The sequence below is a fragment of the Mastacembelus armatus genome, chromosome 17 (assembly GCF_900324485.2).
Source record: "Mastacembelus armatus chromosome 17, fMasArm1.2, whole genome shotgun sequence".
Taxonomy (NCBI): domain Eukaryota; kingdom Metazoa; phylum Chordata; class Actinopteri; order Synbranchiformes; family Mastacembelidae; genus Mastacembelus; species Mastacembelus armatus.
Window position 1 is genome coordinate 22,262,700 of NC_046649.1, and position 139,280 is coordinate 22,401,979.

At 40.8% G+C, this 139,280-nt stretch overlaps 4 protein-coding genes and 1 long non-coding RNA gene across 18 annotated transcripts; 1 reads left to right on the forward strand and 4 right to left on the reverse strand.

The window, feature by feature from the left end:
- The first annotated feature begins 30,432 nt into the window (after window positions 1-30,432).
- pitrm1 (pitrilysin metallopeptidase 1) lies at window positions 30,433-45,625 on the forward strand. Of its 3 annotated transcripts, XM_026313188.2 has the most exons (28): window positions 30,433-30,636; window positions 31,252-31,357; window positions 31,604-31,710; window positions 31,849-32,000; window positions 32,228-32,342; window positions 32,585-32,681; window positions 32,998-33,158; window positions 33,371-33,497; window positions 33,931-34,019; window positions 34,270-34,398; window positions 34,624-34,737; window positions 34,837-34,933; window positions 35,221-35,355; window positions 35,604-35,742; window positions 35,876-35,992; window positions 36,116-36,245; window positions 36,570-36,690; window positions 37,052-37,128; window positions 37,274-37,439; window positions 37,636-37,736; window positions 37,907-38,027; window positions 38,122-38,172; window positions 38,489-38,601; window positions 38,759-38,884; window positions 39,140-39,285; window positions 39,575-39,677; window positions 39,783-39,882; window positions 44,981-45,625. In XM_026313188.2, exons 1-27 carry the CDS (start codon window positions 30,590-30,592, stop codon window positions 39,874-39,876), a joined length of 3,081 nt encoding a protein of 1,026 aa, XP_026168973.1. In that variant the 5' UTR covers window positions 30,433-30,589; the 3' UTR covers window positions 39,877-39,882; window positions 44,981-45,625. The 3 variants fall into 3 exon arrangements, with proteins under 3 accessions (XP_026168973.1, XP_026168972.1, XP_026168974.1); XM_026313187.1 differs by lacking the exon at window positions 44,981-45,625 and having other exon boundaries at window positions 39,783-40,527; XM_026313189.1 differs by lacking the exons at window positions 30,433-30,636; window positions 31,252-31,357; window positions 31,604-31,710; ... (4 more) ...; window positions 33,371-33,497; window positions 44,981-45,625 and having other exon boundaries at window positions 33,956-34,089; window positions 39,783-40,527.
- pfkpb (phosphofructokinase, platelet b) lies at window positions 42,454-65,960 on the reverse strand. 3 transcript variants are annotated; one of them, XM_026313963.2, is made up of 23 exons: window positions 65,731-65,960; window positions 60,034-60,107; window positions 58,220-58,297; window positions 57,829-58,018; window positions 57,544-57,709; window positions 57,262-57,306; window positions 57,049-57,157; window positions 56,695-56,790; window positions 56,265-56,357; window positions 55,945-56,070; window positions 55,479-55,543; window positions 55,152-55,221; window positions 53,431-53,577; window positions 51,983-52,053; window positions 51,550-51,637; window positions 49,672-49,824; window positions 47,537-47,689; window positions 45,934-46,098; window positions 45,306-45,367; window positions 44,444-44,555; window positions 44,110-44,209; window positions 43,861-43,966; window positions 42,454-43,348 (listed from the first exon to the last, which is right to left on the reverse strand). In XM_026313963.2, the coding sequence occupies exons 1-23, from the start codon at window positions 65,837-65,839 to the stop codon at window positions 43,192-43,194; spliced, it is 2,535 nt and encodes an 844-aa protein (XP_026169748.1). In that variant the 5' UTR covers window positions 65,840-65,960; the 3' UTR covers window positions 42,454-43,191. The 3 variants fall into 3 exon arrangements, with proteins under 3 accessions (XP_026169748.1, XP_026169747.1, XP_026169746.1); XM_026313962.2 differs by lacking the exon at window positions 49,672-49,824 and having other exon boundaries at window positions 65,731-65,959; XM_026313961.1 differs by lacking the exon at window positions 47,537-47,689 and having other exon boundaries at window positions 65,731-65,824.
- A 1,718-nt stretch (window positions 65,961-67,678) lies between these two features.
- LOC113134006 (nuclear receptor coactivator 2-like) lies at window positions 67,679-117,338 on the reverse strand. 9 transcript variants are annotated; one of them, XM_026313161.1, is made up of 24 exons: window positions 117,205-117,338; window positions 108,206-108,271; window positions 94,593-94,704; window positions 93,601-93,773; window positions 89,313-89,416; window positions 87,936-88,113; window positions 87,522-87,710; window positions 86,280-86,381; window positions 85,852-85,992; window positions 85,315-85,462; window positions 82,923-84,171; window positions 79,511-79,739; window positions 79,138-79,365; window positions 78,678-78,872; window positions 78,477-78,579; window positions 78,184-78,382; window positions 77,549-77,869; window positions 75,624-75,701; window positions 74,876-75,296; window positions 73,889-74,129; window positions 73,640-73,802; window positions 73,245-73,319; window positions 72,417-72,450; window positions 67,679-70,930 (listed from the first exon to the last, which is right to left on the reverse strand). In XM_026313161.1, exons 4-23 carry the CDS (start codon window positions 93,680-93,682, stop codon window positions 72,439-72,441), a joined length of 4,458 nt encoding a protein of 1,485 aa, XP_026168946.1. In that variant the 5' UTR covers window positions 93,683-93,773; window positions 94,593-94,704; window positions 108,206-108,271; window positions 117,205-117,338; the 3' UTR covers window positions 67,679-70,930; window positions 72,417-72,438. The 9 variants fall into 9 exon arrangements, with proteins under 9 accessions (XP_026168946.1, XP_026168947.1, XP_026168949.1 ...); XM_026313162.1 differs by having other exon boundaries at window positions 67,684-72,450; window positions 79,138-79,362; XM_026313164.1 differs by having other exon boundaries at window positions 67,684-72,450; window positions 78,184-78,352.
- A 909-nt stretch (window positions 117,339-118,247) lies between these two features.
- On the reverse strand, window positions 118,248-121,609 carry lactb2 (lactamase, beta 2). 2 transcript variants are annotated; one of them, XM_026314066.1, is made up of 8 exons: window positions 121,539-121,596; window positions 121,327-121,450; window positions 120,506-120,666; window positions 120,275-120,395; window positions 119,858-120,036; window positions 119,358-119,506; window positions 119,012-119,099; window positions 118,248-118,871 (listed from the first exon to the last, which is right to left on the reverse strand). In XM_026314066.1, the coding sequence occupies exons 2-8, from the start codon at window positions 121,446-121,448 to the stop codon at window positions 118,828-118,830; spliced, it is 864 nt and encodes a 287-aa protein (XP_026169851.1). In that variant the 5' UTR covers window positions 121,449-121,450; window positions 121,539-121,596; the 3' UTR covers window positions 118,248-118,827. The 2 variants fall into 2 exon arrangements, with proteins under 2 accessions (XP_026169851.1, XP_026169850.1); XM_026314065.2 differs by having other exon boundaries at window positions 118,250-118,871; window positions 121,327-121,609.
- A 1,798-nt stretch (window positions 121,610-123,407) lies between these two features.
- LOC117152750 (uncharacterized) lies at window positions 123,408-130,616 on the reverse strand. The gene is made up of 3 exons (XR_004463287.1): window positions 130,290-130,616; window positions 129,854-129,937; window positions 123,408-124,088 (listed from the first exon to the last, which is right to left on the reverse strand). It is a non-coding gene; the product is annotated as an uncharacterized LOC117152750 (long non-coding RNA).
- Between the last annotated feature and the right edge of the window lie 8,664 nt (window positions 130,617-139,280).

Here is a 139,280-nt window from a genome sequence, read left to right on the forward strand (position 1 = left end):
GTGGGTCCCAGCTGCGCGGAAGCAAGCCTGAGTGCATTTCGCCGTTGCCATTGCAACCTCATGAGCCACAGGCATCTCTGGGTGTCGAGCACAAGGATATATGTTGTCTTTACAAAGAGAAAGAGCAATGTGGTGTCTAAAAAAAATACACACACACACATACACACACACACAAACAGGCATCGCAGAAGATGACAAAGCTTCATTTGGAAATTCAAAAGCAGCATTCAGAGCTGGGAGATGTCGGAGCCCGGGTGTCATTTTGTATGAATAATTCCTTTTATTTGATTATGCACTTTCAAAAGTTGGCTCTTTTGATCAAAACAGTGTCAGGCTGTTCACAGGTGCAGCTGCGTCCTTTTACTACTGTATTTCATGGGATGCTGTTTTTGAAGAGCTGCTTTCCAAAATGCTTTAAATTCTCTCTGTGGAAACAGACATACATTTACACATACGCACAAAAGTTATCATTCAGCATTTGGAAATCGCAAAAAAAAAACCTAGCTTGCTTTAATTTTGTTGTAAACTCTCAGTGGAAAAGCAGGTTGACTTATTAGACAGGCTCAGAAAAAGGCAGCACGTCGAGTGAAAGACAAACACTGTCCTCCGGAGCTGTCGGAGTCCAGCAGGTCGAGCAAACCAAACAGCCATAAAGGTCATTTGTCCCCAACCTGTGATGCAACCATTTCAAGTGTATCTCTGTGGGATTTTACTCTGTGTATAGGATTCGGGTGAAATAACTAAGACACAGAAAACCATATGTCTTTTCCATCAAGCTTATGGAAGGGTCATGACTAACTAAATCAACACTGACCTGGTTAGAAATGGGAAATGAACAGAAGTCTTCCATGTCAAACTCCTTTACACAGATTCACGTAATGTCACCTGACTTTATTTCTGTTATTAATATCATATTATTTGCTGAAGTTCACAGTGTATCAGTGTATCTGGGTTATGATAAGCAGCTTACGCAGAAGACCTACCTGGTCCGGTCATATCTTAGGGGAGGACAGTTTCCAGCTGTCGCGGGACATGAGAGGACATTCTCAGTGTCCAACAGCAGCTGTGATGTGTGAGAAACAAAACATTGGTAGAAAAACAAACTTTGTGTAGCTTTTCATCCATTAATGGCACTATACTATTTATACTATCCATTCATTTATTTTGAAGTTATTTCTAAACGTTCAAATTTCATCTATACATTAAAGTGAAAGCCTTTTCTAATAATTATGTCAGGCGTCATTTATAACTGGACCCATAATTCATAGTAACATTACTGGCTGCAGTGTAAATAATACTACTGTATTGATTCTCTCAATGTTTCGTCTTCATCATCAAGGTCCAGATGTTTTGCAGTTTTTTTTGTTTTTTTTTTACCTTGGCCTTTAACTCTCTCATTAGCAGATGATAAAGTACTTTATTAATTACTAAGTCAAAGTCTCTAAATGAGTAAATTCAGTAAAATCAGTTAAGCACAAATGACTTAATAAGAATTAAGGCCACGGTAAAGACAAGTGTTATTCTTAGAGCTGATGGAAATCTCACCCATTCATCCCACAGTCCCACTAAAGTCACTTTGTTCTTATCAACACAAATTGAAGAAAGAAAGTGAACACACTGCAATTATCAGATAATGAGCATGTTGATGATAAGCTCCTGCAATTAGTGCCTCTTAATAAGTATTTATTGGAGGCTAATAGGCTGTGGGCTCATGAATATGCAACCATTAGCAGGTAATTGGTAATTAATTAGCTTTGCACACTCATCCAATTAGAGAAATATGAGGCCATTAAGGAATAACTGATCAGTCGTTACTGTCAAATATGCAAATAAATGTTTATTCATTAGGAAGAAATCTATCGAAGCAAATTTTGGGGTAGCGCTGGGATTTTTTTAAATTTTTTTTTTGTCTAACTTGGCAGGGGAATGAACAAGATGAAGATATTTTGTTTCATGAAGTCATCAGTTAGTATTTGAATGGATTTGCGTTAAAAAAAAAAATCTTCCCAAAGCTTAATCGTTAACTTGACTCCTGACATGTTACAATCATTAATCTGTTTAAACTGCATGCTGTGCTTTTGTTTTGTGTTCCGACGTGAGATATCTTCATTCGCAGTGCAGCTCTGCACTGGTTGCTGTGTGACACAGCAATGCACAGTTAACCAAACCTGAATAGGGACGACTCCTTTATTCAGCACAAGCTGAGACCAAAATACCACTGAGCGCTGGCTGCTGGAGGAGAGACAGAAGTCCCAGCGAGAAAAGTAAAAGGAGCTCGGTTCAGTGAAAATGTGACAAGAGGCGACAGAGAAGTTTTTGTTTCAGGGAACTACTTCAGTGCAGTTTTTTGCAGATACACTACATGTCATGTCTGCATTTAAAAAATGATAAAAAGTGAGACAGAGCATTATTCTCTCCCTGTAATTTGATTGGTAATGGGTGCGATAGAATATGTAAAGTAAAATACAGTTTAATCATCAGGAAAATGTCATTAACTCGTGAATTATTTCAGCTTTATAGAAGGAGCCCAAACTCTATATAAAAGATGGCAGTGAGCAGGCATAGAGCTATAAGCAGTGTAGCAACAGTTAAATCATTTTGGGTTGACATTTAGATCTGCAGCCATAATCTAAATTTAGGATTCAATTAATTCAAACATTTGCTTTGTGCAAGATCAGTTTTTTTCCGTATGTCTTGCAGTACAGGAGTACATCTCCTTGGGGTCTTCTTTCTGCTAGAAGAAACTCCAAAGCCCCATGCTCCACCAGGTGTGGGTGATCTGGACCGTGCCAGCTGGTATTTGTACGGGGGTGTTATTTTCTGTGTGTTTTGTATTTCTAATATACACTAGTGATATTAACTCTAATTTTGTGGCTTTATTCACTGTTTAAAGGCTGCCTGAAAAAAAAAAAAACATGTTATTGCTATAACTGACCAAGTGCTTGTTTTATTTCACTCTTGTTAATGTCAAGGTGGTTTAATCCAGGAGGGATTTGAAGCTGTTTGTACCAAGCTTCTGGTTCTGTGGTCTGGAGCACCCTGTCTTTGGTTAGGCAGCTATGGCTTTGAGTCGTATGTGTAGCTGAATGCTGTAAAATGAAAGTTTCTACACTGCTTGTACCACTTTTGCTGATCAAAGGGTAAGTTACTAAGATTTATAAGGTAATTTAATCTTCAGTTTTAGCAAAGTTTTGAATAAACAATTGGTCTGTGTCTTTTAAAACATGTGTAATTGACCAGACTGTACCGCACAGTCAGCTGTGTGACGCAAACAGTGTTTACGGATCCAACTATAGTTCAAGTTGGACTGGACCGTAACAAAGGTGCCTCCAGGTGAAGGTCAGGGAAATGGTGTGTAATATAAATGCCAATGAAAGTTGTGGTCTCAAGGCAAAACTCCTCATACAGACACGGTTTATGACTGCAATTCATGTTTACCCAGTCGAAAGACAAAAGGACAATGACAGACTTGTCTCAAGAAGGGTGTGTGTGTGTGTGTGTGTGTGTGTGTTACTGTTAGACATTGGGTAATACAGACAGATTGTTTTATTCACTTGTGAGCCTAATAAATTAAAACCATGGCAGCATCCGGGCCACATTAGAGCTGTATTTTAACAGACTTGACTCGTGATGTTGACACGTGACCATCATAGCTGTCATTTGTAGAAATGAGCAGGTGTGGTTCAGGTATATTCTGCATCTAAAGACTGGGTCCATTTGTCAGTTGGAGCAGCAGGTTGTCATGACCAACAGCAACATGTTAAAGTTTGACAACCGTAGAAAAACACAGGACTTTTGAACACAAGACTGGTGTTTAATTCCTGTGTGGAAGATGTTTTTGTACACGACTATGTTTGTTAGGCTGGCTGTGGTTGAGTCCCGCCAGTGTTCTGGCTCTCAAAGACCAAATGAGATCCAGCTGTGGCTCAAACCTCTGGGGAGGGTTTAAAACTCCACAATTGTGCTGATTTTGAGAATTTTAAGAGTAATTTCCAGCTTAGCAACGAATTTCAATATCAAAATATCAGTAGCACTGACAACCATGTCTTTAGTGTTTTCTATTGTGTTAGTAAAACTGATACTGGCAGTTTCAACAAACATGCAGTTCAGACACATTCATGTAATGTTTCCTGTCACTGTCACATTTTAAAGTTATTCAGATTTTCTGAGAAATAAGGTGAAAATTGGTGCCACCTATTGAGTCTGTAGCTTTTAGTCACTTTATGTTTGATCTAGTGTGATGTGGAAATCTCAACAAAACATGTCTCACTTAATGACTCCAAATAAAATCAAGAGAGAACTTATAAATCGGTGAGTTTTCATGTAATCCGTCCCTGAACATGAAGCTGCAATTCCTGTTTGTCTTTGCCACTGAGCTCTGATGAAGAACGTTGTCAGATTGATCGTGTTTGTCTGCACCGAGCAGAAACCCAACACACTGTCAGCAACCAGAGCCTCCGCAAACCAACAGAGCTTCAAACACGGCTCTAAATTAACCCCGGCATTTCAATGTGACCTGAAAATAAAACGCACTTTCTGATTGTTTTTTTTCCCAGTTTTTTTTCCACGTCTCTGTTTTTGGGGTAGGGAAGTAGAAGACTGAAAAGGAGAAGAGGAGGAGAAATAAGACTCCTTTGTCCCACTGATGCACATAAAAACCAAATAAATGTATTCTCTCATCAAAGCAATATGTAAATGACAGCACTCTCAGGATAGGGTTCCTTGAGGACCCGCTACAGTAGCGCAGCTGAGTCGCTGAGGGTTTGCTGTTTATTTCTTTTTTCATCGCTGTTGTCTTCACAGAGGCTTGGCTGAGGCAAACAAAATGTACACCCCATAGTTCTGCCATGGAAAAAAAAAAAAGTGAGACAAGAAATTTATGCTCTTAATTAAGAAAGTTGCGTGGCCTTGGAGGGATGTTACTCCGTTCGAGTCACCCCGGGAGCTAGCAAGTTGTGCTCCGCTGTGTGTGTGCTGATGTGTGTTGGTGGGGTCGAGCGTATTCATTGTGGTCTTGGGTGTTTTTCGAGGAAGAAGGAAATGACAGATAAAAGAAAGAAAAATGCTGTAAACTGCCTTGGAAATGTTGTTTCTCATGAACAGAGATGCCAACGCAGCAAAACAAAGTGGGAGCAAGACCAGCAGAGGAAGAAAGATCTGGGAGGAAAAACAGATCTCTGAGAAATAAAGTCCCATTGAAAATGACATCTTGATAAGAAAGAGACTAGTAAAATAAAAAAAGGGTGTGGAGAGATGGAAAAAACAGGACTGTGAGTCAGAGATGAAGTAGATAATGAGTATAACAGAACATTTCCAGATTCACTAAGTTGCAACAGCAGAGTTAATGCTCAATATTAGAGTAATAATCTGCAGGATTGATATATTGATATACTGATATATTGATATAACCCACATTCAGCCTGCTCCTCCTGCTGATCTAAACATTTTTCTCACAGAGAATCTAATAATCTGCTGTAAAGGCTATGATTCATTTCCAGATTTATTTTTCATCACATCAGAACAGAACAACCTGAAATACACTCTCTCCCGAACGTAGCTTATAATTGGAAAGGACGGTAACAACCAGCTGCCTGTTACACTTCAAGTTTAATGTTTTAATATTTTTTTCTCGGGTTTGTTCACCACCAGTTTTTAGGATATTCCACCTTTTTTCTTCGTATGTCTGCTGTGGATGCACTGGGCAGGTGGATTTTAAAGAAACAGGATTGATGTGAGTGTTGAGACTGAACCACGCAGTAGAAAAAGCACAGGATAAAAACCTGTTAAAGCTTAAAGAAGCTAAATTTCTCTGTAAATCTATTTAACAACCACATGTTTTTAGTTGTGATCAGCAGAATAATCAGCCTGAAAACTTGTAACTGGAAACATTTCAATTAAAAAAGAACTACAGAAAATATTAGAGCAAGAACTATACACTCTTATTTGTTGAGTTTGGCATGTTGTTTTGTGTTGTTTGTGCCTTTTGTTTGCTTGTGTGTTTGTATCTGACATCAGTGCAGCTGCTCTTGTAAAGCAAATCTTTAAATGTCAATAGAGGCGTCTGAAGTGGAGCGACACAGAGAATGAAACAGGAGGGAGTGAGAGGGTGAGGATTTATAAATGAATATGCTATTTTATCTTTTACGTCTCCAGTTATTAAGATATTAATCCTGTTTATATAATTTATTGTCGGAACTTTGGGTGCACGTAAAATTCAGAGAAACAGCGACAATGTAGACGTGTTCGTATCACGTGTATTTATTTGTTTGTTAATGTTTCTGTTTGGATGTTTGCCACAGAATCAGGGCAACGGGGATAAAGAGAGTAAGATACAAAAAGAGAGACATGATGATCTCATCAGGAATGATCTCATCGGTGTATATCCATGGAGACTTTGTGTGTGTGGGTGTGTGGGTGTGTGGGTGTGTGGGTGTGTGTGTGTGTGTGTGTGTGTGTGTGTGTGTGTGTGTGTGTGTGTGTGCGCGTGGGTGTGTGTGTGTGTGTGTGTGTCAGACTGACGGGGTGACTCCTTGGGGGTGGAGGGTGGAGGGTAGGTGAGCTGAAAGTGGGGCATGGGGTTGCCCTCTCTCTTGTTTCTCCCTCTGCAGCTCAGCCTCCCCCACACTGAGCTTTTGTGTTTGACTTTGATCCGGCACTGTTGCCCACATCAAAAAGTCCTCTGTCACTGGGAGCAGCACAGCAAACACTCAAACACAGAAAAGGGCTCTGTGTGTGTGTGTGTGTGTGTGTGTGCGCCGTACAATGACATTAGCGCTCAGAGCAGATAAGGTGGGGGCAGTATGGTTATTTCAAGTTGTAGGAAATATTTTAATTGTTATGCAAGGAGGAGGCAAGTTATGATGAATAAAATTCATCCAATTTATAAAGAAAATTACAGAAGAATGGAAAAGGAGACCAAGCAGAGGAAAGTGGTCACTTTAGCCTTTACAGGATAATGTCATTTTATTAGAATTTGAATCTTATTTATTATTTCCTTCCTCCGTACACGGCCTGTCCCTGCCCTGTAGAGATTCTTTCTGATCTGGCGCCACCATCGACGGGACAAAATCATTTATCGCTGCCCTTTAAAACTCTTCTAGATGGCTATGGTTAGATTTAGGCACAAAGCAACTTAGGTTCAGTGAACATTTACGTCGTTTGTTATGAGCCAGGATGTTAACATCAGTCAGCTGCCTGAATGGATTGTGACATAGATGTCATCCGTCTGTGCACTGGGATGTTTTGCTGTTTCCAAAGGGGGGGGGGGGGGCATGACAGGGAAATGTGGAGAGGCAAGCTGGTGTGTGTTCCCATTATTCTGTCCACTCCCTGTGGCGCTTTTCTCAGTGCACAGTCACATGCACAGGTTGTTGATTTATAGCAACACATCAGTTAATTGTTCTGTGACTTTCTCTCCGCATGGTGATGAAATGCACGAGGAAATGTGGGGAGAGACGTCAGATCTGGTTTGCGAGCAAACGAACAGTTTATTATCATCCCAGGATCGAATGAGGGAAATCAGAGAGAGCAGTGTGCTCTGTGCTGCTGCTGGAGAGGAGGAGGGTGAATCCCTTTAAACAAGACGCTTGTTTCAAGGCAAAAAAAAAAAAAAACCCATAATTGCATGATTTTATTGATTCTGCACAACATAATGAGCTATGATGAAACTAAGACTTAACACCATGAGGTTTCTATAGATACAGCAGCCAAGAAATTCTGCTTCACAGACACTGCTTGGCTGTTTCAAGCTTAAAGATAATTACAATTTTATAGCTTTTCCACAATGTAATGAGACTAACAATCTTCAGAGAGTTTGCTCTTGTGATGACAGTGGAGCCCAGAAACAATCTCCTTTCTGTTTCCAGTAGTGACGTTTAGATGACAGCGCCTACAAAAAAGCAGCAAGGCAGATCTTCTTTGGTATAGAGGGAAAATCAAGGACGTTTCTTAGTCCCGTTCTTCTGCCAATTGTGCGAAGAATGTGAAGAATTGTGAATATGACTCGCATCAACACAGGGAGACGAGACTCCTGAAGAAACCAGTGAAATATAAAGAAAATGAGGCGTGCCGCCAGCCTTTCATCATCTCTGAATCCTTCTCAGACACGTGTGGGACAGTGATCAATACTTAAGATTAAAGTGTGATTATTTTCTGTGTAGTGGACCAAAGTATTACCTTCACCCTCGTCTGGATTTTTGTTTTTTTTTTTAATGCAGCTTGATTATTAAAAGCTGTGAAGCCAAACACAGTGAATGATTTCCATCACCATGCACAGGAAGAAGCAGCTAGTGAACAAAATCAGTAACTACAGGGAACAATGCACTGAAGGACGGATCAACCAGCATAAGTAACATAAAACTTTTAGCTCAATCAATAACCTTGACCTTTTCATGGTTCATGATGAGACCGGCCAGGCAAACTGAACATCTTATGAATGCAGCTAATGCAACAAATACAAGAAGCCAGGGTCATGAAACAAAGCATTAACCTGCACTGCAGCAACATAGTAACTGTAAATCCACCATTTACATGTATTTTTTACAGCCTTGGTTTTTATTCTGCCATTGAACGTTATTATTTTGGACACAAGGAGACGTTCGTCATGATGTTTTCCATGTACGTGCTTCTAAAAAAACCTGGAGAAAACCAGTTACTGTACACATATCTGGTCTGGGAACCATGGTTCTCCAGCTGGACCAGGTTTTTGTATACTTGTCCAAACAGCAAAAGGAAAACAGGGTTTTGTTTTTGTTTTCAATAACATAAACCAGTGAGAAGCATATGAGGAAATACAGACGATACATTCTGCACATGAGGGCCAGAAATTGACATATTAGCTTGAAGGTATTTGATTGCACATAAAAAGGTTGTGGCAAAAAACAACTAAATATGTCAAAATTGTCACTTCTTGTCATTGATTCTCATATTTATTTTATTCTTTGATTCCTTTCACCGTTCCCTAGGCAGAAAACATAGTTCAGAAAAATGTATGGAGCCCAAAGAAGAAAAACAGCCAGAAGGCAAGGGCAATGCAGGATAAGTTTGTTTGTATAGTTCCTTTCAACCCAAAGGCAATTTAAAGTGCTTTACATAAGGCATAAAAGGCATTAAGATATAAAGGAAACATAGGACCATATGAAAAGGAATATAAATGGGATTTAAAACACCTAAAATCAACAAGCGGAGGAGTGTTTTGACAAACATGTCAGTTTGCAGCAGTGGAAAATAAGTTCTGTCTAATCTTTGTGGCACAAGTTGATTATTTTTCTGTCATTATTCAATTAATTACTTCATAGACCAGTACACTGGAAAGAAAATGCCCCTGAAAATCATAAATATAAATGGAAAGAGGGTCAGTGAGTCTAGCCATGCATTGCAGACTGAATAGACGTGGCCGTGCGTTTGTGATTGGAATAGTAAATGAGGTCAATAGCGGTGCACACCTCACCTCCCTACAGCTCAGTTTTGTACAATATCATAGCACCTCGTGCTGTTACATAATACAAGATGAGTGACTGCAGTTATTACACCAGTTCACCTGGGATGTACGGAATTGATGTTTTTTTTTCTTGTTTTTCTGCAGATGCCGATGCCGATTTTTCTCCTTGATGTATGTTCACAGTGTGAGCAATATGACCAGGCAGTCACTGGAAACAAGGTAACGTCATAGACAACAAAAAAACTAAAAATAATATACATCCGTGAAGAAAAAAAACCTCTTGTAGCTGCTTGCAGTTTGAACCAGTGGCCATACAGAGTCATAGTTTCCAGCCGGCTGGCAGGTGTCCATTAAAATCGTACCACACGCACCGATTAGCCATAACATTATGACTACCTGCCTAATACTGTGTACACTGGAGTCAGTGTGGCAGCTCACTGTGCTTCTTCTGTCAGTGTGTTTGCTTCCATAGAAGAGCGAACATCTGTCGTGAGCCTCCACACTCTAGGTGCAGTATATCTCATTTTCAACTATTTTAACAAAGGTTCAAACAAAGTGGAGTTTGAATGACATTTTTAGAAGTTTAATCTGCAGTAAGGTCAATCTCATCAGCAGGGAGCCTTAGGGGCCCATGACCCTGTCGCCGGTTCACTGTTTGTCCTTCCTCTGACAACCTTTGGTCGGTACTAACCGCTGCAGACCTGGAACGCCCAACAAGACCTGCAGTTCGGGAGCTGCTCTGACTCAGTCACCCAGCCATCACAGTCTGGGCCTGGTCAAACACACTAAGATCCTTATGCTGGCAGGTTTTCCTGCTTCCAACACATCACCTTTGAGGACTGAATGTTGACCTCCTGCCTAATGTACCCCACACTCTGACAGGTGTAGCAAGATAATCAGTGTTATTCACTTTACCTGTCAGTGTCATAATGTTATGGCCAGTTCAACTTTCATTTCTCTTGGTTTTGGCTGTGTTTTCATTCAGGAATGAGTAGGATTCACAAACATAATGACTGACATATGGAAACATGGTGAAATGGCTAAAGATTGCCTGGAGGGACAAGAAGCTTAGGCAGTATTTGTTCAGATTATCTACTGTAAACCTCTTCAATGTGATTTCAAGGTAAAGAAAGTGTACCTGAGTGCCTCAGTAATAAACCCTCAGTCAACAAAAAGAATAACTCTCCAGTTTGTTGACTGTGATGCATGTTTATAATGATATTTTGGCTCATTGCATTCTTATATCCCAGCCATTTATTTGGTGAGTACAATGTTAGTATAACTAAAAGGAATAAGTTATTGTGGACTGGAATTACTGTTGTTGTCCTAAATGTGTGCACAACCTACAGAGCTGTAGGTAACTAACAATTATTTGATTTAATTATTATATTAGGTAGAATAATAATGACTAAAAGATATTGATCTTGTGATTAGACCGTTCACTGTGCAGTTCTGGAAACTTAACTTTATGTCGCTGCTAGAGCTGGAAGCTCTGCATCATTTTGATGATGAAAGTGTCTGCATTTCTTTAGTTTTCATTAATGACCCCCCCCCCCTTTGTCTTTGGTCTCATCTGTGATTTAACTCAATTCAATCTGTGAGCTGGAAGTTAGTTCAAAGGGTTTCCAAACTCCAAAAACATACAAAATTTATAAACTTAACAGTTCACCAACTGTCTACACAGAGGAATCGCATGGGTTTAATAAGCTTTTAAAGAAAATGTAAGATATTGTACATCCCAGCTGAACTGACAATGAAATTTCATAGTTTTCATCCCCAGTGACAGCAACTGTAAAGCAAGAAGCTACAGATATGATCAGTGCTGTTAAAGGTTCCCTATACTCAGCTTAAAGATTTGATACTAAACACAACCAGCTTTAAATATAAAACATATAAATGTGATAAAAATTACCATTTCCTCTCAGAAGAATGTGTCCTGCTCAGTCTGCAGCATCTGCTCTTGCGTGTACTTTCTGTAAGTTATCTTCTCAGCACCAGTAACACCCAAACATAATCTTCTTCATTTGTTTATATTTCCTATAGCTGCTGACTGAAGTGAATTTAAATCTGGCACAACATGAGGTCAAGGGAGATACTGCAAGACTTTCATCTTAAGCTCAGTAAAAAGGGAGTTCCCTCCTGTTTTCTCCAGCCCAGAGCCAAATGTATGTACAGCTAAAAACACCATTAAAAAAGTGCAGAGAAACCCTAATTTGAAGTGAAGAAAGTGGGGGAGGGTGGATGGACTGTCTTAGCTTCTCCGTGCACACCCGATGGCAGCTAACAGCCCAGAGTAATTGGGATGTGGATAGGACATTGATCAAACGAGGCCTTCACACCTCCATCACACTTAATGAAAGCTCAACAAGGAAATGCAGAAGTGCCAAGAGCTTTGTAGTTCTGCGCCTGCAAGACTATATGTGTTTGAATGTGCCGGTGCATCTCTGTTTGTCTGTATGTAGATCTTAGTGTGTGTGTGTGTGTGTGTGTGTGGCTGTGCATATCCGCTGTGATTGCTTGTGATATTTTTAAGGCAATTATTTTGGTTTTTGGCAGCGTCAGTCAATCCGGCATTATCCAGACTGACACAGAGCGCATTCAGATAAGTCGTCTAATGGCACAGATATAATAAGTCAACACTGAGACAAATTTTTAGATAGATTTCTCCCTGTGTGTGTGTATTTGCTCTGTTGGCTTACTGTGTTTTTTTGTTTTTTTTTTTTGAGGTAGTATAATACCTTTGGGGTACTGAATTCAATTATCTACAAAATTATGAAGGAAAACAAAATTCACAATGTGTGGACTTCATGGAAAAGTAATTATTTTTGTCTCTTGAGAGTTTAGACAAAGAATAGACTCCTCAGCATCGTTCTAACACTGTTACTGCTCTGTGTGTGTGTGTGTTTATGTGTGTGTGTGTGTGTGTGCCAGTGTTTCTGAAGAGACTGATAAAATTGGGCTGAAAACATTGTTGATTGTAGATTATCCCAGCCCCAGTTTGCACCTGTCATGTCATGCTTTGTTTTTAGATATAAGACATTTGTGTTTATTATTGCGTTTAAGTTCAAGTTAAGCAAAAGTAAAGAAGACAGGTCTCCCTCATATTGTATTTGTAGATTAAAATGTGATTTTAAAGGCACATCCAGCCCTTTGAGCTCAGTTATCATTTTCATGAAATGACTACATAGAGCTGTGCCAACACTACTCACTGTTTTAGTCTGAGCTGGATCAACATTTCTACATCATCTGAAACTCAAGTCATTTCCATCTTCAGCAGCAGCTGTTTGCAGCAAACAGTTAAGGTAAAGCCACTGTCTGCTAACCGCCCTCACACCAAACAACAGACAGCAACAAGCTGGTGAAGAAAGTCACACGTTTTTCTCAGGAGTTGGTGGAGAACAAAGCAGAGCTAAAAAAGAGAGTAAATGTTAGACCTGCATTCATACGGTGGATGGAAAAACTTTAAAAGGAAGTGACATATGAGAGGAGTTTGTTGCTGAGAACTTCTGTCCACTATGTGTCTAAAAAAACGTGTGAAGGCAGTTTTAAGAAGTGGTTTATCTGTCAGTCAACAAGACGAGGAAATGATCTCACAAGGTGTAACTACTCCTTCAGCTCAACAAAGAAATATGATTGGTCCTTGATTGTCTTGAACCATGAAAACATAATTTAAAGAAAATATAAATCTATAGAAAACAACACAAATACAGTAAATTCACCTGGTTAGAAAATGTGTTTCAGTGCATTTATTGAGCAGGAACATGTTGCACCTTCACTGTTTGCAAGAGCAAAGTTTCATCTTCCACATGCTGTTATTCTACACTGGACATGTTTTTAGAACCAGGACGTTTTAAGGATATTGTGATGGCTTCAGTGAGAAGTGTTTCTCAAACACCCTGCTGGGTTTCCTAATGTTCGACTTCGGTCTCAATAAGCTTCGGCTTGTGTCTGTGACTTGGATGTAATAAGTTAAAAAAGGAACAAAATGCAAAAGGCAGAAAATGGGGCCAGACTATCTCCACTTAATGTGTTTTATACATTGTAGTTCTTGACTCATTTCACCCACTTCTCTCGACAACACAGCTCCATCAGCGCTGCTCCAGGGGGACTAAAGACCGTAATAACCAGTGTGATGTCGCAGCTGTCACACAGCATTTGTGTGTGTCTTTATAAGTGTGCACTTGCTTGCTTGTGTGTTTTCTGTGCACATTAATTTGTATGTTTGTCTCTGCATGCCTGGTCCCACAATTAGGCAACACAGAGATGCCTCAGTCACACACAGTTCAGGCAATAACCCTTTCCTTCATCTGTGTGTTGCAAAGTGAGAACTGCAAATAAACAGAACACACCAAGAAATACAGAAAACACAACCAAACTCAGAAACACAATCACAGAAAACACAACCAACCAATCAAAACATAACCAAACTCAAACACAAGGAAATGCAGAAAACACAACCAAACAGAAAATATAACCAAAGTCAGAAAACAGAAGGAAATACAAAAAAAACACAGCCAATCATAAAAAACACAACACAAAAGACACAACAAATCACAGAAACACAGCCAATCACAGAAAACACAAATAAAAAAAGTTTTCCTCCAATAAAGTAACTGACCTCCCTACCAGATGTTCCACTGGCTTATAATTCCTGTAAACATTAAGGTAAATGTGTCCATCAGGCTTTATGGACCTCACTTAAACCTTAACAGCTCTTACGTTTTGACATTTTTTCAGCCAAGGAAGTAATTTTTAGATTTTAAAATATGTAGTCACTTTATCCAACACGTCTTCAAAGATAAAGCTTGTTTGTGCTTTTCCTCTTGTACATAATTTGTCTTTTAGGGCCACCGTACATTAAGCATTCATAGAGTGATACCAGAGAATAATTGTCTGTGTGACATTTAAGAAAGTAGTGCACACAGGGCTGATCCGGGATAAATACATGGAGGCTAGAGAAGTGAAACCAGTCAGTTGCTCTGAATGTGGCGATGGGTCTGCAGTGGAGGTGTGTGTGTGTGTGTGTGTGTGTGTGTGTGTGTGTGTGTGTGTGTGTGTGTGTGTGTGTGTGTGTGTGCGCGCTGCCTCCTGAGAGTTTCCCTCCCCACTCAGCAGTAATGAGCTGTGCAGGCAACATTTTGCTTATAGGCCCATAAACAACGCACTTATTAAGATGGAAGTCGCCGCAGGCAACCAAGGCTAATTCGGATACATATGCATGGAGTGAGTGCTTTTGGAGGCGAACGCGTGTGTGTGTGTGTTTGTGTGTGGGGAGGAAGGGGGCGGGGTCTGAGTCAATCATGTTGTACACAGAGGGAGAATGATGATAGGCACAAAAGGCTGGAGAGGATTTGCACCCATATTTGGTGTGACTACAGAGAGACAGGAAGCAAGACACATACTGAAAAGGGAAATGTTTAGAGAGTCAGAGACATGTGGAGAGACTGGGAAAGATGGAGAGAAACAGGAGGAGAGCCACAAAAATGAGATGAGTCAGACAGGAGGAGAGAAGGAGAAAGGTAAAACAGGGAAGGAAGGACTCAGACAAACAGAAAGCTCTGGACACAGAAAAAGAGAGAGTGGGAAAGCAGACAGACGGAGATTAAAATAGAGCACAAATGAGTCAGGAATGGAAAGAGAGACAGAAGGAAAGACTGAGTCATAAAGATAAAGAGAGGGAGATGGAGAGAAAAAGTGAAGCATATGGAGGAGTCCAACAGGGAGAGAGTGAAAGAGAAAAGACACGAGGAGAGTGAAAATAAAAAATGAACAGAGGAGAGGGAGAGAAAAGCAATCAGACAACACCACAATAATAAGAGAGAAAGTAAAAGTGAGAGGCTTACGGGAAGGAGGGAGGTGGAGAGAGACTGGAAATAACTATCGTGAGACAAACAGTGAGAGTGTTATAAAAGGAACAAGCTGTGAGTTGATTCTCAAAGTTTTTCCCTGTAATATCCCCATTGTTCTATATTTTAAGACAGAACATGAACACGATATGATAAATAATAGAGATGAAGACAGAGAGAATGACAATGAGAAAACAGACGAGATGAGTACAGAGATAGAAAGCAATAAAAGTGATTCAGATTTCTTGGGACAAAACGTACCGGGGTTAGAGTGGAAGACAAAGAGTGAAAATGAAAGAAAGCAAACAGAGAGAGAGAGTACAAACAAAAGTGAAGAGTAGGATAGACAGGCAGTCAGAAAGAGAGGCTGTGAATGAAAGTGTTTATTTGCACCTGAATGCCCATCAGCTGTTAACGTTAATCCGCCTGCAAGCACCTGATCCAGGTCTCTGATCACATGACGTGTGCAGGTGTTCGTCTGCATGCTGGAATGAAAGTGAAAGTCTGACACACTAAATCTGGTGGAGTGAAACAGAGAAGGCAAATCTACAAACTGTATAATAACATAAAGACAGTGAGGGAGAATGAATGTGATAAAATGGTATAAAGTGTCCGTCCACCATCTGTACCTGCTTATTCCTATTTAGGGTCATCTCCTGGAACCTGTCCCAGCAGTCTTTGGGTCCAGGGGTATATAAAGAGTGTGAATGTACGGTGGCCTCAGACTCAAGTACTCAGACCCCTTCACTTTGTGCACACTTTGCCATTGTGTTTATTACACTTTAAATGGAAAGAGCCCAGACTCATGCAGCTTATACAGACCAAGAATATGCAAACAAATAAGTGTTGAATTAATTTTCTGAGATTTCAGTGTTGATGTTTTATAAATGTGGGTTACTGAGTGTAGATTATTGGACCAAAACTGCAGTTTAAAGTTTAATATACACTACAATGAAGTTCGCAAACAAGGGTCTGAACACTTTTTGAAGCCACTGTGTGTCGAGTGGACATTAATAAATAATACCACTGAGATCAAAGCAGCAACAAATAGACATGTATGTAAAAGGCCTCTGACTCTCCTCAGGCCCCCATTAGCCTCTGGTTTTTGTTTTTTTATTCCCTCAAGGCAGCGCTCAACTGGAGTTAATAGTGTGTGTGTGTGTGTGTGTGTGTGTGTGTGTGTGTGTGTGTGTGTGTGTGTGTGTGTGTGTGTGTGTGTGTGTGTGTGTGTGTGTGTGTGTGTGTGTGTTAGAACACCTGGCCAGCAGAGTCAGATTGGTCAAATGAAATTTCTCCTTTTGAGCACTGAAATGTCACTGGAGAGTAATTTGCGTCTGGTGGGTGAGATAGTGAAGGATGCCGCCGGCTGCTGACTAGTGACGACTCAACGCAACAAAAAAAAAAATGACAAAAGTGTGCGTGTGTGTGCGTGTGTGTGTGTGTGTGTGTGTGTGTGTGTGTGTGTGTGTGTTTGAGATCAGAGGCTTTTCAGGAGAAGATCACGTTGATGTTTTTGTTCATCTTCAAACTAGTTTTCTTCTTTGCATCTTTATCCATCGCGCTGCTTTTAAACATCAACACACATCAACATATCACCAATATGTAGTTCTCATAGAAACACATGAATGTGAATATATTTATTTATTTACGTGTATTTCAAAGGTAAAGGGTCCAAACTTTTGACTGGTAGTGCACCTGCACATTCTGTCATGTGCCCAAACACTCAAAAAATGAAAATGAAAATTCACACTCTTTGCTTTTATTTCATAGCTACACAAACTGTTACATATAAACACACACACACTTATGTTTAGCAAAGAGCCACATGTTTGGTTGGACACAGACACATTCCTGCAGCTTTTACATTTGCTTACTTGCATAAAAAAATAATTTAATATGCAAATAGATGCAGAAATGCAAATGCACAAGCACTAACCCATTCGCTGCCTCTCTCTCTCGCACATACACACACAAACCCGAACTGAATGCAGCATCTGTGCATGTGTGAGAATGCATGACTGAAAATGTACGTGAAGCCATATATGTACAGAAAGCAGACACACACACACACACACACACACACACACACATCCGCATTTAGATTTGCTCACTGACACACTCCTGTACTTACTGCTGCTGCCATATGGTATCTCTCCTTCACACACACACACACACACACACACAGAGTAAGAAGGCAAACCTTCCTCTCTCCAACACTCTCACACGTGTGCAGTCGCCAAGCTTGTTTCCATGGAAACCTGAGGGGCAAGGTGTTAATGAAATACTTTGTGATTGTGTAACTGTCACGAATTGTTCACCTGTACCTCCATTCACAGCAGCAGGATGAACACGAAGACACACTTCCTTTTACACTTGTTTACACAGTTTCTGTCACGGGGTGCGTCAGCTGTTGTAAACCAGCTGAGTCCGTGCTCATCTCTTTAGTGGAAAGCGATCAGGAGACCATCAGGACATCAGCAGTGAATATGATGAGCTGTTCTAAAACTGTCGACATGCAGTCCACCTTTACACCATCTCCAGGCAACGAGAAAACGGATGAGCGGCTGCCTTTAAGTGGGGGGTTTGGGAATTCAGGCACCTTTGGGGAAATACAACTGTAAAGTGAGGATACTGACAGAATAACAATGCACATGGTGTCGAAGCAGTGAGTTTTAACATGTTTGACTTTGTTGATGCCACGCTGAGGTTTCATTCAGCGATGCGAAGTTTTGTGAACCGGTCGCCCTAAGGTGTCGATAAGAGAGTTAATTCACGCAAAGGACCTTGTCCAATGACAAATATGCTGTTGACCAAACAGAAACTGTGAAGTGATGAAGTCAAATCATCAGTGTACACTTGTATTCGTACCGGACGTATCAGGATAAGTGGTAGATGATGGATAGATATATGCGGTCATGGTATGGTTAGAGCTAAGCAACTAAACTAAGTGATTGTCGTTAAGTTTAATCAAAACACTGTTAAAGTTGACACGTCCATGCATCACTATGACTTTCATACCCTTTTCACCGTACAGCACAGGGCACACCAGTTACTGCACCGACAGATTCATCTCACACACGTGTGTGTGTGTGTGTGTGTGTGTGTGTGTGTGTGTGTAGCCAGGCAAGTTTGTTGAAATCTACTCAGCCTTTTTTTTTTATTGGTTGGTGTTGGATTGGTTGTCTTCTCTTATTTGACAATGTAAGTGCATGTAAGTGCTGCTACTTTCTTTGATATACAGATTCATGCATTAGACACCCCCTGGGAAAATATATTCACCATCTACAGTATGCATTGAAAGTGCTTTACATAATCTCCAATTTCAACATTTGGAGTGGAGATAGACTTGGCATAATGTTATATTTCTCCTTTTTGAGAAGGAGAAAATTTCTCTTTATCTTTTCCTGAAGGCATCCTGCAGTTCAGGGTTGTTGGATTTTCTAAACCAAGAAGATATTTGTAATAACTATATTTTTCCTTTTTTCGATGTATCTCTTATCTGCCTTCTCTCACACCTACTGTAACACTGCCTGGTGTTCAGACTTTAATCCCAATGAAACAAATTCTTCAAATGGACCTTTTTTTTTTTTTTTTTTCCAGTATGGTTTTTCAGTTTTGGAGGAAGGTGCTTGGTGAAGCTGTGAACCCTTCTGCCTCTGCCTCTTCCTTTTTTTTTTTTTTTTTTTTTTTCCTTTTTTCCAGGTGAGTGAGCATCAGGGGAGATAAGCCTGTCACAGTTTCCCTCTAGACTGAAGCTGAGGGAGCACATCTCAAACAGCGGGACGACTGGCCAACAGCGATAGCCAGCCAACATCTCCATGAGACGGGTGAGACGAGGGAGGTGGAGGGGGAAGCAGGGAGAGACGCATCAAAAACCTGGCACACTTTCACAGGAACTGAGGCACTCGGCAGACCTATCTATGACAGAGCCGGCGTAATTGTTTTGCTTCCAAACCAGCTCCACTTTGTTGTCAGCACAGGGGGAAAATGATGATTGATGGAACTAAGTAGTGAGTGATGATGAATTTGAATGAAAAGCTTCACTACAAGCTGGAGGTTGAATTTTAGTGTTTACAGCCATTTGTAGTCGCTATGTAAGGGCTTGTTCGTCAAACGCTCCACTCATACGAAGTACACACACACACACACACACACACACACACACACCGTACACGTCCTGAATCTCTTTACTGTCTTCGTACTGTTGCCAAGCACAAAACGTGATACGAGAGCTGCTTCGATCAAACATCCAGAACTTATCAAACTTTTATCTTGTTCAGGCTTGTTTTATTTTAAAAGTTAGAGTCTAATTTCTACATATAACGATTTGTTTTTGTGATTGGAAGACAACATTTTCATTGATGTTCAGATTTGTTAAGTTGGAAACAGATGAAATAGACGAATATTCAGCCGTTTGTGCTGGGGATTTGATTGGTGGGCAAAGAATTTAATGTTTGACTATTCCTAATATAATTAGCTGCATTTCTGCTATGAGAGGAATGAGATGAAGCTTAATAAGTTCAGTTTTCATTCACCATCTACTGCTTATGCTGGAAATTCCAGGCTTGGAAGGGGGCTGGAGCCAATCCCAGCATGCAATGGGTGAGAGGCGGGTCCCCCCTGGACAGATCAGCAGTCTATCACAGAGCTGACACACAGAGACAGACAAACACTCACAGTCACATTCACACCTACGAGCAATTTAGAGTCACAAACCAACCTAACCTCCATGTGTTTGGACTGTGGGAGGAGAAAATCCACGCAGGCCCCGGGGTCAAATGGGATTCAAACCTAGAACCTTTTTGGTATGATGCGACAGTGCTAACCACCACACAACTGTGCCAGCCAGGTTCAGTTTGGTATTAAATATCACTCACTACTAACCCAAACTAACCTCACGCACCAAGAACTTTCACTACCTTGTTGGTATTTTCCAAACATGTCCCTTTTCAAATATGTCCTCACTTTCCAGGTCTCTAATTGTTCCTCTCTTCTCTTCCTCAAGCTCAAATCCTACACGTGCACACACGCCCAGTTCTCACTGTTACACACATACATACATTTCTCCATGCACTTTCACACCGTCCATACGGGGCCGTCGAGTCTAATAAATGTTCTCTGGGTTAATTATGCGTGCCGCCCGTTACATGGCCGTCCAGGTCACAGTCGACATGTGTAATTTCCCAGGCATTTATGAATGGAAGCCAACAGCCCACCAGAGGCTCGTAGGAAGCAGGTGGCTCCTGGACACCGGCTCTCCGACGGGTGACGGGGGGCTTGTTCTGCATTTTGAAATGGTCAGGTGCCACAACCTGAGGTTTCATCTCCAAATGGCCTACGTGAACTCTGAAGAAGAAGAAGAAGAAGAAGAGAAGTTTCAGAAACGTCACTTTCTGAAGGAGGAAAAAGAAGGAAGCGTTGAAGTGTTACCAAGTTTAATATCATCAGATTTTTCTGACTTGCAAGTAATGAATTTGCATTTTCCCATATTACAGCCCCAGCTGGTACAGTACAGTACATGAAACACTTTGGCTGGTAACCACTTGTCATTTCACCATTACTCTGTTCAGTAGTGTATGAAAAGGGTAATTTTCTGCCTTGTTATTTAAAAAGTGGTGTGTGTGTGTGATCTGGTCTTCGCTTACCCTGACCTGCAGACTTTATAAAGAGAAGAAATGTCACATATTTCTGTGCTTTAAATGTGAAAGTTAATTGTAGTTGAACTGTAAAATCTGCAGCCATTTTTTTTTGTTGTAGAAAATAGAAAGCCCATACTGCACCCTGCAGCCTGAGTGGATGTGGATGGTGATTTGTTAAAGTCAAATTTCTTTATATATATATATATATATATATATAGGCCAAATCTTAAAATCGCCTCAAGGCGCTCACCGGCCTGTACAACATACACCTTGTCTGACTGCATTACATTGAATAGGAAGGAGGAAGCTTGAATATTTGCAGTGTATCTGTGCTTCAAATCACTTATGATGACTCACTTTCCACATCTCTAACTGTATTTGTTAGTTTTAGCCTGAGCGCTTGACTTCAGATTGCTTTTTTTTTTTTTTACCAGTAGATGCTGCAGATGATAACACAGTGTAATAGTGTAACTTAGGAACACGGTGACAATAGAGTAAATGAAAACGCAGGAGCTCTGCGAACACTTTCACAGTAACTTGCTGTTTTTACCACCACCAAGCCCTCCCACCTTTTCTTCTCGTCTTTGTGTTTTAGCAGCTCACTTGACATTTCTTTGGCATTGAACACTGTCGTATTTTCTGATCAGTTCTGCAATCTGGGCACACTGAAGTGCATGCAATTAAAATTTTCCGTAAAGGAAGGACAGAAAATAAAGCCTGAAGAGATAGGAAAAATTAAAGGCACTTGTGTGTGTTGTCACCTCTCCTCGAAGTGTTAGGAGGTTGAGAGGTTGAACGAGGGGTAAAAACAGACTTTGCGGTGTATTTAGAGATGCTACAGGACGGGATGACTCACCCACGCATCACCCATTTACACCCATCAGAAAGCAGAGATAGCAACAGTGAGGACTAGAGGGTTGTTGAATACAAATTGAGGCAGCGGGTGAAGGAATCCAAAAAAATCTGAGAGGCAGGAGTGTGTTACTGTGTGTATCTGGTGAAGGGAATCTGTGGTTTTTGACTTTGGAAGTTGGGTTTTTGGTTGTTGAACACCAGCACCTCACTGTTTGGTCTTCCAAAGAGGTGCACAGTGGCAGAATTATTGCATATTGCCTATGACAGCGATAACGACTCGCCGCATATTGGGATTATACTGCTGTGTGAAGTCTTGGCACCCAGCCTATTAAATATGCATGAATGTTTGAAATGAATTTTGGAGGATTCCCCCCCCCCCCCACCTCTTCTGCCCCCTCCTCTTCATTGTCAAAGTATATAATCATATTCCTGTCTATTAAAATTCGGATGAATAATTTAAATGTATGACAACAGCCAGGCTCTGAAAGAGACGGTTTCTGTTCAGCAGCTGGCAGACAAGGTTGCTTTTGATGAGCGGTGCATGCTAAATTGACATTGTTGTGGTGGGAAAAAAGCAAAGCAAAACAAGAAAAAAACAATCCGCCAAAAATTCCACCTCTGTGAAATTTGACGCCACGACTTCCAAAGTGTGACATGGAAACATATTGGCAGATATGAAATATTCACCAAGGTTACTGCGAGGTTGCAGCAGGTGGAGGCAGACTATTGTGCTGGCAAACACCTGTCAATCTGCGGTTGTTTCATACGGTTTAATTCGAGTCAATGACTTTATCTGCATGACAGTTGTTTGGAAATGATTCTGCCAAGTGCAGAATGTCGGCTACATGTGAACAAACAGAAAAACAATACGCAGCTTCAATCCGAGCATTCGTACTCGCTGTCGTGTACGTGTGGAGCCTGACAGTTACAGCAGATGAACCTTGGATGAAATAATCAAACATAATTTGAAAGCATCACCAGCGTCAGAAGAGAGAGGAAAAACAACAGAAGATATACGAGATAAAAAATGTAACACGTGCATCACACATGCACGGCAGCTTCTCCACATTATAAACATATTTGCAAGTATGTTAGCAAAACAGCTGGAAGAGGCTAAAAAGATGCAAAGAGATGCTGAGCTGTGACAAATTACAGCAGCACAAACGACTCCTTTCTCATAAAGACATGTATATTCTTTCATCATTAATTTCACCTGAAATAAGAGTGACTGCCTCAGCTCAACATTTATGGACTTAATTCTTATTTGGTTAGAAAAGAAAAACATCAGTGACAAATACGCAGGAGTTTAGATGAATTAGCAAGATAATACAACTGGAAATAAATATGTACTGTACCTACACAGGTAGATCCAGGTTTTTGGCCATAACAGCAGCATATAGGGAAAAATATACACACACCTGAGTATTATACACAGATACAGAGACAGGGTAATTGTGCACACACACACACACACACACACACACACATAGATGTAGTGATAGACTGTGCATGTGTGTGAGAGAAGGTCTGAGGGACTAGGAGAGTGCAGACTTGAAAGCAAATGCAGAAATTGGAGATATGGCTGTGGGTGGAGGGCAAACTAACTTTGAACATTCATTGCAGTGAAGTTATTATCCGTCCTCTCTAGAGGTCACAGCCAAGGCTGCTGGGAAGGCTCCTCAAACAGGAAAAAAACTCCCACATACTGAACTCACAGAGCATGATATGAGCCTTTGCTTAGTCCCCAGAGTGACGCATAGATTGAATATGTACATATAGAATATAGATACATAGGAGGGTACAGTGATGGATAGAAGAATTCAATAAAATTAAGCTTCTAATTTTCAATCCTGTTAAAACTTACATATAATTATATATATATATATATATATATATATATATATATAAAGACAGTATTCCACCCTGGTAAACTGTATATACAGTTTACCAGGGTGGAATACTGTCTGTTATCACTTTGTATATACTTTTTTCTTTTTTTTTTTTGTCTTATCTTATCTTCAGCAATTTTTTCTATTCAATCATTTTCACAATTTTTACAATTTTTGGTTTTTTTTACTATTTTTCAGGGAAAATTTCTGTTTCACTGTTTCTGTTATTTTTCATAAATCTCAGAGACTAAAACCAACAAGAGCTTTCTGTTCATCTTAGTGCAGACACTGTAAACAGTGACGGCCATTCTGGAGCTGGAGCTGGTTTTTGGAAAAAGACGGGCCTCCCATTGTTGGTGAGGAAGAACCATGTGAGCCAGGTCAGCGGTGTGGCTCCCTGCTGGGTTTTTAATAGTTCTTGGACAACGATGGAGGTCTAAGACACGGACCAATAAGCTGAGCCATGTTCTGGATTCACACACATTACACTGAGTATGACTGGTCAGCTGTGGTTTGCTGAGCTGTTCATTTGTGATTGCCCTGTGTGTGAATTGTGTTTTATAAAGTTGCCTTGGCTGAATAAAGCACACATTTAAATGTGTAGTGTAATTTCTCGTAACATGACTTTATCACTCTGAATTCACAGCATACTTATCTTAGATACCTCAGATATCGTGTCGCTCTCTGCCAACAGAGGAGAAAACACAGTGTATGTGGCAAATGTTGTGCATTGTAGATTCATATTTAACAAAAACCAGTACTTGTGCTTTTCAGCGTGATGTATTATGTTTTTTTTCCTTTGGCAGATTTCTGAGCTGTTCATTGTATTATTTAAAACGACAAGAGCCACTGCCTTCTAGGAGATTTCTGAAACCTTTAACACTACTTCACATGTTGTTTGTGTTATTTTGCAAAATATTCTGGCAGAGAACGGGAATCAATCCCATTCAAAACCAGCACGGTGGCAGCACACACACCCACTGAGGGGCTATTAGTAGCCGACAAGCAGCTCAATACTGAACCCACAACACCTGAACGAGAGAATTCACAGCCAATAATGTTTTGAACCCAGTGGCCTCATGTGTTATTGATTTCCCTCTCCGTGTAGACACAGTGTGTGGTCACTAGTGCTCCGATGGCTACATTGTGTGTGTATATGTGTGTGTATAAACATTTGTGTGTGTGTGTGTGTGTACATATATATGTTTTACGTTCTTAAATTTTACCACAGTTCAAATAAAAACAGCAGAGCCTGAGGCTGTGTGTCAGGAGAGCCATCTGAGTCTGAGGGCGAGCGTCCGTCCAGACGATCTGTCCAGATTAGTGTCCAGCCACACTTGATTGACGCTCTGGATTTAACCGGGCACACATAGGTGGCTGCGTGTGTGTCTGGGGAGTGTGTATGTTTAGGGGGCGACTGCAAACCGATGTCCATCAAGTCACTGTGTTTTTTGGTTTGTTTTTTTTTGTTTTTTTGAGCTCATGAATTAATATTGTTTTCTGTGTTTCTCTGTGCTACTTTACTTCTATGTTAGTGAGGACCAGTTTCAGGTTTAGAGTGAAGGCATCTTTGGAGAGTGTGTTTTCACTTTGAGGTTTAGGTCCTGGCTTGGGGATTCATTTTACTATAAGGTTTAGTTTTAAATATCAAACACAGAGCACTTTGGCAGGTAGCTGGGAAAAGCTGGCAGAATTGTCCTTTTCTAAAAATGTTAATTGCTCTTAATTGAGCTGTTTCCATGACAACTAAGCAAACGCCACCTACTGAGGATGACCATGAGATGCGGCTTAGAATACGCCACCAAACTGACCTTGAACAGTGCGACAGCGTGGTGTTGTGCACATCAGTGAGAGACAGAGTAAGAAACCTGAGTTGTCAAACCAGGAAATTGATCTGCACAACAGACAGTTTAATTGATCATTTTGCCATTTTCCTTTGTTGTCTCTCTTCTAACTGAGTTTGTCTGACCTGGGGCTGTTTAACAACCTGGTTCATTGTCTGCTGCTCATATTTCACATAATCCACATCATGGATCACTCAAATTAGCAGTTGCATGAGGTTCCCTGTAGGTGGCATAGTGGAGAAGTGATTAGAACAGTCACCTCACAGAAGGTTCCAGGTTTGACCCATATTCCGGCTTCCTCCCACGGTCCAAACACATGCAGGTTAGTCTGACTGGTGACTTTAAATCGCCTGTAGGTGTGAATGTGAATGTGAGTGTGGGTGTTTGTGCAGGTGTCAGCCCTGTGAGAGACTGCTGATCTGTCCTCTCACCCAGTGTCAGCTGGGACTGGCTCTGGCACCCTGCAGCCCTCGACAGGATAAGTGGTAAAGATAATGGGTGGACGATGTTACCAGATCACAGCAATTGACCTAGTTGAGTGAATTTTTGTTTAATTACTGATAGAAAGAATGGTTTTAATAAACCAGAATTATCCTTTAAGGTTTAGGTGAGGCTTTGTGATGGTTATGATCAGTTACTGTGCCCTGTTAAAGGAGGCCCTAAGAGGCATTGAGCAACAAACACACGTGCAGGGACTGAATGTGTAATTGTCTATAAGGTGCATTGACTTTTTGTTTGCATTCTGTGTGCAGGGGCAAAGAGAATGGAGATATTGCATTTTGTGGGTGTCTGTATTAGACTGTCTACACTTTGCATGCATTTTTATTTGTACATCTACTTATGTGTGTGTGTGTGCATGCAACCGGGGTTTCAGTACACTTAGTGCTCAGTGCTCCTCTGGAGTCTCCACTCAATAAGTTGGCAGCAAATGCAAAACCTGCGAGATCAAAGAGAATATCAGTCTGCTAATTCAGCTTCAGATCAGAGAGAGATCTTCAAATTAAGCGCAAGGTTTTGAAGTAAACGCTGTTTTGCCACCGTGTTTCATTTATTTTCAGCTCCAGTGCCCTAATTGGCCCCAGAGGTGAGGAGGAAAGTGGATGGGATGGGAGTGCAGACCCAGGGCCAACTATCCATCTAAAATGTGCACTAATGGAAAGAGCTGGGGAGAAATTGACATTTCAGTGCAAAAAAGAGCAAAGCCATGTCAGATTGGCCAGTGGCCAAGCAAAGGGCCCTGTGGGATTTGTACTCTGACAACATATTTCATGTCATCTAGGTATTAATTACACTCTGCATAACAGATTTTCACACCTTTTATCACAAACTATGTCCAGACACAGAATTTGACCCATGTTGCATGAACAGAATATAAATGTCCTTTCATCCTGTCCTAACGCCAACACGAGCAGCTGGGATGAGGACCCTGATCCCAAGAAGCAACAGGCATCAGGTTTAAACGTTTAAATTATTACTTGTTACTGTTTCCTGCCTCCATGTTTTCTACTGATGACTTGATTCAAATAACTTCATAACACAGTCTGAAACAGCTTCATTCCAAAACACATTTCCCAGATCAATCCAATTTCACCAAGACAAAAATGATGCTAGGAATTGTTCAATATCTCAAACCTACAGCTCTTTCAGTTCTGTAAAAAAAAAAAAAGGTCATGTACAAACATCTGCACCTGTTCACTCCTATTACCTGGTGAAAAGGAGGCTTTGTGTGCTTATATGGCTGAGCTGAAGGAGAAATCACGACTCTGCCTCCCCAAGATGGCCTGGGCTAAAGTAAACATCCCATGATAATTTATTTGATCAAATTTGCCCTTTGTGAAGGGCGTGAGAAAGGCATTATGTGATAAACCTCACTGCTGATAGAGCAGGCGGCTGACCAGTGCAAGCCAAATGCCACCAGTTGCTGTCAGTACCCTCAGCTCATAATGTCAAACACAGATAGAACTGTAATGACTATTATTTCAGTAACAAAGCATTGAGATTGAGATCTAACATGCTGACGAGGGTTTTTTGTTACCTTAGTTGTCATATTTTTCAGCTCCACTTGCGGTGTGGCAACGTTAGACAGTCTGACTGGTTACAACATCATTTCACATATACACAGCCCCCTCAGTAACTTTGTAGAGCACCTGACTCTTTCATTATCTCACCTTCAGCACTAGTGACCAAAAACCTGCAACATTAGTGTGCCAACCTGTTAAACTAAGACACTGAACAATGATCACTATTTCTAAACTACTACTACAACAAAACATTCTTACTAATTTAAATTTAGGGTGAGAATTAGACTGAGAGGTCAGGTCAGTGTAGGTTATCAGAATAAATAAAGCTGAGGTAAATTTTCAGAATGAAGACACGGGCGTGATTGTTGAACATCAGATTCCAAAACCATGGGCATTAATCTGCTGCTCCACTCTTCTGGTTTCAAGCTTTCCACCAGATGTTGAACCTGCATCTGTAGGGATTTGATCACATCAAACCAAAAGAGAGATTATTGTGGGATGTAGCATTATGACTTCCCTTCTTTGAAACTACAGAGGTCTGGCTCAAACCTTGAGAAACCACGCTTACAAAACTATCACTGGATAACAAAGCTGAACAAGACAAGTGAGAAAGAGTCTGAGAAGCCAGGATTTTGTTCTCCATCTCAGACTGATGGATAGCATGAGCCAGGATGAACCGATGTCTGGACAGTTCAGACCTTTATAAAATCCTGTGGATTACCTGAAGTAATAAGCCCGTGAACACCATCACACCACCAGTCACTCACAAACCTGACAAAACTGAGTCTATGTAAAAGTGTAAAGCGTTATAATTTGTTCCACTATCAAATGTAGGTTAAGGTACTACACTTGAGCTTTTATTGTTCATGTGTCTCATAGTCAAATCTAAAAATATCTACTTTTGAAAAACACAAAATAATAACAGCCTTGTTTGTAGCTTGAGCACCATATAGTCAGTGCTTTATTCAAATAAGGGCATTAAGAGCAGTGAAGCTACAAAGTTTGCTCAGCCCTACAGAGGTGTATATAATCCTTCAGTTGACCTTAAAGTCACCATGAAATAAAAAATGACTAATTTTCCACACTACAGTATAATCCTCCACAAGAAGAAATTGTGTAGTTTTATTTTCTTATTTATTTAAATCTCAGACAATATAACAAAATCTCTTGGGTTTTTTTTTCAGTCCTCTCCTCTGTGGCAAACAGACATGAGCTCATCTTGTACCAAATGTGTGGAAATAAAACTCAACAAATAAAACTGTTTGAAATCACATCATTTTATACTTTTGGTTCATCATCCCTGCATTATGCCCCTGCTTCAACAGGAGCGTGTCAAATTAACAAGGCAAGATACAGTTTGGCAAATTGTTTTTTTCTGTCTCTCTTTAAAACGTCAAATTTACCTCTGACATTACTGAGCTTATGTGGTTTGCATATGAAAACATTATGTGATAATCAGAAAAAAAGGATAAATAAATAAAAGTAATAGCTACTTACCAGCACTGGGTTATTCGATTATTTTAATGCGACTTAAAAACCCTTGTCACCCTAGTGACATTATGTCACTACATGACTGCACTTTGCTTTTCATGTAGTCATGTTTTCAAGGTGAATATTTTTATACTTTGCCTGTTTCACCTGTGCTTTGTGCAATCAAGGTTTTTGCTGATTATGAAGATGCAGTGTCAGACCACAGTCAACTACCATGATGTTAGAAGATGCTCCGGTTTCATCAAAAAACCCTCATGCGTCCTCACCAAGGACTCCTATTCATGCTGCTGCAAAGTCTCCCACATGCTGTCAGTGGAAACACAAGGGATGACCGTGGGTGCCTCAATAGATATTCAAAAAAAAAAAAACAAAAAAAAAAGCTGAGTGATTTTCACAAGAAAGAGGTTTCACTTGGTGCTCAATGAGAAGTGACTGAAATTCTAATCCCACTGGATTTTAGAGAGTCTTCTGTACTCTGGTAGGCCTGTAGTGACTATAATTTACTTTGTGATATGGAAGAAGGCTGATTTCAAGGGACTGCTTTGTTCCCATAATTTAATTATTTATTTATTATTATTTTATCTTGATTATATTCCAGAGTGTCCAATAACACCAAGCAAAAGCCAAGCTGAAATGATAGAAAGCTGTTTAGACACATCAATGAGTCACGTAGGGTTCAGAATAAAATCACCAATAAAAGTGAAAATAAAAGTAATAAAAATTGCTAATAGGGCCTACCAACTAATCTAAAAATAAACTTTTAGTCAAAAAAAGAGAAAAAAACGAGATTCTTTATTTAATTTTCAAGTTTTATCTCTATAAAAGAAAAGGACTATGTCTTAAATAAAAGTTGCTAAGCAACACTGACGTAGTCTTAATAATGCTGTGTCTATATTGGCCTAATGCAGTGGAACATAGAGTTGCCTTTAAAAATAAATGTTGGTGGCTGTGTTATTTTTTTTTTTTCACAGTAAAATTGTGGACTTTAATAATGACATGTGTCCCACTGTACAGGGAACAGTTGCATTTGGACAAGTGGGGTCGTCCGACACAATTAAAGCTGATGTTACAGCGACATCTGCTGGAAGAAAGATTACATTACATTAACATATTAAAACAGAAGGCTGAATCAATAGTTTGCTTAAAAAAACAATTAATGTTTAATATTAAAGTCCAACAAAACTGAATTTATATTTTAGTTTGCGGTGGTTTGGTTTACCTTAGTGATGTTAAGTTTAGCCAATCAACTCTCTGCTTCTTCCCAGGTCGACCAATCGAAAACAAGTACGTTAAGATGTTAAGTTTGTTCGCGTGTAGAGTTTCATTACACTTGGATAGGTAAAACTCAGCGAAACATGGCTGTCAGATCTGCGATCCGCGCAGGCGCCGTGTATTTTTATGACGCAAACAAGTTAACCAACATGTCGACTGTAGTAGACGGCATGGGAGGATGCAGATTTGGGAATAACGTGTGTTTATTAGAAAGAACTGCCTAAAATTGCGTAGTTTTATAGTCGAGCATAGTGGATGTCATTATAGTTGTAACATTTAGGTGCTGACAAACAATGTTCCGACAAACTAAGGCGGTGCTCCGGAAACTTCGGTATCCAAGGTAACCTTAGCTAACCTGAAGTTAGCTAGCCAGTCGCATAACTCACATGTAACGTTAAAATGAACGAAACCATACTTGTTTGTGCTGTTTCGTTAGTAGTACCGCGACATTTACTCGCTGTATATGAAGGTGTGCTAAGATGTTTTGTTGAAAAAACGAAATGGTGCATTGACTTTGTCGTAAAGTGCCATAAACTGATGAAAGCAGGATGAGAAGGCATCCCATTGGTGCTAACCGCTAATGCTAACGTTACTCTTAGTCGTTTTAATGGAACAACAGGCTTTAAAGTGTATTTTTGTTAATAACTAACTTACAGGGAGGAGTCTCAGAGAAAGTTCTTACAGTTAAAGTTAGTGGTTTATCGTTTGTAGTAACGTTAATGGCTTTTATGGGCTCAGCTAAGAAATGTGCACCTTGTAAAGTTAATACCTGCCATGTATAATCAAAAAAATAAACAGAACTTCAATCCAGGTCCTTCTTTAAAATTATATCCTTGTTTGTTTTTCAGCCTTTAAATCAAAGGGCCACATAGAAGGTTTTAGAAAGTTCTGAAGGAAATCCTTGGCGTTTCCTTTAATCCATGCATGAAGGGTGATTCATGTTGTTTCCTCCTAGTTTCAAAGGCCAGCAGCATCCATGGAGGCTGAAAAGTACGTCAGCAAGAGAGAGGGCTCTGCAGTACCAGCCAGGACAGAAAATCCACGGCTTTACGGTCAAAGAGGTCGGTGGAATCATACACTTTCATTTTTGGGCTTAACTTTGTTTGCAGACACGTTGGACACTGGTCTAGTTGCATGAAACAATACTGTACGAGTAAACTGGCCATTTCCTGGTTGTTGTTTGAAGGATCATACTGTGGATTTAGTTTAGTTGAAAATCTAGTTATGATTTAATGGATATTCTTGTTCTACCTGCTGCATCTGTATTTTGATGAACATCTGTACTGTTCTCATTCCACCTTTTCCAGGTCGCAGCAGTCCCTGACTTGTTTCTCACAGCAGTGAAGTTGACTCATGACAAAACTGGAGCTCAGTACCTGCATGCAGCTAGAGATGACTCTAACAACCTCTTCAGGTGGGAGAGTCCTCTCACACTGTGTGATTTTAAAATGTGTTTATGTGAAGGGCTTTTGTATATGCAACATCCCAGTCACAGTATAACCTTTGGCTGTGCAAAAAGCTGATGGTTGATGAACCTGTTGTTGCTTTTCAGTGTTCAGTTCCGGACAACCCCCATGGATAGTACCGGGGTCCCACACATCCTGGAGCATACAGTGCTCTGTGGATCTCAAAAGTATCCGTGCAGAGACCCTTTCTTCAAGATGCTCAACCGGTCTCTGTCCACCTTCATGAATGCCTTCACAGGTACAGAGCTAAAATTGAAACTGTGTGATCTCTGAGTGTCTGAGGGTTCCTGTCATTTAAAATTTGTTTATTTGTTTATGTGTATCAGTACAGAGTCAGAATAATGGAATAGAAATGCTTCTACCCACTTGTCATAGAACAGAATAAGACCACATGATGTTCTGCTTGCCTAGTGTCTGATGAGCTTTGTCACTTTTCTTTTGGTTTGTTTGTTTTCTTGTGAGCAGCCAGTGACTACACCATGTATCCGTTCTCAACCCAAAACAGTACAGACTTCCAGAATCTCCTGTCCGTCTATCTGGATGCTGTTTTCTTCCCTTGTTTACGAGAACAAGATTTCTGGTGAGTATTTTGTATTGCTGTAAAGTTACGTGCTCTATGGTAGAATTAAGAATTCTGCATTTTTATTTGAACCCAAAAAAGCAATAAATCCTCCTTATAATTCCCATAATTATTTTTATTTGGTGCTCATTGTATTTTCTACGCTAGGCTAAAACAGATCATGGAAAGTATTTGAGAATATCACTTGTCAGTTCTGGTGCAGTCAGAAATGCTCAATAAGTTTCTGTGCCTTAATTTTCCAGGCAGGAGGGCTGGAGACTGGAGAATGAAAATCCCACAGATCCCAACACTCCTTTGGTGTTTAAAGGAGTAGTGTTCAATGAAATGAAGGGGGTTTTTGTGAGTAAACACTTTCCCAGTCACTGATGTTAAGATTTCTTTGAAATGATTTGATTTATATAGTCTGTATTCTACACATACTAATCATCTTTGATATGTTCAGTAATTTTTAAATCACCAAATCATGATTTGAATTAGCTAACAAAGTAAACTGGATCATTCTGATCTTCCTTTTTTTGACACATTTTGTGACCTTAATATTATGTTTTTGTCAATACTGTAAAAAAAAATAATTGATTCTTACAATACAATCCAAAAATCCATGGTGTTTTCTTTATAAGTCATTACAGATCCTTTTGTGTTTGTGTCTCTACAGTCGGACAATGAGCGCTTGTACGCCCAGCACCTTCAGAACAAGCTGTATCCGGACCACACCTACTCTGTGGTGTCGGGAGGAGAACCTCTTTCCATCCCCGACCTTACCTGGGAGCAACTCAAACAATTCCATGCCACACATTACCACCCCAGTAATGCTAGGTGAGGGGACGGACACACACACGGACACACACACACACACACACACACACACACACACACACACACACACACACACACAATACACGTACACATACACATAAACAGACCGAAGAAAAGTGTATTCCCTTAAAAAAAAAAAAAAAAAGGACCATAAAACATGAAGAACACAAACAAACAATGTGTTTTGTTTTGTTTTTTTTTTTCATCATCAGGTTCTTTACCTACGGAGATTTGCCCTTAGAGCAGCATCTGAAGCAAATTGAAGAAGACGCTCTGTCCAAATTTGAGCGCATCAACCCAAACACAGAAGTCCCCTCCCAGCCATACTGGACCAGTCCAGTAAGTTTGTAATTCAGACATATCAACAGCAACATCTATGGTTGAAAGACTATTTGAAAAAAACACAACTACTATGGTAACAATGCCATCAAAGGTTTCCTGTAGAAATTCAAAGTGACTGCAGCACCTGGCAAAGAAAACCCATTTTATTGTGAAAAGACTTAAAAACAAGTGAAATGAGTAAACTGTATGTCTTTTCTCTCCAATCTAGTCAGAACAAACTGTAATATAAAGTATGCATAAAGGTTGTCTGCAGTCTCAACCTTAAATTTCACTTGTATGAAGAGTGTTTCCAGTTGCTGTTATGGCCATTAAATAATTTCAACTAAGAAGAGTAGTTATATATATATATTTATATTTTTTTGCATGCATGGTTGCATTTGCATATTGAATAGTCATTTTCCGTCACTGTGAATTTCACTGGCCTCCACAGAGAGAGGATCATGTGACCTGCAGCCCTGATGTCCTAGCTCCAGATCCAGCCAGGCAGAACACTCTGTGTGTGAGCTACCTGCTGGGAGAGTAAGATCACATCATCTCTTTCCTGCTGTGTCTTACAGAAGCATTTGTACAGAAACTCGTCTAGAAATAGGATAGCCTTTCTAAGCCTTTCTAAGCCACAGTGCTTCCTCTGCTGCTGTGCATCTTTTTTGTGTGACCTTCTTTTACAGGGTATCGTTTTCAAATCAGCAAGTCATCATTATGAAGCAGTTCTTTAAAAAGCTTTGCTGTTCAGTAACATCTGATCTGTTGTTCTGGTTTCTCTATGCAGCGTCACTGACACATTTGAAGGATTCACTCTCAGCCTGCTGTCCTCTCTAATGATCTCTGGACCAAACTCTCCTTTCTACAAAGCTCTTATTGAACCCAAGATAGGAACGGACTTCTCCTCTGTTGTAGGGTGTGTACACGACTGACCTGCGTCAAATTGTAATGAGATATAATTCTTGAAAAGTGATGCAACATACACGTCCATCATTTAAAGCAACACGTTTATATTACAGTTTGATTTTATCAGTTTGGGTGGAAAACTAAAGTACTGACTTTACCTCATTGCCTGGTTAATTTGGTATTACACATTCATTCTGTTCAAGTGCTGAACTTAGTGGAAAGTCGTGTTCTGCAGATATGATGGCAGCACCAAAGAGGCATCATTCAGCATAGGACTGCAGGGAATGGCAGAGGAGGACACAGAGAGGGTGAAACAAATCATCAGCACAACCATCGATGACATTATAGAGTAAGTCCCACAGTCCCAGTGGGTGTTCTGCTTTTTGTTTCATGGCTTGGTATTAAATATTTACAACGCTGCCTTCCTTCGACTTGTCGTCCAACACAGGAAAGGCTTTGAGGAGGAAAGGATCGAGGCGCTCCTCCATAAGATCGAGATCCAGATGAAACACCAGTCCACCAGCTTTGGTCTGTCTCTGGCCTCAGTGAGTTCACTGCTGTTTATTTCTAACTTGTACTTTGTTTTCACAACCTCAAGGACATTATGCACATGGATAAACCTCAATGTGTACAGCACATTAGAAACATTAACAATGTTAGTTAGTGATCTCTATCCATGAAATTCAATGTTTCTTGGTTTCCCCACTTTTCACTATGTTTTTGCATAAATAAGGAAGTAAACGTGTCCATCTTGTTCAGTTTACAGCAAATTAAACTTTGACAGCATTTAGTTTCCTCACTCTTGACTCTTGACTTTGTTTTCTGTGTCTAGTACATTGCGTCATTGTGGAACCATGATGGTGACCCAGTGGAGCTGCTGCAGATCAGTGACAGTGTTGCCAGGTTCAGACAGGCTCTGAAAGAAAACCCCCATTTCCTCCAGGACAAAGTCAAGCAGTACTTTAAGGTGAATATAACTAGTACTATTTAGATACATGTGCTCGTATGCCTCTCCTGTAGACATTACAAGTAGACTGCTGAGGACAATAGGAGCAACATGAAGCAGGTTGGCACTTATAACTGTTTTCTAAGCTATTACATGTAGCTGCGCCACTGAATGTAGAAGTGGGTGTAATCTCTAATTCTCAAAGAAGGTGGGAGTGATAATTCATGCTGCCCTTTAATTCTCCCACTCACCATCAACTGGTCCTGCAGGAGAACACACACAGACTGACCCTGTCCATGAGCCCAGATGAGGCCTACCTGGAGAAACAGGCCAAGACCGAGGAAGAGAAGCTCCAGGAAAAGATCCAAGCTCTGACTGACAGTGACAGAAAAGACATCTATGAGAAAGGTAACAATCATTTCACTGCTTTATGTGCCAACACTCTGTTTGCTAATTAATTGAATCAGACTGTAATGAAAGAAGTTGCGACTGAAGTATCCAGTATGTTATGTGACACTCAGTTTTTTCTCTTCCTTGAAAGGTCTGGAGCTGCTGGCTGCTCAGAGTAAAACCCAGGATGCCTCCAGTCTACCTGCACTCAAAGTGTCTGACATTGAGCCCACCATACCCATCACTCCAGTTCACATCAGCACTGCAGGTAGGAAACCTGCGGAGGTCCAGCATATCACAGCTCACACTATATTCACACAGTGATTCCATCATGGTCTTCATCCAAGGCAAGAGTGTTTGAAACTGTTGAGTGCTTTCCTAATCTCCACAGGAGGTGTGCCGGTGCAGTACTGTGAGCAGCCCACCAACGGCTTGGTTTACTTCAGAGCCATGTGTAGCCTGAACACCCTGCCTGAGGACCTCAGGCTCTATGTCCCGCTCTTCTGCAGTGTTATTACCAAGTGAGTCTCTAAGACCATGGCACCATCTAAAGGACACAAATGCGGGTCAGGGATTGTCTCTTTGGGAAGAAAAACTTTTTTTTAAACTTTGTTTATTCTGTTTTTTCTGTTTCTGTTTTACATTGTGTGTGTGTGATTATCTGCCATACATGCAAAGACACACAAACTATTCAAGGCGCCTTTCATGAAGTACAACATTTCCCTATTTACGTGTTATCTAGAACTGAGAACAGTTTTATGTTGGAAAAAAGTAGTTCTCTAAAAGAGACTGCAACTCCACCTTGATAAAGCCAACCCTGTGTTTGTGTGTATCTGTTTAATCAGGATGGGCTGTGGACCTTTGGACTACAGGCAACAGGCCCAGCAGATGGACCTGAGGACAGGGGGCATGTCTGTTTCCACCCAGGTCATCCCTGACTCCACCCAGCTGGATGCGTATGAGCAGGTCAGTGCCAACAGAGTGTCTGGATACTGTCCCTGGTCCTGCATGTGTGTGGATGTCGTGCTGCCGTCCAAAGACATGAAAATGTAAATTTGTGCCTGACAAATGGTGCAGTGAGATTCCCTGCTTTATTGCACAGTGTATGCTGGTATCAGCTGAAGCCCTTTGGCTTCCTGGAAAGCAGGTACAGAAACGAACTTCAAATCAAAATATTTATCTAGACAAACTTGGCACAGGTGCCATTAGTAATTCCCTGTTTTGACTAAAGAGGATTTACTGCTGCAGGTTTGTTGTGACATTAATTAATCGTGTGTTCACACAGAGTGAAGAGCGTGTCTCAATAGTTGTCTGCTCTGTGTTTCAGGCTGTTCTCCTGTTCTCCTCCTGCCTGGAGAGGAACCTTCCTCACATGTTTCAGCTGTGGAGCGACATTTTCAACAGGTTAGCACCTCTGACAGCTACAGACGCCTGCAGATGCTAGTTCACGCAGATTCTACAAATAGAAAAACGGCAGCTAAAGGTGATGGAGAGTGAGCTGCGTCTGGTTTTTAAAACATCATGATCATTTGAATCTTTTCCTTTTCAGCCCACGCTTGGATGACGAGGAGCGCCTTAAGGTGTTGGTGATGATGTCAGCACAGGAGTTAGCCAATGGGATCTCATACTCTGGTCACATGTACGCTATGACCCGGGCGGGTCGTCACCTGACTCCAGCAGGAGACCTTCAGGAAGCTTTTGGTGGAATGGAACAGGTACTGACAACTGTCACGTGCTCTATATCTACAGTGTTCATTTCCACTGTAAAACACCTTTCAAACTACCACAGGTCCACCCTTTATTGTAGACCTAGCTCTAAGACACTGTTGGATGTCATTTTATTTTTGGTTTTCTTCAGTGTCTGTGTTCTCCTGTTGTAATTTAGGTACCGTGTTTTTATTTGAACGATAGGTGAAGTTCATGAAGAGGGTCGCTGAGATGTCTGACCTCAGCCATGTCGTCAGGACGTTACCCAGGATCAAAAAGCACATTCTCAACCCAGACAACATGAGGTGGGTTCATCTCCCAGGGGAATGAGTTTATCATCAGCTAAATTAATACAAAAACTGGTTTGCTCTCTGGGTTTTTGTTGGTTTGACCCAGAAAAATTCAACTTTGAAAAGATGGATCATGTACCTGGCAAACTTTTGGCACATCACACTGAAATGCGTGCTCTTTACAGGTGTGCAATCAACACAACACCACAGAAAATGTCTGACGCAGCAACACAACTGGAGAGTTTTATGAAGGAAGTCGCTGGCAACAGAAAGGAACGTAAACCTATTAGGTCAAATATTATTGAGGTAAGGATCCAACAGGCAGAATATCTGTCATGTAGACTTGTAAATAAAGATGCAATTTATTTATTCAGCCTTCTTTATTATTCCTTTCATAAAGAGACCACTGGATCCTCTGAGCGACTCAGGGCCGAACAGAAAGCTGATCAGTGTAAGTTCAGTTTAGCCTGTTCTTTTCTTCAGTGTTGTGATTTTAAAAGTGTCACAGTGAGTTTTTGTCATCTTCAATCTTTAGCAGTTTCCTAATCACCATCAACACAACAAGCGCACAGCGAGAGTAGTTTCTGGCGATGGGAGATACTGTACCTGAAGTAGTTTGATAGAGATCATTTTCTTCTACTTGACCTGGAGGCAGTGTGGTCTTGATTTTAACACAGACACTAATTTACCAGACTTAGTGAGAGGTAAATGCCAGCAATCCTTTTAATTGTAATCCAACTGCTGATTACTGAACGTTTCATCTGCAGGACCTGAATTTCCACCCATGTCAGATGAAAACCTTCTTCCAGATGCCTTTCCCTGTCAATTTTGTCAGCAAGAGTATCCGTACGGTACCTTTCACTCACGAGGACTATGCCAGGTGACTTTAGTATTGTTTAATATCACTTTAGTGCATGCTCCTTTTTCAGGATAAAATCACTGTAACTTATTTTCTGCTGGAAATAATTATTCTACAAATGACTTCAATAAAATGTTTTACATCCACATCACTTTTTTTTTTTTTTTCCCCCCGTCAGTCTGTGCATCTTGGCGAGGATGATGACAGCCAAATTTCTCCATGGAGAGATCCGAGAGAAGGGTGGTGCGTATGGGGGTGGAGCCCGGATGGGGGGAGGCGGACTCTTCTCCTTTTACTCATACAGGTGAGTAGATGTGTACCGTTCTGCACATTGCAGAAATGTATAGAAATGAGGGGAAAACTTGTACTGTATCATTTACTGCTAACAGCTTAATATTTCATGTCAGCATCATGTAATGATCCTGTTCCTTTAGAAACCTTGTAACACTCCAGTTTTAGTTTAGTCTGTCCTGTTTTAGGACAGTGTTTGTTAGAAGATGTTGTATTTATGGTTTTAAACATTTTCCTCTGGGTTGACCTCATTTTATTCCTGTCCAAGGGATCCAAACTCAGTGCAGACTTTGTCTGCATTTTATAAAGGCATCGACTGGGCAAAGTCAGGACAGTTCACCCAGCAAGACATTGATGAGGCCAAACTGGCAGTCTTCGCCGCTGTCGACTCACCTGTAGCCCCTGCAGACAAAGGTGAGACTCTCACTGTGTTCAGTCACCTGATGAACTGCATCCTGACGTCATCTCGTTCAGACCTTAATACACACCAAATCTTTTGTACATTTTATTGGCAACATTAATGTTTCTCAGCTGGCTCAAAGCTATTTTCTAAGCTACTTCTGCCAATGATTACAAACACTGTAATCTACAAAGTGCAAGCTCTCGTGCTCTGTGTTTTGAACCGTTGAACTATTAAAAATAAATAAATCTTTTATAAGCAAAACAGGTAACAGGTTTGACAGTAGTTTGCTTTGTTTTGTAGGAATGGGTCCTTTCCTCAGTGGGGTCACAGATCACATGAAGCAGAGTCACAGAGAAAGACTCTTTGCTGTGAGTCATAAAAACCTTGTGGATGTGGCTGAAAGGTACAAACACATTCTCTGGTTAACAGAAGACATTTCAGACTTTTAAAACACACATTGTTTGGAAACAAAATTATGACGTATGTTCTTTGTCATGTTTCCGTGCAGGTACCTTAGTGCTGGTCAGAGGACGCATGCTGCTGCCATCCTCGGCCCAGAGAACGAGACGATAAAGAAAGATCCCTCATGGGTTTTCATGTAACAGTCGGTAGGCATTTTCTAATTGAAAACTTAACTGGACTTCTACTGTAGTGAGGTGCACTATGAACTGAAAACACAAATGCTGGGCTGATAAGTGTTAAAGATAAATAATCTGGTTCCTTACTGGAATTCATTTCTTTCTATAGATGTACTGAACATATTTATGAAATTCTGAGTATTACATGATTTTTTTTTTTTTTTTAAATCAGTAGCTTAAATAACAAGTTCAGGACTTTTCATGTTCTGAAAATGCAATTGGCATGCCTCAGTCTGTACATGAGAGTAGTTGTCTTAGTGTCCCTGCCCTCCACAGCTGCTGCTTGATTTGAGGTGAGAGGACTGTGAATGTGACTCTCATGCTCTGGGTGAAACATTACAGGGAGAACAGCAAAAGTTATAAGACCTACTCTTAGGTACAGAATTGTGCATCAGTGCGGTTTTAAGACCAACATGAAAAGTCCTGAACCTGTCCACTCCAAACTGTGAATGAATTTAGCCAATATCATAAAAACATAGTGAAAAGCTTAATGCCTGTTAGCAGAATGCATCTCTGTCAGTTTCTCATGATCTAAAACCACACGACTGAATTTTTTGTAACTTATTTTGCATCTATTTACTGCTGTAAATAGAATAAATCGTTTTTTTAATTAAAGCCTCACTTTTTGGTCATTGTGCGTCTGTGCCAACCCAGTTTATTACATCAATGTGAAAAATGCAGACCTGCATGTTTTAACAGTTCACCAGCACAAATGTGAGGTTTGTGTGCACACAAAGAAGAGCTGTGCGTATGTTTATAATAATATCACGCTCAAACTGTTTTTATTCCTCCTCAAATGTGTTTCTCACTCTCCATCCATCCTCTGTGCTGAAGTCCAAGATGTCAGACAAGGCCGAACAAGTGAAAGTTTAATACGCTCTGTGCTTTATATATATTACGATAACGTTAATTATTTATTAGTCAAACAGTATTTCGTCTAAAGGTGTGTATGACTAATAAATAATTAACGTTACCATAAGATAAAGCACAGTGTTGATGCCCCTCTTCTTCTTTGGTATTTAATGGCTGGTGGCATCATGTTATTGCCAACTAATGTCAGTGCTTTATCTGTATTACGGTAACGTTAATTATTATTATTGATTAGCTAAAACACCGGTGCTAGCTAACGTTAGCTCAGCGTTACTTAACTGGAGAAGGAGATGGAGCAGCTTTGCATTTAGCGGTGATGTTTAAGGTGATAATGATCTGACTGAAATCATGTTTATTGATTTTACTGAGTCAACACATCAAACCTCGGCACCGATTTGTCCTGAAATGTGTGTGATGCTAATTTAGCTAACGCTAGCTATCGCTAACATGTTAGCTATACGGCGCCTTAAACGGCATCGACGTAACGTTACACGTCCGGGTGCTGGGAATAAACATGATTTCACGGTTAGACTCCAAAGCAAAGACAAGATATAAGTTACATAATATTATTTGTCTGATACGAACATTTCGACAGCTGCTTGTCCAGTTTAGCTAATCAAATGTCACTGCATTAGCTAATGTCTACATCCGCGGTGGTGATAAATAACATTATCGTTAGTTTATAGAATCAACTTATCATACACGCTTTTAGAATAAATAAATAATTAACGTTACCATAATACAGATAAAGCGCAGAACGTACCTGAATCACACACACCAAAAACTCATCTGTCCGACAAAACCCTAACGCAACATTCCCATGACATGTTCACGGACATTAGGGAAACATGACTTACCGTCGTAACAGTCCGCTAACTCGACTGAATTATTAACAATAACATCTCGTTCCGTTATAATACTGTACCACCACCCTCAGATAATCTCTATCGTCTCCCTTTCTTTACAAATTATACTAATTCAAATGTCGACAACGCACAGACAAATTTTGGCAGTAACGTGAATGCAACCTAAGGATGCCATCTGCCATTAAATACCAAAGAAGAAGAAGGGCATCAACACTGTGCTTTATCTTATGGTAACGTTAATTATTTATTAGTCATACACACTTTCAGAAGAAACACTGGTTTGACTAATAAATAATTAATGTCACCATGATATATATAAAGCACAGGGCGTATTAAACTTACACTTGTTTGGTCTTGTCTGACATCTCGGACTTGTCATCTTGGACATATCAGCCCAGGGAGGAAAACTATCAAATAGAGAGTAAAAAAACCAAAACAGTTTGAGCGTGATATAAAAATACATAGAGCTCTTCTTTCTGTGCTTCAGGGTTCACATTTGTGCTCACGAACAGTTAAAACATGCAGGTCTATAATTTTCACCCTAGTTTTGACATTGATGTAACACCATCCATCTCTGCTGCAGTACAGCGGAGGTGAAATCACCAGTAGCATGTTCTAAGAATCAGAGATGTCAGAACTAGCTGGAGTAACAGGGACTGTTGATTTGACCTCTCATAATGACAGATAATTCAAAACCTGAGCCATAAAACTAGACCTATCTGTATCCACTAGAGTGAGAAAGTATCAATCCTTTTAACCACAGTTCCTGTAAGAAGTTATACATGTAACACAAAACCATCTCCTCTAATTTTCCACACAATAAATGCTTTATTACTCTGGGACAGGACTCTGACATCACACTGCCATGAGGTTAATGTAGCGTACAGGTTGGGACATTCTCCACTTCACTGCCAAACTAAAGCAACAGCAGGACTTCAATCACAAATAACCACTAACAATGCCACACATAAACAGCAAAGACCACAACAACATGGTATAGCAGGTGACAGGACACACCGTCCTCAAGCCTCACTGAACCTCCTGTAGGTCACGTTTTCCTTCAGGTTTTCAAGCATTGTACAATCAAAATGGCAGTGTTGTTTTTTGTCAAGGTGGTAACAGAGAGTAAGTGATCCTCCTGACACAGACTTCCTCTTCCAGCAGCTTTTAGTGATTAATTTAATGAAGAGTTTCAAAGTGCTGCAGAAAATTAAATAACAGACTTAAAATGTAAAACTACTTTTCAAGACTAAAACTTAAATAACACAGTACAGAAAGAGGAGTGCATGTCTGAGTATATAATATCTTTGATTAGGGCTCTAGAAAATAGATGTTAGCACTTCTATCTTGTTGAAACTACATAAAAGAGCTCGGTTCCAAATGGCACCCTCCATTAAATTGGAGGGTTATCTAAAATACAGCAGATCCTTCTGAAGGTACGGTACAGTATAACTTTAACATTACCTCCTGTCTTTATAACCTTAATGTAACTGCAGTCAGTCATTGCATGAGAAGCTGTCACCGTTGGCGGCACGGCGGTGGCTCAGATGGCTGAAGAGCTGTTGCTGTCTTTGGGTTGGAAGCGCGTCACGTGTTCCAGCTGGCCCGAGTCGGACACGTCGTAGCTGGTCTTGTACTTGGCCAGGATTTTCATCAGTGGACGGAGCTTCAGCCACCACTGCTCCTTCGGGATCCTGTGGCTAAAAGGACAAACACAGGACAGATCTGTATATGAAACTGCACTTCATGACTAAAACGTCTACTGTCTGCAGAGAAACGTTTAGAAAGTTTCAACTGCAAGAATATTTTTTTTCTAATTGACATCTACAGATTAAACAGAAAACTACAAGGATGTTGTCATTTTCAAGGCAAATGCAAGTTTAGTCCAATACCTGCTGATATGGAAAACTACACTTACAGTCCAAAGTTTGGACACTTTCTCATTCATTTCAATGGGAATGTGTCCAAACTTTGGACCAGTGGTGTATATACATAGTGGTTGGAGAAAGTATTCTTCCTTCACTTTGTATATTTAAACAGTCACATTTTCTTAATAACCTGTAAGTAATATTATTTGCCTGTAGTTTTCTTGCCTGTTTATTACTGGACATTTCATCACTTTACATCTACAACACAAACTGTGCAGAAAGTGAAGTGAATACTTTCTAAAGCCACACTTCTAATGTTAGATAAAAACAGAATATTTTCTTACACGAAGTCCGTCTCATCCCGGAGCTCTGCCACAGGCTGAAAGACCAGAGCTCTGCGACGCATGCCCAACAGGCAGGCAGTGTCCTCCGAGTTAGCAAACACTCTCCCTGCAGCAAAGACAAGCACCAGCCTTCACATAAACGCACTGTATGCACACATGCAAGGACATAGTCCCTGATAAATCCAGAAAAACAGGGAACCACAAGAAAATCTAAAGTCATCAGTTGGAAGCAACAGACTTTGGGTTTACCTCCTTTAAAAGATTCCTTGAGTGTCCGTGTGATCCACTGCATGGCTTTAGCTGAGATTTTGGTCCCAAAGTTTCTGTCAAATGGGGACGGAGCTCCTCCCTTTGAAAGTAAACAAGATATTCTGTTTAAATACAATCAACCTGGTGGTGGTCAAACAAACTACTGAACAAGCATTTACAGTTCTTATTACAATCATTTTGGCCAAACAATAGGATCATCTCTTTTGTGGATTCCCTCATGTCCCAATTTCAGAACCATATGATTCAAAACATCATCATCTTTACGTCAACTAGTGAAAAGGAAGCTTTATGTGTGTATTTGTGTGTGTTCAACCTGCTGCATGTGCCCGAGGATGTTCTTCCTGCAGTCGAACACTCCCCGTCCCTCCTCGGAGTACAGCTGGTAGATGAAGTCAGTGGTGAAGTTCTCGTTGCTGTTCTCGTTTCTGAAACACACATTACAAGGAAACGGGTCAGTTCACTGAAAATAAAATAAAAAGGCAGTTACCTTGGGAACAACTTTCTAGCCAAGTAAATTGCTACTGGCTAGTTTTTTGTTTTGTTTTTTTAGTGCTGAGCATCATCACAAATGAGACAAAGCACATTCATGTCTCAAACAAATAAAACTGTACAAATGGACAAATATCACTAGAGTGCAGTGCGTCTGTGTGATTTGGGTGGACTAACCCTTTAAGCAGACTAAGTTGTGCTCTTTAGTGCCCTTGAACAGTCCACTGCAACCTGCATACACACTTATGATGCTTCATTATTTAACTGTGTCTTACAGAAATGAACCTATGCAAACCTCAGCAGAGACGCACAATGTCACCTAGCTGCTGTTCAAAATATTACGTCTGTCCTATTTCCACAGACACCAGTCCTGCTGGGAGCAACTTTTACAGTGTGATGGTGCAGTGGACTAAAATAACCACAACGGATGACCGGAGGTAACATCTGTAAGGTCGATCTGATGTCAAACATATTGGACCCAATACAAGATCAATTGGTTTGGTGTAATCCATTTAAAACACTTATTTACAGAAATAAACCATAGAATAAAAATTAGTACATAAATACTCAGTACTACACACACACACACACACACACACACACTAAACCCCACAGTGTGTGTAACAAGCCAATGCCACAGAAAGAACTGAGAAATGCAGCATTGAAAGCAGAAGAACCAGCCTCACCTGAGCACCAAACCTCTCTGGATGCTCGTCTTCATCTTCTCCGTCAGATGCTCCACGTTAGCCTGAAAACACAGAGCGAGGCTTCACGTCAAACCAGAGCGACTGCGACCTGCATGCAGCTCTCATCACTCCCCACAATGGAGAGGTGCAGGATGTTATCTGCAACACCGGGGGGCACGATTCCTGCTGCCTTACCCTTGTGATGCGGCCAAGTTGATTTAAAGCAACAGAAAGATTTTTCTCCTGATCGGCTCTGCAGTTTGTGCAACAGTTTCTCAGGAGAACTATTTTATCTTTTTCCAAACATGATGCTTTGTCTTTTTTCCCCTGATTTAAACACTTTGCAACATGTGTCACAAAACTGTTGGTAACTATTAGTGAGTTGAATAAAATAAATTCCAAGAAATTGAAAGAATTAAAAAGGTAAAAAAAAAAAAGTAAGGTTGTCATTTCTAAACTATAGAAGAGAGCCAATGTGAACTCTGGATCAGGAAAGGTTAACACAGTCTAGAGTAGATGGGGTTGATGGGTTCGTTTGAGCCAGGAGCAAAAGAAAATGCTGCGATTCAATTAAAGTTATGAAAAAAAAAAGAAGAAGGAAGCTAAAATAAAAAATTAATGTCCTGACCTGCAGGTCTCGGATGTCGAACGGCTCCTCATAGATGTAGACGGCATCTGCGCCTGCAGCCAGGCCGCCCACAGTGGCCAGGTAGCCACAGTAGCCCCCCATGGTCTCAATGATGAAAACTCGCCGCTTGGTGCCACTGGCTGACTGCTTGATGCGGTCACATGTCTGATTCACACATACACACACACATTATTTAAAAAGCAATATAGTAAATTTGCTGACCATGGATGACTGCAGCTGCAAACAACTAAAGCAGAGCTGAAGTGATCAGTCAGTTCTATTGCTCTATCAAAAATCAACAATTCTTAAAAAATAAAAATATATATATTTATATTTAGGTAAAACAACATTAACTGGATATAGTTTTTCATATTTGCTATTTTTCCATTTTCAATACATTAAAAATTGAAAAGTTACGTCTATAGAATAAAATCCAAACAGCCAAAGAACTGACAAAGATCAGCTGCAGCTTTGCTTTAACAGACCAAGTAGATCACTGACATGCAGCCATAGTTACTTTTCAGTCTGTGCTACAAGAACAGATCAAACATTCAGAGGTTCAGTGATGCACAGGTTGACTCCTTAATTCCAAATGATCCACATTGATTCCTAACAACACACTACAGTTTAAACTTATGCTGTGTTTAAGCTGTAGACTGTAAAAGGTAATGTTTGCATGAGAGGTCACATCAGTGCAGTATATTCAGGATTTAATGATTAATGATGTGAAATGTGTCTTGCATGCTGGAGCAGACCTGTGCATCTCTACTGAGTCTCTCTTCAACCCAGATGAGGGACATCTACCGCTGAACTGACACTTGTAATGTTCTTGGCAGAAGGCATCACCCATCTGGTCTCAGCATACACTTAAAGCAGAAGCTCTGACAAGCAGTTTCTAATCCAGACCTGACCACACGTCACAGTGATGCACAAACCGCATCACACAAAGTATCAGCAGGAAGAGAAGATACAGACTGTAGCAAACGAAACTCTCAAAAGCTCAGAAATCTGAGGTTAAGAATTTGTGCAGGAGAAGATGCATGTTAAACTTTGAGTCCTTTAAATGCACCAACTAAATATCACTACACCATGAGAGGAAACAGGTGGACTTCTCCTGCACGGAATATAAATCTGTTGCTCTGCATAATAAAAGAACTTCACGGTTTGTTCTACCCAAATGATATTTAGGAGAAAATCTGCTGTCAAATTGTCAAAATGTGGTAAATCTCCTTTTCACTGAATTTTTGTTTCATGTGAGAATTGTTTGCTGGTTTTCTTGCAGGGCTTAAAAAAAAAGAACTTACTAGTGATCTTTCACACACCAGCAGATTTGTCAGTTCATTAGCTGTGAATAAATTCTAAAAACGAGGAAGACACGAGTCGCCTTTTCCTAAATATCATTTGGTGAAGACAAAAGAATCAGTATATTCATCAATCCAGGCCTGAGATCCTAGAATTTCACATTAGTCATTAGCTTATTCTTCACTCTGGGGACGGTTTGCTGAGAAGTACCTTCTTCACACCAATAGTCACGACACGGCAGAATACCTGCAGCTGTGAACACTTTCCTGATTAGGTTTATGGTCTGTGGTTGGGCCCTTACCTCCACGATGGCGTTGAGGGACGTGTCAGCTCCGATACTGAGGTCGGTGCCGGGGACATTGTTACTAATGGTGGCAGGCAGCATGCACATCGGGACGCAAAACTCCTCGTAGTTGGCCCGGGCCTCGTACAGCTGCAGCAGAGACTCAAAGGCCTGATGGTGGTGGCCGTAATATGTGGTTAGACCACCAGGGGGAACACTACAGGTCTTGTGACTGTGTCAGTGTGTCCTTGTGTAGAGGACTAGAGTGTTTTTACAGGCTGCTTCATGGTGCACAGTGGCTCCCCTGGCTTGTGTCCTCTATTATGTCAGAAAGTGAGTACAGAGTACACCATAGTTTGCAGTTACTTGGAGGTTTTCCACAATATGTGCAGCATCAGACAACACTGGGCTTTAAAATGCCACAGTCAAACTCCAAAAACAAAGTCAAATTTTTCTCCAGATATTTAATTTTTTTCTTTTTTGTTTCAAACGTTTCCTGGAGCTGAGTCACTAAAACGTCTGGTACGTTCACAACAAATGAGGCCTCGGACTTGACAGTGTGACCCACTTACATTTGGACAGAGTCTATGGAGTTGAACTAAAACTATATCTGTGCCATGGAATAATCAGCTGTTTTACTTTATTTTGTCCAACTTAGTTCAAACGTTTCTAGTTGCTGAGAATAGTTGGTTAAATAGTTTATGTCTCACTCTTTCAGTGTTTTTTAACCTGAGCTGAGCCTGAAGATCTACTTGTCTATTCACCATAAACATTCAAGGACACAGGTAAAGGGAGTCTGAATTAAACTGTGACCATGAAGATGCAGCTCTGCATCCTGCAGTGTGTGTGTGTGTGTGTGTGTGTGTGTGTGTGTGTGTGCGTGCTGATGGCTGGCTCTCTCCGGGTGACGAGGGCTTTGGCTTCCCATTGGCTGACAAGATGGGATGGGGAGGAGTTTAGGGGTAGGGGAGGTTCACCCTTCCTGACATGTAATGGTGTTGACGCAACAAGATAAAGACAGAGGAGTGACTCCGAGTGATGTTTCCTTTTAAGTCCAAGAACTGAAGGGCTTCTCTCGTCTTTTTTTAAAGTCAGGAATGCAGCTGAATCAAAGGAAGACAAGAAGGTCTGGCCTGGTTCAAAAATACCAAGACTAACAAGTAGACAGCATTCGGTGATGCTGCATTTGTTCTTGCCTACCCAGCATGCAAATCTACTCTCCAAACGCACTGACACTGTCCTATTTGGATAAGACGGGGCAAGCAGAGCGTCGCTGCTGAGCTGAACCGGACTGTCATCCTGTTACTGGCTGTTCACTAAACACACACACACACACAGAAAAGGCAGCACCAACACACCAGGAGCACACACCAGAACCATGCTACAACATGTCACTGCATGCCCCAAACACTTACCTGGACCCTCCACTGATCAGCTCGCCTCCAGCAGCAACAATCAGCAACAAGGGTTTTCTCCAGTATGTGCAGATATTAGTTAGATATTAGTTCTTATTGTGCTGTTCTGCTAGTTTCTATATTTAGCTGCTTCAGGCTATGCCGTTGGCCTTTTTCCTAAGAATGCATTATTAGTCTGAATTGCTGTGTTTGAGTCTGTCTTCAAGCTTCTAATTTGTACTGCACCAACATCATTTACTGCCTTTATTATAGGGTTTGTTCATGTTAGAGCAGAAGACTTGTGCTTTTCAATGAGGTCTGTGAAAACCTGGTTTGGCTTGGAGAGTCAGGCTGTCTGTGTTTACACAGAAAATATTAAAGCCCACTGACACTTTGGAGCAGTGGCTGTTTCTGCTGTTCGTCCCTTTTGGAAACCAAAAAACTCCAGACTCCTCATGTAATATACCGTCAAATATCAGCCGCTACTATATCCACTTTTCTTTTTACCTAAGCACCATATTCTGACAAAATATCTTAAGATGTAGTTCGTATGTGGACTGTAGTATTACTACTAACTACTACTACTACAATATTTAGTCTATATCCCAAAATAACTGACCGTCCTTCCACCCTCTGATTGTTAATGCACGGATGCGAGCTGTGGATCAGCGAAGCCCCGAGCTCTGACAGGCTGGGTGGTGTGTGTGTGTAACGTCTGACTACAAACACATACACACACACTAACCCAGCCACACTTACATCAGTAATGGCATTCAGAGCAGTGTCTGAGCCAATGCTGAGGTCTGAACCAGGTATATTGTTGGAAACGGTGGCAGGGACCATAACCATGGGCACACAGAGTTCTTCATATTTCTCCCGCGCAGCTGATAGTTCCAGTAATCCCACGTAGGCCTGCAGCAGTGAGAGCCAGACTCTTACTGGTTGTTATTGAGGATGTAGAGACAAAGGGGGATGAGGAAGACGAGAGGAATGTAGGCAAGGTTGCGGGGGGAAAACAAACTGGCGGGAGGAGCTGAAGCAGTGGGTGAAGCCAGAACATTTAATATTAAAAATGGTGTAGCTGTGTCCAAATCCCACACTACATGTTAATGGCTGGTATTGTATGATAATGCTTACAGTGTTTACATCCTCTTCTTCTCCTTTGGGCTGCTCCCTTCAGGGGTCTCCACAGTCAATCATCAGCCTCCATTTAACCCTATCCTCTGTATCCTCCTCACCCACACCAACTATCCTCATGTCCTCCTTCACTACATCCAAGAACCTCCTCTTTGGTCTTCCTCTAGGCCTCCTTCCTGGCAGCTCTAACCTCAGCATCCTTTTACCAATGTATTCACTGTCCCTCCTCTGAACATGTCCAAACCATCTCAATCTGGCTTCCCTGGCTTTTTCTCCAAAACATCTAACATGAGCTCTTTTGTCACACATCACACCTGACACTTTCCTCCACCCGTTCCAACCTTAAAAGGGTCATTGTTGCATTAACTCTGAAGAAAAATCTGAAGAAAATGATTCAAAAGAAGTTCAAATGTTGTGTAAACCTGAGGGGAGAAGCAGATTTGATTAATAACTCTTAATAACTCATATGCAGTGATATGATCTAATGATATAGTATAGAAAATATCGATTAGTGAAGCTTTAACTACTGAAAGACAAGACATTCACCAACTGCTGCTTCAGGAAACCTCTCTACAGATTCAGCATCTATTTTCTGTTGTTCCACGAACTTCCCAGACTCCTCCACATCCTTTGTGCATTTAATTATAGGACAATGACTAAATATTAAGTTAATGCAGTTTGCAGACTGTTCGAACACACGGCAACATCTGTCTTGACATATGCAGCACTCTTCTGCACGTGGCGTGGAACGAGGACACAGCTTTGTTTATTTGCGGAATGAGAAAGACCGATATAAACTGGATGTGGGAGGAGCTTGTGGTGAAAAGGGGGTGTGGCATACAATGGGAGGGGCCAGGACACAGTCTTGGCCAGTGACACAAAGGTCTGGGAGGAGTGTACTGGTAGGAGAAGCCAAGGGGAGAGAGCCAGACCAATCACGAGGGATAGTGAGACACAGAGGAAGCAGACTTTGTAGCTTCACACAGGAAAATAAGGATGAAAAGTGTTTAGATTCTGACCAAAAAACTAGTTCAGTCTGTTTTATGATTCTGTCATCACAAGGTTCTTCTAAGCACCTTGGAAATAATTATCTATGAATAGACAATGACGAGCCTCTAACATTTAACTTTACTGTATTTTTAAATATAAAGAAGTCAAGACATGTTTAGCAAATTGAAATGGTCTTGTACATCTGTATGAAATGCAAATGTTAACAGTGACAAAACAAAATGCACAAAACAACATAATGATTGAAAAACACTGCAAAGAGAGAATGCTTAATAAAACTGTTTAACAGGTCCAAAAAATATTTAGAGTTATATTTCCAAAAATACTCACATATTCAGCTTTTATACAATTATCAGTAGCTTTTTGGAGTGAAACAAAAGTCAGAATAAAATATTTGAGGTTGAGCAAGAGTCTACAGTGGATGTACCTAAGTGATAAAACATGTTCAGAGATATAAAAGTGTTGGGACCTTTAATTGTCCAAGTTACGTACCTCAAATCCTCCAATGACGAGCAGAGCGTTGATGTTATGGATCTTCATCTGTTCAGCAATCTTATCCAGATGTTTGCCGGGAAGCGTTCTAGCAGACAGACAGAAAATGACTGAATACTTTGAGACATGTCAGGGTACAAATACCTTGACAAATCAGACAAATAAGTGATAAAATATCTGCCTCATTCAATGAACTTATTCAAAGTCAAGTAATTCAGCTCTTGTTGGAGCAAGACAAAGGTTTTCAAATCACTTCTCCGAGCATCCGTTACTTAATTGATTTTTAAAGACAGGAAAAGAGCAGATAATGTGCAGACAAAACAATAGATATAGATATACAGGATTAATTAACTAAAATACCTACAACACAATCAATTTAAATAAAATTACAATCAGATTACACATCCACACTTTTGTGGCTGCAGAAATGTACCTCTTCGTTCCCAGCAGTGAGCCTCCCTGGCCAGTCCAACCACCGACATCTCCCCATTTGATCTCCTTGATCTGTTAAGAGAGAAAATTTTATAATTATTGATTTTTTAAATTTTTATTTATTTTTGCTAAATCTAATGTTCTTTTTATGAGTTAAAACATGCAATTTGCAAAATGTTTCAGCAGCATCTAGTGGTGAGTTTACAGTCCCGTCAGCCATGGTGAAGCTCCCCTACCCCCTTTCCAGGTGTGAGGGAGGGCACAGTGGTCGTCACCTTTAAAACAAAACATGCTTCCCTGTCTAAAGCCAGTGTCTGGTTTGTCCGTTCTGGGCTACTGTAGAAACATGGCGGCACAACATGGCTGCCACTGTGAAAAGAGACCTGCTCCCTATGTAGATTAATATGGCTCATTCTATGATTGATTAAATGGTTTTAATGTAATATTTACATAAATTCACTGCAAATAAAATTCTGTTCAACTCTGCTGTAGGATGATGTCAAAATGTGGACAAATAAAACCACCTGCATGTTAGATTGTACTATGGAACTACTTCACTTTGTGCTTTCAGTGAACTGACCATTTAAATATGGAGTATATTTAAAGTACCTCAGTAAGGGCGTATGTCCTATCCACTTTCCTGTTATCTAGTTTCCACTCCTGTTGTCCTACTCTGTCAGTGTAGCTACATTTAACCAGCAGCCCTTCCTCATAATCAGTGTCCTATTTATTCGGGGTTTTATCCGGGATCATTGCTTCACTGTTCCATCGCTTCTAATCCTCCTACATGACAACTCGCCTCTGAGATTCATCACTTTTGACAGGCCACTCTGCAGAGCTGTACATGTATGTGTCTGTGCATGCATTTGTGGAAGGCAGAAAAAAAAAAAAAAAAGCAAACACTATGCATGTGTACACATGTTATAGCAGCTGTGGAGTAACTGGCTTAGAGTGATTCTCAGAGCACCACCACTTCCTGCTCCCTGCCACTGGGTCAGTCAAGTCACTGTGACCATTTCTCATATATTTACTGAAAATAATAAGTACTAGCAGGAGGTAAAAGTTTAATTTAGTTCTGGATCACTAGGGAATGTAAGAGTCAACAGAAATAACAGCATGCAGATACAACAAGTGAAGTAAACATAGCCAGAGCTATGGGTTAGGGTTCCCCCAGAGCTATGTGAAGAGCTGCAGTGTACTCAGGATGACTGCACTGTTTGTTTATGCTGAATAAAGCATCTCCTGCACTTCACTTCCCTCAATTCACTTTGTAAAGACAAGATCAGACTGGTACAGTGAGCCTCAACACAATTGGATTTTTGTTACTAACTTAGCAAAACATTGGAAGAGCTGACTGACTGAAACATGCATAATCAAAATCACAACACAGTTAAATATATTTTAAGAACTTTTTTACCAAATCATTATCTTTGTGAATTAAACTCTCACCTGTCCTTTGGAAAACCCCTCAAATCCATCACTGACTGCAAACATTTTATGGCCTTCAGTTATTCCCACTCGGACGGCGGAGCGCACAGCAGCGTTCATACCTGCTGCCGGTGCACCGACATTCAGCACCGCCACGTTAAAGGAGCTCTGTAGGTGGCAGAGAGAAGCCGTCATACAAACATAGTCTATTCAGAAATACACAAAATTATAGAGAGAGCAAAATTTGGCATTTGTATTATTTACAGCCATAAGTTCCAGCACCCCAAAGCTTTGTGGCATCTTGAAATACTGTCACATTTAAAGGTGTGAGTCTTATACCAGCGTAGAATCACAGCATGTGAGATACTTTTGTTTTCACATGATAGTTTATCAGCAACTTTTAGAGGCAGACAAGAGAAGCAGTGTTTCCTGTCGTATGAAGAAAATACTCCAGGAAACCCGCTGCACTTTTTAAAAACACAACAGCTTTTTAATTTACTAAAAATAATTAAAACAAAATCAGTTCTTCATGCCTTCTGGGGCTGTTGTCTGTCTCTGCTGCCTCATCATGACAACCATGTCTCATTAACTACTAGGAAGCCAGGCACGACTTTCCCTCTGAGCAGAACGGCAGCAGGCAAACATCACCTCACATGCAAGAAGCCACATGCTACTAAAAGACGCAGTCAAACAGCAGCTGCTTTCTCATGACAACCAGTGAAAACAGTCCGACATAAACCTCCACTTGATATGCAAAGTTTTCTTGCTATTCAGACTTGAATCATCCAAAGAAAATCTGAAATTGATACACAAACTTTCACTCTTCTTAGTTTGCATGTTCAGCAAAAGTCCATGTTGGGTGCACATGACCCCCCATTTGAATCAAAGCCTCATACACTCACAAATAGATGTGTCATTTTGGTGTGCAAAGCTGTGTTATGAGAAAGTGCTCATAGCAGTTTCCATAATCCACTGGGAACCATCTGGTTCACTGATTGATGGTAACACTAAAAAAAAAAAAAATAGTAATAATCACTGGGATGTGTAGTTTTTCTACAACACCATCATTAGTGTCTGTTGCATATTCACAACACGTTCAGAACTAAATCCATGGTCATACACGCTGAGCTGAGATGGTTTGATTCCCCAACCTGGAGCCTTGTATATCTACTTATCCCGTTTTAACAGAGAAAACATGGAGTCCGTCCAGTTCAAGTCATGAATAAGCAAAGACACTATCAGCCACAGTCTGTAAGGAGGCTACTTCACATTCGTCTGAAGCAGATCACAGCTGACAACTGTGATTTCCTTGACAGCAAGTCTACTCTACTTCTAAGCGGTTCCATGGACAAATAAACAATGACACACAGGAACGGAGAGTGAGCACGGACACTGTCATTTTGTGGCACCGTGTTATAATGGAAACACACTGGAGTTATAAATGTGCTGTACACCTGTGTGAAGCTTCAGCCTGTTCAGCTGCCACCTTATCACTCATCACATATATCAACCTATTCTTACAGCCCCCAACCCACTGAGTGCAGTCACACAAAAACAGACTCAGTTAGTGTCACAAAAAGACTGCAGCACCCACAATGCACCTGACCGGGAGGTACCTCATGTGCTAATATAAAAATCTCAGAAACACTGTTGGAAAGAGACATTAGAAGGATTACAATTGTTATAATCGTATTGATCTGATATAGTCATTGTTATGTATTGGTGACTCTAAGGGAACTTACATGTGGAAGTTCAGAATCAGCTTTCCTGTAGGAGAGGAGTCTGTAAGTGCTCAGGTTGTTTTCAAAGCTCCTGCAAATAACAGAGGAAAAACAGACCAACTCAGCCTTTAGAGCCAGTCCAGGATCAATGGAAACACTGTTCAACTGGAACACGCTGCCAAACAGACCGGAGAACAAGTGCTAACTGGAATTTGTGTGGTGAAAATCTTGTGAAGACATAACGCTACAGGATTTCTGGACAGGACAACTCTATCTAAGCATTTTATTCTCCACCTTGGACAAAACAGATTTCAGAAAACAAAGTAGTACACATAAAACCCAAAATACCTCCCACGCAGTCTGACTGCCTCTTCAAACCTCTTCTCATCCATGGCCTTCTGTACTTCCTGGGTCTGATGACAAAACATGAACAATAATCAACATCCATGTTAAAAATCAGCAACAACATTCCTGCCATACTTACTGCATCATAGGGGACATTATGTGACTCATTATCAGAGAATAACTGGACTACATGTAGCTAAAAAAGTGAAATATTGTGCAGTTAAATGTAAACTGAGATGTACATATATATACATATGTCTAAATAATATAAATGTCTCTGCATGTTTTGAAAACATAGAATGGTCTGATTCCCACTGGTATAGACAAAATCTGTGCACGGTGACACTGCAAATTACTTTTTCACTATACAGGAAAAGGTCATGGCTAATTTTTAGTGGACTCAACACTTGGAGCTGCATGACACACACACACACACACACACACACTCTTACCATTTGCACACACTCACCATTTGCACACACTCCATAAGTGGCAGCCGAACAGCCTGGTTGCCAACCAGAGACACGACACAGGCTGGCGTGCTGGCAGAGGCCTCCAGTAAAGCCAGCACCGCCTCCACGCCCATACGACTGGCCTGCAGGAGTCAAAGGTCATTTAAGGGTCATGCTGAAAAGGTTATAGACAAATGTGGAGCAGCAGAACGTCTGCAGTGTCAGTTATCAACCACGATACTTTCTAGACTTGAAACAGGGGAGAAAGTGGATGAACTTTTGACTTGCCTACCAATTCTTCATCTCACACCCTCTTATCAGTGATACTGTGACTTACCAGGATCCTGTCAAAGGCAGAGGGCGTCCCACCTCTCTGCACATGGCCCAAGATGGTGACCCTGGTGTCAAAACCCAGGCAGCGGACAACCAGCTGGGTGTGGGAAGTGAGCAGGAGAAGAAACAACAAAAGATAGGAACAGTTACTAAAGGAAATGTGCACAGTTAACTTAAACCTACTGTACATTATTACAGCCAATGACGTTACAGTGCAATGAAGTATTTTACTTAATAAAAACAAAAATTATATAAAACAAACTTCAGAAATAAAAAGTAATAAGCATCAGAAACACAGAAGGAGAAATCACACAAAACATCTGTCATGTAATAGTGAGTACATAAGGTGCATGCAAAAATAAAAATAAGGGACAGGACACTGTCTAAATCTAAATCTATGTTAATGAAGCACCAGACTTTTCCAACTTACTTACCTCCTTGATATAATCAGGAGTTATAGGCTTGTTGTGGTGATCTATGGCACCCTCAGCTACAATAATAATGTTCAGCCTTTTCTTATCAGCACGGTTCTATAGGGACAGAAAAGAAAAAAGCATTAAAAGCATTTAAAAGTGACAGAAAAGCCCCAGACCAAAAACTGATAAACCTTCATGTGTTTAAAGAACGCCAAGAGATTTTTACATTAAAGTCGACTGTCTCTCAGGCCTCCTTCTGGATTACACACAGTGTTTAGAAAATTGATTAATGGTGCGGCGACTGGTGTGTATTTACATTTTTTAAACTGGAAACTAATTTAAAACTAGTGAAAGAGTGTTTGTGCGTGTTACCTCAGACAGTTTCTGACACATATTATCCTCCCAACCATCTTCAGGAGGCATTTCTGGGATAAAAACCCAGTCTGCCCCACATGCCAGGGCGCTGACCATGGCCAGGTACCTGCACACACATTTAAGTAACAGATAAACGGGGTGTCGGCAGTAGTATATATGTATGATGGATGTATTTTTGTTTCTCTGTAGGCTCTAACACAAAGCGCCTACCCGCAGTGCCTGCCCATGACCTCCAACACAAATGTCCTCTGGTGGCTGGAAAGACAATACAAACAAAAGAAATGAAACACACAAAGAAGAGCACGTATTGGTGAAACACACTCAAACCATCACTGTGAAGTTGACCATGTCTTTAAAAAGGCTTGACTGATAGCTACACATGAATGTACCTGTAAAACACACCACATTCACTGGCTTGTCCAGCCTCTTTGCATTTTTTTTGTCAGATCTTTTCTTTCTAGACTTTCTCACTCATCAGGATTTTTCTTTCACCTCTGAGCAGTCGTCATGATGGCGTCCACCACCTCAATGATCCGGTGCAGGGCCGAGTCGGTGCCGATAGTCATGTCAGTGCCGCAGAAGTCGTTGTCAATAGAGCCGACCATGCCGACGATGTGCAGCTCCGAGTTACTGCGGACTGCCTCCTTACTGATCAGACCTGAAACACAACATGAGACGCATTTCATTTAGAACAACTAAGAGATTCTGACAGAAAAGAACTAGACCATCCAGGCTCTTGTTCATTTTAACTAACTTCTATCCAATGTCAACACTCACCTTTCTGCAGGAGCTCATCCAGCAGGCTGCTCCACTCCTCTCTGAACAGGTTGGCTCCAGTCAAGCTGCCGTCTCCACCAATTACACACAGGTTTGTGATGCCGCGCTCCACTAGGTTGTGTGCAGCTTTCAGGCGACCCTCGTGGGTACGAAACTCCTTACAGCGGGCGCTGCCAATGACGGTGCCACCCTGCAGGAAATACATTTTATAACCTGGAATCACATGATTCTCTCCCTAAACGACTCCTGGATCATCATGTGACACATCATGTCTTATAAAGACTTTCTCTTTAAAACAAAAAATGTTGCACTGGGTGTTTTTAGGGCAACATGGCTCCTTATGATGCTGCTTGTTGACTATGACAGTGACACAGGACAGTCACTGACTTACCACTTGCAGCATGCTGGAGACACTTTCCCATGATGCCTCTTCAATGTTGTCTCCACCGTCCACCATCCCTTGGTAGCCCTGAGAGGAGAAACAAATACATGAAGTACTCCATTCTTCCGGAAACGTGTTGAATTAAAAAGTTCTGCATGCAAACAGAGGGAGCTGGCTGTAGATAGAGCTAACGGGGTTTTAAAGAAAGGAGGTTAGGTTATGGTTATGGTTAAGGTAAGTTTCCAGGAAATGAATGTAACTCACTGCACTGTCCCATTAACCAACAGAAACACGTCTGTGTGTGTGTGAGTTATATTTTTCACCACCTGTTGGATTATTGTGTCTATAGTATTGTTCACTGCCTGAAACTAATACTTCTACTGTGTACCAACCTGCTACAACGTGCTCTGTGATCTTTCACATTAAAAAACACTCAAACTTTCATACACATGTAAATGCAAATTCTGTGTGTTTAGGCTCCTTTGTCTTACCCGACAGCTAAGTTTCTTAGTGAAAACACCTAAACATGCTGCTCAAAGTTAACACAACAGCTATGTTGCTTTAAAGTTTGAAAATGTTTCAGAGAAGGAAACCTTGAGTCTTCAGGTTTTATTTAAATAAAAATCTTAGACATCTAATTAAATATAGCCCATGGCTTTCTAACGTCAATATGCTTGGTTTGGAAAGACTACATTATTAATAAGTACCTCAGTGTAACTTGATCAGCAAGGCGGGCTGCATGCTCCTCAGTGGAAATGGGGGGGTAGTCCGATTCCTGTCTTTTTGAAAGCTAGTGGTTTAAGTGATCATGTTAATGTGTTATTGTAGGTTTGGATTCAACATGAGCAAGAGGAAGGCAGGAGCGACCCAGACTGCTATGCATATGTGCTGTAAACCTGTAAACCGTGATAATAAGTCAATAAGTAAAATAAGATAAAAGCAGCTTCAGCTGTAAATACGTCCACCGCTCCACTATTTTTAGATGCTACGTTATCTATGCTGAGCACATTTACCAGCCAAAATAAAGGCATCATGGCACCCGCTCAGCTGTCGTCACGCAGCCCTGCGGTTATTCGAGACTGACGGGAAACACTGAAGGATGAAGTCGGCCCCTGATAATCCAATTATATTCACACTGAGACTAGATCGCATTTAAACATTCAAACACCCATTATGATTAAGCCACTGGTAACTATCATACTGTCTGTGTTCTACTGTACACACATACCACTGTAAATGTTTGCCTTGCAGCCAGCATGCTGTAAATGTGGGAGTTTAAATAGTTTCAGCAATGAGCAGGAAGTACTTTTCCCCTCTGGGGACAGTGGGGAAAAAAAGATGTTGCTGATTTGTGGCCAGCAGAAGCACAACATGGACTCCCTGTGAGATTTCAACATTCACATCCAGATCTAAAAGTCATCAGAGAGCCTCTGAAATCTCTTTAGGACAATGTGTATGTGAGTCTATGCAGATCAATCTATAGGTGTCTGCCAATATGTTTGCCTTCTCCAGGCAAAATGACCATAGATGATTCTCTGTGACTGGTAAATGTGTCAACACGCAGCCCGTGTGCTGGAGGAACCATCCTTCTGACTCTACAGGTTATTACAGGTTAGATTATTTCTCTTACTGTGGGTTTGCAAGCATGCATGACTCTGCAGCCAAATGCAGCGTAACATCCTGGGCTTTTGTCCTGTTGCTGCTCTCAGACACAATAACAGCCCAATAACAAAGACACGTCAGTACTAATGTGGCTCACTGTCTAAGGTCACAGAGACTGCAGACTTCCTGAGGCCACGTCTGGAGCCTGAGTCACGTCTCACCTCGTGGATGAAGTAGACCTTCGCTCCCACGTAGATGCCCATTCGGACGACGGCCCGGACTGCTGCGTTCATACCTGGGAGTGGAGAGGAGAGGCTTTCTCAGTAAACGCTGTTGCATGTTGTTTTTGACCTGATATCCACAGTATGAACTAAGAATGCAACACATCATATGAGCAAACAGGATTTTAATGATTAACAGTAATCATTATTAAAGCTGGAAGTCTAAGCACAGATCTGAGTTTGTGGAGAGTTTAGCTTTGAAGTGACAACACAAGAAGACTGTTCTTACAAGGACACAATATTTATGTGTATCCAACCGTCAGGACCACCTGGGGTGTTTGCTACACATTCAAAGAAATATATCAGAAAAATATCTGAAAAAGCTGCTTCTGTGGATTTAAATGGCCCCGGGCAGATACTGCACATCTACATTCACATCTACAGCCAAACTCCTGTAAAATGAGACCGTAAAGACCAGGCCACAGGTTTTTCTGTCACTTTCTTATATCTAATGTGTTATTTAAGAAGCTATAAGAGCATAGAATGAAAAAAAACAGAAACAAAACAGCATGAAGAAGGAGTGGCAGCAGCAGAAGTGCCCCTCAGGATATTCTGCCAAAACACTAAAGTGTCTGTCGGACCACTTAGTGAAATTAGAAACAGGACGCTGTAAATCTGAGTCTGTGCTCCTCACACCGATTGAATAGTTTTACATAAGCAGACAAAGACAAACTCCATCTGAACAATTAAAAGAAGCTTCAGGTTACAAACTACATGTAGATAAAGCAGCCCTGAAACTTTAATGACCATAATGGAGATACTGGGAATAGAAGCCCTTAATTAAAAAAAAAAAAAAAACAGTTACCAAATTACACAATGGACGAGCCTTTATATGGAAGCTCCCTGTCATGTGGCCCCAAAAAGGGGGGAGAGATTATTCAGGTCATACTGTCACCCCACTGCCTCAGTGTGGGTGAGAGTGCAGGCAAAGCTACAGGGCCATTAAGTGGGCACCCTCTCAATAATGGTGTGTGTTGAGCTGGGCCACAACACAGAGAAGGCTCAATAGTGTGCCTGCACCCACCCCCAAACCAAACCAGCCCAGCCTGGCCTTAGAGCAACTAAAGAAAGAGAAAACAGAAACTAACCTAACCATTGCTGCTGGCTTGGACAGTCCACTGGGCAGTCAAAAAACCAAACTTTTAGCAGTAAGCTAAAGCAGTGTTGGTCTACAGACCTTCCTCATGTCATATTATTAGGACTATGCTAGTAGCAAGCTAACCAGAAAGCCACGGATCAGTAAATACCAGCTTGGACATTCTGCTCAGCAGCAGAACAAACCAATGTAGAAGCAGAAACTACCCTAACAGGCCTCAGGTCTGTACTGTGGCCCCCAAACACTGCTAGCACCCAAACACTGCTAGCACCCAAACACTGCTAGCACCCAAACATTGGTAGCACCAAACACTGCTAGCACCCAAACACTGCTAGCACCAAACACTGCTAGCACCCAAACATTGGTAGCACCAAACACTGCTAGCACCCAAACATTGGTAGCACCAAACACTGCTAGCACCCAAACATTGGTAGCACCAAACACTGCTAGCACCCAAACACTGCTAGCACCCAAACATTGGTAGCACCAAACACTGCTAGCACCCAAACACTGCTAGCACCCAAACATTGGTAGCACCAAACACTGCTAGCACCCAAACATTGGTAGCACCCAAACACTGCTAGCACCCAAACACTGCTAGCACCCAAACACTGGTAGCACCAAACACTGCTAGCACCCAAACACTGGGTGCTAGCAGTGTTTGGTGCTACCAAACACTGGTAGCACCCAAACACTGCTAGCACCCAAACACTGCTAGCACCCAAACACTGCTAGCACCCAAACACTGCTAGCACCCAAACACTGGTAGCACCCAAACACTGCTAGCACCCAAACACTGGTAGCACCCAAACATTGGTAGCACCAAACACTGCTAGCACCCAAACACTGCTAGCACCCAAACACTGCTAGCACCCAAACACTGCTAGCACCCAAACACTGCTAGCACCCAAACACTGGTAGCACCAAACACTGCTAGCACCCAAACACTGGTAGCACCAAACACTGCTAGCACCCAAACACTGCTAGCACCCAAACACTGCTAGCACCCAAACACTGCTAGCACCCAAACATTGGTAGCACCCAAACATTGGTAGCACCAAACACTGCTAGCACCCAAACATTACAACACATGCTAGCCCTAAGATTGGTGCCAAACACCACACATTGGTAGTACTAGGAGTAGAGACAGTCCTCTCAACAACCAGACCTCACCTGTCCTTGCCTCCACTGACACATTTCCTTCTCTTCCAGAGCCATTCACAGAAGCCATCTACACTGTCGGCCATATTTGTTATTGGCTGGTTTAGGCTCCGCCCATTTATACCCAGTTCACCCAGCAGAGAAAAGACTGACTTTCCAACAAACCCTCTACACCTAACTTCCACTGGTCGGACCTTAACCTTAACCACTCTGCTCTGCCTCCATAGCTAGACTTGTATATTAGAGCTTTTTACCCCCAAATGCTGTTTCTACAGTGTCTTCCCAGGGAACTGTAAGTTCCACTAAATACACAACCCTCTGTGTTTCTGACCAAAGCACAGGATCTGGACTTAGATTGGGACTGACCTCCTGAGGCACTGACTTCCTAAATCTACCCTCAGTCTTTCCTGCCTTTAGCTGCCTTAACTTATGTCCGTTCAAAGTTTCCTTCCTTTTTCACCCTCCCAAACAACCAAGATCCCTCCTTGACTGTTCTCATCCTTATGGTTCACTTCTAGGTGTTTACTTTCATTGGCTGCTCGTAGACACTTCCACACTTGGTTATGTCTCCAGGTGTTTCGCCCTTGAGTCAGGCTTGTTTTACACCATGAGACGATGGGTCACTGTGTTCAGCTGCCCCTGAACACAAAGGACACTTTGGGTCCTCACCTACTCATTTATTTAGATTTTGAGGAGATGGCAGTACATCATGGGTTGCACCAACATAAATCTAATCCTACTTGTTTCCGTGTCCCACACATCTCTCCAATCTAATTTCCTTTTCTACACTTTCCCAGTTCATCCACTGTCCCTGCTGTGCCTGAGAAACTGCCTTTGCACAACTACCAACTACCTTCCTGTCTCCTCATCTCCTCAGCAACCATCTTTCTCTGGTCAGCTGCTGATTTCCTCAGAGTAACCTGCAATGTATTTAGACCAAGTCCACAACGACCTGTACTGTAAAATACCCCTGACTAAGACCAGCCTGAGCCTGCAAAACTCCCCCCTTTGTTGGTCCTGTGCTCCTCACTGCTACATCTATGACAGTCATCCCCAGTCTAACCTTAGGACATTTAAACTCATCTGTTAAACATGTTATACGAGCTCACGTGATGTTACCAAACCAAATTAGGACTTTTACAGGGTAGCAGGTCTGTTAGGTCTTTCTGAGCCCAGTCTTGATTGATGTGACTATTCCTTGGACAACAATGTGCATTAGACACTGCAGAGGCAGTCAATTACAGCTCCATTGCATTCGCCAGATTTTAAATATAAAAAAAGCTTGTTTGCAGAGAGTCGGTCTGGTTTAGTTTATGCCGTTTATTCATTATTGTATTTCTAAAAAAGGTTTACGACCTGCAAGGGACTGTACGCCAACGAATGCTGATGGGATGAGCCGGTGCTGCTTAGCAACCAGGATGATGCTGATTGGTTCTGAAGCTTTAGAAAAACCAAAGAAGCTGTAACCTCTGTGTGAAGGTCAGAGGTCAGGATTTCTTTTTTATCCTGTTACAGAAAATAACATCTATAAGATTTAACGTCTGGATACTGATGTTAAATAAAACTTTTTACATCTACTTTTCTATTCGCAGGACAAAAATTCACAAAAAAAAGACAAAACTAAACAAAATGCGTAGAAAAAAAAAGAGCCAGTTTTGAAGGAGCCATAGAAATGAGGTCAGCGGTAATGCATGAGTGACCCGGTGTTTCACAGTTTGGGTTTAATCTCAGCTGCTGCCAGACAGAAAATATGTTTTTACTGCACATATTATTGCTACAGAGGCAATATACCCAAAACAGGCTGATCTGCTCTGATCTGCTGCAGTGAGGCTGACACACAACGTCAATACCAGCCTATGCTGTGTCCTATATAAGGTGCTGAAAGCCAATAATAGCAGAGGTCAACCTTTTCACTGTATGTACAGATGCCAGAGCCACAGCTGCTTATTTTGGATGTGTGAAACTAAAAACACATATTCTGGTTAATCCTGAGAACATTACTGCACTATACAAAAATACTATAAAGTTTAAAGTTTAATAGGATCTGGGCACCAGACACACATGGTTTTACATGATTATTATTATTATTATTATAATGAAGTTAACATAATGCCAACATCGCCTTTAAAGTATAATATTTTAGTAAATTTCCACTCAGTTCCTGTTTCCCTTACTTCAGCATATTACACATTTCTGCGTACTGGCTGCTCCTCACGTAGGCTGCACAACCTTACGTGACAGGGTGAGTAAAGTGGCATAAGGACAAATAGAGTCCGCCTTCAAAATTAAAGCGCAGCAAGGCACACTACCCTCGTGGCATTTATTGTGAAAGGCCGAATAGGAAATGTGTTTTGCTGTTTCTGACTTGACACTGGTCCTCTCACGACTCATCTTCTGTAATGCAAGACACGTGTTTCTCCCTTTTTTTTTAAACCCGGGACAAGTTCATTTAATCTCTATTAGTTATTCTGCCTTAAAAAACAAACTATTTCCGGACAAAATAAACATATTACTCCGATTGAAGTAATATTGAGCTATATTATTAATTAGGACAATTAACACATCCGCATTCCTAAAGCCTCTATAGACTACATCACACCCCCCTCCCCCCAAAAGCTGAATACCCACTAAATCAGTACCATGTCTATTTAAAGTCCAATTAAGCAGGAAACGCCTGTAGTCGGTTTACTCCCGGTTTGAATCCTATAATAATTGACTGTGCAGCCATCAGAGCCCAGGTAATAAACACATAATAACCAGAATATATCTTACATTGGGATTGCGCAATCACCTGTTGATATTAGAGCTTGTTTATGAATTATTCAAAAACATCTTATTGGACTGATATTTTATCAGGCCTGGGTCATCGCTATGGACCCATATGATGCAGCGATCCGTTAGAAATACCGCAGCATCCCGGTCCAAACGTGACAGGAGCCCCTGCTGCCGCTGCCGTAAAGACGCGTTAAGCGAAAATCAATAATGAGGCAGAGTCAAATATTGATTATTGATATTAAAATGTTATTATTATTAAATATTATTACAAACTTCACATTTTCTCAATGAATCGTAGCAGTTTTAAACCGCACCTTAACTGCCTTGCGCAACAGAAATCTACTGTAACGTAAAGAGTCCATTATCGGACAGGACTGCGGCTGTACATCCATTATCGGACAAGTCTCAGTCTAAGGTGAATAATGTATTATCGATTTACATTAGAAGGTATTAGGAAAAATCCAACACGGATCCTTGTACCAACACGAAATGCTCAACACATTTTACGAACAGAGACAGTGCGTAAAAACGCAGTGTCTGATGACTAAACTGGATTAACGCTGGGTGGACTGTCCGATAATGGAACTCAGGCTACCTAACGTTACCTTGGGCATCTCCTCCGCTGGTCAGCACCGCGATGGATTTACCGGCGCCGGACAGATTCTCGAAAAATTTCTTGGTGTCCTGTCGCTTCGGTGCCGCCGCTGCAGCCATGTCGGTCCCGGTCCAAAAGCACCAAGATGCACAGGTGGAAGAGCCGAGGACTGTGGGTATCTGAGGCAGGAGGGCAGAAACTGTAGTAAGACTGCAGTGGGTACCACCCTCCTTCCTCACTAACTAACCCCCTCCCCTTACCGAGGATGGTAGATTGAGAAAGATGACCCACTCAAGGAAGGACAGAGCATAAGGGAGATGGACGCAAGATTCAATTAATAAAATGATATCAAATTAATATTTAGGATTCATTTTTTTAATAGGTCTATTTGAATTTCAATGTGCCATTAATTCCCACTTTGTATTGTCTCATCTCATTTTAACTCATTAAACACATATTTTAAAACTGCACAAGTATTTGTAAAAGCAAGGAAGCAGTAGTGATAAACAACAATGGGTGTTTAATAAATTAATTTAAGTCCTTGCTATAATTAGCTCTTTAACACTAGACAGAAGAAACAGTCTAAAGTCTATAATGCTTTAAAAAAAATAGAAAATACTTGTAAAATTACGCTTTGTTTCTCAGGGTTGGAAAAAAATCAGAGTGAGACATCTTCACTTTCACATCTTTCTCTACTCTCACGAGAAGCTACAGTTACAGCCAATGAGATTTAGTTTTTAATTTCCCGTTTGATTGACAGCTGCCTCCACCAATGAGCGTCCAGATCACATATTGCGGAAATAGAGTGAGGAAATAATACCCGACCAGCACCAATTCACAAGTTTGTGTAATAATAATAAAAAGTGAGTGTTGAAACTACGTGAACATGTTGACACACAATGAAATACAAAAAGATTAGATTATTAGACCAAGTTATGTAACTGCAACAACAATGGACTCTAGGCAGAAACACAAATCTGAAAAAAATATACATATATTGATAAAATCTGTGGTGTCCAGTCAGTATTTTATATATGTACATTTCCTCTACCATGCTATGAACTTTAATAATTTGTTTAATTCAAAAAGGCATGACAGTCTAATTTAGTATGATGAGCCATAGGTTTGACCTCTGATTGGGTTTATGACCTTGAGCTGCGAGGTTTATCTCCATGTCTGTATGTTATTCAAGCTCTGTATGCCATCTCACATTCAGTCAAATAAATTTCATCATGCTACATTCATGACAAAAAGGTTTATTTAAAAGAGCAGCTTGAACAGTTTTCATATCTTCGCAGGCCGACAGTGGCTTTGCTGTGTGATTAGATTTGAAGGGCCATGCAGGGGACACCAGGGCCAGTTTCAAGTTTCACTCTGCAGCCTTTAGCAAGTCAAGGCCTTTGGGCTCCTGACTAAACACATTTTCTCTGAGATTTCAGGACGTTTTACAGTGCCACACTAGTCTGGATGTATATATCAAATATTTGCAGCAGCAAGTAGTGAATAAAAGCCAATGAAACCGAAACACTCCAGACAAGTATCTAGGGGTTAATCAGAGGTCAAATCTATAATGAAACTGGATGTTATGAAGCAAAATGTGTCTCCGACTGGAAGTTTAAACAATCTTGCAAAAATATAAATTCAAGTTATTTCATGATCATCAGTGTTAAACTGTGGGTGCATTCAAAAGGACACTGCTGTGAGCCAGAACAGTTTTTACAGGTTAAATTTTGCCTCCTGCAGCTGAGAAGAAAACATGGCACACACTCAGTCACAGTGAGGAAAATACTTTACTCTGCAGGTGAATCTTGTGCTTCTCATTCATTTGAAAACCACAGCACACAGTCAGGTGTGGTCTACGTTATTATTTGTAAATTATGGAAATAAAAGTGGGCGGAGTGAAGAACAAGGCCATTCCCATCCCAGCTTATGAAATAAATTAAAAAAAAAAAAGACAGTCCTGCTCAATAAAAATAATTTATTTACAGTGGCATGAATCATAAATTAACAAGCAGCATTGGCAAAAGCAACATTAGAGTTGACAGCTTGCATAAAGTGGTGTGAATGTCTGGACTTTTGCATAATAAAACACTGTATGTACTGTGTCACTGCTGAGACATTTAATATGAATATCAGAGCAGAGAGGATCATTTAATAAAACTTGAACTGCAAACTGATTTCTGAACACCTACACCCCTCCTGCCTTGACATATTGCTCTGATTTACCACTGTATCGTTAAAGGTTTTCTCTTTCAGGAAACTGTATCTAACACATTTTACAAATAGTACAACTGAAAGCAGATCACAAAGAAATTCAGGAGTAACATTTTACAGAGGCCTAATCCTACGGTGTTTAGCCTTGCAAAATATTCTACAAAAGGAGGCAACCCCTATGTACTACATAAAAAAAGCAGTATCTTAAAGCCACTATGCATAAAAGTGAAAAGATGTGGCGCCATCCAGTGACAGAATAAAAAAAATAAAATAAAATATAGAGAACCTGACCCTTGGACACTGCTAAACTGGAAATAAAACAGAGGCCAGTGCAAACTCTCCATTTGTTGAAGAAATTATGGTCTGTGCAAAATTAGATTTTACATTTTCCATACTCTGTTCAAATTTATGGTGGTTTTCACATGCTCACCGTCAGTGTAAGTCACATTTTTGTTTTGCTCTGTAAAGTTCTTGTTCCAGATTTTAAATAAATTTTGCCATTTTAGAGTCATATTTCTGCAAACTTCTTTCTCCTGCTGTGTTTATATTTTCTAAAATTTGCCCAATATAGAATTTCACGAGACAAATATTAAATTTTAGTCCCATATCTGACAACACTAGATCATTACAATTTGATTGTCACTTACAGGCCACCATACCTCTCTCAAAGTGTTCAAGCACCAGCTGGAGCTGCAGGTTCGCTGCTGCTGCAGTGCCTACTGGTCAGCAACAGGTCAGGAAAGGTCAAAAACTATTTAAAACCCCTTTATAAAGCAAAACACTGTGTTAGCGAGGGAGAATCTCCTTGTTGCATTGTTCACTGCAAGGTGCAACAAAACAGTGTAGCTACAAACAAATAATTAGCCATTTTTCCACTACGATTTTCAAATGTTAACCGAGGGTTAATGTAATTTCCATGAGTTAAAACACAAGTTAACAGGTTGTACAGTGTCACGTCCTGGGAGAGAAAAAAAAAAATTCCTGGTTGTTTACTGTTCCACCTACACTCAGCAGTATGTGACACATATAATACACCTGTGAACCTTACAGTTATACACCAGACAGAGAACCACAGATCTAAGGCATTATGCTATGTATTCAGCATCTTAAGGTACTTAACATGAAATACAGTATTTTGCAATTGATAAAATATCCATCTATAAATCAAGGAAATCTTCAATATATATGTATACTGTATCAGTCAAAATCAAGAGAAAATAATTCACCTTCATCTAAAACATTAGGAGTTACTGTACATGAGCGTTTACATCTGCTCTTGATTGCCTTAAACCTTTGCAGAGAATTTGACATTCAGAACTTTTTCATGGCTTGCATTTTCTCTTAGAGGTTTTCTCGTAAAATCATTGGGATTTTACAAAACGTTAGCACACTTGAGTAGGAATTACCGCACTGAAAGCTGAAAGGACGTGAAGGGAAAGCCAGATTAATGCAAAAGTTTCTTAGAAAGAAAAAAAAAAAAAAAAAAAAAAAGTTGTTTTGAGTGTTTTAGTTTGCATTTCACATTCGTCTTCCTCTGGGAAGAAAAATTCCCACATCTTTTTACAGTATGCTCTTAGGATACAGGACCCTCTGGAGTAGAGACAGATGAAATGATTCCCAAAATGTGAGAGTCTGGTTTGTAAAGTCCTTAAAACTTTGGATTGTAAAGGTCCTGGGTCATCTGCTCTTCTTTGTTAAGTCTGATCTGTCCGTATCGACCGGATCAGACTTTATCCTTGGCGAAAAGCGTAACATCCTTCTAAGTCTGGGTCGAATCAGTTTCATCACCAGGACTTAAAGTACTCTTCGTCTTTCAAAGACACAGCTTCACCCACAGAAAGACAACCCCCGTTTTGAAACGTCCTTCAGCTAAATGCCGGCAAAGTGAGAGCAACTCCTGCAGACCAGCCCACCCCCGTACTTAAAGAACCATTTCAAAATGAACTGCAGTAGCCTGAAGATTTATGAAGTGTTATTAATTTTTTAGTCAGGGCAAAGCTGCTTTGGGGGCAGAAGTATTGTCACTGGTTAAACCTCAGTGGGCGGAGTAAAGAAACAGTTTAACCATGTTCACAATAATGTTAGCATGCTGATGTTTAGCTCTGAAATAAATGCTAACATGCTAATGGCAAACAGTTTCCTTACATTTAGTACAATATCTTTTTCTTATGCCCATTCAGTTTGAGACATGTTTTTGCTTCTTCTTTAGCGCTGGTACCAGCCCTTAATGCTGAACATGCCGGTTCAATCATTCCTGATTTTAATCCTAATTGTGGCTTTTTATATTTTAAAATTAGGCAGAAGATTTAACAAGGCTCCCCTCGTATTAGCATGCTAACATTTGCTCATGAGCGCTAAACAGCACAGCTGACACGAATGACCTTTGGTTTGCATTTGGTCATAGGCCAAAGTACTGGACAAATGCAAACTCTGACCAGAGGATGGCGCTAAATGCTAAGTCAGAGGGATCAAAATTAGAGTTATGAGTATCTGTGTCCGTCTAATCGTCGTCTTAAACACCACTGGTCAAAAGGCTAAACAGAACTAAGGGCTACAAGAAGAACGATAATAAAATGAAGGCACTATTGTAGCTTCTTTGCCAATTAGCTGGCTTGTATTCTTGTTGTTGTTGGTTCTTTAGCTTCACCCACAGAGGTTTAATTCAGACAATATTTCTTCTCTCTGAGAAAGGTTTGGACTAACACCCCAAACTGCCGCTTTGCAAAACCACTTAAGGGAAAATGGTCTAATAAATTTAAGTATGTACACTATCTATACACATTCACCTTCATTCAAAAAGTCATTATGTAGGGATACAGCTCCCCTGTAACTACAGCAGTTGAAATATATTTATTTTAAAATTGACATCAAAATGTACCATTTTAAGATATTTTTTTGATTTCTGTGTCATGCAAAGACTTTAAAATGTCTTCAAAACTATAAATACCTGTAAAATATTTTCATAAACCATCTTATTTGATGTTTTCAGTCAGGCTCTAAAAAGGAACCATGAAAATTTTCATTAATGCTTGTCAATAATTCACTTCTCCAGTGTCAAACTGTGACATCAGTTTGTTTCAGTTTCTCACACACACACACACACACACACACACACAAATACAATGCTTCAGGAATACATTCATCTGACCAGAGCACATACTAACAGCAAACACTGTGTGTGTTTAGTGACCTGGGACTAATAACCCATGGGTAGGTTTTATGTTTTGTTGGCTTTTGAATAAATAGGAACTTCCTTTCTTGACATGACGTTAGTGCTTGGCTTTCATTCCAGTGTTTTTTAATGCTTTTCCTTTACAGTGTCCGAGCTTCTTTGTGAAGCCGCACGTCCAAAAAGTGCCAAAAGCATCTTTTGATAAAATCCAGTGTGTGTTCACACCAGCTACAGTGGCATGAATGTCAACCTAAACAATTAATAAAGACTCAAGGGTGTGTTTCCCTGTTAATTTTTTTTTTTTTTTTGCTGTTTTGTTCACGCTACAGTGTTGGCACTCACAATAAAAAAAAAAATCCAGCATTGAGAATGCCATTGGTTAATGGCACAGTTATTATACTAATACCTCTAAATAAGCCTCTTTAATCTTGCTGGAACCACTTGGGTGTCCGTGATTATAAACTAATGTTGCGAGGGAAAGCACTGTTCAAAGCCACATAAGCTCCAAAGACAAATCAGGCTCAATTTGAAGAAAATCTACGCTGGATATCTTAGCTCCAGTTCAATGCTATTTAAAGGAATTTCAATAAAATAAATGAGTATATGATCATTCATATACGGTGTAATATGGGGTTAATGTATTTGTATTTTTTATGTCAACTGCTACATAAAACCCTCTTTTATTCACTGTCTTTATTTGTTTCACCATTAAAATAGAGATAGGCCTGGTTGTGTAGATGTGTACTACCACTGTCTATGTGGTATTTATTCAGACACTAGAACTCCCCAATTTTCTGATTTGCTTTCATTTTTTGTTTTAATTTACTGCTGCTGAGTTTGCTTTTAATGGAAACTCAACACCTCCACCATGTGTTTCACATCAGAATCCTTCCAATCCAGTTCGCAGATGAATAAAACATGTATTGTGTCATTGCTAAACAATAAAGTTAAATGGTAAATGGATAAAATACGAGACGTGAGTGATATTTTTTGGTGATTCTTGTATCGTCCTGTGGTGTGTTTGCTGTCAGAATGGTTCAGATGGAAATCTCCCTATGACTTCAGACTTTTTGCATAAAATGTTTAGTCAGTGTGAGCTAAGCTGCACTGAAGTGAATGCAGTTCAGAAGGTCAGGTGGTTGCCCTCTGTGAGTCGGCTGGTGTGATAGAGGGAGCAGTTTTTCCATCACCTCAACTCCTCAATGCTTTTCCATGAGCTGGGCTAAGCAGGTGTGTGTCTGTGTATGTGTGTGTGTGTGTGTGTGTGTGTGTGCGTGTGTGTGTTTCTTTTGTGTGGGTTCCTCTGTTACCTTGTCTCAACCAGAGGTGGCGTCAGCAAAAATTCTGCAAGAGACAGAACATCCAAATCATGAAAACAAAAACACAAAGTTGTTTCATTAACAGAAAACACACAACAGGGTCGTGCAGCCTGCGCCATGTTACATTTTTCATGGTATAAATGACGTCAAGACATCAGATTTTCTTGCCATTATTTGTTATAATCACACACTAAAGTAACATTAATGCATAGAGCATGCTTAAAATGACTTTTTAAGAAATCTGTGTTTTTTGAGACTTCTCTAGACCCTTGAGGTGGCTGGAGCAACAAAGGAATAATTTAATCAATTTAGCAAATTTTGCTAAAAATGTGCCTTTTTATGTTTTTTTTATTTATAACACGATTTATGAATCTTTTAGAAGTTTCACAGTTGATGTGTAAGCTTTTCTATTTTGACATATTACAGGAAACTCAATTAGGATCCAGTTATATTAATGAAGATAGTTTATTCTTAGTCACTGCTCCCCATGTGCTTATGTGTCTTCTTAAAGGTCATTTTTGTGCAGCTCTGTTCTGGGAAGTGATTTAAAGAATGACACTGTTTTCTTAGTATAAGCTTCGCCTCAAGCCCTGACACAAGACAGCGCTGCGTATCGGAAAAGCTGCTCAGGTCTTAAATGTAAATTGATGAGGATTTACTCTCTACACTCGCCCTGATTAATCCACAGTTACTGAGCCAAGAAGCTAAATTGAATTTCACTTAGTAATAGAACGTTTTCATCGAACTATGATATTCTGACACCGAGGGCTGCAGACTTAAGTCATTTTTCATTTTTGAAGACAACAGACTGTCACTTACAGAATTGCCGTCACCATCTTGTTTCAGCATGTCAATCCCTGCCAACTGCTCCAGTATCAGGCTGCTGTCACTCACCTGCACAGAAAAATAACACAGTGTCTAAAAATACATTTTTACTAGTGGAGTATAGTACTAGAGTAGAGTTCTTTCATCTTTCATCTTCCAGAAATATCACAATTCAAAGAAACAACATAAAATCAGTATTTCTGTTCTGTAGTAACAACAAAGCATGGCCCTGCCTCTGCCTTTAGTTTAGGACTCAAACATAGAAAGCGAAAAATTAGAAACAAACATAAAATCTAAAGATAAAAACATTAATCATGGCCTCCGATAAGTTAATGCACTGACAGGAAACAGTAAACAGTAGGTAGCACCTGAATTTGAGCAGCTTGTACCTGCTCTGGATTCATGGACGCCATAGAGCTCATCTGTCCTGACATCTGGTTCATGCTGCCACCATTACTGGCCATGACTCCCAGGTTCATGTGGTTGCTGCCGCTGTACATTCCTCCGCTCGGCTGTGTGGCGTATTGGGACTGGGATTGTTGGGAGAACACACTGAAAGAAAACAAGACTCCAATCAAGCGCTTGATGTTATTTGTCATGTCAAAACACATAATCATGTACGACGTATCTGTTTTTACCTGTTGCTGGTGGAGATGTTGGCAGGTTGGGGCCATCCATTAAGGTCGGTGCTGGCCTGGTAGCTGGGGGGGCCTCCCTGGTTCAGACTTGGGGGTTGAGTTTGTTGTTGGCCCTGACTCTGCTGCAGTATGGGGCTCTGAACCTGACCCATCCTGGGTGACAACAGGGGGCTCTGTGGAGTGGCAGGCCCACATGAGAAGCCGGACACTGGATCCTGGTGTTGCTGCTGCTGGCTCATTCCTGGCTCAGGTTGGAGTGGACAACAAACAAGGCAGATGGACAATAATGAGAACACACACTAACATCTAACACTACTAAGCACTTTAAATTATATTACTTCGACTGTTATATAGGTTGATCTATTCAAATCTATCACTGAATTTAAAGCACATGATGAGAAAGTCAGAGAGGAGGCTAAAAAATTCTTCAAAATCTTTGCTTTAACGTGCAGTTCTTGGATAAGGTGAGCCTACAAACTGAAAGATTACACACAAAATACTCAAACAACAAACCTGTCCTGACCTCTATATCTAAATCTATCTATATCTGACATTTAAAACATATTTAACATTAAAAGTGTAGGCACAATAAAAATAAAACACAGAGTAAACAAATTACATCAACAGATAAAACAAGGAAAGACAGGGTTTCTAGTCTAGTGGTGTCTCTACAACTATTTCCCTATAAAATGACCATGTGTGTGTCTATTAGTGGCCTGATTGGTTCATGACAGGGTTAAAATCACAGACAGAGGAACTGGACAAAATGTAAAATAAGAAAAATCCTATGCAACATTATTGATTTGCAAACAAAACAGAATCCAGACTGACACAACATCTTCATCATGCAATTTTCACCCACAACCAATCAACTTAAAAAGTACTTACAAAGACTGAACAAAGATGATTATATTTGATCACCGCCACCACAAATAGAAACAAAGACTGTCGAGATGCTGCTGCTGCTGCTGCACTCTAATTATATACCTGAACTGCCAAACTGGAAGGCACTGTGCTGTGATGGCGGACTCATTACCCCGCTGTACTGCCCGCCTACATTTCCCATCATGCCCTGGCTAGCCAGATGATGGCTGGGGGAGAGAGGGGAGGAGAAGGGGCTGGAGGAACCAGGATGAGGAGGTGGAGGAGGGGAGGGCAGACCGGTACCGTAGCTAGAGGCTGGATAGGGAAACTGCTGTGGGTTGCCCTGGGGGAGACGTGGATTGGTGCCACCCATGGGAGCGGTGCCACCACTGGACATGTTAGGTGGCATGTTGATGCCCTGAGTCCGCATCATCATGGCACGCTGCTGGTGCATGTGTTGTTGGTGCTGTTGTTGCCGTTGGCGTAGGTGGTTGCTGAGGTACTCGCGCTGATGCTGGGCCAGCATCTGGGCATTGAGGGTTCCCTGCAAGAGGAAAAAACAGAAGGGTGACACTGACATACAATGAAATACAGGCTGTGAACAGGACTCTAAGGGTTTATGTACTAAAACAACCATACATTAACATCAGGACTTGGGTTAGCATGGTGTTTAAATCTGGCTGGTCATTTACTGACACTTCAGATGTAAATGAGCCAAGATGAGTTGCACTGATTTCAGAAAGAGGGAGCTAAGGACCATCACCTCATGCAGGTTTCATCAAACTGCAGTAAGAACATTTGAACAGTGTTAACAAGCAAGGTGAAGTATGAGAGAGTGACAGATAGACACAAATCCTGTATATGGACTGACCTGGTTTGGTACATTGGACCGTAGAGGTAGATTCATATTGGACACTCCACTCATCTGGTTCACCACTGGCTGACGGTTCTACATGGGGGAATGATAGAAAACTTTATGAATCTCAATGAAAATTTGAAAACAATCACACTTGGACATAAGAAAAACAACCAGTTTCTAAAATTCAGCTTGACATGTCATGAACTTAGGGTCAAAATTTTGCCTTGCGTTTTTGTGTAACGAACAACACAATCCGTTCTTTTAAACGGACAATCGTATATGGTGCAAGAATGTATCAGACCCATAAATGCAATAATTCATAAGAAGGACAAATTTATGTATTCGCAGATATCAGGCAGCTATTTTTCTTCCAGGCCTTTTCCCACGAGCACAGAAATGTAAAGAAGGAAGTGCAAAAGTCACACTCCCATGTGAATGTGTTGTTAAACCATCAGTGCTGTTTTATTGGAGCTGCACAGACTGTGTTACCTCAACACTCCACCAGGTGGCAGTCTAAAAATATTTTACAAATCGGCTGCTCAAAGTGTCGCCATCGTACATTTAACTTATTAGATTTCATTTAAAGACACAATAAGATGAACCACCACCGGGCATGCTCCATTTTAAGCATGAGCAAACTAAAAAAAAAAGTACTACAAAGACAAGGAGGTAGGTAGGAAAATATACTAAAAAAATGCATTCATTACCACATAGCATTAAATATAGTAGCAAATGGACATGAATGACTGAACACACCATAAGAAACAGGAAGAAGTTGGGCAAATGAGCTTTTTAAAGAGACAGACTAGTGTAAGATGCAGTCACACAGGGCACAGTCTATAGACTGTCTGCACTCATCTTAATGAGTTGTGTATGATTTTGTGTATGCACATGTCATGGGTGTTCATTGTTCAAGTGCCTGAGTAGCAGGGAATTGCTGATGAAAGCAGTAAGCTGAAACAAGTCTCTGGCTGCTGCTGTTTAGTTTAAACTCAGTGAACCCTGTTGGCTTCACTATCTGCCCTGTTGCATCACATTTCACAAGAAAATGATCATGTTTAAGTGTAGGCTGGTACTCTGTTTTGATTTGGAGGTTTTAATAATGAGATTTGGCAATTAAAGATGGATAAGGCTGCACTGGGTGATTAATTTAGCCAAAAGCTGATTTTAACAGATATAATTGCCACATAAGACTCATCAAATCACAAAGTGGGACTGCAACAGAGAAAATAATCCTCTTCATCAATAACCAATAATCTCTCATTTTAAGAAAAGGCTTATTTAGTGTTAGATACAGTCATTAGGTTGGATGCATTGCACAGTAACAGCTGAAATGCAAATTTAAGCATGAAATCCAAAATATTTCCTGCACCACTGCAAGTCTGTCACTTTTGGGTTTCACAGTCCTATCAACCTTCAGAAATTAAGACAAAGATGTCCTGATGCCACTTAGATTTTTAAAAGAGAGGACTTATGAACCAAATCAGTTCATTTCTGTGGATTTTCCACAATCATTTTTTTTTTGCACAAAGAGGCAAAATAAGAACTGTGACAGGTTCATTTACTGCTGATGGATGTTGATGGATGAGAGTCATGAGTCACATGGAGTCATGCAGGAAGCGATCACATTAACTTTTCCTCTTTTTATACAAACAAAACATACTGAAACTGAAAGTTGCTCAACCACACCGTGTCAACAAGTGTCCAGCACCACTTACAAATGAATCTTGCTTCTAATGTGAATCAGCACAATCACTGATCAACAACTACCGTATTTTCCGGACTACAAGTTGCACTGGAATAACAGCCTTGACTTCTAGTCTGGAAAACAGACTAAATGTGAAAGTCAATCTCATCTACAATATTTACAGCAACTTCCCAGGTTGTGTTTGATAAACATAAAAATTTGAGACGGGATAATATCTGGTGTCACCTACCAACTGGGCCTGGAGTCTGTGCTGCAACTGGAGTCTTGGGTTGCTGAGCTGAGGTGGCACTATTTGATTGGGCCCTCCTGGCCTCATCGTGCCCGGTCTCGGGCCTGTGCTCCCTGGCATCCGTATCATTGGGGGGTAACCAGCAGGTGCCATCCTTTGTGGCCCCATGTGGCCCCCCATAGATGGGCTGTGGAACCCACCGTCAGGGGGCATGCCGCCATAAGCTGGCTGGCCACTGTAGTGTTGGTTGTAAAGGGGAGGTTTCATACCAGCTGATGGGTCAGAGGAGCCAAGGTACTGGTCCTGGTCTGACATAGGACCCTGTATGATGGGAAGATGGGATGTGTGAATGAAATGGTTACAAAACATTTCTGAATGTTTCCTCTGTTGTGTAATCTGTGAACTTTTCAATACTATGGAAATGACAATCTTACAATTTTACAAATTGCATGATTAGAGATATACAACATTTTATTATTGAGCATTGCCCTCAATGTAGATTAGGTATGAATATTTAATAATTAGGCATCAAATCTAACACGAGTTATTCAAGATTTTACACACTACAGTAAGAACAGAAGAAAAATGATTAAAACATGATTAATGTTCTATGCAAATGGTCTGAAGAACCTAACCTGTCCAGCCAGTGTGGGAATTCCCAGCATCTTGTCAATCTCCTCCAGACCTTCATAGTCCTTTAGCACTGAGCACAGCTGGTTCAACAGGGCTCCTTCATCTGACTGGCCCTCGGGCCCTGTGCCACAGCATCCCATACTGTCCTCCTGGGGGACACTGTATGGTGGCCTGGAACGTAACTTGGTTTTGTTACTAAACCTAAGAACCCCACACATCGGAGTAAGTGTCTACAATGTCAAATTTTTTTAATTGACTGACTTTTTATGTTTAAGATTTAATACGAATGTCACACCTGCTTTGGTTTCCATAGTGATCCATCATCATTCGGTCTGGCCATGGTGCAGTTTGATTGGGTGGAACTGGCTGAGCGTACGTGGGATTTGGCATCTCCATCTCTGAAGGGAAGAAAAATGCATGTAAAGACAGAATCAGTTCACGTTTGGATCTGCATCGACATCAGTTTCTTTCTGCCTGTTCGTCTTTTTCTTCTCACCATTGCTCATCATCTGCATGTTGACCATAGCTCTGGATGGTTGCATCGGGCCTCTTGTGGGCAGTGGAGCGCTGGAGACCATGCGGCTAGGTCCAACTGCCTGACCCATCATTGGCCCTGCAGTGCCCCCTATGGGCCCCTGAGGACCCCAGCCTTGCTGCATGGAGCCTCGCATTGACCCGTTACTCAGCATGCCTGATTTGGGGAGGCCAGAATTAGACATTTTTAAAGAATAGAGCATTAACACAAATAAATGGGTGAGAAAATGTGTATTTTATGCAAATTTGTTTGGTGCACCTGGATATAACCTTATGAGTGCATTACATTAAATCTGTGTCAAGAGGGTTGGATATAATATAATATTAAAGCTTGTGTGTGAGTCTGTATTTGTTCAAAAACGCTCCCGAATTACAGCTGTATTTTCTGAAAGGAAGGGACACTGTCTCTTTTTCTGACTGACCTGGATTGGGCATTGCAGCTTGGTTGGCCATTCCTGTGTGAGCTCCCATCATGCCTTGTTGCTGCTGCTGCTGCTGCTGAGGTAAGGAGTAGGGGCCGCTGTTCCTGTGCTGAGGAGGAAAAGGCCTGGTGGGACTGGGGTTGGGAACCACACTGCTCTCCATGGACATGCTCCTGACTGCAGGAGGACCGCGACCCGGCTGACCCAGCCTGGCGTTGTTAAAGCCTGCTGGGAAGACAAGTTTTTCTTTTTCTTATTTGTTAAAAATGTACAGATACTGTGAGAAATACATAAAAAAGATATCATTATTTTCGTGATAGAGACCGTAAAGATTTTGTGACCCAGAAATAATCAAATTAACTTGGACACAAACCAATTGGAGGGAAGGCTCTGTGCTGGTTAGGGGGGTTGCTGCTGCTGCTGTCAGTCAACTGCAGGATATCGGTGATGATGGTCTGTTTGTCCACAGAGGAACCGGGCGGCACAGAAGAAGAGGAGGATGAAGAAGAGGGTTGTCCTCTGGCTGGCAGCTGGCCCCCGAACAGCTGCTGCTGCTGGCCACCACTCTGCAGGTCCTCTAACAGTTCCTCTAGCTCGCTGGTCTGAGGTCAGCAGCATGAAAAACAACAGGATTGAAAGACTGATTGCATAAAATGGCAAACATTAGAGCATTTTGACAGTTTTATAAAAAATATTTTATAATATTTTGTTTAACATCACCTGACCTAATATCAGGTGTTTAATATCACCTGACGTTAGCACCATGGCTGGGTCCCACTTATATGAATTCCAAGATGCTCTCAATGACATTTAAGGGCATGTGCTGAAATTCAAGTACTAAAAATTTTTTAAAAATCAGAAAAAAACACTATTTGCCTGCTAGGGACAACTTTAATCTTTAAGATCTTTAATCTTTGAAGTAAGACAGGCTTTTAGGTGATGAAACTGTTTTTGATGAAACCAGCAAAGAAGCTTTCAGTTCAGGTACAAACACCCAAAAATCTCAAGTACATTTGGAGGGTGTTTGTGCTTAAAACATATTTACGGCAAAAAGTGTTTGTATCCTGCCTAACGTGCATATCATAAATTATGGCCTCGAAAGGGGAACGAAGTGAGACCAAAAAAAATGCAAAAGCGAATTTCATATATTGAAAATATTAAAGCTGAGATTCCCTTTTGATGAGAACTTTACAAGAAACTGAACTCCCTCCCAGCGTAATTTAACCTGCCCCACACACACACACACACACACACACACACACACACACACACACACACCACTGACGGATGGTATCCTCCGGCTGTATGGCTAATGAATAGAGGAGGAGCTAAAAATAAACTGCTGGCACTAATGAGGTCATGTGTGATGTACAGTAAGACACAGTCACAGCTCTGTTTAGCTATGCACACACACACACACACACACACACACACACACACACACACACACACACACACACACACACACACACACAGTGAGCATGAAGCATAATTTCAAAGGAGAATGTGAGGAACATGTTTCCCCAGACTTTAAAATCCAGTCTTGTTGGAATGTAGCTATCGTTAGCTAACATTAGCCAAATACAGTAGTATTTTTTTTGTTGTTGTTCATGCAGAATATTAAACATTAACTGCACAACACTTACTCACTATTTTCCCAACATTTGGTGGTTCTCTATGTTGGCTTTTCTTATTAGAACGCCATCTTTACTGTTGCACCACTTGTACTATGTGGAGGACCACAGGCAAATGTGCTATGTAAACTGTGGTACAATAATAATAGCACATACTAAACAATATTATTCTCATGTGCAACATGAACAGGTAGCGAAATTAAAAATTCTAATAAATAAACTCTCATGACCTGCAGTGGACATGTGTGCAGAGTCAAAAGAGTCAGGTGGCGCCTTTAAGTCTTACTGGGTCTTGACGTCATGTAAGCAAATGCATTGTGGGGCAGAAGGCCATTATGTTTAATGGAGATTGTGGTTATCCTCTCATGAGAAGCCACACAACACCCTGAGTTTCTGCCAGGTCTTGAGGACCTTAAGGAAATTCAGTTCACTGTCCCTTTGCACAGCAGAGGGAAGTAATATTTTCTATTCAACTTATTTAAATCATGTCATATCTTACATATTCGACATTCTGTATCCAATATAAACACCTTAACACTACTCCCTGTCCGCACAACATGTTCTAACATACAATTACCTCCTTTCTACTCAGTGTCACATGCTTGCTTTCTCACATACACGCACTAGGATAAGTACACTGTATTAAAAATGTAATCACTATGAGAAGCATGTACACAGTACACTAACACAAACACATACTGTAATTCAGATACATAACAGGTGTAGGTGTTTACAAAAGGTGGCATATAAAGTAATAAATAAGGCATCACCTTATTCTACTAGCTACAAACCAGACCAGTCCTGGGTGATCAATAGCCTCTGAATGGCTCTCCTCCCCCCTCCGGTGGCAGCTTCCACTGCCCCGGAGGCACAACTGTTGGTAGGAGGGTTGCCTTTGTCTCTGAGGGTGTCTGACTTCTGAACCTCAACCATCCTCGCTTTGCCTCTTCCTGGAACTTTAACCGTTTCAGTGCTGCTGACTGCCAATTACCACGACACCACTCTCAGCCGACCGAACTTTGCTGTTCTAGTCAAAAAAATACGAGTGATTTCGGTGTAAAATACCGGCGCCGCTGAGAACCATTAGTGCGATTGGGTTTACCACTCGCTTTCCTCCGGAAGACACGAAATACAAGCGTGGCCAAAAAATGTGGGAGGTGGGACCAGCAAGCAGATGCTCATGACAGACTGCACCTCACTGCTACATCGGGATGAGAATAAAAAGATTTTGAAACAATATCATGAACTTATTTTTAATGTATGGTACATGTACGTTCACCCAACCCACATAGGGTCTGACCTATTTTTAACCTAAGAAAGAAAGTCAGCTGATATACGTTCACACAGTGAGATTCACTAACAATGGCTGTCGTCACTCAGGCGGTCTAATCAAGCACTTGGTTTCCCTGTTTCTCACTTACACACTGGGAGTTACACACTCACACATATGCTTAAGCTTTTCAACAGTACTCCTGAGCATCCCTTGCCAGAGCATCTTGTGTTCACAGTGTGCCTAAAGAGGACCTCAAAACACATCTGACAGATCCAAAAGCCAACTGTCAGCTCAGCAGCTACTGTGCTTCTCACTTAAAGGTGTTTATAGGAGCTGCTGACTACATCCATATGTCAGTTTGTTAAGTGAACAGATTCCTTACTTATTTTTATGCACTCAGAAGACTGTTACCATCATGTGTTGCTTAGTCAGTGTGCTCCTCAAATATGACGTCTTACATATTACGAGAACATTTTTTATGCGACTTATTTAGCGCATAGATAATGTTCCGTTTGGTTCAGATATCCGTGTCTCCCAGAGGATGGTTCCAAATGGCTGGAGATCCCATGATATTCGCAGGTAAAAGAAATTTAGCCTCATTTTATAACAGGAAAACGTAAACACTGCAGAGTGTATTCCCATCGGTCTATGCTGTGCATGCAGATAGATGCTAATAAAATGCTAACTCATTAGTCAGTTTCTGGACCAGTATTTTAGCTACTGCGTCTAAATAACTAAAATATTCTGCACATTTCTGTGTGTTTCACAGAACTCTTCATGTGTAAGTGGAGAACAAGGGAATGTTTGATATACAATATAATAGATGTTGATCTTGCGATCACAATTTCTGGCAAATAATCTGGTAAAATGACACTGACCTGGTCTGTCACACTAAAACCCGCTTCTTGTTTCTCGGTCTTAATGTTGGGCAGCTTCAGTCCATCACCAGGTTCCACCTTGATGGCTTTATCCAGGAGGCTGTTATCGTCCCTATCCAGCAGATACCGTAGCAACGCATTGTCCTTCTTTTTGGGGCTACCTGGCTCCTGTTTTACACACAGTTCTCCCAGTGTGGCCAAAGTGTCCCCTGTGGCTGACTCAGGACCAATGGGGTCTTTTCCGGTAGCCTCCGCTGTAAGCTTGGCCAGTTCCACAGGTGAGGTGCTGTTCTGCAGCAACCTGTGGAGAATTTTGTGTTTCTCCTTTAGTGAGGTGGAGTGGTTGTTATGCCCAGCCCCACCCACACCTCCAATCCCACTCAGCTGGTCCTTACAGTTCTGGTCATCGCCCAGGGGCCCCGGTGGTGAGCAGGGATCAGAGGGTTCTAACTTTGTGGTGAGAAGCTGGAGCAGCTTAGTGTGCCCTTTGGTGTTAAGAAGACGATTTGGGGCATCGCCAAGCTCGCCTAGGTTTCCATTACCTCCAAAGCCGTCGGGATCATTATCTTTCTTCTCTCTCTGCTCACTGTCCTGGTTTTGAGACGACAACAAGTCTTGACCCACAAAACTTCCAAACATTTCAGCCTCTAAATTGGGTTTATTCTTGCTTATCTGGCTACCAGTGCTGCTGCTGTGAAGAGGGCTCTGAAGACCAACTGGTTTTCTGTCAGGTGACTCTGGATGCTGCCCCTCAGAGAGTGCTTGGGAAACCCTGTGGCCCTGGCTGAGGGCCTGCAGTGCACAAAGCGAGTTGAACCCTTGGCTGTTTCCTGTGCTGCTGCATACAGATGTTGGTGAGTGGAGACCTGCTGCAGGAGAGAAAGACCCAGGGGGATGTTGCGGGACTTGAGGGCTACTACAGCTGCTGCTGCTAGCCGCCATGCTGGGACTCTGGCGATGACGAGGTGACAACATAGCACCCTGGGCCCCTGAGGTGACGCTGGGGCTTCCCTGTGCAGAAGGGCTGCCCAGCTTCAGTGCATGACTGTTTCCCTGAGGGGTGGGTGCCCGAGCCAATGCAGCCCCAAAACCACGTCCAGGGGCACTGGCAGCCGATGTGAAGTGATGTGTGTTGCTGGTGACACTGGTATCAGGGGAAGGGGCAGGAGCACTCACACTGGTCGGGGTCACGGACTTTGCCATGCCCTGGCTGGCAGGTACCTCTGTGCTCATGCCACCCATGTTCTCCCTGTAAGAAAAAGAGAACTGCCTCAGTGGAGTGCTGCTTGTACATGTAAATGTGTTAACAGTGTTGTTAGTATGCAGTACGGGCTGTTAGCCATTGTTCCCTGAAGTGATTGTGAAACTGTAAAATTAAAAATGTCACTAATCTACCATTTCAAAAAAGTAATACTGACATTTTAGAGTCAGTAAAAAGTAGACCATGAAAGGATAAATATGCCATGCCAGAGTAAAACAGAGCACACTTCTGAAAAAAGTGTGTACAACTAAGAAAACAAAGTTGTATCAAGGTCTAAAGCTGTAAAAGAGAAAGAGTCTTAATCATGGATCGGCTTCAGCCCCACACCAATGAAACAAAGCTCTCATTGTGCTCAGCACTGGAGCGATAATTTTGAATGCGAAACTTGTTGAAGTAAAAAGGCCAAGTTCTCGCCGTTGATCCTCGAGTGCTCTGGGTAACAGTCCTGGCATTGTTTTCTGACTACTGTCCAATTCCTGACTCTGAATGGTCATACCAGTGGCTGGATGGTGGTTGAGTTGCAGTCACTCTCCGTGATGGGAGGGAGGGATGGAGATAGCGGTTTAGTAGTGCTCGTGTCAGTTTACACATATGGCAGTGGTTCTGAATAACAGGCTCCTTTTTAATCGCATTGCAGTGACAACAAAACCACAAATTCAGAGAGGACATGTGATAATCACACAGACTCAGGAACGAACAGCAGGGAGATATGCTGCAAATAATATCATCTTATAATGACTTTAATTACACAACTTCTTAGAATTACAGTTCTCTAAATCAGTGAACAGACAGTTTAGAGAAAGGCTATAGTTTCGGGGGAATTCTGATTTTCAAGAGGTACGAAGAAGCTGTGCACTTGGGTGGTCTTAAGTGGCAGCTTCTGTACAACTAGTGATTTCTTATCAAGAAATCTTATACTTTAACTTGAATCCTCCAAACCAGGATGCAGCTTTCTAAAGATTAAGAGCAGTGATGATGCACAAAAGACTGATGCACATTAAGGTGAAGTTGTTTCTTTTCTACTGGCAAGGAACTAAACTGAACTTATCTCACCAACTCAACAAATGCACCAGGTCCTTAAAACTCATCACAATGCTATTGCAAGAGAGGTAGAGAAAGAGCGTATGGTACCTCTGCAGGATGTGCAGGGATATGTAGAGCTGTGGTTCATTCGTAACTGAAGCTCGGACCAGTTTGCTCTTGGTGTGAGCTGACACAATGGTGCCGTCTGCCAGAGAAAATCGGTACATTGGGCTGAGTGCGTGGCCATTCCTCAGCACTGGAAAGACACAGAGGGACAGAATGACATGATTTATGTAAATAAATTCAATGAAGACACAAACATTAAGAGGCAGGTTTAGTTTAATAGTGATGAAATTATTATTGTATCATTGATATTTTAAAAAAAAAAACAATCTTTAGTCAACATTGTGTAATACTACAGGTTGGCAGCGTGTGTACTAGATCGATTCCTCTTCTCCAACAACTGATTTCTCAAAGAAATTCTTAAGCATTGAATCCTAAACGACTGCAGCCAGCAGCACACTTTAGAGCTAATGTCTAACTTCGTAAAATATACAGTAGCAACCATACAATTCAGGGGAATTTGTCGAAGCTACAATTAACATGTTTTGACTGCAAAAACCACCATTAAGTTTAGTTAATCACCATCTTGCTGGTGTTTTTTGGCAAAGGACATCTCCCCATCATTCTGCAGGTGGAACCTCTGAATGCAGCGCCGAACCAGGTCCTCCCAGCCAGGCTTCATGGATGCCCGCAGTAGACTGGTGTCCAGTAATGTGATCTTACCTAAGGATGGCACTGATGTTAGCAGTCATGTTTTTTTTTACTTTGTGGAACAGTAGAGTAATTACCTAATAGTGTAAATGTCTATTAACTAATGGACCAGATAAAATATCTTTAAGCAATGTACTTGTACTTGTTCTTAACATAATTATAAATAAGTGATTCTAAAAAGGTTTGGTTTTCAAACAACCTTTAACCAATCTATTGTATAGGATGTGGACAGCAACCTTCTATGCAGGTCTACACTGACTACACAACATTAACAGCAGAACCTCCCTGTCCACCTCTACCTTGAAGGTCCTGTCGCGTGGTGAAGCTTTCATACGTGGGCATCACAGGTCTTTCTTTGACAGGGACTCGTCTTGCCACGCAGATGAGACAAGACTGGAAATCTGCATGTTTGAAAAGAATACAGGTTAAAATAATTCTTCACTGACATATCCTGCCTACATGCAACATACATGTACATAGATAACATGTAATGTGCGTTTGCTTTCCTCATTAAAAATACAAGCAAACAGGTTTGTATTATTTTCTTTACTTACTGTCTGTAGCTTCATACACATCACAATGACCCCAGTGCTAAAACTATGACAGTATGAAACGTCTTTAAGGGAAATAGAGCCTTTAGGGGAAGCAACTGTATCGGACTGCATTAGATTAAACAGTAATGAAATGACCATTGTGCAGATTTGTAACCTCAGCTTGGGGCCGCTGACTTCTATACACACTTCTGCCTAGAGCTGCTTCATATAGGACAACAATGACTTTAGTGCAAACATCAATGTCAAGGCAAAGAGTATAATTTAAAACCTCAATCTAAACATCAATTTAAACCTCAGTCTCAACCTACAGCCCCCAGTCTGTCCATCAAACGTACGCCTTCTGGATGGGAGGACAGATTGGCACAATATCTGGTTGTCAGACATCTAAAATTAGAGCACCAGACAGATTCTTTTCCCTAGTGTGCATGTGTGTATGTGTGTGTGTGTGTGATAAGATAAGATGGGAAGATGACAAAGTGCCACACACTAATTAGTCTCTCCCGGTGGATGGGAGGGAAAGTAGAGAGAAGTGGTGATGAAAGGAGGACAGGACACAAGAGACTGGGAGACGGGGGATGAAGAAAGTGATGGGAAAGAGACAGAAAGTCAAAAGGAGATGGAAGGATGGAGAAAGAAGAAAATAACATCAAGGATGTAGGAGTGGAAGAACAAAACCAAAAAGACGGAGAAACAAATACGGAGACATGGAAATAACATAACAGGGACCAAATCAAGACATTTTGAGAGATAAAAACAAATGAAAAAAATCTGAAATGAGAAAAAATGGAAAACAACAGAATCAGAAAAACTGAAATCCAAATAAAAGACCAGGAGACAGATGAATATACAGGAAAAAAAAATAAAAATGACAAAACAAAAATGAAGCAGAACCCAGTAATGAAAAACAAAGATTGAGTAAAAAAAAAAAAAAAAAAAAAAAACAGAGAAAAGGCAAGAGAGACAAAGTGAAAAAGTTAGAAACTTTACCTTCCCCCTCTTCTTTGATAGACTTGGGTTCGGAGACAGCAAAACACTGCATGGTCTCATACTTCTGCTGCGGCACGTCCTGCTGGTCAGACACTGGTCGGGCTTCACTGTCAGTGTGAGGGTTGACCAACATACGACAGTTAAAGGTGTGGCTGTTCCTGTTGGACGAGTCGCCGCTCCGATGATTGACTGGAAGACAGACCCCATGCCAAAGGGGGGAAATAAGATGACACAAGTGGTTAATTACACAGCTTAGAAGGAGCTGTAAATAAATAAAATAATAAATAAAAAATAAATAAAAGCAAAGATTCCCCTTCACTGCTGCAAAGGTTAAGGACCCCCTGTATGATGGCCATCCGACTTAAATCGCTCCTCCATCAGACCACGCTGCAGGTAACTTTCTGTGGTTCTTACCCAGGCTCTTGGGAAGAAGGTTCTTGATGAACTCGGCATGATCTCCGACATGCAACACACTGTAGACGCTGGTGTTCATCAGCTCCTCCTGCTGGTAGCGCAAATACTGGCTGACGTTCTCCGAGACAAAAACTATGTTGCCCTCCATGTTGACCACAAAGAAGAAGCCATCCAGGGCCTGAGAGGTGAGGAGGAACGGGAGGAAGGTGGGGACCACAAGAGAGAGAGAGATGAAGGACAAGAATGAAGAAGAGAAAATTAAAGGCAGAGAAGAAAGTGAAGATGGTAAATGGAGAGCAGAGGTGGAAATTGAAATATCAAAATAAAAAGAGGGAGGATAATGGAGAAGTTTGGAGAGGAAGAAGAGAAAGTAAGAGGAGAGGCAAAAAAAAAACAGATTAAAAGAAGTAAATGTGTAAGGTCAACAAGTAGGGAAATAATAGGAGAGAAGAAGGTGAAAAAGGGAAAGAAGGAAGTGAGAGGGAGAAACAAGAGGAAATGGGTTTTAATTGATCTGAACTTTTCAATCAACACTGCTCTGTCTCAAAAAGATAGGGACAGAGACTTAGCCATCCTCATGGGGACCAGATCTTGGTCTCCACTGTGTAAATCACTGAATTTTAGGGTCACAACTTGGTGTGTGTGTGTGTGTGTGTGTGTGTGTGTGTGTGTGTGTGTAGGCATTTTCCATTCTTTCATTCCTGTTAATGTAGTATTTCCCAGCTATATGTACATACTGTGACTTAGCCTCCCACACGTCTACACACGTCTCCTGTAAGTGTGCCTGGTGTACAATAGAACAGAACAGAATAGAAATAAGCCAGTGTTGTGGCTGGTGAGAGCTATATATAACCTGTGTGTGTGTGCGGTTTGGCCCCTGCTCTTCTATTCTAGTCTGAAGTTTCAGTAAGGTATTTATACCTCACTAGGTCCCATGCTATAGATCACAGACACCTGTAATGACGACATCACTGACATCTCTCTACATCACTGTACTGAGCAAAAACTTTTAAGACCAGAAAGATTTTATAAATGTGTTTCAGACAACATCCTTGAAACACCTTCAGCCTGACTCATGCCAGATTTCCTTTTCAACATCACCTGTGCCACACCTGCACTGCTGTGACGTTTTTCAGAGCTCCACACTAATGTCCACACAAATTGAAACATACTATTGTTTAATAAAAACTGTTCCCTGCGTTGTGTCAGATCTGAAGTGTGACACTGACTTTAATATATCAATTGCAGGTCATCAGCAGAAACAGAAATAACTCTTCTTTGTGACATGATTGCACTTCTGTTCTGTGTCACTATCACTCTGACCTTTCAACTTGTTTTTCCTCTGAGTGAGATAACAGAAACTTTGGCTGAACCCACCTCCAGCATCATGGGCCCGAGAGCATCTTTATCAATAACACCCTGTCCTGTGGAGGAGACGTCAGCCTTCTGCACCTCTTCAGCATCAGCCACTGGAGCTTTTTCTGTCAAAGACAACAAGAAACAAGAAACGGGGGAGGTTAAAACTTGAGATGTCTCAGGTTTCAGATTTTACAAACATCCAGTTACACGAACAAAAAGCCAAACAAAATCTTTATTGATTAGTTTTAAGTAAAAATGTCAGAAATACAGGCAGAATAAATGACTGAATAACTGTTTATCACACAAAGTATTTGTTTCCTTGGAAAATGAAGCATTTGCTGCCTGTCAGAGTATTTTTGTTCCTCAGAAAACACCGACAGTGCTGCTTTTGTCAAGATAACACCGTCAAGCAAACACACCAACTCACACACACAGTGATTTCATGATGACCTTTCACTGATTAGCTTCGTTGGCCGGTCCCTCACCAATCGTAATCTTAACCTACCAATGTAAACTCTTAACCAAAGTCTTCCGCTTATGCAGTGCTGCACTATTAAAGTCACAGGTCCATGTGCCCGGTATGTCACAGAGAGCAGGTATCACTAAGCTAATGTGCATTACACACATTTATAGTGATATTAGAGGCCAGTCTCCACTCTCCTCCTGGGCTGCACCATTTGACTGTTAAGCCTCTCATGGCCCCATTAGGCCACATAGCTGACATTCTTGTTGTGGGACCAGAGCTGTACAGAGTCATCAGCCCTTAAAGCCTGTCCCTTTAGAGGCTGGAGTGCCTGTCATGTAGCTAGGAGGGTTTTAAAGTCACAGTACACTTCTCTCAAAACAATTCAATTCGATTGTACAGCGCCAAATCACAACACCATCATCTGAGGGCAATTTACAAAAACCCAACAAAAAGCTTCCGAGCAAACACTTGGAGAGGAAAAACAGTGGAGAGGAAAAACTCCCTTTAACAGAAGAAAACCTGCAGCAGAACCAGGTTCAGTTTGGGTGGTCATCTGCTTCAATTGGTTGGGGTGAGTGGATAGAGGGGAGATTAAAAAAATAAATAAATAATCAATACATAATGATACTGTGTATTTCACATTTTCTTATCTCAGATTTAGGGCGTAAATCCTCCATCTCTCTTAAACATTTTCCCATGGATGCATCTCATCAGTGTGACTAGCTGTGATTTCACAAAGATAATCTATCGAGGGGAAATCACACCAGCGGCAATGGAGTTAAGGTGCAGAAACATGATGAAAAAGCAAAGTTTTGACCTGAAATGTGGGATGCTGTTGTTAGCACTCTAACTTGCTCATGGATGGTTTATTAACAGTCTAACATGTTCTCCAGTATGAAGTATTGACAAATGTACAGCTCATTAGCTCTCAAACCGTTATCAAGAGATTCCCACTAACAAAAAAAATTCCTAATAATGAGAAAACTTCTGCCTTAACAATCCAGGCTGTAAAAAAATGATTTCAAGTGTGTGTCATCTCTTAAGCTTAATAAATATTCATACATAATTTACTAGAAACAAAGTTATATATCTATTATCTTCTTAAAGCCTCAACATGGCAAATATCGGCCTCAGAATAAATAGTTTTCTTTCTCCATCATCTATGTATTTCAAACCATTACATGGTGAAAAAAATGATGGTTTGGCTGTTTGGTACTCTTCACTATAGTGTGGCAGCTTTTAACTTTCAACCCATCCATCCTCTTCCTGCTCTTCCTGCTCTTCCTGCTCATACCTGCTTCCCCTGTTCAGGATAACAGGGCCCTGAAGCATATGAGCTAGAGCTGGTGTTCAACCTCGTTAGTGCTGAAACAATTAACTGATTAATAACACAGCCAGTTGACAGGAAATTAAGTGCCAGCACTTTGCTTATCAATGAATCATCAAACAGGATATTTATGGAGCCAAATAATGCTGAATGCTCCTTTATTTTAGATCATTAGGAATTGACTCTTTTTGCATTTTGGATTGTTGATTAAGAAATTAGTCATAAGATGATTGAACAAGTTTGTGTATAACAGGAATAACATGGATTCTGTAGACAAACGGATTCATACAAGCGTTAGTTTCAGTTATTGTGCTATAATGAAGCATAGGTTTGTGTTTCATCATTTCTGTTTTTACTTTCTGCCAAACACAAACACATACACACCATTATTACTGGCTCCTGTCATTACAAAGGATTTCTTTCCAAGAAACTGATGAGCGGACAGAAATTGCACCATAAAACGCACACATGCAAACACACCTATCTGCTCCTCTATAATTTGACCCTGCAATTACTGTAAAGGGACGTGTGGGCCAAGCACACAAACACACACCCAGCCACCTAAAGATGTTTGACCACAACATATACACAAGTGCAATATTTGTTTTTTTGTGTGTGTGTGTGTGTGTGTGTGTGTGTGTGTGTGTGAGTGTGAGTGTCGTCTGAGAACTTTTCTATGTTCCACCAGGTGACCTTTGTGCTGCAAAAACTAAAGCTACTGACTCACTTCATGTAGTGTTTATTACATTGCGGTGATGTGCCTGTTTTTCCTGGTTGGATTTTATGGACCTATTCAATTGTCATGATACATTCGTGTAGGTTTTTGTTGGACCTACACAAACTGTATGAAATCAACCTCATGAGTTCAATACCGGCTGCTGGACAACGATCTGTCTCTGAGGCTGATCCAGTAAAACTGTGCGACTTGTATTTTCTACGTGTGTGTGTGAGTGAGTTTGCTTATTCAGCTGTTGTTTTCAGACACAAACAGCGCTACAACACGTGGACACCAACTGGCTGACCATAGGAAGAAAAAAAAAGAAGATGGAGAACGAGAAACTAAGTGACCGAGAGGCAGGGGAGAAATTAGAGAAAGAACACGGGGGAGGAACAATGAAAGGAGAGAAGAGGAGAGAAGGGGTGAAACAAAGGGTGACACAGGTACAAAAAAAAAGTAAATGGGAAAGTGGAGAGAAGGAAAACACAGGAGGTGGGAGTGAAGGTGAAAAGGAAAGGAATGTGAAGGGAAGGAGAGATTAGTGCAGGGAGAAAGAGCAGGAGGTAAGGAGCCTGAGAGACCGAGCTGATGGCAGATCTGCCTGCTTCCCTCTGCAGACTTATATCATGTTGGTCAGTGTTACGTAACAGCTCTGTCTGTCTCAGTCTGTCTTCACCATGATCACATGCATTACCATTAAAGAATCTGTGCCAACACTCGCATTCTGCACTTTTAACTCTGTACATTTCAGTTCGTGGAGTCCACTTCACGGGAATTGATTTACAAGACACAGCCAGCGTTTATTTAGTGGAGCAGATTCACTTTTCACTGTGCATTTTTCTGAGGGTTTCAACACTCCGCTAGGTGTTTAATGCACGTTAAAAGAGACTCGGATGGTGCTATCACAGTCACATTTGTCTTTTTTACTCGGTTGGTGGTATTTTCTTTTTTTTTTTTTTTAATTTTGGTTCGTCTTGGTTCACACAGTAAAATTAGGCTGTGTTCACACATACACACACACATTTTTGTGTGGAACAAGTATAACACATGAGCAGCCCAAAAAGTTAATTCCCATATCTGTGCATTTTTTTTGCTAAGTTGATGTGACTGCTGTGCTTAGCTTGATACAGATCATTTAGTTGGCCCTTCCTACAACAACATTCTCCCACGGCTCTTCTTCCATGGTTATTGGTTTTGAAAAACATGAACAGAGACTCTTGTTATGAAGTGGTCTGAGAAGGAAACATTTTTGACTTTCCTGATTCTTCCTTTAGACATTTAAATTTTCTCCGCTCATTTCAATAGATGACTGCTTTTTAAATAAAAAAAATAAAAAAAACAAATTTTTGTGCCTGCAGCATGTCTCGATATGCTTCCATGCATAACATGACACTGGCAAATTAGCAAAAAAGCCTAGTGGTTACACTCAAGAGTCACAGGGACTTTAATCACAGATGTTTCTATCAATAAAAGTCTCTTCTGTTCATGTAACAACATGCAGAAAAACATAAAATGCATTAGTTCAGGTTTCCTTCTGTTGTGCACAGCTTTCACAGCATGAGACTGTCTATCTCAATTTGATACCCATCTCGAGCTTCCAAACAAGTCTGGTATTTTAAAGGTTGCTTGAAATCATGTGCTCACTCAGATTAAACTGCATCAAAGATCTCTTAGATTCTAAAATGCAAAAATTCAGTGTAACCCAAGTTGCAATTATTAATTGTACCAACAAATGGAACAAAATGAGTAGAAGCTTTAGAGTTCAAACAGGGTGTGAACAAGAAAAGATCCTTACCCTGCTCCTTGATCTGCCTGATCTGTTTCACCGTTTCTTTGAGGATGGCACATTTGTCCGGCTTAACGTTCAGGTCGTCCATGTCATTGATGTTGGCAAAGATCAGTTCTGCCAGTTCCTCGATGTACTTGTTCTCCTGCTCCCGGTTCCTCCTCTCAGTACTCCTCTTAGGGCTAGAAGATATTATGACAAAATAATAAAAGAAATCAATGAAATGCACAAGATTAATATCTAAATAGTTCACCATCAAATATACAAGTTTAAGTGTAGTGGTTAAAATTTGCCATGCACAAATTGAATATTTGCTCAGATGGCCTCGCATTAGCGGACTCTGTAACATTATCAATACATACTTCCTTCTTCCCATGACTTTGTACAGTGATTATTTTTGCCTTTTGTGAACACAGAAATTTTCACAGTAGGTCAACTTCCCACAAAATCTCACTACAACATCAATGTGTCCTCATTATAACGTTAGCGCAGAGACCTCAGTACATCATCAGTACAACCTTCCCGGACAATGAAAGCACAATGACTTGTTAGCCCTTATATCAACCTTCGCCCGTAAAAATGCTGCAGCAGCAGTTTTCTCCAACGACCTGCAAGAGTCTCGACTCAGTTGACTAACCTCTCTCCTTCTCCTCACACTCCCAGAATAAAAGTTACTGCAAAAATAAAGGCGACTTTACTGTTAACATATTTTTTGGTTGTCGTTCTTAATGCTTAAACAGCAGGGGAAAATCAGAAGACGGAATCCAAAAGAACTGTAACCAACATGCAGAACCAGAACCGACCTGAATGACACACCACACATGAGGATGTGGATAATGGAGTTGTACTGCACTAAAGTTTCGACTGTCTGGCACCCTGAAGTTATTATGAGTTACCGACACGCTGAAGTTGTACTAGTATTATGGGTACTGGGAGGAGGCATGTGTTGGTATCACAGCAGGAAAGTACTGTGACTGTGGACTGTGTGTGAAGGTCTTCACCTGGGCCCCAGGAGGTCTGACTGACAGTCCTTCCTCTTCTGAGACTCCCCCCCTCTGGGGGGCTCTGGGGTGTTTCCCCCCCCCACTACTCATCTTCAGCAAATATCAGCACCTAAAGGCACAAAAAGAGAGACATGGGGGAACGGACGTTAGTTAAGACCATAAAATGTTATTCACAATTGTATGATTTAGGCAATTCGCAATTCTTTTAAGACATACAATACATGCAGGTGATCACACGTGGTCACGTTCACACAGCAATATTAAGATATGACAAGGCAACAGTAATAAATGTTTGAACAATACTAATGCAGATCAGTTACCAGAGGTGCCTGTCATAATATTTATACACCAACAGAAACAGTACAATGCCAAGAACACCAAGTTCTTATGCAATTTACTCTTTGTGTTTATCAATCAAAGGTATCTAAATTGCTAATGTTACACGTTAAAGTCCGACGTTTTGTTGATGTTCAAAATAGTGCAGCTTATGCCATTATGAGGATGCTTTTTATTTGGTTCCAAGCGCAACTGAACAGTATAAAAATTAAAAACCTCACCTATTATAAACAGACAAGAATTAATGTGCTCAAGATGCACACAACCTGTTTGAATGGTGCATAATCAAACAGGGAGTGTGCTCGTGACTCATAAAAACAATGTACCATTGTAATGTGTCCACAGGCAATATGTGGGAGGCCCAGTGGGAATACAGTAGGTGTCAATAATTACTTCAGTTAGAAACTGATAATTTATGTAGGCATTCACACTCTTCTTACATGAACATTTCTGGCAGTTCGGCTGATGTCTTCAACAAGAGTCATAATGTTGAGAGCCAAACTGTCGTGATAATATTGTTGTGATCCTGAAAGTACTGTGCAAGAATGAAAAGAAGGAAAGTATAGGTAGGTGGAAAAAGATTAAAATTAAACACTCGCTGGCAGAGCTCTACCATATGGTCACCTCATGCTGCTAGACCTTCTTACCAAACACAAATGACAAGACTCATCGTGTTGGCCCGACACCAGCCAGCTCAGTGTTTGTTGGATCCTAAAGACGGAGTTTTACCTTGATTTCACTTCTTGGATACACGAACTATGAATTGCATTAAATGCTTCAACGGAGACATGGCAGCGTATCAGAAAATGTAAGTAGGCAAACAAGACTGAAATAAAAACTAACAGTTATTTGCTCTCTAATTAAGTCAGCTGATGTCAGCCAGATCAATATTTATGACAGTCAGTTATGGTTTGTTTTTAAGCACATTATTAGGTTTAGTGCTCCAAAATGTCAGTATTGCAGACATAATCTAACACTTCTGGTATAATTTTAACATGGTGATTTTCTCAACTAAGCTGATTAGTCAACAGAGATTTAGGAAATAAAAAGAGCAAACTCAGATTATCCTGTAACAAGATTACAAATTTAAAAAATGAATTGCTTTTGAATGTGACAAATCTTTACTTATGTACACACATGAATGACGCTGATGAGTCAAGCAGAGGAGAAACAGTGTTTGTCAGGGTAGTCGGCCTTCATGGCCCTTCAATGGGCCAACACATCACCTGACTGTTACATAACAGCCGGGCTGTGGGGCTGATACTGAGCAGCTGAAGGCAGGAAAGAGGGATAAAGAAGAGGAGACAACAACAGGGAAGGAGAGGGAGAAAGAGATGAGAAAATGAAAAGGACAGAGAAAAGGGACGGACAGAGGAAGGCAAAGTGGGAGGAAGCATTAAAGGAAAACGCAGCAGAACAGAGGAATAGCATCAAACGGACGAATGATGAGTTTGTTGGTGCGCAAACATTTTCTCACAGATAGCGAGTCGGCAAGTGCAAACACTGTGAAATAAGATGGTGTGGATGGGAAGCTACAGGAGCATGTGTTGCTCTGAATAATTAGGCCTGAGGAAGGAGAAGATGCCCCAGTTATACCACAGGAAGGGAGGGGAGGAGATGAAGGAGAGAAGAGAAGAGGAGAAGAGAGGAGAGGAGGACAGTGATGTCAAAATGACCAATAAGTAAACAAACAAAAAACACTACAAGACAAAATAGGTTTTGGCCAAGTAGTGTCTTTGGCTCTGGTTGGCTGATAATGTGTGATGTGCTCCCATAATGCAAAGAGAGACCTTGTTAATCTGCTGTTATCATCACCAGTCAGCCAGTTATCAACATGCCGTGCTATTCCCTAATTTTCAGCCATGCATGCTAGCAAAATGACTAGCAACTTTGACCCCATGACCTTTTCTTTTTTTTTTTTTTTTTTTACATCTGCTGTAATTTGAATTTCTACATCTACTAATCATCAGCAGGCGGACATGTCAGATAAAGTACAGTTTTTCCTAAATACAGCCTCCCAGAGGTGTCGGTGTAACCACAGACTCTTTGTCTTGCCATCATGTGTATGAGTGCATATAATGAAATGTTTTACTTTTCTGATAACAAAATGCAAAGTTCTGCAGCCGCAAACAAAACATTTCTCACTAGCAGTCGCACAGTTTGCTCACATGTGGCCTGACGGGTCACGGTTTGTGTTTAATTGTGCAACACAACATGTGCAAATGGCTTGATTCAAACTAGATCACTGCTTCATATGTGGAGGACAGGAATTTGGTGCAGCAGCCAGTCACAATGGATTTCTACTATGTCGTCACAGAGGAAAAATGATCAGTATGTCCATAGAGACTTCTGCCCACTTCTACAGCATAAAAAAAAAAAAATTCTTGACTGTTCATCTCAACCACATGTTCTATGTTCCACTCACTATTGTATGGCTTAAAGACACGGTTTTGATCCGAGCTGGGTGAGCCTGACAAACTCAGGAGCAGACCAAACCTAATTAACAACCACTTAATATGAATATTCCAACATTTTAACTCATTAGTGTGACCTACCATTCATCACTGATTATATTTAGACAGATATTTAACCTTTAATGCAGCAGCTTGTGTTTTCATCTAGTTGAAGCAAAACTAGACTCAGCTGATCTCACCTTTCAGTATAGTTTCAAGACACATCAATTACTTGAAGTTTACGATCATTTGGCTTAAAATTAGACATTTTTAAACTCTGTTTTCTATGGTGGACATCAGGTTTTCATTATTATTTTTTATTAACCTGGATCATTTTAATCAATGTCTGAGGTGGAGACACATCCCCTCATTCACAAACACACATATATGGGAGACACATATGGCTTTGCATGAGTGCATGCACAAGCACACATGCACACAATGAATTATCACTAATGCGGCCTGCAACAAAAGCATTTGCTCTGTTCAGCCCAATACTAATGCAATCACAGGAGCCAAGAGCTTCACAAAGTGAAGCCATGTAAAAACAATTTGAACTGCAGAGCAGAGACGAGGCCAGAGGGTCAAACCAGCCATTAAGGAATTAAAGCTGAGGATTGATCACAGCCTGCTTAAGTGGACTCTGTCTCCAATGGAAACCACTGCTCACTTTCTTTGTTTTGGGTTTCGGAACAACCAGTAGTGGCAGGGTGAGGCTTTCACAGGTGTATTATTATTATTATGTTTACTGGTAAGAGGTGCTACATGCAGCCTTTTCCTGTAAAAAGCACTTCAATTTAAATCAACAGAGAAAAATATTAACTTTAAACTAATGTTAATGCTACCACCAAGAATACATATTGAATATCTTCCCATTGATTTACAGTGATTATTTTAAGTTCATTACGGTTATAACGAGGACACATTGATGTTGTAGTGAGATTTTGTGGGAAGTTGACCTACTGTGAAAATTTCTGCGTTCACAAAAGCCAAAATAATCACTGTACAAAGTCATGGGAAGAAGGAAGTGTGTATTGATAATGTTACAGAGTCAGTTAAATGAGAATCTAGAAGTGACCTATTGCTACCTGAACTTCAGCCAGCAATAGATTCAGAACAACTATTACTAAAACATTAACATTTAAAATACTCCTATATTCAGTACAAATCCATGTGTTCAACCTCCATGCCTGTTCGGGTGTGTTATCATTTATTTAACTACTAACTGTCTTTCCGGTTTGTTCGGCTTTCAAAGAATATCCCCATAGTTTGTATTTCCTGGTATGTTACAGGTGACGGGGAGCAGGTAGGTGTCAAATTACAACTGGATGAAGATCTGGTGCAAAGACAGAGATAGAAACAAGGTACTACAACCTATATAGCAGTCATTTTAATTGACTGTCAAAAAAGAAAAGGCTAGAGAATTTCTGTAAGCACTCCTGAAGCCTGGTGTGTATCCAGGATAATCAGTAACAACAAAATTAAATCAAGGATCATCTGTGGCAATGATGGCCCTGATAGTCCTACTACCTCCAGAGGTATGGGTGCTAATATAACCAGGGTACGTATTAATAGCGGTATCTTGGTGACAGTCATGTTTCCATCACCGTGGAAGAAACAAACTTATATTCATGTCCCAGAAACTGAAGTTGCATTTAGACAGACGACTGCCTTAAGTTAAAACACAGCAGGAGGCTGCATCGCTGGGGGTGTGTCGTTCCCATCGCCAGTGAGACAATTAAATATGTAGACCAAGCAGGAACGGATTTATGGTTTAAAGTCTATTAAAACCATAGGTCACGCTGCAACAAAAGTAAAAACAGGGTGAGATAGAGCAAATTTATCTACGTTTTAACAAATAAATTGTACAAGATACTGAACAAGGTTTTTGGGAATTTAAGAGATCATGACTGATGGTCATTGGCCTGTGCTAACATTTTGTGCAACACCTATAAAACCTGAAAGCACTAAAACACTTTTTGTAAGAAACTGCACTATCAAAATGCCAATTTAGCCCAAAGCCTTGTAACATCGGATGAATTAATACACCTCCAAAGAGGAGTGGGTTTAAGTGCTGTTTGTGGTGACTTCACGTTCTATGGAAAAAGTCACAACCTTTTAATCAGATATCATGGTACATCATTCACACTCAAGCTGCACAACTATTGAGTCTCCTGAAAGACAAGTTACATGCAATAAAAATAAAATAAAATCCTAAGATACGAGAAATAAGGCAGTAACGCAAGCACATATAAGAAATACTGTAATTTTCCCTTATAAAGAATGGACTGAAACACGAATAAATGTGTGGAAAGAAGTGAAAATCACCACAGGTCTGAGAAACTTACTCTGACAAAATAACAGCTGTCATGAAAAAAAACAAAAAAACATTATGGGTTTTTATTTAACTAATGAGTCATTCTCAGGCCTTTTGAGCATCTAACAAAAAATTATGATCAACACAGTCTTATATATGACTGTCAACACAAAATGAAAGCTCATTTTTGTAGGAAGAGTGGAAAGCTACATTCTTGTGCCTAATGTAATAAAAGCTATGTGTAAAAGAGCACGGTCCTTATTTAATTACAGACATTAAATGTCAGAGGTTTTACCCCCAGAATGAACGAATTACTCTAAGTCCGTTATGTTCTGTTTCCACTTCATTACTAAAGTAAGAGCACTAATGTTGACATTGCTGGAATACTGGATAGATGTGGTAAACCAAGCCACCCAAAAAAAAAAAAAAAAAAAAAAAAAAAAAAACCCCTATTCTCTTTTTTCCACATACAGAGGAACATTTGACTTTACTGGAGAACAGTGGACTAAAACACTAATCCTGTTTGGTACTCGGAGGATGTAAACAATGACGGGCATGGGTTTGACAATGGTATCTCAGAGGTGGGACCCTCCTCCCTTTGGTGTCTAAGCTTCTGTCAAGGCCACAGTCTGAGCTTCCAAACCCTCCTATCAACCACAAACATAAAGTAGATTTAATGACCTGCTGTGGCTGGATTAAAAACATTAGCTTTCCAAACACAGAAGGACCAGCAACATAAGCACATCGGGCGTATTTGTGCATCTTTGTATGTTGTCGGCCTCTTTACGTACATCTCTGCAGGTTGGTGCCACAGTGATGCTTCTCTGAGCTGGACTGTGGCTTTCTGCCTGTTGCTGTTACATACTGTATGCTCTATAGCTTCCTAGCTAGAGGAGGACTGTCACAAAAGTGGTATATTAACACTTGGTCTGCTGCTTCTGTTGACATGTCCAGGCCCCTTAGAGAAGCCCCGGGCAAATGTTCACAAACCTTTTTTAGTTTCCCAACTAAAATGATTCTGTTATTTTATTCTGTCACAGCTTCCAATGTGCAAAATGTCAGTTTATTGACAACCAAGAAATACAGTTTGATTCCCCAACGTAGCACCAAATATGGCAGAACTCTTCTGTCAGTGCCAAAACTGAAATCTTTTCACTTCACTCAAAGACTCCCACCTGTGTGACCTCACATTTTCCATCTATCTTTACTTTACTTTCTGACTGGGCAGTCAATGCTGGATGTGTGTGTATGTCTGTTCAGTCTTCTGAAAGTATATTAAGGCCTCAACTCAAGCACTCCACTCACTGTTATAACCAAGGGCAGATTATTTAAAATGAGCTTTCTGCCCTCACCTGCTACTATCAAGACCTTATTAGGAAGTTTACTGAAGATCTGCCTTAGTATAGCTTCAACATTAAATGGTTTTATACTTGTATAGTGCTTTTCTACACTCAAGTGTACTCAAAGCACTTTTACACTATTTGTCCATTCACCCACTCGCTCACACATTCATACACCAACTTGGGGAAACTTGGAGTTCAGTGCCTTGCGCAAGGACACTTCAGCCTGTGGACCAGAGAAGCCAAGGATCGAACCACCAACAATCTGGTTTATGGTCGACCTGCTCTACCTCCTGAGCCACAGCCAACCAACATTACACCATCAACACCACAGGAATGTGAAGTTTTAGGACCTATAAACAGAATATGATGTGGTTTGATGATGGATTGCAAACATAAATTTTGAGAACCTAAATTGCTTGAACTGAATTTCACCATGTTGCATCCCAGAGCAGTTACTGTACTCGTCAGGATAAAAATCACACTTTGAAAAGCTCTGAATCTTCTGATTTATTTAAAATGTGCACATTACGGCAACAACAAAGCTGCCCTCCCGTGCCACCTGGCAGCCTAGTTGTTTTTTTTAATTTTATTTAATTGTTGTCATGTTTTCCCAAAGACTCCTGACACTGGTGTGTTGAAATGAAAAGCAAAAAACCTTTCTGTGTGCTGAGGAGTGAGCCACCATAAAATTCAAGCTGTTTACATTGAACCCAGTCTAACCAATGCTCTGTATTGGCTAACAACCCACCAGCACCTTAGCCTTCCTTGTCTCAGCAAACAGGACCTAATTGGTGTTTGAATAACAGTATGAGTCAAAGTTTTTTTATTTAGTGTTAAGTGAGCACTGTTCAATTAAGAAAAGATAACTTTGCTATTTTTTATTATTGTTTTTAATCTGGCCATCTATATTGTTAGCGGATTACCAGAACAAAGTAAGAACAATGTTAGTGATGCTAAATAATTAGTTTGTTTTCTATAGTTCAATACTAAACCAACTTAAACTGTCTATAACACATCCCTTGGAAAATAAAAGCAAGAGCTCAACAGAAAATCCATGTTTGATTCAAAGCTGATCTCAGTAAAGTGCAGCTCAGAAACATCAGCAACAGTCTTAGCATCAAACAGCACAAAGATTTAAATATTTTATGACTTTAAATAATCTGTTTGCAGATGGCTTGTTTACAGGCTTCTCAGCCAGCAGCAGCATGTGCAGCTTCATGTAATGTGAGAGCCTGATCGATTATAGACCGAAATCAATAACATCGAACATGCTTGCCCGGATGCTAACTCAGTTGTGAACGCACACAAACAAAACCAATACTCTTTCATATGCACATGACTGATAAAAAAAAAAAAAAAAAAAAAAAAAAAACAAAACCAAATGGCATTTCTTCTTTTACAAATGGCACCAATTTACAAATACAACACTAACGATCACTCTCTCTTTAACACACCAAATTATCCTGCTGCCTTGGAGCAAACCTGAAGGCTTGAAAATATGTGAAACTAACTGAATAACGCATGAATCACCAAGAACTGTGTGAATCTAATGGCACTAGATGAGGGAAGTAGCTTGTGTTCTCATATATCACAGTACAAAAGCATTGAACCACATATATATTATTGTAAAGGAAACACAACAGAGCAGAACGTTTGTGTCCCAAAACTGTCCAATGATCAAAACTCTGGTGCTCTGCAAAATTCTCCAATATGCGTGCTTCGATGTCAGAACAAAACTTGTACAGAAAGAGAGAAAGAGGCAAAAGGCTTTGTTTATTGTCACTGAGACTTGGGGCTCTATTTTCCTACAGACACAAGGGCAGTGCTAGGGCAAACACGGTTTTTCTGCAATTTTCCACAAGTCTATTCTTTTGCATTTGCGGCTGTTTGGCAATTCCATGTCACCAAACGAACTTGTTTGCGCCTGTGTGGGAGGAGAGGTGGTTAGGGTTTTCTTTATGCTGATTAGGTGGCGCAGAGCAATTTTGCTGCTCATTTTGGCATGAAACTGCATTTGCATTAAAACCTGCTCAGACCATCTCCAACTGCAAACACTTTTTGTGACTTAGTTGATAAAGGAGCGCACACAACCCTCTCCAAAATCAAAAATAACTTTCAATTACACTAATCTAACGTCCACTGATATATACTTAAAAACATATATTTTAATCAGACTGATAAATACCAACAGGATTAAAAATACTTATCTGCCATTTGCCATGTAATGAGTCAGCTGATTAAAATCCTGTATTTGTCATAGAGCAGCAGTAATGAGAGGTCTGCATCGGCTACAGTCTCTGACAGAGGGGCTGTGTCATGGATGTTACCACAGTGTGACCTCATAAGTTATTTAAATGTGCAGACATGGTGATAGAACTGGTCGGGAACTAATGGAAAATAGTTCTGTCTTTCTGCAAATGTCAGCCTTTGCTCGCAGATTTCAAGTTTAACAATAAAAATCAGGTGGAGTGATGCAGCGGTCTTCACGTTGAGTTTTCAGCTCGAGCTAATCTGTCGAAGCATCTTTATGAAAAGCAAAAGTCCAAACTCTCAGTCTAGATAGTTTTTTTTGGTCATATGAGAAGGTTTATTTAAGTGACTTTTCTGTTCTGCCATTTTCCGTCACGTGGCTCATACAAACGCAACCATTATCTATATAATCGCTAACAAATTTAAATCCAGTGACACCATAATTAAGGCATTGTAGATTGATATTTGGGATGGTGTACATGTTTTTTTTTTTTTTTTTGGCACTATGGTTGAAACATGGAGGCAAACATTTTCTCTCTCCTCTGCCTCTCCATCTTTCTCTGTTCCAGCTTTTAAAAGGAGAATGAGACGAGCTTGTGATTGGTCATTAGCGAAACTCACCCAGACTCCATCTGCTGATTCAGTATTCCTTCTGCAAATAATGCATTCAGCCTCTCTTCAGCCACTCAGTTTGTCTACGGTCACTAAAACTGCCCATTTCTGCTTGCGCTTGGACATTTTGCTTGCATTTGCGCCTGCTACCTGTTTCAGGATAACAGGGCCCTTGTTCTCGCAGTGTGCCTTTTGTACTGGCTGAAGTGTTGTGCCACATAGATCCAAACAGTGGCCAAATCTGGCTCACGCTCCATATTTTCCACGTTCTCCAGGTTTCAAGGTTTCATATCAAACTTTTCTAACTAATGCAAAATTAAATTCATACTTAATTAAAATGACCACTGTTGAATAAAGACCCTGTTTATAGTGGATGTAAGAGTACGGCGAGCTTTACAATACAGAAGTCATAAAACAACACATACTTCTGAAATAGGAATCACAGGTGTATAAATTTTGACAGAAGTGAAAATAAACAGTGTAAAATTCAGTGATATTGAGGAAACAATAAAATCTCTAATTCACTAAAAACATCAAGCTAATGTCAGGGATGAATCCAGGCTTACACTATTTTCTGCAGTGATATTACAAATTGAATTTCCTTTGCAAAAATAAATAGTATCATATTCCATAATCCACCAAGTTGGATATCAAGACAGCTTACATGTGATGTCAGGATTCAGACGATGGCTCATTAGATAAATTAACTGCCAGGAGGAGTGACACAGCTCAAAAAAATGCAGCGCAAAATGAAAGTAAAAACACTCTGAAGACTCTGCCGGAGTTTCACACTGTTCAACTGGCCTGGAGGTCAAACTCCACCTTCACTCACTGATTGGCTTATCTGCTATGGTAGCTAGCGACAGTGTGAAAATTAACATTCAGTCACAGCTGAATGACTTCATAAGCAGCTGCTTCTGCACTGTGCACATACAAGAGCCCCTTCCAGTAAATACAGAGGAAAATACCTATGACAATGCTGTCAGTAAAACTGAGAGGATCTAGTCTGTAAATAAGTCGTTATTTTGTCAACTACATGGGCACATTGTGTGATAAACATTAAAAAGGAACAGAACACATAGATATGTTCTTGTCCATGTGTACTTTTTTTTGAGAAAATCATGTTTTCCTGATTGTGGACATCTATGATTATTTGTAAATATGTTTTATCTTATTCTGTCCCTTGAAATTTAATTTAAAAAAAAAAAACTTATATAAGTGTGATATCTTGTGTACACAGTTCTAACATTTTTGGCATTTCTAAACTGTGAACCAATCGTAATGAGACCGTAGTCATCGACTGATTTTTGGCAGTTTGCTTAATATTTTGATTGAATTATTAATTGTACATGCTGTGAATCTGCTGCTGTTTAAATGACGGTTAACAGCAGTTGTTACTGAGGCTGAGCAAACTGAGTAAACAGTTGGTTAGACCTGGGCTGACAGAACAGCTACTGGCCTGCTGACTGTGCACTCTGTGTGTATGTGACCAGTCATTCACAACCACCCTCCCAACACACACACACACACACACACACAGTGTCAAAACCACAATAATACATGACAGCACAAAGTCCAAGTCTGACTTAAGACAGTCACGCTTACTGTGAGCATCAATCTCATCACTGTTCGGTAAAAAACAGACAATATGATGATATTATAATTAGTAGTAGCACAACTATTGTTCTACACATTACTATAACTAATATATTCACTGTAATGATAACAGTATAATGTATGAATTAGAAAAGTAGAAAAAAAAAGGATAGTTTTGAAGTAAAGTAAATATTTTGCAATCAAGATCCAAAAGTGAACAAAACAGCTGTTCAACTAGCCTGAGTCAAACCACATAGGTGGTCCCTTGAATCACTCCCTAATTGATCTGCAGGTATTTCCACACAGGGACTAACAGCTAATGTCTCCAAAAGTAGTTTCTTCACTTCAGAATTATTAGTACGAAAAGTAAAACATGGCTGTGTCTGATAGTTTGATAGTCACCTACCTCTGCTGTGGTTAAACCAGTCCATAACCAGTCCAAAGCTGGACAACCATCCCATGCCGACAGGGCAGACACACCGGTTTTCACACAACAGTCAACACAGCAGTTCACACAAACACACGCACATGCAAACACAGAGACACACACACACACGTTTTGTATTTCCACTTTTCTCTGTGAGATTACCTCCGTGGGTGTGTGTGCTAACTGCTCCTAATGACAGCTGACAAACTACATGCTACAAATCCTCTCTCTCTCTCTCTCTCTCTCTCTCTCTCTCTCTCTCTCTCTCTCTCTCTCTCTCTCTCTCTCTCTCTCTCTCTCTCTCTCTCTCTCTCTCTCTCTCTCTCTCTCTCTCTCTCTCTCTCTCTCTCTCTCTCTCTCTCTCTCTCTCTCTCTCTCCCCTCCCCCCCGTCATGGAGACACACACTCCTCCTGTCTCCTCCCACAACACATACACTCACTCCTCCCTCCTGTTAGCCAATGGGCAAGATATATTAAAAAAAAAAAAAAACACCTCACAGCATTTCTAGATATCAAATGATTTATCTCGTTAAATTAAGGTATATTACTATTGAGCCACTAGTTATATTCCATTGTATGTTGCACGTAGACAAAAAGTACCAAAGGTCAAATTTGATGTAAATGTACAGTTTTATTACTAGTTTAAGCATCTGATTGATAAGCCAAGGTTATTTTGTGAGTGACTTTAAAAACAGCGCACACATGCGCCGGCACGCATGGCCAAAAGTACGAAGCCAATTGGAAATACACCTAAATGTGATTGTAAGACACAAACATGAATATGCTTTTTAGAACATCCATTCATCTGGGTGGATTTCCACAATGTTATGGATTCGACCTACAGGCGTTCAGTCCAGTTCCTGTTACGGTTTATCCCAAAGGTGTTGGATAAGGTCAAAGTCGGGGCTTGAATTCTTCCGCACCAAACGCGGAAAGTCTTTTTTTTTTTTTTTGGCCATGGGAGCTCTGCCATGTCAGAGAAGTCCTTTCCAAAACTGTTGGCACCAAGTTGAAAGTACTCTGGTGCCTGAAAGCATGTTGTTTAAGAACAATAAAAAAAAAACCCACATCAGGCCAAAGGCAAGGGTGTCCACAGGTCTGGCGGCTATTTACACTAACACCATGTCTACACAGGCTGTGTAGTGAAAGTATCAGGTTACCACATTAGTAGAGGCAGTCCTAGTCCCCATCCATATCTGATTCTTTTTGTCATTTCTCTGAGTGATAGTTTGAAAAATAAGTAAAAAAACACATTTCAAATGCACTTTGACGGCGAAGCAAAGTTTAAGAGCTTTTCACGAGTCCACAGACCAACTCTCAGAAAGAGTCAAACCAGCGAGTGACATAGAAATTCAGTTGTTCAGCAGTTGCACACTTGCATAACAAGCCTCATCCCTGCTTTTATACAAAGTCTCACTCTAAGTCAGGCGGCAGAAAACACAAGTGAAAGTGAGAGAGAAAGCGACAGAGAAAAATGCCAAAAGCTCTTAGAGCCGGTGGAAGCAGCTGTGTTTCACAGGGTGCACACACATACACTCACTCACACACACACACACACACACACACACACACACACACACACACACACATACACACTAACCCCTCTCTGCATTTGCTTTCCATGTTGTCATGTCAGGACGCCCCTGTTTGCTTTTGGAACCAGTTTTAAGGCTCGTTGTATAAACTCCAGCAGGGGTTTATCAACTTTTGACTCAATTGTGGTGCCATTTTGGTTTTAAAGGTCTCAACATCCCACCTCTTCTTCTTCTTCTCCTCCTCATTATTAGCTTTTTTTTTTAGTTATCCCTCTAATTGTAAGTGGTAAAGTTCACAGTCACATAGGTGGTTAAGCCCTGAGGTGCTGTGCAGCTCAATACTATAATTTGGATGTGTTAGCTTGTAAGATCCCATGTGAATCTGACTGTTGAATTTTATATTTTACTGCAAAAAAAACAGGAAGGGAGCTCTTCTTTCTTTTAAAATAAATGGTTTTCCTAAATACATTTTTTTTAATTTAATCCTCATCCCTGACTCAGAAACAACTATTCTGCAAATGAAGTGTTCTCATGTAGGTTATGACCCAAAGGCTCATAGTTATATACACAGACCACCAACAATAACTCATTCACTGTATCCCACAGGGTAAAGTAAGAAAAGAGTATTAAGATGTGATGTTTTTGTGGTTTTGTCGACCTAATGCAACAATAAAAATAAAGAACATATCAAAAACGGCAAAAACCCAGCCCCTTAATTATCATAGTTATATGAGCACTCACCTCATACGCAAAGCATCCTGGGTAAACATCTGCAAAGCGCTACCTTGTGACATCATTCAGTGCTGTCTGTAAATAAAACAACAACAAAAAAAGAATGATTACTATGATTAGGGAGTAACAGGGTGATTGTGTCCAGGCTGAGATAACTCAGGTGACATCACTTGGGTTAGTTTCTCAGAATGATTATATAAGTATGGCATTCACAAAGGCTGAATAATGTTCAGTATCCAGGGATGAGGCACATGACTGAGACACATCAGAGTCATCGAGTACAAATAAGAAGCCAAACCCAGAATGAAAGGTATGGAGGTGTGTCTTTGACATACAGTACATGCAATTGAGTGTAAAATAATTTAGAAGAATTTTAAACACTTGCTGTCATGCTGGAAGTCTCACTCTTGCCCACAATAACAAGAAAACCTGCTGCTTTTCCCAGACACTGACCCTGCCTGGGGGGACGAGTCAGGGGGATGTGAGGCCTTTTTCACACTGTGAGGCTGACCTGGGCCCATGCGGTGCTGGGCCCATGTTCTTCAAGTTCCCACTGCCTTCGGCTCACATTCACAAACATCCTATTTTACAAAACATTTGGACTCTCTTTATTTGAACAGCTGAGCTGATGTGGAAACCTACTTGAATATCTCTCACAAGCTCTATTGAATTTCACCTTTACTAAGAAATCTGTAGCACGCTCACCTTTTATTTTCATGTTGTAGAGAAGTCAGATTACATGTCTCTGTGCTCTTGAGCAAATAAGAATCACCACTAACTGGATGTCAGTCACTGAGTGGTCATCCCACATTATGCGTTTACGTGAAAACTCATCATTTCAGGAAATAACCCATGTCACATGTTCTCCTGAGTGAATCACACCCTCTCTCCCACCTCTTCTTCTTTTTTAATGTTCTAAAAAAGTGTTGTAAGAAAGGTTGCAATGACTTTGACCCTACTTATCGTTATTTCGGGCATGTAATGTGCTGAAATTGAAGCTCGGTGAGTTTACTGGAAATTATTCTGAGTTTGATCTTTAATCAAATGCTGCTAATGTATAAAAACGTCAGGAGCATGAAGAGCATGAGTTAAACATGTGAAAAAGGAAATATTTATTAGCCATAATCCTGAAATCTGTTAAATGACTTTTAAAATATTAAGGGCAGCCTGACCCCCTTAGGCCGATGAACAAGAAATGGATACCACACAAAATTTTAGGCAATGACGTGAGTAACATACACTCAAGTATTTAACCAGATTCAGAATCATGTAATATGCACCTTTTCTGTTTTAACACAATCTTCACTATTCATATTAATGTGGAAAAGAAATGTATGTATGCTGTATCAGCATTTTTTTGCAACTCCCCAAATGTGTAATTTGACAACACTTCCTAATGGACCTGCAGAAGAAAAGAAAAAAAAAGATAAATCGGTAAAATTGATGTTTCCTGCAAAAAGTACAGCATCTGCAGCTCGAAATAAATGGAACTTCCCAGAGAGAAGTACAAAATAAGTTATTTTATAAAAAATAAAATGATGAGAAATGTCGTCTGGTGACACAAAAGTTTGCAGGGATTCTACCAGTTCATAACAATTAGCATGATAATAATGAAACCGCAACAGTCAGGGCACAGCATGTGTGTGTGAGTGTGTTTGGGTGGGAAAGGTTACTGCAATCATGAACACCAAAAGAAAAGTAGTAAAAAGAAGAAGTGAGGTTTTTTGGTCAGCGGCCAAATCCAAAACATCTGCTGGCGCGTCCCCCTGGTGGGTGTGTGTGGGTGTGTGTGTGTGTGTGTGTGTGTGTGTGTGTGTGTGTGTGTGTGTGTGAGTGTGTGTGTGTGAGTGTGTGTGTGTGTGTGAGAAAAAGACAGCCGCCCTCTCAGTCAGTTGGACACAGCCGGCTCAAACCACACACTTCAACATGCACCTGCCACCACTGAGACATAGCTGCATATGTGTGGATGTGTCAGAGTGTGTCAGTGTGTGTGTCAGTGTGTGTGTAGGAGGGATGGACAGCTGATCTCTACCCAACTGCTTTACAAATTGTCCCAACACACACGCAAGTATAAACGTCGTTCCTGCACAAACACAATGACAACGAAACGACGTGGCTGCGTTTGTACAACTGCTTCACCGAGACTTAATCTTCAAACAATCTCCCCGCGACGATGACTTCAACCTAAAGACTCGTCCACCATAGAGACACAAAAACAGTCTCTATAAGAGACAGAGAGAAGGAAGAGTGAGAGAGAGCCACAGAAAGTCAATGAGAAACACACAGAGAGATGGCCTACTTCCTGACTGTGATTAATTTGTGTTACTAAGCAGCTCTATGGTAACACAGTGATCCACGGCTACACTGAGCCCGGAGCTGGTTTACAGTACCACCCCATAATACAAGCTGATCGCAGTCTCATAATCCTGGACTGAATGCAGAAGTGCAACACCATGCATATGACATACTGCAGTCTTTGACGGGATGCTCTGATCTGTAAACAGAAACATTGGCGATTCGTAGTTGTGTTGCTCTAATTTTAATGACAGTGTTTCACTGCCTTCATGTTTCAATCCCTGTGCATTTACTGTATGTAGGTAATCACAGAATATTAATGGAAATAATGATCCAGCTAAACTGCAGCAAATACGTAAAAGCTGCAGACACAACATGTTACATAGAGAGGACTGGGGATGTGAACCCTTGTCGCTTGGTCAACAGTATCCTGCAAATCACATGGTAATGAACATTAGACTGATCTCATATACTCCCTCTTAGGAAGGACAATAAGAGTTCTTCAAAGATTAGTCTGTCTACTGCCAATGGAAAGATTTTATAACAATTATCCTTTATCCTCAAACCACCCTCAACATGTACCCTCCGGCCACAGATGTGTGATACCAAATTAAATCACAACAAACCAACTGTGTTAGCCTCAAAGCTGCGCTGGCAGCATGTGGGAAAACACTGAAGCTGTCTGCAGATTGACTTTTACAGGGTTCAGAGTGTGTCCTGATGCAAAATATTCATAACTTAGAATGAGCCTTCTATCACTTAAATGCAGAGCTTGGGGTGATTCTGACAACAGAGGAAATGTTTAACAAGCAGCTGTTTCATGTAAAACTAGAATAGGTTTCAGAATCACAGTAAAATTCAGCTGCAACAACCATAACAATACTTCTTGGACTGCTTAACATGCTTGCTGTCATCTTAGCAACAATGTACTGCCAAAAAAGCGGTGATGAACACTACAATTAGCTCTGGCCACAGCCTACGTTTGTTCTGCAAAAGCTTGTTATGCTATTAGCTTGTATTATCCAGCTGGGGGCCTGTGCACTCTCTCTAACTCAGCTTTGCTGTCACAGTGTTGGAGAATTACAGCCAGCGTCAGTTCCAGCTAACCAAATTAGCACTTGTTATGCAACCTGCTAGACTTGGCTCCCAGGTCTGGTGCTTCAACCCTGCACAGCTTTCTTTACTGTGAGTACATAGGAAGGTCCTGTGGACTGCCGCAGGACTAACTGATTTTTTTTTTAATTAAAGCATAAACTTAACACTGATATGCAACAATAATGTGTAATGCTATACTGCAATTATGAGATCATTAAACGCCACTATTTCAAAATTCCTGGTAAGAAAACTACAAGACCAAACACAAAGGCATAAAATGTTCATCACTGATCTTTGACCTGTAAATCCATATGGTCTCCATATGAAAAAATGAAATGAAGGAACCGATAAGTCTACCAGTGTCCCAACAGCCTGTTTTCTGCAGTGCCGCACTACTAAACTACACACCGCAGAATCACTCTTATCGAATGTTCACGAGCTGTGACCTACATCTGACCCATGATGGTACAGCCTGTTTCAGAGTATCTTTGTGGTCTGTGTTATGTGACATCGTGCTCCGGTCTTCCTGCTTTTCAGTTTCTGAATAGAAGAGGGTGTCTTCAGAATCCAGTATCAACCAGATTCATTCATATAAATAAACCAGTCAGCTGGGGTTGATCACAAACACTTAAGAGCTGGTAGCAAGCATAAACTGGTATAAAATGTAAACCCTTGGCAGCTTTTACGACTCTTTACACATATATATATATATATATATATATATTTTAAATTATTTATTTTTACCTTAATTTCTTAGATATTAATGTATTTCAATCAACCTATATATGTTCTCTGCTGTACAAAAGTTGCCTTGCCTATGCTGTAGTATCTCCTGCACTTAATGTTATTTTCTGTAATGTGAAACTCTCCCTTGTCAATACACCTCTGTCAGATATAAGCACAAGAAATTCCCTGTATAAATGATCAAAGCATTTCTGATATTGCTAAAGCGAATGCACGCACCTTTCAAAGTCTAGCCCTTTCACAACTGCATCAGCTTGCCTAGTATGTGAGGAGCATCACCAGTGCTGCCTGTGTTTTTGAAGTGTGAGAGCTCTTCTCCTCCTCTAAATGGCTTTGAAGAACCCACAGACATTGGCAAGATGAAACAAAATCTCTATGCTTTGTTCAGCACCTTGTGCACCAAATTATGACTCGATCAACAACTTTGCCTGAGAGAGCAAAACCTCAAAGCGAATCATTACAAACCAAACAAACCTCTAGAAATGAACTTTAGAAAATATATATATAACAGGGCAAAATAAATGGTTCTGCATACATAAAAGTCTTTAGCCTGTAAAGTTCAATCAAGACTTGACACAGATAGACTGGGTCATAGTGTCAACAGCTGACGTTTGTCGCAGGTCTCTCTCCTCCCTTTATGCCCCATTTCCAGGCTTATCGCTTGGCGACGCACTGATCAATAAAGGCAAGAGCCTAAAGCATAACTCTGCTAAATGACTTGTTGAATGTCCCTAACATAACAAAAAAAACCACTCAGATCTCCCATGATGTAAAATTCTACTGTTAATGAAGTACACACCCATGAATTTCTATATGAATTGCTGTGAGCTGTTGCCATCATATAAAGTGTATGCACATTGTCTAGATAGATTTTTACTGAGGATATAACAGTAATGTAGTGTTCAGGCACTACAGGAGGCGTTCAGAGGCGTGATGACAGGCTGCTTATGTGTGGTGCTGGTTAATTAGAGCACTTGGTCTCAGGAGGATCAAACCTGAAAGATGACTGTCTCTGCTACGTGACCAAAAGCCAGGTGGTGGTGTGGTGGTGTGTTTGTGTGAGAGAGATAAGTTGGTGGCGATGGGAACACACTGACATAAACATAGCTTAATAGAAAATACTGATGAATGCACAGACATAACAGCAGAGCTGAAATAAATAAGACAATGTGCATTGGTAATATTGCGAAATTAAAAACTTCTGAGTGTTAGATACGCAACCCAGCCTGGAAGTGGTCTTAAAGAGTCTGTAGCTGTGCTTGTATGGACGACATTAAGTGCCAGAGTCACACATGAAGGACTGATAGTCCTAATACTGTCTAGCTTCATTACAACAGCAAGCATTTACATTCATATTTTATTTTTTGGAAGTTGAATCTGTGGCATCACCAATTCAACTAATTGGACATAATTTAGCAAAGTAACCACCTGTTAATATAACAACCCATTATTCACACTGGCCTGGACAAAAACCAAACACACAAAACCGAAACCGAAAAACCTCCAAGTAGATCACTGCAATAGTTTGATGATGAAGCATCTGTCAGGGCCAAACCGATGGTAACCAAGAACCCAGTAGTCACTCTAACAGGTCTACAAAAGCCCTCTGCAACAACCATCAACCAGCAACCTTAGAGAGATTACACAAAAGTCACTTTGAGCAAAGGACAGATGACAGCCTGCTTGGAGTTTACCAAATGGCATTTTGAGCCTGGGTGACTGGTCAGAAATGAGGGAAAGGCGAATACAAATACAGAGACCTGAGACTGGGGCAACGGATCACCTTCTAGCATGACAGTGACCCAAAGAATACAGCTGTGCAGAGACCTGAAGATGGCCATTGGTTCACAGACACTTCCTATCCATTCCGACAGAGCTAGAGGTTCTGCCAGGAAGAATGGGATCAACTGTCCAAGTCCTGGTATGCAAAGCTTGTAGAGACTCATCCCAGAAGCATCAAAGCTGTAATAGCGGCCCAATGGGCTTCTACAAAGCCCTAAATGCATAATTTGAATATGATCAATTTCAAATAACATTTATCACATAATATCAGAAAAAAGTGAAGGGTGCTAAACACTTTTTGAAGCCACTGCGTAGGGTTATTTAGCATGCATTTGCTTACTGATGATAAGACCTGGTAAAAACACATGAAGAAGTGCGCAGTCAAGCTATTGCCCTTCCTCCTCCTCCTCTTCTTCTTTCTGCTGCTGCTGCTGCTGCTACTGCTGCTGCTGCTGCTGTCATTGGACAGGGCATTATTTGAGCCCTCACGTGGTTTAGTGAATTCAAGCCACTAAGGATCCCTCACTGGGCAAACTGCCAATCTCATGTTAAGATATTAATCTTAAGCACATTCCTGCACTCTCGCTGCAGCACTATAAAGTGGTTTTGGCATTGAAATGGTATTGAAGCATACTAAGTTGACAAAATTATAAGAAACCTCTAATAAAATACAAAATAGAAACAACTCCAGGTTGATTCTTACACACATTAAAAAATAAATAAATAAATAAAACAAACCTGCACAATTATTTTCACATGTTGCTGAAGCGTGTAGATAGATAAAAATCATGAAAACACCCACAACTCTTCAACAAAACTAAAAAAGCAAAAGATTACAGAAGACTAAAGAAATGAGCTCTAGGAGAAGGGTGATAAACACAGTGTCGGGCAACCTAGTATACATGTTGCAATCCTTTTCAAAGTTCACTTTAGGGGTGCAGGGAAGAGCAAATAAGCTTTAAAGAGACAAAAAAATTCATGAGTCCAACCCTCAAAGATAACGTATTCAGAGGAGTCAGATGGCACCTGTCACGTAGGCAAACTTACAGGTTCCCAACAGTAACATACCAGCACAACAGCAAACACAAATTCTTATACCTACACACAGACAAACGTTGTGTTAGACAAAAAGGTTCAAGCTCTGCTGCACTTCTATTCAGTATAAACTTCTGCCACTCTTTCAACGTCACAAAGCTTATCCTATACCATGGTGCTTCTATATACAAACAGAATTATCGGACAAGCACATACTGTATTAACACAGGCACGTTCACATTAAGCTCTTAACCAATTACACTGCAGAATGCAAAGCACTGATCCTGTACCCTGAAGGGAAAACATTTATGGGCTATTAGTTCTGAAGTTTCTGTGGATGTACATCCTGACAAATCCATGATGTGTTTTGCTACGACAAAGAGCATTTTTCCCCCTAATGTGTGGACACAGCAGACCAATAAATGGATCAAACTGATGTGCATATTTGATTTACACTGTCTGTCCAAAGGTATTTGCACACCAAAGCAGCAGCATTGCATAGCAAATGAACTGATTACCAATCCCATGAAACCAAAGACTCAGGGTGTTGTTTATGAAGCACTTTAAGTACTTTACTACAGAATTGTAAAAAGTGACTATTGTCCTGCAGGCCTCTATGCAAAGTACTTTCCCTAACATGTTTAACTTTTGTTTTTAGCAGGTTTATAGGCTAAAGATACAAAATAATTTTTATTAACTTTGTCTTGTTTCAGAAACAAGTTTATTTGCTTACTACAGCATGTTTATTATTGTTATTTTATTATGGAATGACAAGTCAAGATAACGATAGTTAACAGAAACATGACCGGGCACTGGGCAATTTGCTCTTCAAAATACAAGCACTGAATATTAAAATAAATACGAAAAAGCCACCGAAAAGACTCCAGGAACCGTGTGTTTTCAACATGTATGAATTAAACATGCTGGTTGTTTGTTTACCTGGCTAAAACTTGGGTTAAATGGGATTATCTCGATAAACAGCCCTGCGTTGGTAACAGCTACGCTTTATTTTGAAAAGAAAATTGACTGACAATAATAAGGCACGCGGTAGTATATCGGAAACCGCATATGTATAAATAAAATCAATACACAATTAAACATAACGTATTAAAAATATAACTAGCGTTAATCGACAAAATCACGTTTTATTTTTTTGAAGAGCACTCCGGAAGTGGTCGGCTAGTTTAACGCCATTTCATTTGACGCTCGAGTCGGTTGAGGAAGTCCGAGCAATATCAACGGGGAATAACTCAAAAAATGACCAGTAAAACTATTATATCCTTACCTCAGTCACATAAACACCTCAAAAATCAGCAAAGTCTTAAAAAACAGGGCCGTGAAATTAAACTTTGACAAGAGCAAAACACGAGCACGGACGCTAGTGGCTAGCGGAGGGGCTCACGGTTCACGTAGCTAACTAAGCCCACAGTTACCGACAGCTAACAGTTTAAAGTTAAACACCAAAGTCCCGGTTCAGTTTATCTGTGCAGCTCTCACACAACGTCTTAAAACACGTTAAACAAACACGGCAGCACACAAACCCTTACTTTTTTCCCCCGAAGACTTGAGACGTGCCAACGGTTGCAGGCAACCGGCGGAAAGTAGCATTTTTATCCGTCTAGCTAGCGATAATTTCGCCTTGAAAAAAAAAAAGAAACCCCAGTCCGGTGCCGATAGCAGCAAATCCAACCGCTAACAGTTCATTAAACACTATAAAATAACCCCGCACCACAAATATCGATCGATTCTAACGTTATTTCCCGGACTCCACTAGTTCAACCTACATTGTATTTTCGTAACAGCCGTAGAAATGTCATAACAGTGTATTTCACATGACGTTGAGGCGGAGAAAAAAAAATCCAGCACAAAGTGCGATAACCTCGATAAAAACCGGCCCGCACACTTTACAGAAACAAGCTCCTACTGGAATATTATATGGTTAATTTCTTGGGGGTGGGATTGAAGGAGTAAGAGTAAGTGTGTGTGTGTGTGTGTGAGGGGGGGAGGAGAGGAGAGGAGAGGAGAGGAGGGGGTCAGGAGAATGACAGGAAACTTACCTGAGAGTTGGGAGAAGGGTGCGTGCTGTGCGGGGATGTGCGGGACGTGTCTCTCGGTGAGGGGGTCGGTCAGCGTCACGGTGCGGTGTCCAGGGCCGAAGCCGCCATGTTCCTGTGGCTCAGAGGTTCCTCGGCTGTTTATCTTTACCAGTAGACCCCCCCCCCCCCCCCCCATCTCATTACCACACTGCAGAGCTGGGTGTCTCTGCCATCTCTCCACCTCTCTAACTACCAACACCTCCTTAACCTACAAAATGCTCCTCTTTTTCCTGCTCCTCTCAAGACATTTTGTAATATCCCCACAAAATATTGTCCATATGCCTGTTTTGTTTTCCAAGCAAATACTATTTCTCTCAGCATACAGGGCATATATTAAACCAGTCTTAAAGATAATCTTATCTACTGGGTTATGAGTAATAGGAATATTATAAATTACTAGATCTTTTATTTTGAAAATGCACTCACATCAATTACATGTTGTCTGTGCAAACCACAAGTGAATAAGCTTCTCTGTTATTAAAATCTATTTAACAAAACTGTTTTGAAGGAAACGTGTTTTATACAGAAAGTGTACACGCTGCAATCCTGACCAGGACTCCCTGGAGGAAATGATCTTATATCCTGACTAAACAAAGCATAAATAAATAAATACACAGATCTATTGGTGGCGTGTGTGTCACCTCTAGTGACTTTCCAATGTGCTCATATGTTATGTACATTATAATTATTGAGGAAGTTGCTTTCTTCAAAATCAACCCGTCTGTCCAGGAATGAAGTTTCTGTAGAAAACTCCTTCAGCTCTGATTGCATCAGTGTTATTAGTCAATGTGAAAAGTCAGCGGGATGTGCAATAGGACAAAAGTTCAGCAGAAATATCATTATAGTAACTTAGCTGAGGTTGTATTCAGATGTTGAAAGAGCTTTTTAGGTGGTAAACTTAAATATTTATGTCTATTATTTATGTCAGTATAAAAATATCAATCATAATGAGCTAATACACAATAACTCACACTCACTCAGACAAATAACTCTCAGCCACATACTGTAGATCAACAGATTTTTTTTTCTACACACATTCACATTATTCACAATTGGCATATTATTTACATTTTTGAGAAAGTGTACATATTTAATGCTTCGAGTATGTTGTAATATTATACCCAGTGAAATCATTTACTGCTCAAGCTAGTGAATTAATTAGCAGATACTGCCACCTAGTGATTACCTGAAAATCTACAGTGAAGATCTATAGTTTTTTATAGTACAAAGTTCACTAAGTGCTCAATTATCAAGGCTGAAAAGACAAAGATCAGATCAAACCAGTTTGTGCTAGAAGTAAAATTCAGCTGGCCTTTGTTAAACTCTGACGCAGCAAGTCCAGTTGTTGGTCTTGTTTTGTATACTCTGATTCTTGTTTTGTATATGCTGAGGCAGGAAACCTCTAAAGGCAACATGTCTGACTACCATTCATTATTTTACTCAACGCATTTGTCACTCAGTAGACACAAAACGCTAAAAGCTGATCACTTTGGATTTGAACGTTTGAACTGCTGATCAGATGGATTTTCACCGTCCTGGATAAATGATCAATTATAGTCCATTTTGTCATCGACTCAGTGGCTTTCACAAGTTAGCCTTCCATTTGATGCTGTGTGACGACTCAGTAACTGCAGAAAAACAATTGCAGTTTAGGAAAATTTACTGACAATCAGAGTGCAACATTAAACTGATAAATTTGGATTTAATTTTTAATCAAATAAAATTATTTTCTTAATAGTTTTTGCAGTTGTGATAAGAAACTACATACCTGAGCAAATCTTGCCTTCCTTCTCCAGTTTCTTTAAGTGATGGACCAAGTTCACGTTAGCTGCTTCATGCAGGTATTCAGGGGTGTCCTGTAAGACGAGAAGTGAAAAGCTGTGGGGGATAAAGTAAATCATACAGGTTTGATCGCTTCTGTGCACAAACCTTGGGTGGGGGGTGGGGAACTTTGATCTGTGGACCAGGGAAGCCAAGGATCGAACCACCAACTCTCTGGTTCATGGTCGACCTGAGCCACAGCCACACTCTCAGCCTTAGCTTCACTAATCACAGCAGTCGGGCCTTTCTACAGACTGAACAAGACTCAATGTAACGTAGTGTTTTGTCCTGACCTTATAGACGATCTTGACAAGCTCCATGGAAGTGAAAGGTTTTCCTGCTCCCTCCTGAATGGCCGCTAGGATCTGCTGCTCTCTTCGGTCCCGGTGGCTAATGTAGTGTCTGATCTTGGAGCCAGCATCCTGAACCACTGGGCCGTGACCTGCACAGAGAAGGACAGTAAAGGTTTTCTCTAATCAATGAATGACCATCAGACTTTTATGTATTTAAAGTGCCAGCTTATAGTGTTAATTCTGTTTAGTCATCAAGGTCACCTGATAGCTCCTTGGGCAAGCAGGAAAAATATGAGAAACATGGGGACATGTAGGAGCAACACCTGTACCTCCCTTTTAATTCCCTCACCACTGAGGTGCTCATAGCCTTAAACTGCTTTAACTCTGTGTGAGTTCATAAACAACACCTGGGTAAAAGATTATTGCTCCACAGGTAAATAAAGTTTAAAAAGGTCTAGAGAGCCTTTTACAAAACAAGACCGTGCACCACACTCACTCACCGGGATAGATAAGGGTGGCCTGAGAGTCCAGCAGGATCTTCAGAGATTTCATGTAGTCGTAGAGATCTTCGAACACGGCCGTGCCCTCACCCAGGATGCAGTCTCCAGAGAACAGCGCCTGCTCCTCCTCCAGAAGCAAAGCCATATGGTCATCGGTGTGGCCTGGGGTGAAAAGCACTCTGGGAAAAAGAAATATAAAACATGGCTCTCTGCTCAAATACTTGTCTCTCTACATTTTCATCTTGAGAGAAACAGCTTTAAAAAATACAGATATTTTAATTACCTTTCCCTAATGTATATTATTTGTTTTATATTTTGACTTTATATTTTAATTCTTAATTCCTGCAAAGTCTGTAAAAGTCCTGCCGGTTTAAAATGCGCTCCATGTGTTCAACTTTGATTATAAACTAAACAGACTTGAGTGTGGCCCCCTCTGTCCTGACGACATCTCCATCTTTTAGGTAGGTATAGCTTTGGTTCCCAGCTGACTCTCTGACTTGGCTGAAACGAGGCAGTTTGCTGATTGTGACATTAGGACCTGAGGGAACAAAAATAAAAATATTTGGCAAGAATGCACACATGAATAGGGATAATCTTTAAATGCAGTTAAAAAGGGCCAGGGGTGAGAAACCTGTACTGTACCCTCACCTGTAATGTTGCTGCAGATGTCCTCTACCCCTCCAGAGTGGTCATGATGCCAGTGTGTGACAAGGATCTCCTGGATGCTGGTGTTAAACTGGCTCAGGGCCTGTTTCAGACTGCTGATGTATTCAGGCACAGCGGGTTCTCCGGTGTCTATCAGCACCCGTCTGGAATTAAATCACACATTATACACTTACATGCAAGGCTTGAAAAATCAATACCCACATTCATATAACCAACATATTTATTTATGAACTATTCCCGTTAATGTTAACCTTTATGTTTTCACATTGGATATTTTATGAGTTTGTGGTAGCCGGTCCCATCCTCTATGCTGTTGTGTACTAGGGCAGTGGACTGAGGATGAATGATGCCTGCAGACCCAATAAACTCATCCATAAGGCCAGCCATGTTATGGGAGAGGAGCAGTGTTAGAGAGGAGAGTGTCCAAGATAACCTCTATATTGGACAATTCTTCACACCCTCCACAATGTGCCGCTCAGACACAGAAGCACATTAAGCCAAAGACTCAGTTTCCCAAGATGCAACACAGAGCGCCACAGTTACGCATTCCTGCCAATGGTCAGCCTGTTCAACTCCTTCGTTTTTTGTTTTGGTCTATAAGCTAAGTATTTTTTGCCAAAATGCCAGGAAACAAAAATTTGCAAAGTTTTCAACAGAGTTTGGCGTGACCAGCTACCGGGGCTAAATTGCGGACACGTGTTCGTTCCCAAACACGGATGTTTTTTTTTTTTTTTTTTTTTTTACAACAGACATCATCAGGAAGTAATCATCCTGTTGTGAACACAATACATGCAAATTTTCACCTTTCCCCAGTGCCGACCAGGTAAGTATTGGTTCCCTGCAGCGTCATCGGGCCCGGGTTACAGCCCAAAACCCGAACAACTCGGGCGGACAGCTGCTCTACCCGAGGAATGACCGCGCTCATAGCTGAAGCAGATGAAACGGCAGTTAGACAGTAAAAAAACCAAAACATGTTGTGGAAACCAGAAAAGGTTTAGTCAAATTTCAGGTTGACCATATATTTGGACTTTCGATCACGACGTCAGGAACGACGCCATCTTGTGACGCGAACGGATTCTGCGCAGTAGCGATTAAAGTCAAACATCGTCATTAAAGAAAACAAGGATCATTACAATAATATCGACCTAAAATGACACAGGCATTTTATTTCACTTTAATTTTTAATTTTAATTTTAATTTTTTGTTTCATTATATTTTAATTTGTAGTCAGTTTGGCTCATGGCCTGTTTGCTAACATGGAGGCAGCCGCCAGGGGGCGGTCGACTTGTAGAGCGTTGTTTATATACTGTTTTAAAATAGGTTTAATTCAAATATATCTATAAAACAGTTCTTGTAAGAACATTATCGTGCATTAATCAAGCAGTCAAGTGCATTTCAAAACCAATTAAGTTCAAAACAAACTTTATATATTACAGATTTTATATTGCATTTCTTCAAATAAGCATTTTGTGCATCTGTGGGATATGACTTTTACATTTTTTGCATACATTTCCCTTATGTTTCAACATTTAACTGCAAGAAACAACCATGGACATGGTCAAAATACAGGCTACACACACACACACACACACACACACATATATATATATATATATATATATATATCTAAGATGTCAAACAGGAGCCACATGTGAGTCCTTCAAAATTAAGAGTCTTCTCAGCATTACTTCAGTGTTAGTAAAGGCTGTATTTTGGCTTCCTACTCTATTTCATACCTGATAAGTAGATATTTCTTATAGTTTATTGATAATTGTTTATGTTAGTCAGTATTATTTTACTATTAATTCTTTAATTCTCCTTATTTTTGGAATGCATAAGTGTTAGCTTTGCCTTATACTAAATTATCTTTCTTTCACTGCAGCCAAATCTAATAATGTCTTGATAATAATGCATTGCCATTCATTTCTCTGTCATTTTATTTTGATTTTGTTTCTTACCAAGTGAACCCACATCTTCCTCCTCTCCTGTCACGTCTGTTTCACCTCCTGTGTAAAATGTAGGTAAATTGAAATAATTCTATGTTTCGGTGGCTATTGGCTGGCTTGGTAGTGCTTTCAGTTTAACCCATTTCACACTCCCTTACAAATAATTGCACACATTACTTTCACATTAGTGCCATATGAAGGCTGTCTCACAAATAAACAAATGAATTCATTCAGTCAGTGTGGCAGCAAATTGAAGCCCAGCTACAGCCAGGCTGGTGACAGTTCACTAGGCCCCCTTACAGGAGATTTACTAAATACCTGTCAATAAATGTCACCCAACCACAGAAAACAGCAGCAGCCGCACAAACCGAACACAAGGTGGGGCCATTGCCCAGTCTGATAAGGGCTGTGTCACCTCTCATGTCAGAGGTGACGCTATGGCTCTTGAAAGTGTTTAAAGGTCCTGGATTATCAGTGTTTCACAGAATGAGGATTTTATTACTCGGTAACGATAATGATGCTTTCCAGCTCCTCACAGTTCAACCTCAAATATCAGAGCTATCTGGCTTAATGACAGTTGTTACTGCCCTCATTAATCCTCAAAGTTTAAATAGGTGTTTTCATTGCACCTCAAGCAGAGGAGACCAGAACCATTCAAAAGCTGTTCAAATATATAAAAACTCAAAATGAAAGGATAATGCTGTGTATCTAAACGTGACCTCTGACCTCCCCGTTAATGGATTTTTACATGACCATATATTAATATATTCATTTGAGAACTTATTTATCAGTGTTTTTTGGATGATATAAGGACATTTTGCACCACTGACTGCAAGTCTATTGGAAATGTCATCACAGTGATGATAATGGTTCAATATTTGCTTTTTACATAGACAGGTTATATGAACAGCTTGTAAACCTGTAAAAAGAAAAGGTTTTTTTCTTTATGCAGGAGTTTCTGGAGCTGTTTCACTTCTTCGTGCAGACTGGACACAAGCTGAGCCATAAATCCTTACTCTGCTTCCACTCAAAGATCTTATATTCTGTTTTACGCCTGGCAAAGAATCATGTAAATCAAATCAGTCACATCTCTACATTGTGATTTGACTCAAATGCAAAAAGAGTTAAAGGTGACACTGTTATTGTCTTTGGAGATGTCAGGCTGAAACTTACATGTTACTAAAACGGTCTCCATCCAATCAGTCGTTTGCCTACAATAAAAAAAAATAAAAGATTTTATCTATAGTGAGCTTCTTTTTTATGAGACTGGGGGGTGAAGAATTGGGCTTGTTGGTTTTCACTGTGGTTAGTGATTTATCTCCACTGTTTGAACAGTGAGAGCAACGCACCAGAAGAGGAATCAAAATCATGATTTGAAAAAAAGAAAACCCACTGACCTGCCTGCAGTTTATTGCTTTAGGTTTGCAATTAAAACAGATTTCATTAGGTTTCCAGCCCCTTACATTCAGACCACACATGGTGAGCTACACAGGCCGACAGCCTCCCCTTCATTTTCTATAATGAGCAGTGGATATCTTACAGAGAGCAGGACAGGATCACAAGTTGTGAGAAAACTGTGGGCGGCAAAAATGACGAAGTTCCACACAATGATCTGGGGCCTGTAAGGAAAAAAACCACCACAGTAACCAATTATAGCCGAGACGTGTTTAAGTTTTTTGTTTTTTTTCACAAGTAAACTGCATTCTGTTATTTCACCACTTGCTGTAATTGGACTTGGTGTACTGTTGTCCTAACCTGTGAACATAAAGTGCAACAAATCGGGGCTTAATGATGGGAAATATTCATTGATGAGACTGAATCAATGGCACAGTCGGCCACATTCATCCGAGCTGGATCCTGAATTTGAACATTTGTATTTCCTGTTATAACTGGATATAGTGTGTGGATATAATAAAGGCTCAACTCACTATTTAGGCTGCTTGTGATTTGCCTTCATTTCTGTGTATTTGTGTATTACATTATTTAGTATTTTGTTCAGCTGTACATTTTTCTGATTTGTCTAAGACTGTGGATTATTTGTGGAGCCGAGACATATTCTCTCCATGTTTCCACACTTGGCTAATGAACTGATTCTGATTAAAAAGTTAAAACCAACCAAAGTGAAGTCAGCTACAGAGCAGAGAGCCGCTTGATCATTTATTGCTGTTTCCTTTTGCAGAAACACATGAAAAAAAGAGTCATATTTAAATTTAAGGATAATTCTCTGTGTTTTAATTGTTTGGATGATATAAATGCTTGTATCTATGATTAGTGTTCCTTTAATTTATCACTACATCCCTGGCTAACAGCGAGTCCTATAATACAGGAAAAACTAGTCGCTTCCTCTGAAATCTCTGTAATACACTATAAGGGAAAACACAATGGGTGATCTTTTCCAATAAGCTTTACATTATGTTGAACCCATTAGTCCTTTTCTTGAGTGCATGGCCAGTAATCCAACATGCATTACAACACCAGATCAATGCAGTCGAATGAAGCCATAAAGTGGATCGAGATGTGGCGGTAAATCGCCTGATGGGGACCCGCACATCCGCCCTAATGCCTTGTTTGATATTTGTCTCCAGTAAATCATGACCCATAAAAACAGGTGTAAAAGAGGGGAGAATCCAGCTCAGTATAATATTTACAGGTGGAGTAGGTGGAGGGGTGAAAGCAGAGAGACATTATTTCCCTAAATGAAATAGATCCTGACATCTGGGCATCCAAGGGCCCCATCCTCCCCCCTCTCTCTCTCTCTCTTTGTAATTACACGACATAATGGTGGTGCAGTCGCCCCGTAATCTCCCATTATAATCAGTCTCGGCTGCCTCCACTCACTCTCCACCATGGCTTCTAATTCAATATAAATGTAAATGACTGGGGGGGAGGGATAGGGAGGAAGGGGGGTCCAGAAACAGTATAGAGCGTAAACGCGGGAGTTTGATCCTAGTAGCACAAATCCGTACTTATATTTACGGTATGTCTTTATAATAACATGTAGAAATTGAATGCAGACTGTGTGTGTGACCACTGAATGTTGGTTTGGTTTAGTCGTCACTAGACTCCAGCTTTAACCTGAACAGACGACACACATTATTTTGTTAAGAGTTAAGAGTAGGAAGGTTTGTTGGGTCAGACTGATCTAGTTACTCATATTTCTGTAGAAAATTTTAAGGTTTCAATTCTTAGAGTAACAACTTGAACCACAGTCGTGATCGGGGACTCTCAGTTTAACAAGGTGTGAGAGACACTTTTACTTATTTTCTTTTGAAGCAGAACAAATGATTTACTTTATGTACGAAAGTGTTAACACAAAGTAAAATAACACAAAACGATTGATTTCAATTGCAATTCTTCCTTCAGATTCACGTATTTCATCAGGATTATAATTCTGTTTTACTACATTTGTTTTTGTTTTCCACGGCTGAATTTGACATTATAATGTGCAGAATAAAGAAGGGGCCATAACCTGGCATTTAACATATCAGTATTATTATTATTATTCCATCCCTGCTGGACTGTGATTTATTGTAATAACCACAGCCGTTAAAGTCAACTATATTATTTTTATTATTTTTTTCTTATTTCTAAGGAAGAAATATTGACTGAGAAACTTCTAATAGCGATTTTTCATATGACATCGCATTTTGGGATGAAGCTTTCATCTGTCATGTGGGGTTTAAGGAAAGATGATATCAAGTTAATATAACTCATAAGAGATTCCACTAAACATGGCACCTCTGGTACCTGCAAAGTAACTGTGAAAAATCTCATCGCAGCTTCAGTCTGCAGTGAGAAATGAGGCAATAAGTTACTAAACTGTACCTCAATTCATAATTCAAAATGCTGCGTAATTAACTTTTTCCTCCAGAGCCTTCATGTGATACCAGAGAGGGGGAGAGAGAATCAGAGAAATTTAGATGATGAGGGAGCGAGAAGTCGGAGCGAGAAGTAGTAAGAGCTTGTGTGAGGTTGGGAAAGTTGGGAAAAGGAAGGACATGTGAACATCTCTATGGAAAGCTTCAAGTGAAGAGTCTTTCACAATAAAGGCTGTAAGAAATATTTTGTAGGAAGTGTCGTTCCACTGATGGACAGAAACCCTGCCATGCTGCCAGGGTTGCATCATTTTGATCAGTTTCACAGACACTGATCTAGTTTGACACCGACTGTTCCACTGCACTTCCATAAATCAGTGCATAACTGCTTGAATTACATTAGAAATTTCTAATTCTTATATTCAGTTTGTAGGGAACTAGACTTTTACAAGCTCCGTGTATAAGGCTGAGAGCCTGTCAGATGCCTGTTGTTGGAACAGTGACTAACAAACTTTTGGAAAAAAAAAAAAGCAAAGTGCTGGTCGTCAACATGCAGACAGTGTCTCTGAACACAAGGCTGGAAGTGAGAGACAGTTATTAAGCAGCAGACACAGGTTCCCTCCGGACTAAATTAAGGTGATCTTCCACTGACGTGCTGCCTCGGTGCCGAGAGACAAGCAGGTGAACAGACAGTAGAGAACCTGACGGAACGTGGTCGGACAAATGCAGACAAGGATTAGGAAAACATCGCAGTCTCTGCGCTAAACACCCAGCTCAAAATTCTTTGATTTAAAATTTAGTGCAGGAAGAAAACCTATTTCACAAACTGTACTTCTGTAATGTGCAGACAGATTCACTGATTGATTAAGAGCCAGACTGGAAATGAGCCTGAAATGACATAGTGGTTATGTAATCAGCACCTAATGGTTGAAATTAGGAAGTAATGCCATGGCTGAACATGTATGGACAGAGAGGAAAATCCTTTGAAACTACCAGGATGCTGCATGATGCAAAACTCAGTGTCATAAACTGTAGGACTGGTGATAAACATCATCCTAAACCTGATGTACTTGATATACACACTGATGGGACAACATGTTCCTACACACTCTGGAGTTTATTCAGGGTCAAGCTCACACACCATCCCCTGCCTCAAATCAGACCAAATGTGAAATAATCCAAAAAATAACATATTACTCCTCTTTGAGTAACGTTTGCTGTTTGCTCAAAGGCCATTTGGTCATTTCAAGGGATTTTCTGACTTAAGCACACTCTGGCTATAAAGAGGTGTGGAGCCAAACCTAACAGAATATATAAAGGTAGAAAGATAGAAGCTACAAAATCCTTTTTTTGTTTTTGGCTTTTATCCTAAAGCACAAACTAAAGGAGACAAGCATCCAGTCTCTATCCAGCCAATCTCGGAGATTTACTGCAAGTAAATACAAAAGAACTGCAGTGACATCTTAAAGCCAACCGGGACGCACACAGCTGGCAGACCGATGTTCACACACAGACAGACAGACAGACAGAGAGAGTCAGACGGGCAGACAGAACGGGTGTCTAACACCGTCTGATTTGGAGACCGGCCAACTAGGGGGAACCTGTCAGACACTGGCAGGAAGCTGCTGATTAATCTGAGCAGTGATGGAGAAAAGATTCTCAGAGACCTGGGAGTATGTGAGTTTGTGTGTGTGTGTGTGTGTGTGTGTGTGTGTGTGTGTGTGTGTGTGAGCAAGGACAAGACAACAAGACAAGCCAGCAAAATGACAAGGTGTGACAAAAGGGAGGAAGAGCCATTTATTGTTATGTTGCACATATTTTAATAATTTTTATTCAGCTGATTCGACGGTGCTGCCTCTTCACACCAATAAAGCTGCACTGAATAAAGACAGAGGAGAGAGCGGGAACGAAAAGGGGATATTAAAAGCAGAGCAGATGTGAGGGAGAGACAGAGAGAGGCTGAAGGAAAGAAGGAAGAGAGCAATGAAGAAATGAAGCGAGATGCAAAACAGAATATTTGGAGGGGAGGGGAAAAGGTAAAAGTGCGAGATATGAGAGGAAGTGAAGAAGGATGAGTGGGAGAAAAAAAGAGGGAGAGACACAGGAGGTGTGGTGTTTTCTCACTAACAGGTTTCCTCTCTGCTTCACCATATATCCAGCCACCAAGCAACACTTATTTTGACAACATGTCAACTTAAAATAAAATAAATAAAAAATTGATTTGCACTCCTTGCTCCTGCTGCCCACACTGGATCGGAGTGGAAAACAGGAGGAGTGACTGGCAGTTGCAGAAAATTTAATTATGTCGACTGTGCAGCTATTTAGAAAACAAACAGACATCAGACAATCAGGGCTGATTATTAAAGTCCAAGTCACCGTGCTCCATAACATCTCAGGCCAGACAGGACATGCAAATATGGTCTCCACCTCCCAGATGGATGCACCGTCCACTGATCCACCTATATCAGACGCCCAAGTCTATTCAACTCTCAACTAATCTTTCTCTCTATAAAGCGGTAAAGCTGTTTAAGTCCGAACTCCCTCCAGACGACCAGACCCTTCACTTTATCTCTAAAAATACTTTCAGACAGCCAATGGTCACTGCCCCTGTCTTCACTGTTCCCAGCGTAAGCCCGATGGCACCCATGGGGTCCGTGAACGGCCTGAGGTGATGATGGCTGAACCTAATTGAGCTTGCTGTGTGACAATGTCAGTTTTAATGGTGTTTGAGATACTGTACAGATTCTAATCTTAAAATCAGACTGGACTTCTGCTTGTTGCGCAGGTTTTAAGGTGCAGGGAGCCTGTTTTATCATGAGACCAAACTAAGCACCATAAAAGTCAAAGTCCTGTGTGAACTGTGAACTTATCTGTTTAGATGCTAGGGAGGAACAGATTGTCTTAGATCCTTCAACACAGTGTATCCAAATGGTCCAGGATACTGCTGATACCGCAAGGTTAGGTTCCTAAAAAAACCAAAAAAGAACCCGGATAAGTCCATAAATGTTAGTGTTTACTTTTAAGGCAGTGATGGAGTTGGCCCCTGATTATATCTCAGAGTTATTAACCCCCTATGAACCTGAACGCAGTCTGAGATCCTCTGGCAGAGGTCTGTTAGTGCCATCCAGCCGTAGGTTAATAACAAGAGTCAAGGGGCCTCTTTGGAGTCAGGGAATGACTTGTTGGAGAAGCTCATGCAAGATGACTCTTTTAAATCTCTCTGGAAAACTCAAGTTAAGAACATTTTCTTTTTCCATCTTTATGTTTCATGTTATGTTTGATATTTTATGTTTCTGCTCCTATGCTCTTACATATGTTTTACCCCACCAGTCAAAACTGATTTATGGTTTTTATGCTGTTCACAAAACTCTGTGTAACTTGCTTTTTAAAAAGATCTAAATAGAAAATTATTATTACTATGATTATATGTTATCACATTCATCAGATCACCACCTTGAGTTATAAGTGAGGTTCTCAAATTTGGATGAGATGATAACTCAGTCATTCATCTTCACTATGAAAGACCTGACACCAAACCATTCTCCCGTTGCTCTCATGCTCCATCTTACCCTCAAACAGGAAGATGAGTTTCTTCAGCTCCTCCAGTCTGTGCAGCAGCTCAGGTCTTTCCACTGTTCAGTATCAGCAATTGTCTAAAATGTGTCCAAAAACAGAAAGTAAGAGGACAAAGCAGTGCTAATTAAATTTGACATTTTGCTGTACTGAGCTCATGCTGCTAAAGGCCATTATTATTCTTGTAGGATCATTTTAAACATTTCAGTCAGACTGCTGCAAACTTCTGAAGACCAAACCTTAAAATGTAAGTGTGAATACAAAACACCCCCAGTGATTTGTTTTTTTCTTTTTAAGCTTTTCAAGAGCTCTCCTTTTCAGATAAACTTCTGTTTGCATCCAACAACGTGACTTACTCATCCACTTACAGAAACGAATAGAACCTATTTTATATTTAACAGTGGGAGAGGAATTCACTGCATGTTATCTCACAGGAATGTATTTCCTTTACCAGTCATCATCTGGCCCAGACAGGCTTTCATTACACTGGCGTTTGTTTCACCTCTATCCCCTTCGAAAATCACATCCAGACAACACAGAATCCCTTTGAAATAGAGCGACAGTCGCTGGCGACCTGAAGAGATTTGCAATTCAGATGTAAATCAACCTGGTGAGAGAAAAGGTTTAAATATTAAATATCCACAAGTCCAAACGTGATCCTGGATGATTGTGTGTCATGTCAACAGCGAGTTCCCCTTCATTACTCATTTAGAGTGCCATGGGTGATTCACTCACCTTCATGCAGCCCCACATGGAGGCTTTTTTTTTTTTGCCTCTGGGAGATCACCTGTCGAGGGACTCGCTGCTTTCTGATCTTAATCTAAATGAGTGCAGTGCTCTTCTGCCTGTCACACATTTTAATGGTGTCTGCCCACACACACTCACACACACACGCACACACATGCAGATACAACAAACTTAGCTCAGCTCACACTAGGTTCATCCTCAGGAACAGTTCTGAAGCAGATCGTGTCCACTTGAAAGTAAAGCTGCCACTAGTGATTATGCTCAGTGAGCGTCAACACCTCAAACCAGACCTGCTGCATAATCTCCATCCATATTTCCTCACAAAGCAACAACTGCTCCAAACATACACATCATGCATCAGTTATAGAGAGAACATTTTCAGATCCACACTACAGGTCTGCATTTTATACTGGCAATGTTCAGCGCACTGTTCCTTTAACAAATTTACAAATTGCATTGAAGAATACTGATGACCACTATAGGAGCCTCTGATAGTTCCTAAATGTTAACTGCTCTTTGTGTGTTTGCACTAATTATAATTCCAACAGTGTCATAATCCAACAGGAAATTAGGGATAGTTCCCTCCGCTTTAATGACCAAACACAAGCTGGTACATTGCAACCACCCTCTGCACATCCCAACAATGGAGAAGCCATTTTGATCAAGAGGCACCCTTCTTCCTCCTTCTCCTCTCTTGGTTTGAAGATTGCCTGGCACTGAATGAAGAATGAGCTGTGTTAAGCTCACAAAAAGGCAGGTGAGTTAAGCCTCGCTTTTCATTCTTCCATTTAAGCCCTGGGAATGAATCTCCAGATAATACTTGCACCTTTGGCCTTGGGAATTGAAAGGCCCCTGTGTTTCTGCAGGATGCAAGGCCATATTGGATCTGGGAAAAGGGCCCCAAACGCCATTACAGCTCATTTAAAGTTAAAGATGGAGCTTTTTTCCTTCCTTTCTTTGCCCTGGGGTGTATAGAGCCTCCTCAGAGTGGAGGACTGGTATTAGCTTCAGCCGCCAGAAAAACAGAGGGAACAGATAAGAGGGAAGCCTGTTTAAACTATGCAGCACTTCTGTAAGATGTACAGTGGAGTGGAAATGCCCCTAAAGATTTAACTGGGGGAAAATGTAGTATGAATTAATTTGATAATACCAAAAAAGGAAACCTAAACATAAAAAGGTTAAATATGATGTAAGTCTGTAAGTTCTTTGGTAAAATAAAAGCAACAATATGAAAACCCCAAAAATAAATAAATAACACAATAAATTATGTCAATTATGCTGGAAAACCCACAAAACTCATGTCAGCATTTTTTTTTTACCTGAACTGAAGAAGTTCCTCATGAAAATGTTGACAAAAAACTGCTGAATGCATCAACTGCCATGTTTTCTGTTCTGCTGTGGGCACCACAACTGAAACAGCAAACACATTCACAGACCAAGGTTAATAAAACTATCTACATTAAAAAGATATTACCAGGAGAAAGTGAGAATTACAGTATATGAACTTAGCAATTTTTGTGAAATGGCCCTTTAAAAACACTTACAATTCATACTGTTTCTTTTAAAACACACAACCTTTAATTAAGACAAACACAGTGTGAGGTCAAACTTAAATATCAGCAGAGGATCCATGACTTTTGGTGTGTGTCTTACGATTGCTGATGAGTGTGTGCTCCCTGCATTGACACTGTGTGTGTGTGTGTGTGTGTGTGTGTGTGTGTGTGTGTGTGTCAGTGTAAAAATCCTGGTGCTAAACAATCTGAGGTTTTTTCTGTGTTGCCTGACTTATTGTATTTGAGTCCCTGTGTGTGTGTGTTTCCTGTGTGTTTCCTGTGTGTGTGTGTGTGCCCAATCAGCTGTGTGAAGAAACACACCCCCTTCACTCTCTTGCCGGCTGTGTGGCTCCTTATTGGTTGTGCTGCATCAGCCACAGAGCTCCCCATTGGCTGAAAGACGAGTAGGAGGCAGTTTGTTGCTGTTGCTAAGATCCTGTTGCTAGGTTCCCGGCTGTTGCTAGGAGACATGTGATGCATTATGGATGGCTGGTTTCCTCATGGAGGAGCGAATCTGAAATGCTGATGACTGGAGCCTCCATCACTCTCTCCGGCTCTATCACCCCACACGTTTTCTATCACACTTTCTGTCTTTTGGCGATTCTCTATCCCTCAGTCATTCTGTCGCTATGGTTTCTTCACTCGTTGTTCAACTTAGTTTTCACGTATACTGCAATACAGCCAAAGGTTAAGATCCATTTGGATGGGAAATATTTGCCCTGCCCTTCTGTAATTAAGATAATCATTTCATTCACCATTTGAGTCATTTGTTCTGTGTACGAGGATAGACTATTTGTTCTTTGCCAACAGTAACCCACCCCTGCAGATTCCTTCTCTGCAGCATCAGGAGGGCTTGTCTCTTCCTCACCTAGTGAGGCAGTTTTCCTTATTCACTTGTCAACTCCCCACTGGACAACTGCAAGGTCCACCTGCTAATGCACCTCTCTAACTAATCCAGGATGCTGCCGCCTGCCTGCTTTCTACTCACCAAGGTTTTCCACACTTCTCTGATCACTACAGAGGTTCCCTTCAGTCCACGATCCTGGTGCAGGCCTGCCAGGCCGTGAAGGGAACTGCTCCTTCCTACCTCTGCCTGTGGGTGACTGGCTGCACGATCAGGCTTTGCAAAGGTTTGGTTTCAGAAGAGAGGGAGGCACAAGGCAGCTAAAAAAATAAAAAAATCAAATTATGGATTTAAATTTTAAATTGATAAAAAATATAAATAACAGTAAGTTGGTTATTGTGCTTTACATAAAAACAAATACTGGTCATTGATAATTATGTATTTGCATTGGTATGAATATCAATATCAAAACATAGATTTGATTTTTTTTCAACTCAAACCTTTTTTCAGCACTGGTTAGAGTCCGCAGGTAGTGCAGCTTGTACGTAGCCTCAGCCAGAGCACGGCCAAAAAGGTTTCTAAATCTAATTCCTATTCCTCACATTTACTTGCTTACCTTAGCATCACAGAAATGTTGACACAACAAAGTGACCGGTGATCTTTGGCTTCCTCTCTATTGATTGCTTGTAAGGATGATAATCTAATAAAGCCAATTGCATCGCTGCACTCTTTACGAGATAAGAACATCACCCTCAGGCTCTGAATGTACACGCAGTATAAAATTACCTTCATGCTGAAAGTGCACTGAGATACTGCAAATAATCTTTCCCTTGCTACTAAAAAAGACGTGCTGGGTCATTCTGCATCAGAGAGCGGCCTCCTTGCCTGATCAAAGCCCTTTCCTATTGGCTTGATGCAGAGTGACAAAGTTGCTTTAACACCACCTTCACGCTCCTCTAACTGATTTTCACGCACTTTAGCTGCTCATATTTTTCAGCACAACAGAGTTCAGAGAGATCTGATGTTATTCATGTACAGTTCCTTGTCATTTGAACTGCACAAACAAAGCTTCACCTTGATATTCATGTGTAAATAAACACTGAGCTCTGCATACAACCACGCAGTTTTATACGGTGCCAGTTAAACAACAAAGTGTGCAGATGTTCGGCATCTAAGCCAGTAGACTGCGACAGAATACTAACCTGAGATAAACTGTTTGTTGACAGATGAATCTCTGGCCTGTTGTTTTTCCACCATCCAAACACAGCCAACATTCAGAGCACGTGCACGTAATTGAGACCCACCATCATTACTGACCCCTGCAGGCTTGGAGTCCAAATAACAACATTTAAAACGTGACCAACATGAAAAAACAACAATAAAAAAACAGCAACTAATGGGCAAAACTGCTAATGGGCCATGTTTCATTCAAAATGTTTTTACACTGCTGTTGTGTACTGACCCCAGAGGGTTTGGTTTGCTAAGGAGAAATTATTTAAACACATACAAAATCATTTATTTTATTAACGTCAATGTAAAACAACATTTAGTCAAATGTGGTTGGAAACACATTTGAGGAAAATGTGAAAATAAAGTAAATGCATCAGTCTCTCCAAGACTCATACATAAGATTTTAATTTTTCAAGTGTAACAACGTCAGTAAATGGTCAGGTTTTGATAACAGACACAGAAAATAGACAGAAATTAGCTGTACTATGTGTAATATGTGTGAACACAGTTGTAGTAAGCTGGATCTGGATGCGATACACTTGAAGTCTAATGACTTAATTTTACAACAGGAAATCACAAGAACATTTGCAGGAGGCAAATTATCTTAAACCTAATCAGCTTCAAAGATATTATTTTCAAGTTTTATTCATTTTCCTATGGGGTATTGTAAACCCACACTTTTAAAACCTGCATGCACCTGCTGCAGAGATAAACACTTTCTCGTGCTAAGATCACCCTCTACAAACTCTGAATTACAAGTATATATGGTATACTTTTTGCTTTATGCTTCACTTGAATTGACTTGACACCTGGCTACAGGTGTCCCTCCTCTGCAACGACACTGGGTGACATTTGCAGAGACAGAAGAGTTTGGGCTCCTTCACTCTCTCTCTCACTCTCACATACGCACCACCCAGATGGCGAAGGAGCCACTCAGTCGTAGCTCTTATCTTTGAAAATTGCTCAAGTCTGCACGTCGAAAATACCTGCTGCTGCTGTCTTTGATTCCCCTAGAAGGCAGTTAGGCACGTCTGTGTGTGTGTGTGTGTCTGTGTGTGTGTGGGGGGGGGGGGGGGGGGGGGGGAGTTATAGAGAGACACATAGGATGGAAACTATTGTGTGTCTGTGCATGATTGCCACAGCGGGGAGTATGTCAGCTTGTGTGTGTACACTTGTGAGATTTAGGCTTGTGTAAGGTGCTGGGCTGTGTGTGCGTGTGTGTGTGTGTGTGTGTGTGTGTGTGTGTGAGGACCAGATCTGTGACAAGCCAACTGTGACAGGTTCTAATAGCTCTCAAACACATCCATCTGAACACGCTGCTGCTTGTTGTGTGTGTGTGTGTGTGTGTGTGTGTGTGTGTGTGTTTTCTCTGTGTTATCTTAGGCCCTGTTATCACTTCAAGCCTTCTTCTTCTTCGTTCCTCTCCTCCACGGCCAAAGCCACCGGAGCGAGACAGATAGAGGAGGAAGTTGGCCGAGAAATGGCATCGATGAAAAGTTCGGCTCAGTGGTGAAACTCTGAGCTCAGACCTTTAGTAAACACACGGTGCCCATGTTAGCGTGTGACAGTAGATCTGAGCTGCCCGATGAATTGAGGATGGAGTTAACATCTGTCTGCTGCAATTTGAAGAAAACCGCCTAAGACTGAGTGACAGGATGAAGATGTGAATTAACTACTTTCCTCAAGTTGCAACCCTGTCTCCCAAATACACAGATCATCAAAAACTGACTCGACGCACACTGGGAGGACTTTCTCTGATCAAACTACCGGGAGAGTGAATATTGCTAATGTTGCTCTAGGGCTGCTGGATGCATAAATGGGCATCTGTTCACCAACATGTTAGCCATAACAGGATTGTTTTGGGTTTTGTGATCCTAAGTGGCTCAAAAGGCCCAAAGCAACGTGAGTCCTGTGCTTCCTGTCAATGCTACTCATGTCTGTGCATTAAGTACGGAGAGAGAGCTGGGAGGCAAGTTGCTTGATTTTGCATAAAGACTGCAATCAACAGGAAACAACTAGCCTAAAACCTTTGCACATCAACAGCTCTGAAAGTAATGAACACATCGCAGTATCTATTTTTACAGAACACCTATTAAAATAATATATGGCCAAGCCTGGACAGAACCAGGCTAGCTCTTTCCCCCTGCTTCCAGTCTTTATGCTAAGCTAGGCTAACAGCACAGACATGACATGGAGACAAATCTCAAACTATTGTTTTGTGTGATTGGAGGATTTTGTCACCACATAGCATTTTGAAAAACTACTAAATGTGACACCCACTAGGGGCTCATAGTAGTATCTAAATAAGATTTAGTAGCACGCTTCTAAAATAAAATGAAAAGGGCATTTAACAATTACTGGCTGAGCTGTAAAAACTGCATTTAAAAAACACACAGGAAATACAATTGTCTCTATCTTGCAACAGGATTTTCAGCTGTGATTGTCATCATGTCCACCAACACACATCATATCTATCACAGTCTCATTCTCCTTATTCTCCCACGTGCACGTCAGTCTGGTCCAGCAGCCGCCATCATTTGTAATTATGCAAAACAGTCCTTTCTCGTTGCATGGAGGAAAGCAATTTTTCTATGCAAATGGTTAAATTCCCTATGAGGGCCACCACTGGACTCATGCTTATAAACGTGCTAATGAAGAGTGACGGCAGGCGATATTGGGGTCACCGCACGTGTGACACCGATGAAAATGATCAACTAAATGCCAGAAGTGTCCTCACAATGGGTGAACTGGACAGGGGAGATGGGACCGACTGGTGTACTGAGAGTTACAGCCATTGCCATTAGTAATCCCGTTGAATGAGGTAGTAATGAGAAAAGATCTGAGGGGTAATTTAAATTAAAGAATTCATTTTTTTCCTTTAAGTCTTTGTGAGATGCCGGTTGACGTGATAATCATTCAAATCCTGCGCAGTACCATGCAAACACACCCGAACACTGCGCCTGAACGTTGCGTGAGATTAATTGGATTGTAAATATCACTGGAAACTGGGTTCAAACCATTTAAACTGCCCTCATTCACCTTCAGTTTGAAGATTTCACAGCAGTGAAACAGGCTCGTCATTGGTTCAGAGCAAGACTGTGGGGACAGGCTGGAAAAGTCTGAGAACTAAGATGAAATTAAGTTCCATCCCTGGCCCAAGGATTTTTTTGAGCTCTTTACTGTTCATGATATTATAATTTGGTATTGACTGTTTTTCTTTCTCAGGTTGATTTCCAGCTGTAGCGATCACCCACAGAGCTCAGCGGCAACTCCTGCATGAATGAAAGTGCACATGTATGCACATTTCAACGGCTGTGGTCAGAAGATGCAGCCACGACGACGTTTTCACGCGTGTTGTTTTGACAATTCTGTCCAGGTTTGTGAGGCAAAGAGTTCAGCTGTGCTGTTCAGAGGAGGAGATTACATCAGCAAAAACGGCCCACTGAAAGACTGGGGCTTGTTGTGCAGCTGGTGTGACACGATGCCCAAATCCTCCCAGCGAACGCACAAAGAGAGCATCTCCGCGACCTTTAGAAAGGTACTCAGCCCTGACAGCTCCGTGACAGGACTCTGTTAGTGGCTCCCAGATGGGAGATTTTAAAGAGAGTTTTATTTCATAAGTGCTCAGTACAGCCTGAAATAAATAATCAGCTAAAACACACTGACTGTGTAAGGACAGTGTCTGACAGTGAAACACTGCCGTTCCAGAGATGATGAGTTGTGAAACTGCTGACGTCTTGTTTCGGAACAAAGCTCCTGGACCAGTGGGTGAACTGCAGTAAGTGTTTTCTGATTTCTTCTGGCTGCAAACAAAACAACGACCCATTAACAGGCTGTGCAGTGACACAACACGCAAATATGACTGCTGCCTCTCAGGGAACTTCATTAACTGACAGTCTTTGACTTGAAACAGTGTGAGGCGCCACAGCGGTGTCATAACTGCGTGCTCTTGCTTAGGTGTAAAATAAAGTAGGCTGCTGTCTGGATGGGAAAGAGTCAAGTCAATTATGTTTTCTGTTTTCTGCTGCTTCACTAGTCTTTAAACTTCTCACAGTCTTTGCTGAATGAGTTTCATGACCTGACAGGGCCCTTGAAAACCTGCTAAAATCTCAATTGTACAATTTCAGATTGGCCTACGTGTTAAAGAGCAAATAAACATTTATCCTCAGATTCCTGTGTCAGTGGCACTATGGCCAAAAAACATTATCAACTTATAACTTAACTGCACAAACTTTCTGGTATCAAGGGCCAAAAGTTTGGTTTGTTATGGACCTAAAAAAAATAAATGAATTTATTAATTACAGCAGAACATTGTCATATACAACCATAGTGTAGAAATTTGCATTTTAATAAAATTTGTTCAGGCCTTTTCTTTTTCTTGTCTTATATAAATTGCAAAATGAATTAAATTAGTACAGAGTGACAGATTCAATGCATTATTCGTAGGTAAAAACTGAAGTTTTAAGGTAGAGCAACAAACACCTGATTCCTTAGATACTAATAGAAGAAACTAACTAACTGGGAGTCAGAATCATGAATACCCAGTTTATTGCTCAGTGTGTCCCTGCCTTTCACATCAGCTGCCGTCCCCACCGACCTGCTCCCACTTCCCTCATTAAGTCGCCCTCTGGCCTTTCTTCCTTTCCATTTGTCTATTGTGCCATCTGAGCTGTAGCCTTTGCCTCTTTCTGTCTCTGCCTGCTCTGATGCGACCCACTGCCTGAGCAACTGTATTGTAATTTGGCACCACTAAGGCAAGGCAAGCTCGAAGCAGAGTCAGTACAAAAGCAGAATTACACAGGAAAAACTAAACACAGAGTAGATTTTCTCTTTTGTTAAGATCTCACCTAATCAGGTTATCAATAAAGACTCTGCAGCTCATGCTATCATTGTCCTACTGTTTGCATATTAGTGAAGTAAGCTTATATGTCCAGCTCCTCTGCTGTCACCATCTCTTGCAGCTGACGGGTTTGCAAACTGAATATTGAAAGGTGCCTTGAGTGTGACAATACAACACAGACGCTCTAAATCTACTTAAAGAAAGAAAAC

Bases quoted from the DNA above. Each gene is read 5' to 3' on its own strand.
- pitrm1 (XM_026313188.2), top strand. From the start codon at position 30,590: ATGTTCCGACAAACTAAGGCGGTGCTCCGGAAACTTCGGTATCCAAG. The intron at 35,993-36,115 runs GTAGGAAACCTG...TAATCTCCACAG, and splicing joins AGTTCACATCAGCACTGCAG to GAGGTGTGCCGGTGCAGTAC. The intron at 37,129-37,273 runs GTTAGCACCTCT...TTTCCTTTTCAG, and splicing joins TGGAGCGACATTTTCAACAG to CCCACGCTTGGATGACGAGG.
- pfkpb (XM_026313963.2), bottom strand. From the start codon at position 65,839: ATGGCTGCAGCGGCGGCACCGAAGCGACAGGACACCAAGAAATTTTTC. The intron at 57,307-57,543 runs GTGAAAGAAAAA...TTGTCTTTCCAG, and splicing joins ATCATGACGACTGCTCAGAG to CCACCAGAGGACATTTGTGT. The intron at 47,690-49,671 runs GTAAGTGTGGCT...CACCACCATCAG, and splicing joins CTCTGAATGCCATTACTGAT to GCCTTTGAGTCTCTGCTGCA.
- LOC113134006 (XM_026313161.1), bottom strand. From the start codon at position 93,682: ATGGACGACCTGAACGTTAAGCCGGACAAATGTGCCATCCTCAAAGAA. The intron at 78,873-79,137 runs GTCAGTCAGAAA...TCCCCAAATCAG, and splicing joins AGCTGCAATGCCCAATCCAG to GCATGCTGAGTAACGGGTCA. The intron at 73,803-73,888 runs GTAAAAACAGAT...GTTTTCTTTCAG, and splicing joins AACATCTCCACCAGCAACAG to TGTGTTCTCCCAACAATCCC.
- lactb2 (XM_026314065.2), bottom strand. From the start codon at position 121,496: ATGTTTTGGTTTTTTTACTGTCTAACTGCCGTTTCATCTGCTTCAGCT. The intron at 120,667-121,326 runs GTGAAAATTTGC...ATTTAATTCCAG, and splicing joins CTGGTCGGCACTGGGGAAAG to ACGGGTGCTGATAGACACCG. The intron at 118,872-119,011 runs GTATGTAGTTTC...GTTTTTCTGCAG, and splicing joins GGAAGGCAAGATTTGCTCAG to TTACTGAGTCGTCACACAGC.